The following is a 144,179-nucleotide window of genomic DNA, read 5'->3' as shown; positions in this document are numbered from 1 at the left end:
CTTTAGTTGAATTTTGTCTTTTAATTAGCTTAGAACAATTGAGTAAAAATGATATAAAAAAAACATTTCTGTCATTTGTAAGTCATTTTATAATTATAAAAGCAAATGCAATTGTCATGTTCGTCCTTTGCAATGAACAGAATCATCTACGAAAACAATCAAACAGTTCAAGTCATGTCATGCTTCGGTCACTACACATATTTTAATGGGAAAAGACAAATGATAACTTGTTTTTATTTTGTGTGTTTTTATGGAATATAAAAAAATAATCTTATTTTGTTTAAAGATTCATGTTCAAAGAGCCTTAATCACTCTTAGTTATAAAATTTTTGATAGTGTTCATGAGTATTTATAATTCATAGTGTATTACAATAAAGATAATATGACAAACTATGAACACAGCTTTTTCGTTCTATTTATAGATTTTTCTCTCCCAGTCGTATGCAACACAACGTGATACGTCTCTTAATCATACCGTACAAATAACATATCTATAGCGTCTATGTTTACACAGCAAATATCGTCTGCTTGATCGATAAGCGAACTGTAGAATGTTATAAACATGAAGCGAAATAATGTTGATATCTTCTGGGCATAGCTATTTATACGCTCTAAGTTAAAAATTAAATAAACTCGGCAATATTTTACGAATTGTTAACTAAATTAGATAACGTTTGTATATAGCAAACGTTCAGTTTGATTTTTGTTTGTTTTTGATTTGTGATACTAACGTTATTTTTATTGTGTTTTTAAATCAACGTTTTGAATAAATAATATTTTCAATATTGATGAAGTGTAAAATCATCGTTGAAAGAAACAGACGCGCCTTTTATTGAATACATTAGAATATAAGTCCCAGGTCAAATGGAAAATGTTGAAACTTCTATTGACCTTGTCCTTGTTTAAATACATGTAGTTATATTTCCTCAACGAACAAGAATATGGTTAAATGCATGCTTTTGTTACAAAATGAACCATAGAATGTTGCATTTATTATACTTATATCATAAAGTATACTTTGTATTCTTTATTCACATTCCAGCAATTGTTTATAAGTTAATGAGGGTGTAGACAATCAAATTCAATGGGAATTGCGTTAGTTCATTATTCTGGTTTATTAGCGGTTCCTCATCATTCTGGTTTATACGCGGTTCCTTTTAATATATGTTTTCGTCATATTTAGGAGGTCTGTCAATCAAACTAGATCACAAACCAAGAATTACCAATTTCTCCGCAAGTGGCCACCTACAAATCCAACATGAATCGGTAAGAGACAAATGACCATTATAATCCGAGATCAATTGTCACGGAGGATTTGAATAAGAAAGAACAAATTTATGATGTTTTGCCAAGCAGTATTTTCGTAGCAATAACATACGTTATGGAGCCTAATTATTTGTAAATATGACCATGAAACAAGTCTGAACCATAAACAAACTTCCTTGGAAATCACTGTTGTTTCAAGGACACCACAAATGACGAAAGCTAAAATGAAAATATATGTGTACTCTCTGATATATATGTGCACAAGAAAAATTGTCCTTTTTTGACGCAACAAAGCACCTTGTGACACAATACTGCCATATAAATGTTTGTGGCGCAATAGAGCCTGACGGAATGGAAAAGCTTATGCTACTGACGTAACAGAATAATAATGATTTCGAATTGATTTCGTGTCAAACGTTAGCCATAAGATTTCAATGTCAATCATTATTGGAGGGTATAATAATCTTTACAGTTGAACGTAAAATAAATATAGTTTATTTTTATTTGGCCACCATGGGCAAACACTATAGAAAATTTAAAACATATACTATTCTTAGCGTTGAATACATGTACAAAACTCACTTAAAATTAATTATTAAGTATTAATTATCAAGAAATCGACAGGAACTTTGTGCAGGTTAAAAATGTTTATTATACTTAAAGCTATAAGGATGTGAATCAGGTGGTATTTCGTCAAAATAGAACGTTATATGATTAATTTGATTACAATTATTAATTACGTATACAAGTTCAATTAATAATGTACTATCATGTGTGTGAGTGATTTTGTGCAAAATAAGATATTTTATGTTAGTACAGCCGAATATTGCAAATAAGTAAAAAAAAAACACCTGCAATTTTATAATCATCTTACGTTTTAGCTGATACACATGTCAAAATTGACCTATTTAATTTTGTTTAATAGTATTTTTTTGATATTTGAGGATGAAATGGGTAATGAACACGTGCAGTTATATTCAGACGGTTTTTTTTTTGTTATAAAATACTTTTTCGAGAAAACTTAGGAAACAAATAAACAGCTGTGTTGTTTGTTTTGCAATATTAAATGTGAAACCTTGATATTAAAAATAAGAATAGAGAAACTGTAAACCATGATTTGGCAACTGGTAGAAAAAAATTATATATCAAGTAATAATAGCGCTGCATAATGTGACATTTCAACGAATAAAAACATAAGAGATGTAACTGTTTCATGAATTGTTTGCATTAATTTTTAATTATGATATAATTTAGATGAAGAGCATGTGCATCATATAGCAGATAGTTTTCCCTGAATAATAGATGCAATGTAACCAATATATATTACATTGCCTTTAGCTTTTTATCGAATATACAAATACAAAATCTTTCTTGTCTAAAATAGTATCAAATTAAATATAATGAATGAAAATTACAAAGGGTAACACACAAAAAATATGTGGTTACGGAATCATTTGACGGAAAAGTTATATTTCAAAACAAGCATATATAATACACTAGGTATGACACGACCTTCCTCTCAAACCAAGCAGAACCAATCAGAAAATGTAATACATTTGTCTGAGGCAAATGAAGCTCAAACCCCTTAGTCTGTAGGTGGCGACGGAAACGACAAGATGAGCCGGCACACCCAAGCCGTCCGATCATGATTCGCTTTTAAGTAAGTACATGCGTTGTATTTTTAGAAAAAATCCCTTTAAAGGATGAACGGCTGTGTCCTGGTTAAAAGTTTACAGCGAAACTTGCAATTCTACAATACGTATACTTAACCCGTTTCTCTTGCTTGTCTTTAAATAATTTCATTGATTTTTTTTTCGTGGTTTCATAGTTTATTTGAATAAACAAGTGAACAACTTTTGACATTGGCTGGGTTCTGGAATAAATACAGAGATATTGTGTCTCGGGTAGGTTCAACTATCACGTATTCTTAGCGCTTGCTTGCAGCGTCCAAAAACAACAAGCAAATGGTTTTCACATGTTACGGTTATAACATGGATTACAATATTTAATAAATAATTGATTTAGAATTGATGAGATAATTTACCTGATTTTCGTGCTTGTAGTTATATAAAAAGTTACATTAAAATAATCAATAGTACCCCATAGGAGACAACGAAGAGAAAACGAATAAAATAAACGAAAAATAAAACATTTAATATTCTAATTTGTTAATTTTGACATGGCAAATAATTGATTTTGAATTGATGAGATAATTTACCTGTTTTTCATGCTTGTAGTTAAATAAAAAGTAACATTAAAATAATTAATAGTATCTCATAGGAGACAACGAAGAGAAAACGAATAAAATAAACGAAAAATAAAACATTTAATATTTTAATTTGTTAATGATTTCATTCTAGTGTTGATAAATAACATTTGATTTTTTAGTTACACCATAAACCCTTTAAGCACAAGGCATTTCGTTCATTCAAAAACAGGACATATATTAAAGGCTACAAAAATCTATTTATCTACGTTCATTCTGAACCATAGCTTTGCGACGTGGACATTTATAACCAATTATTATAATAAGTACATTATAATAAAGAATGTATTTGTTATTAAGAGGGTCACATAAGTGCATGCGTGTGCAAAGAAATTCATTGCATAGTTTGTACGGTTGTCAAGTGACACTTACACTTTTGGCAGTCGTTTTTATAAATGTTATGGTGTTGTAAATATGATTGCAATAGATAGCAATACACAATTTGTTTTGTAAATAGTTGCATTTTTATGATGATGTACATAAGAAATAAGAGCATGCATTATTATCTAAAATTTGTCTAAAAAAGTAAAATAGGCATAAAACTTCGTATAAATACTTCCTTTTGATTGGCTTGTTCCATTTAATATGATTTTAGCGTGAATCATGTTTTACCTTTCTACGTTTTGTACGTATACCTATCTTGATTTATAATTAATTGCTTAAAATGTATGGAAATTTCATTATTATGATCAGCAATGTTTTCTCCGTAACAATGAAAAAAAATTATTTGACAAGTTCGTTAAAAACGAAATTAGTGCTTGATAAATTGTGCTAAAGGTAAAATTATATCAGCGAATAATAAAATTCATATTTCTTATTATCTAAAACGCGAAAACTGTTTGGTTTTATATATAATATAAGCACAAACGAACAATAAAATTACCTTCTTTTATTTTAGAATTTAATATGTCTAACTTAAAGAGATTAATTTCATTATATTATATCAAATGAATAACATAAAAAGATATTCTATATATCTTTTATTAACTTAAAATACACGACTTCCCCGGTATATTAAATTTTGTGATTATCAATTCCATGATTTATTGACAGGCAAAAGACATCAAAATATAGTTTATGTATTTGCATTTATTCTGAAGCATATAAAAATTCAATCGGGGCGCGAAGCTTTGTAAATGGATTGTACCTGGTTCGTGTGTAACACTTATTATTTCAAAAATTTGAATAATTTTATTCAAAAGGTAATGCCTCGTTTCAGTGTAACCTGCAAAATGATCTCTATTTTCTTTCATTTTTGTACAACTGTCGTGTGTAAGGTAATTACACTGGAAATAGTCTTGCACTTTCGTAGGTTATCCTTGACCGTCCGGTCTAAAGAAAATCAATCAATCAATCAATTAGACGCAAGACGTTGGTATGAGAATTAAACTTGTTGTAACATATCAACTCAAAATATTTGAACATTTTATGAAAATATAATGCCGTTTGAGGTAGCTGCTAAATGCTTTTTTCTTCATTTCTACAACCATCGTGTGTAAGCGTTTACACGGATGCATAGTTTCGTGGTTCCTTTGCGTTTTTTTGCTTCATTTCCTTTACGAAATTCTTGAAAAACCTGTTGAAGACATTTGAGTCGAAACGTTGTGATTTTTAGTAAAACAATACATTTTTAAATTGAAAATTGAGTTGATGTCTTTATTCAAACTTTGAAGTAATGTCAAAGTTTTAAACAAAATAGCCCGTTACCTTAATTGTGCTTAAAATTCAGATCCAGCGAACTGCTATAATTTGTATAATTGTTCATCAGAGACTTATTGTTAAATCTTAAATACGTCTTTTGCTGAAATGTAGATGTGAGAGTAACTTATAAGAATTGTGCTTTTGCCATATTCACATTCATTGTTATTTATTATTTAATTTTGTATTTATATGTATTGTGTTTAAATAGACGAGGAGGGACGAGCTCAAGTCTACAAATAAAGGTTTTGTTCTGTTCTGTGATAAATCACAATATTAATGCCACGTGTAATTTTCTTCTTAATAAAATTAAATATTACATGTATAAATTTGTAAACGTAACTGTCGGTAATAATAGCAAACGTTTTCCAACATTTTTTGTTTAAAGTAACTTAGAAAAAGATAAACTGAAGTCATTTTTACAAAAGTGGCCGATCAAAATGATGAAAATTTGACAATATAGAGTGTGTGTATCAAAAAACAGAAACAAAATAATGTATATATTCATTTACGAACAATAACAATCCAGTATTATTGAAAAAAACTGAATGTGCTCGTTTGTAATTCTATCATTGTCAACATTAAAAAAAATCTTATTTTGGTATTAGTACATTCAAATTGAAAATGTATAACTATTTTAAGCTGAATGCGTGAAGTGTGACATTTACTGAAAATTGACACGGCATCACCATGAAACTAATTGTTTATGAAAACAATAGAAGTGTTTCATAAAATTCAAATGTCACGAGTGTTCATACACACGAGATTTTATTTCAGGAATGTTAAGTATAACTTTAATTTCCTGTCGTGTGAAGAATTTGTTGTTAATAGTTGTTTCCAAATAAAGAGCTTATCTAAATTTCAATAAACTTATCAAAGACATTTGGAAACATATCTGCCCATTGCGAAATATGTCTCAAGTTTCAAGTTTTCAAGTTTTATTTACATATTCTCTGTTTAAACAAATCTGCCCATTGCGAAATATGTCTAAAACGAACTTAAATTTGTATTACGAATATTGTCATCGTATAGATATGTTTAAAATATTTCACTCAAGGATAGAATTAAATGAATTGATTCCTCCAAATGGTTTTAATTAACAGAGGCGAGTAAAATCATTATGAAAAATGTTATCGCTTTCTTAAAGCACACCAATGCACGACAGGTTGAAGATTTTAATACCTTAAGATCGAAATTCCATGAATTAAAGATTACACGAAAGTAATCAATGGTTGTTAAATTAGTTACGGAAATTTAATTTTATATAATCCTTTGTAAAACACTTAACATATAATATACGTGTATGTTTAACATTTACACGGATTGTCTTTTCGTGGTTAAAATTAATTGGTATCTTAAATATTAGAGTGATTTCTGTTTTCACGACTTCTTGCTTTAATGCTGCTGCAACCCGTTTCATTTTTTTGTCTTTTTCTTTTTCTGTTTTTGTTTCATTTTTTTGCTTTTGTAATCTATGTAATTGTTAATTACTGATTTTACTGTGTTTATATTTATAAATAGCTGTTGTGTATAAAATACAAAATCAGTGCACGACACTTTCAATTTTTTCTATTCTTGCTAAAATCAATAAATATACGTCGTATCTTTATGTTTGATTTGCTTTTACATAAACTTATCGCGTTATCTTACGATTTTATTACATATATATTCTAAATTTGATTAAACATAGAGATGGTATATATCAAATTGTTGACTTTTGTAAATTATATCTGAAATCAAAACTGGCAAACAGTTTACTCATACTTTTAAATACAGAACAGCCATTAGTTATGTTACTCTTTAACCTTATTGCACTAATGAGATATGATAGCGTTTCAATTTTTGAACCCTTTGATATTTTTTACGAATGAAGCAAGATAAATTACCATAGATAAAAAGTCAGTTAAACCCATATTCACCTTATAAATAGTAATAATACCAATGTTTAATGCAAATATAGATGAACAATAATCGTATTTTCTTAAAGTTCTATCTTTCAATGAAATTAGTATTACTAAGAAGTATTAGAACCTTTTCTATTGACGCAAGTATAATAATTGGAATGAAAATAAACATATCATTCCACATGCAAGGGATCAATTTTTGGTGACCAATTATATATCTTTTTATGTAAATGGCATGTTCTTTTCTGCTTTGTTCTAAACAATGTCAGTTGCCATCTAAGACAGATTGTAAAAGCATTGAACACAAATCGATTGTAAATGTCCATCGCCCTATTGTAACAATTATTCAATATTGCGAAATTTTCAAAAATATAAATCATAATCTAAATTATGTTAATACATTTCGATGTAAAGTGATAATCACGTTCAAACAACGTTGAAACCTGTGAAATAGAATAGACATATTATTTCAACAAATGGTATATAATTTTATCATTATCAAAAATATATGTATTATGAAAACTTTTGCGTGTTATCAAAAAGTCCATTTCTGTCTTATTATTACTATGATATATCATAAAAATTATATTCCTTTTTGTAGTTTAAGATTACTAAAACAATTAGACATTAAAATATGAAGTATCTTATAATGAATGTGTAAAATCAATATGTAAATTAAATATCCGATAAATAGATTATATTGATTTTAAAACCATTATCTACTAGCTTGACAAATTTACTTCTATTTCTAATAGTTTTTGTGATCTATTGTTTTAACAATATACGTTATAATGTATATTTGTCTACAATACTTTACTTATTAAGACGCATTTTTATCTACGTCTTTTACACGCTTTTTAACACTTATACATTCAGAAACTGAGTACTGCTCTGTTGAAGAAGTTAGAAATAGTTGAATTGAATTTAAAACTTGCATTGTTTTATTAGAAATAATAACTACATATGGTCGAATTTTGGTATACAACAATAATTCTGTTTACTTTTACATGGCTGAATAACGCTGTGTGCAATTTATGAATATTTGTATGACTACCCTAATAAAGAAATGACCAAAATAAAAAAGAACTTCCCTTAGATAATTATGATTATTTTATGACTTCATGTAATCTTAAAATGCAGCTAACTTTATAAAATGGGGTATCACTTTTATACGACATGCATCTTCGTCAATGTTCACTTTAAAATATTGCATTGATAAATGTACAGTTTACAGTTTTAATGATAAAAACATTAGTTAAAAAACACATAAATTTAGTGGCGTACATATATATGTAAAGCATACATCAACCCCAGAGAAAATTTATATAGCACAGGTATGAATTGGTAAGATTAAAGTTAAGATGTAAAGTTCAGATTTATGCTTCAAATGGATCATTCTACCAATCAATATCTTGTCTAAATATACAGGAATATGTATGATATTTTACAAAATCTATCAGTCACATTGATCATAAATTACCGACAAAATTTCAAAAACCTTCTGTACAATATCGAACAATATAAACCTCTAGATAATCTCTAGCGTGGCAGATTTATGGGTCTTATCTGTTATTGATATTTACAGTACGGTATGTAATCAATTATATTTCAAATATTTGATATATAAATGACTATACTCTAAAACATTTTTTTGTGTTTGTTTCCGAACAAATATATATATACAAATTAACTTTTCAACAATTCAGTAGTAGATATTATAGTTCTGGTGTAAATTGCTTTTAAATGTACAATGAAAGGGACAAAGACGTCAGGAGATTGTATATATAATATTGCAATTTGCTTGCCTAAATAAAGAGATTTTTTTTTGTACTTGTAAACCATACCAAAAACAATACTTTGTTTAAAAGTATATTATTCAGTCATATGATCTCCTATTTCAACTCTAATTTTGAACCTTTTACAGCATAGTTGACATTTTATTACGTTAAGTCACGCACATGGCTCCACTTAATGGGCATTTAGCATAAATATATGTCATAGTAATTTGAGCATGACGAAATTTTTTTAAACAGCAGCTATTTTTCTTACATGAAATATTTAATACGATAGCGGATTTCTAAATACACAATGTATACATATGTTTGTGAAGTCGACCGTAATATACTAAATTACATCAAAGTAAATTTGTAACCTACACGCCTTACATATTTATAACCCTGTGATAAATTACATATAAACAAAGAAGTCATTTTGTAGCTTAGCAAAACGAAAGATGTTATTCATTACTGTTGTTCTTATGTATCTTTTATATATGTGTTTTGCTAGATTGTTTAACTCTATAAAATTAACTGTGTAATAACTTCCACATGAGTCGGTACCTCTAAGTGGATTATTTATACAAATTCTTCCTTACTTAAACTTATTCAATACATAATCTTGTTTCAATCACTTTAGCTAGTTTCGACGGTATAATCAAATGATTTAAATTTCCGCAAGGAAATACATTTGAGACATTTACTAAATTAATTGTATCACGATAACTGACAGCTAAATGAATTCGTAAATACAATTAATGTAGATTACGAGAAGGAAATGCATCTTAAATATTCGTCTGAAGATCATTTTGTGAGATATATGTTACGAAAAACATTTGTATATAAAACTATCGATATTATCTGGTCATATCTTATTACATTGTATTCAATAACAATACAACAATTCAATAACAATACAACAATAGGTCTGTCTATGTTAAGCAAATACATCCGTGTGTATTATGTATAGAAACTATTGCCGTTTCTATGCGAATAAAACATGTATACCTTGCCTTAAGGAAGATCTTGAATAAACGAATTACACACGTCTTCACAAATTGCCCAAGGCGTGTTTGTCGCCGTATTTTGATAAGTAGGAGCGTTTAAACATTGAATGTTTGTTTAACGATGTATATAATTAACATATGTGTAGTCAGATACAAAAAAGAACTTAATTTTGTCATCAGATCAATAGTAAGTAGCTGAATGTATGTTGATGTTAATACATGAAATAAACTTCAGAATGAATATATATCAATACATGTAATAATGTTAGCATATTCTTTACATATGAATTCAATAGTATAGAATATTTCAATCTGATATACCAGAAAAACAACTTAAGCGGGTATGTATCTATCGTCTATGTATAACAAAATAAATAAGAATTTAACAAATTACACACGTTTTATTTAAATAAGACTTTACCATACCATATTAATAATATAGTTGAATACATTAATGTGCATGCTTAACAAGTTAATCAGCATTATTGGAAATATTCATTATGGGGAAAATTATGTGATATCTTGTTCGGGAAAAGCTTTCTGAAACTTATTATACATGTACATTTTTCGCACTTACAAACATAAAACATGTTCCTATTAATTTCCTTGAAATCAAAACAAAAAGAATTAAACTGTTTGTGTTATAAATAGTGGTTCTGACAATCAAACACAATACTAAGTAGTAATAAAACGCAACATATAGATTTAGCCTATATCATTGCCCCAATTCAAACAACACTACACAAGCTTAATTTCCTGACATCAATATAAGATTTCATGGATCATTTGCTTTTTGGATAGATAGGGTTTTTTTTCTTTTACGGGTGGGGTAGGGGTGGGTGGAGAATCCTGGCTATTATTATCTTTAGAGACCAAAACCTAACGAGAGGTTGGTAAAATGGTTCTGCATGGGCTACTCTAAACAAATGTTCGAAAATTAATGTTGATTAAAGGTTCTTAGGTGATACAGAATAAATGTTATCATCAGTTCAACAGTTTAATTGTAAAAAAGGTGTATCTCTCAAAATACGCTAATGTGCACAATGTCTTCATGACCATCAGTTTTTATGGTACTCGCTTTTATCATTATTATTTGACTGTTTAATTTAAAGCTGAAAGACATGAATAATTCATTTATGTATGGAAGCTCCTTTTGTATGATACAGTGTATATCCTGTTTCAATATCATCATTTTAAGTTGTGAGCTTAGATGTTACGATATCTAATCAGAATTATAAGATAAATAAGTTCAGAGGTCAACAGCACCTAACCTTTGATAGTACAATTATGACTTTGATAAGATGTTTCTAAGTATAACTAAAATGTACACATTTGTCACTTCCGTTTTTACACTCAATAATAACGCGTGTTTTCCTTACTAACTTAGGCAATATTCAATGATTTTAATCACTGGCATTTATTTTCCTCTTGCCCAAACATATACCACTTATACATAAACAAGTTATGCCTTTGATTCATTCATTCTTTATTTTGCAAGACACGCCATTCTTTCCGCAATCTTATTTTTGTTTATAGATAATCATTACTCCGTAGTTAGGAAAACTAAAGTCATAAACATAGAAATAAACAAAATTACTTCCCATTGGATATTCTAAACATTCAAGAAGTCTCGACAAACAGCCTATGAATTATAGTGGTATGTTTATAAACGAGTATCATCAACATTAGTGCTATGCATGGCACAGGGCAACAAACAATTGATTGATTGTGACCTCCTGATGGCAGGCGATAAGTAATGGTTCATTAAGACGTTATTGAAACCAAGATATAACTATATTACGAGATAATATTCTGAGAGCGCTCATAGTCTGTGGGAATCAATCAGGCAGTCATGATTCATTGCCATTAGTAATACATCCATACATCCATGTATCGTTAATGTAATTCTTCCCAACTGTGTGTTTCATTGATTGTCTTGCATTTGTCTGTAAATATTTAAGAAGACTACTAGCATTGTTTTGTGAACACAACTAATCTTCAATAGAAAAGTCATTTTTTATTTGCCCCCTTTATAATATATTTCTAAACTGGAGTGATCTGAATATACAGAAAGCTGCATAAATCATTCGTGTAAAGCAGTCTCACACAATCTCGTGAATGAATTCTCAAGTGCTTTAATTTGTAATAAAGAAAGGTGGTTTATCATCATACTTTATCAACAAAATAAATGTGTGTGCAATCATGCTATTTGAATAGGGCGCAGTAGTATACATTAACAAAGTGCAAGAATAAACCACACATTTTAACTCGTGATCTATTAATAAACGTGTAATGACAAGCTTTTTTCCTTTTTTGTGTAGGGCGGCTTAGTGTAATAAATGGGAACATCGTAATTTTGCAAGTCATTAGCATAATGATAAGCAGTTGCCTAATTAACTTTATAATGAATAAAACTTTAATCCTAAAAGTTCTGTATAATGACCTATTATTCACTTACACAAAAATAAGAGGTCAGGTGAAATTATTTCAGATTGTTGTGCAATATATTCGGAACGTTCTTACATGTCATCAGACTATGACTGATAAATAAATATCGTATGACATGTTGATAACACAATGTGGGATTAACAGCACTTTGAGACACAAAATGATGGTACATGCCAAGCCAAAATGAATTATATTTTATGTTATTAGAATGTCTTTGTCATGCCAGTTATATGAAATCCATGCAAAAATATTTAAAACTGCTTTCATATATCTTTTATTTACAAAACCAAAGACAATAATTTCAACACGATGTTAACAATAACATATCTATCATTTATTTAACCAAAGACATTACTATCAACTTTGAAAATTAAACCATAAATAAACAGTCAAAAATAAACGATTTTGATGAAACTTGAGACCTTAATTTTGATAGCGTCAATATCAAGTTTCAGATTATTTAGAGGTCATTTTAAAGTCGAGCTGTTTTTTATCAGAGTGCTATCAGAACATCCTATGAAAAACCAAGCGTTATCAAACAATGGTTCTATTTATAGCCAGTATCAACAGTATATTAAATTTCGCATATTAAATTTCGCATAGTTTTTGTGTGTGATTAAAATGATATTTTTGAAACCATCCCGATTTTTAACTGTAGCTAAATTTGATGTATTTATATTGTCTTCATTTTTTTTTATACATAATCATATAAAATAGTAATATAAACATATTCATATACAAGAGTAATAAACAAAACTATCATAATTATTATGTAAATCTGATACAGTCATATTAGTCATATGTTCCATTTTATGCATATTAGAACGTCAACACATTTGGTTTATCTACACACTGACTACATTTATGTCACATGCAGCGAGACACAACTGTCCGATTGACGTCAAACATGTGAGTCACATGAGAAACAACATGTCCATTTTGGCATATCACAAAATAATTTCAAAATGAGTCATTAGATATGTAATTTATATCACAGTGCAAAAATAACATATTCCTGACAAAAAGACAATTATTTTTATATACAAACTATTCATTTCAATATCAAGTTATATATTTGTATAATATCTTAACTAAAGAAAAGGACAGATATGTTTTTAACCATTACTAAACGTTTATATAATTTAGCATGCTTTGAAACAATTTGAAAATGCTCATAATCAGTTCATATTAATCAGCATGATAATGAAAAATGATCTGTCTTAAATGACTTTGCTCTTAAAATAGAGAGAAATAAGAATCCCTAAAGAAAGCCCAACACGGCACAATTGAAAATGTTGCAGGCTCGGTTTGATTGAGCCTGTTCATGGACGGTACTGTCAAGTGCAAACTACCGTCCACGCCCCCTAGCACCGGCTTAAGCAGAATTCAACATTTAACATGAACTGGTAAAATTTAGAATTTTGAAACATCCGCAGATGGGTTCATATGAAGGTTATCATGGAACCTTCAATGTGACACTTTATCATAGGGATAATTATAGGTTATGTATATCAAGTATTTAATTAAAGATCCTGTAACACATTTTTTTCATGGTTTTAATTAATAAATATGATGTTCAAATTAAGATTTGTCAATATTGTAAGTTCCAATAAACATTATTTATAAAGATATTACCCAATTTGACATTTCATGTAAATAAAGGGAGGTAATTAGAAATTTATTTTCTATAAATTCTAAGTCAGGTTTTCCAATAAGAAATGAATGCATGTAATTTATTGAATAAATATAATGTGCACAAATATTTGCAGTTCACATTTTACATATTCTTCAATGTTTGAAAATTGTTTTATTTGCATAATTATATACATATATAATTTTTTGCAAGTGTGGTATTCACACAGTAACAATATCAATCACAAAACATACAGGATCTTTAAGATAATAAATGGGAAATAAAAAGAAGGAATTGTATACTTATTATAAATATTGCTTACTATAAGAACCAGAACAATATAAACCTATCTTAAACCTATCTATCATATTTTTAAAAGATTGGATGATTAGTCTTTAATGAAATAATTATTAAAATGGATTGCCTTCTTTTATATCTATGGCCATTCATGACATTTTCGTTGGCTCCAAATATAACACGGAATCGTGTATTGGCACGTGTGTATGTCCGGGTCATATTGGATTACACGACTATGTCATATTGAAGATAAATACTCGTAAATGTCTCCAAACAAGAAACACCTCTTGCTGGAGGTGTGCACGATTTTCTTTGCATGATAATCAAATATTCAGATTAAGTGTTGGTATTTTGGACATGAATCATGGAAAAAAGGTAAAGAGAAACACCAACGGAATACCAAATATTTCTTAACTGACGCAACAAATGAAATCCCAGTTCCATGTAATTACTATTTATAGCTGCTAACTTTCCAAATGAAAAATATATAAAAAAAACAGCATTGTAACCATATTGAAAGTGGAAGTGTTGAATACGTAGAAAAAATGGTAAAGCCTTTTATATGTTGTGATGCTTGTATTTTAATGTTATGTTAAGGATAATTATCTATTCTCAAAGTGAAAACAAAAATCGTTTTAAGAAAAATTTCAATGTAAGAAAGTATTACAATGTAATTCGCAAAAAGCATTTCCCATATAATAAACCAATAATATTACAAGCTTATATTATATATATTCAGTTCAATAAAAACAAACGTTTTTCATTAGTTTTCGATGTTGTGTCTTCTTCAGAAAAAAAAATGAAATGTATTAGTATATATTATTATTATTATATATATTGTTAAATGACCACTTATAAGAATCATCCTGTGATAACTTCTGCGCTTACAATATGAGTTGTGTATTTTGACAAAAACCAATGCTTTCTGATAAATATCAAACCTGTTGATATTTGACGTAAATAAATAATACTGTATTAGATTAAATCAAACAACACTACCAGCAACAGCAGATGCAAATTGCAGTTCGATTAACTCTATGTATCAATCGTATTGACACGCAATAATGTTTATGACACGCAATTAATGTTAAAGAAAATGAATATTTCGATTTTGCTAATAATATTCAAATAATGTAATCATGCCAACTGTCATGGCACATCGGTTCATCGTGAATGTGTAAGTATATGAATATGTCTATTTTAAACTGTCCAGTCAAACTAATGAAATTAAAAGAATATCACATACTCATAGTGAAAATTTGACATATTAATGATCGGCAAAATAAGGCAAAGTTGAAAATATTTTCAGGTTTGGTTTGATTAGACTTGCAAGTGAACAGCAGTGGTAAATGCAAAATATATTAAACGCCCCCTAGCACCGTTTTTACATTCTTGAAAAGCATCACGTTGTAAATAGGTCATTATCATGACCATTATTATAAAACTAATGTACTAAGTGTTTCATCACTTTAACAAAGAAAGAGTTTGATAAATATGGGGATAAATATAGTATATGTATATTAAGCATTTAATTAAGATTATAAATGGGATATAAAAAGAAGGGGTTGTAAAATTATTGGAATATTGCTATACGTATGAACGAGACAAAACATGTAATGGCATATTTGGTTTCAAAAATAATAACAATATTTCATCTGAAGAAAAGGCAAACATATTTAATGTTTCAATAAGATTTAGAACAAGTTAGATAATTATCACACTAATACACAGTTGAATGTGAACTGATTTATCATAAAAGCAGCAAAATGTAAACAATATGGCATTTTGTCTTCCATATAAAATAATAAACCATTGTCAATTTGCTAAACATATGGTTAAACTTTATGGAGCATGTCGGAAACCGTATCAAAACACCAAACATGAAAAGGTTTTGAGAAATATAAAAAGTATACCCTTTGTTGGGGCTTAATAGGCCTTTAAGCGATTTATTTCTCTCATTTTGAATAATATTACAGAATAAACTTTATCATAACAACTCGTTTTAAAGAATCGATATTACCTACATGTTCATTATAAAATAATATTTGACATGGTATATTTGTTTGATACTGGTTAAGATATATTGATTCGAGAATTTAATCACAAGTTAGAAGATAAAATCTATATAGAGAATATTAAACAAACATATGTTACTGAATATCATGAATTATAAATAACATCTACATGATCTGAAATATGTGTAACGAAATAAAGTTTTGATGTATAGTTTAACATAATATTTTATAGTATGATTATGATGTTATAGCCAGGTAATTTTGTAGGGTTGAAAAGACAAATGCATTATTTTCTGATTAATTTCTAATCATAAATTAGAATTGTTGTCTGATAATGTCTCCTGAGACTGATATAAATTGTAAAATTGTAAATAAAAATGAAACGATATACACAATAGCATACCGAAGGACTTGTTAATCGGCATATATGTATGACCTAGTTTGAATATAATCGACTTCAACAGAAACACCTGTTTATAAAGTAAGACGAATCGTGTAATCCTGTGTAATGGGGACAATTATTAACATAATGTCGAATGTTCATGCTTTATTACACATTGTTGACTTGGTTTTTAGCTATTGAAATATATACTGTATAACTAACGTCTATGCTTTGTAATGAGAGGTTTGCACTATTCATGATCGTTCATAAATAGACTTAATTGTAATAGAGATAGAACAAAACAGGAATTGTATGAAACACTTTAACATGCACTTATATAACCATTACTTATCAATGTATGTATGTATGTAACAAGCAATGCTAAACGACAACAAGGGCAATACAGGCGATAAAAGGGTCACAAAAACAAATTGCCAGGTTCATTTGTTTACTTGTTTTCGGTCTTGTTATATTATCTTCCTGTCTTAGAAACTTTATCATTCACTTCGATTAAAACATATCCTTAATAGCCATATGTACATGTATACATGTATGACAAATACGATAAGAAAACGATGCACTTTCATTACATCTTAATAATTAATTAGTTGCATTTTATAAATCAACTCAAAAGAGATACTTCACAATCAATTTCCATTTTTATATTAAAACGGAAATAAGACCATTGTGTGATACACGAAATCGTGCTTATTCAAAGAAAGGAGATATGATATATTACGCATGGGTTGTTTTCTTGAATGGATAAGTTAATAGTTTATTTCTATGAATACATAGAACTATGTTACAGTTTCGTATGATTCATTTGGCATTATTTGCAAGTTTCATATAAATTTTATTTCAAATACTTTGTATGAAAAAGCAGCTTGAATGAAATTTTAAGATTTTTTTTACGCCGTCCATTATAAGATTTTACTATTTATTATTAATAAAAAGTACCTACAAAATAACAATATCAATCAAGTAGATATTTAAAAGTAGCTAATATTGTTAATTAACGCATATGACTGTCGTAGATACATGCTACCTGAAGAAAGAAGCAGTAACTGTGAAACTGTTTTAGCTTTTATGATGGTACCTTCATTGGTTATGAACCGGAGTATTTCAACAAGGAAGCTCTCCCTTAAAGTTGTTACTAAATATAGAAAAAAAAACTTAACAAATCAGATTGCTGTCATTTCCAAAACATCACAGATGAAAACTATCCTCCTAAACTACGTTATAAGAATAATATTAAAATGACATGAAGACTAGATTATCAAGAATATCTCCAGACAAACGCCATTTGCAATCTAGCACAGATATGGGGTGATTTGACATCAGTATGGTGTCACAATCAGTTTCGAAATTTTAACATGAAATAAACATAATTAAATAAATCTTTCTTTGCTTATCATAGGCCAATTTCAAAATTTTCAATGTTTCAGATTCGAACAAGTTAACAAAAATCATTTCATTCTAAGAAATGATAAAATTAATTTGTTTCAAAACATAGGACTTTACTAAATGACTCATTAAGCTGTCGTTTTGTTTCTCATTTACAGTATTGGAAATCTTGCATAAATTAAAAAGAAAACACTAAAATATGACAATATCTGTTGTGAAAAGAAACAAGTTTCTATATATCTACACAGCTGTGATGAATTTCATTTAAAATACAACAAGATATGATCGGCAGTGACAGGATGTGTTGGTGAGTGTTTTCTATTTTCAAAGGATTGTTAAACAAGGATATCCTGTTCGTATTTTGAAATGGTTTCGTTGAAAAGATTGTATAGATTTTAATATTCATAAAATCACGTGTTATCAAAGTTCATAATTTCGCTATAAATACAAAATTTCCAACTTTTTTTAAACGAGTACCATTCATCATCACCACCGTGCAATTATGTATTTACAAGTATAATAATGTCTGAAAAGATAACAGAATAAGGATTATTAAAGCTCAAGCAAAAATATATACATGAATAAGATACTTTTGTAATATTACCAACATTCTATAATTATATTTCCCATGTTCGTTTTCAGTTGTTTAACCGTTTGATTTTGGTTTGCTTTGCTTTGCGATTGCTATATGGTTTGTGCTAAAGTGTTCAGTTTTGTCCGGGTGTTGGATTGTATGTCTAAAATGTTTAAAAATGAAACCATCCAATGTCGCTCAACACCGAAAAAAAATGTTGCAGGCTTTAACGTCTACTACCACCGGATTAAGCAAGGTCCAACAAAAATGGTGCTTTATATAGAAATAGGAAAGATCGTACATTGTTTTTGATGGGCTTATGACATGCTATTTACACAAAAAATGATCGGGCACGTTTTGTATAAAGCAATTTTGCTTTGAAAATGTTTAAATCTTAAAAATAATTTTTAAATAACTATCATTATGTTGATAACCAATAAATGACAACATAAAGATTTAAATGTATGAATACTTCAATATGTATACTTAATGCAATGTATTTTAAGTAAAATACGATATGGTAACATATGTTTTGTAAATGTTTTACACGTAAATACTTAAAGGCCCATTATGCCCAATTAATGCTTTTATATTTATTTCTAAAAAGCCTTTTTCATTTCTAAAAAGCTTTTTATAGTGTCCAAAAAGCTACTCATTGGCCAGTTTCCTGAACCATCTTTTTCTTCTGTTACTTTTTGGCAATTAGTATAGTTATAGTGATTTAGTATTTTGTATGGAAGTCAAAATACTACTTTGTTTACATTTTGTTACTTTTATAACAAATCATTCCACAGTTACTGCTTCTTTCTTCAGGTAGCATGCATCTAACATGCTCTAAAGCAATCATTTAAATGTTGTAAAACTCATGTTTGCATTTCTAATGAATTAAAAACTTGCTCGTTTTTTGGCAAACTGATTCTTGAAATGTCATTTGTATACATAATTATGTACATTCTATCTGTAGAAATATAATTCAATGTATTGTTTCATTGTATTGATAACGATATATTCTTAAAATTAAAAAGTTGTAAATGAAATATATATTCAACATAATTATGCAATTTGCAATTCCAAGTACCATGTATAAGATGGAAAGTTTTAAACCAAATTTTTAATCAAAATCACAATGAACATTGCATTGTTCACTGTATGTTGGTTGCTTTATCCTCTTTATATTTTGTAGACATGTTAAAAGACAATAATACCAAAGCAACCGTCAGACATGGTGATTACAAACTATGTTTTCGTATTTTTTATTATTTGAATTTAGGGGATATCATGCTCAACCCTATATCTTAAACCAAAGCAGTGTCTTATGTTTAAAAATGTTTACTGTAAAATATATTTTATTCTATCCAATGTCCTGCTTTTAATTACAATGCATTTTTGACATACGTTACAAGGGAAAGATTGAGTGGTGGATATTAAAAAGACTGGGTGGGTTACTGAAACCGGAGAAGAGCAATATTGTCAGCTCATGAAGATCCTTGAAATATTATATTTCTTCATATACAATGGAAAGAACAAACATTATGTAAGAAAATTGTTGCAAATTATATTGTTATTGAACGGTCGTGCAACGCCTAAGATCAAGCTATATGTTATGTACTGCTATTATTTCAATTTAAATTATGACCTTCTAGCATATATTACACTTATCTACAATTTGTTAAGACAAGGAATTGTTTGTTGGCTTACCTGAAATGACGCAAACACATCACATAAGAAAAGACTATTCTTATGTTTGGTTACGTTTGAATAATTGAGATAGAAAAACACTTATCTGGTGTGTATCTTAAGTGGCTTGTGAAAAAAATGTACTTCAAAAGATTGTTTTCCTTTTGTTCTTTTTTTCTAAAACAAAAGTTAGTCATTATGATTTCATAATAAAGAAATAAATAGCTTTAAGTTGTTCGTAACTTAAATGTTTTGGTTGCCCATAACTTGAATGCTTTATAGACATTTTAGTGTCGTGTACTTTTGAAATATTTTCTGTGGGCGTTTGTTTTACTCGTACTTAAAAAGACAAGAGAATGCAATGTACGTCATTATAAGATCATGTAACTTTGTTGATTAAAGGCGTGAATAATCCTAGTCTATTTACATTCATAAGCGATTCTATAGGTGGACCTTTGCTCACCTTTTAGCATGTATTAGTAACTTAGAATCAATAGAATATACTTTTAAAGTTCGTTTCATCAAAATAATTATAATGGATAATATAATAAAGTGATGTTGGCTTTCTTTCATTTCAATAGTTGTAATTAGGTTACATTTTTTCGAATTCCCTATATTGTGCAATTTCAGTTTCATGTCTATTCAGGATAAATTGTACATTTCATTTAAAAGGATTACAGGGAAACAAACTTAAGATGTAATTTTTATAAAAGCTGATAAGTTTAATAAATTGAGTTTATGTAAACTAAAAGAATATGCACATGTAATTGAATTGGTACAGTAGGTACTTCTGGGGTTTCCTAGTTAGAGTTATGTAATTATATATAAAAACGCACTGTTGGAAATAATTATAAATATATTTACAACGTAATCTTAATACGTGATGTATAATATTAAGAGATATTTTCTGAGATATCGTTAACTATCGCAAAAAAGCATAGTGATGTTAGGGCTCCTTGGCATCCATGCATCTCACATGAACAAAATATTGTCATTGACAGAGATTTTTTAAAGGTAAATGGCATGTTCTTAGTCAAAAAACTCCGACAAAGATACACGAATGGATGTTTGTTTTTGTATTATTTCAAACAAATTCATGTCAATAAAAGGTCAGGGATAAAGGCTAACAGATCTCATTTTAGGCTCCTCATCTTGAGAAAACCAATGAGACCGGCTGTTTTCAATGAAAAGTAAAGGAATTTGTTTGATTATTAAAAAAGTCATATTGCGAATGCATGTTAATTCCTCTTTAATGAAACCACTACTAATAAAAAGAGAACTGTTGTTGAAAATGTGTTGCTAGGGAACGACCTACTTAAATATCCCCACGAAATGACTGAGAATAGATATTTTATCAATGTTATAGCAAACGTGTGTTGATAAAAATGCCAATCATTTCTTGGCACCAATGGTGTTTTTTGTATGGCATATCTACTTGGCAATATTACCTACTTTCGTTTTCGATGTGTAACAGGTGACGAAAAACAAAAAAAACTCTAAAATAATGACCCTTACTAATTTAATTGTACTTTTTCTTGGAAACTCATCGTAATAATACACATTAAATGATTATTGACGCTTAGAACTGTGTCTTCAAAAACTGCTTATCTTATGGAAATAAAATGAATGTTCAAACTATATCTTATTTATGTTTCGTTTATACCTGTGTACACGTATTAACAGCATTTTCAATAGATTTAAGACATGCAATTACAAATACACATATTTCCAGTTAAACATTTTAAATGCTTCATAAGATAAAAAAAAAGGTCACCGTTTTAATTTCTTAGAACAGGATAGAAATATGTAGGTCTATTATTATAATCAACGCCACTGCAATACATTGCAACTGGCAAGACCAGCGATATTTATAAAGTTCATCTGCTCATCCGATATTTTACAATATTTGGATACGACTTTATTTTCAACATGCACTAAACGTCGCTAGAACCCCGCTTTGACATTTACATGCACATGCAAACTTTGTCTCTTTAGTCAAATACTACCATTATTTATCAGTACATAATTGGCTGACAAAGACAAAAGTTAAACCTGCTTTGGGTTTACATTGCACAGCTATTATATATTGATACTATACAGTTATTTGCCGTCCAGGAGGTTTATAACACACAGACAATGTTTATACAGGTGCTTATAAACGGGTAAGTACATTTTCTAAGACATTTTTCCTAAAATAGCCTTAAGAAATTGCCCATTTTGTGGTGTTCTAGCGCATTAAGAAGATTGCTTTGATGACGTCACACCTCGCGAAAACCTTGTCAATGTGACCGCCATTATTTTGAGGCACTCCAAACAACGCGGAGATGTGTGCCAATTAATTTACAAATATCTGCATAGTTAACGCTTAGTTTCATAATATTGGACAATGGATCGACAGGTAAACTATTTCTTTGTTGATTTAAATTCATATATTGAATAATTATCAATTTGAATGATTTAAACTTTGTTCAACTTTATCAAAAATATAGGCTGTATATCGAAGGAGTGTAGTCAAGCATGCAGCGGGGTGAAACATAGGCAAATAAATTTATATCTTCCTTCGTTTTGATTGATAAATTTATGTCTGCATATGGTCTGCATATTTAGACAATAAATAACATATTTGAACTGCATGTAGGGTTTGTGCGTGTATATTTATGCATATTTTCTATTGTGTATTGATTTATTTTGCTATGGGTGTCTTCGGTGTTTTACATATGCGTTTCCAGGGCCCGATAAACATGTACTCGCTCAGCAGTTAAAGGTACATGTACAAACATCGCACAGCGTTGTACGAAACAGTATATCAATTTACGACTGGGCCATTTGTGTAGATTTGGCAGATAAGAAACTCAGGTTTGATAAAAAGCTGTTGTATTTATTTTTTGTATAATTTTTAAATGAACAGTTTTGTTGATATTTTTTTTTGCCAAGAACATCTACAGTAGGCAGTAATCTAGATCTATTTGAATAATTATATTTTATATATATCTATTATCTGGCATGTGTTAATAGTACATTTGTACAGTCGGTTAATTACTTATTTAATACTGAATATTATTTTTCTGAAAAATATCCTTTTTATGGTTTATTAAAGATGATTCTTTATTTAGGTATGGTGTGAATTCAACCAGAATATATTGCATGTTTTCTGCTGATTTGGCACTGTGTCTGTAGATAATTTGATTTGTTGAATTATTATGCTGTTGTTAATTTATGTATGAAATGTTCTTTTCAGATTTATATTTTGTGTATCATGATTGTTTATAATTTAACTTTGTATGACAGGTCCAGCATTAAATTTACACAAATGTTTGATATTGTATTAGTAAGTGCTCAAGTTGAATAAATAAATTGTAGCACATTCTTATATTTGTTGTTGTGTTGTTTTTTTTAAGTCTTTTTAAATAAAGACATTTTTTCATGTTAAAAAAAATTGTTTATAGAATTGAACATAGTCAATTTTGCCGATATATACTTATCTTGTATTACAAAATATAGTGCTAGTTAATTATTAGCATAAATTTTTCTGCCCTGACATTCAGTCGAGATGATGTCATGAAAATTATCATGAAAATTTACAAATAATCATGCTCCTGACATAACATCAAGTCATTGAATTTAAGATTTTGAATTTACTGGCTCGAGTTCACGTTTTGAATTTATTCTACTATATATTTAACTAAATTTTCTTAAAATTTACACTGGCCCGAACTAATTTTCACTGGCCATGGGCCACCGGGCCAGTGCTAAATTCAATGACTGCAACATACAAATTTTAATTTACTATTTATTATAGTAAAATTGCTTTTTATATTCAATGATCAGCCATGTTTCTGAAATAAAAGTCCATTGCATACTAGAATGAAATTATCAGAATTTAAAAAAAGAAGAAAAAGTTTTGGTTAAATGTTTATAATAAAACATCGAAACTGCCACTTCAATAGGTTTATACATGTATTAAGTTAAACTAAATATTTCTTGCCGACTTTTGAGGATGATAAAATGTGATAAGGAAGTAGAAGTTGAACACATGTTATGAATTCCCTGTAATACGACACATGTTTTTCGAATTCATTCCAGGTTGTTCATATTTGACTCCACTACTTAAATGGTTTCCTGGTTTCTGACTGGTGTGAAATTAATGTACTTGATAATTGAGAAGGGGATTTTGTTATATTGAGTGGAATTTGAATTAATTGAATGAAAAACAAAATGCATATAGATGGAAGTGTGAAATTGTTCCATTTGAATAATATCAAATATATGTCTGCAACAAAGGATTTCGTTTTTTTTAAGTTATTTATTTTTAGATTTTTTTTTTTAATCAATTTTGGCATCCTTTCATTTGTTTCATTTTCACTCTGGAAAGTCCATAAAAGTTTCACTTGTTACTAAAAATAGAATATAGCTAAGCTTCACATTGTATTGTCTGGATAATAGATAAATATATTTATTGTATAAATTATAAAATGAGCTGTTTATAGATAATATATGCAGTGGGTATAATATTAGGAAACAATGCACATACTGTTTCATAATAATAATAGTGCTGTGTTCATTTGTTGTTTTTTGGGGGGGGGGGGATTTGACAAGAAATCATTTTTATGTAGTTAACTGAAATTTTTGTTTGTCAAAATGAATAATTTTTGTTGTACTGTTTTCATACTGAGATTGGATTAAAGCAATTTACTTATAAGCGAAGAGTAATTGTCATGTTCTGATCTATTTTAGATTAACAGGATTTAATAAATCTTAAGGGTAGATAACAGAATGAATTTAATTATGTATTTAGGTGCTTTTAGGTAGTTGAACCATTCAAGTGTACTTAATGGTTGTTGAACACAATGTGTAAAAATGTCTTCTTTATTATGTAATCACATGAAATTTGTAGGGTTTGAACCAAACAATGGTACATTTATATCCTAAATGGATATTTTAATATTTCTAACTGACTTTTCTGTATTCTTAGTTAAATTAAATTGATAATTTAAAAGTCTTTAAAATCAAATTTTGTCTGATATTTGTATTACAAAATTTATTATAATTATATAAGATGTAGCAACCATTTATTTTCTACCAGAGCTTTAATAATGTAACATTACTACAATGTATTTAACTTGGGGAAATGTTCAAGAATTATAGAAATTTATTGAAAGAAAAATAATATAATAGATGCTTATTTTGTTAATATATGTATACAAAACTTACACCTTTCAAGGAATATATTGTCATCCTTGTAAAGGGCTAACGTCCTCCTATGTTTATAATTGGTATGAAATGATATTTTGTTTTAATGCGATATAATATTTATTTCTTACGTTTTAAGAGCAAAGAAGTTGGCAAGGTGGCTGGCATACTGACAGATCTAAGTAAGTGAATGGGTTACTTCGACTTTAATTTCGTTTCCGTAAAATATTTCTTTTTGTGTCATTGTAGAAATCAATCCCGCCTTTGTCGACAAAGATAACTCGGAAATTGGCACAAGAATCGGCTGATCACAACACTTTGATGAACTTTTATTCACAGATAAGCCGGGATGAAACAGGTACGGATAGTAACAAAAATACAATACTGATGTGACACAAAAGTAATTATCATGATTTTACTGTTCTTATGAGTATTTTTGGTCTTGTTTAATGCGTGCACAGTCATATTTCACGAGCCCAAAAGGTCGGTGAAAAATATCACTTATACACAGTAAACAAGATAAAGAAAAAATAAAGAACAGTATAATTTAATGATAAATATACTGTTAGCAATAAAGAAATTAGTAATGTAGCTAATTAGTAGTGAAGCTAACAGTAATAGATGTTTGTAATTTAAAAAAAAAAATGTTTGAAATATATATTTAAGAATGAGAAAGTTATATAATAGGGTTTAGAAAACATCTTAAGTTCTTTGAGTGGTGAATGTTGTTGACTTCATATCGCTTGACCCTCACTGCTGTGGGTTATGAATCCAGTCAGTGGCTTGGATTCTTTCATGTGAGTAAGGTATCCAGCTAGCTTACCAAAGGTTAGTGGTTCTACTTGGGCACCAGCTTGTACCCGAAATAATATACAAAGGGGCACCTGAGGTCTTCCTCCAGTAAGGCTGGAAAGTCACCATATGATCATAACAGTGCTGATGTGTTTTAAATTAAATTCAGCAAATAAAGAAACTTCTAACGCATAACTCTTGGTTTGAATAAAGCAGATTATTGGAGTTTACCTGTAAGCTATTTTCTATTTTGCTTGTTATGTCATATCACATGTTGTTGAAAACTTTTTCATGTTTTTCCTTAATTTCTAGAAGGAAAAAATTAAAGTCAGTTGTTGTTTTCCTTTTAGTAATGTTAAACAATATTTTGATAAGATTTCATGGATATTACTGAGAAGGTCTTTTGCTAATGCATTAGTCATTTGTAACCTCGGCTCCCTGGAATTGGGAGTCGGGATGGTGTGGGTATGATTGACTAGTGCCTTAGTAAAATTAAATCAATAATGCATAATTGAGCATGTTTGATACCACAATATATTATAGTGACAGTCGTGTAACTTAAATTCTATTTACCACTTACCCAACATAGACTTTGGTTTCTGTCATGTGAGGAAGCTATCCAGCTAGCGGAATGTCTGTGGTTCTACTTAAGTGCCTGAAATAATGCACGGAAGGGCACCTGTAAAGCTAGAAAGTCGCCATATGACCTAAACTGTGTTGGTGCAAAGTTAAATCCAGTCAAACAAAGAAACTTAATATTATTGTTTTTGCATAGCTGATTTTATAAAATGAGGATGGACTATAATAATTCAAATTACATACAAATTGTCAATTATTTTCAAGATATTTTAAATGTTGTACATTCTCCATGCACAAGTGCATTATTTCCTTCTATTTAACTCATAAAAAACTAAACGTCGGAATAATTCTTAAGAAATTCTTCTCATGTTTAAAATATTTCTCTTTTCAAAGTGATAAATTTTGAGTGTATATAATTATGCAGTACACACTTAGTGTTTGAAATTATTTTTTGTCCAAAAGTATTGCAGTATTTCAAATATACCATAACACATTTACTTTGGTAAATCAGCAACTATGAATCAGTCTAGTAAATAGACTGTTTATGAAAATAATTTAAAACACTAAGTTGGTTAAAATTTATTATCTACGTATTTAAAAAATTAAATTGGCCGCGTGGCCATGCCGCCCCCGACCAATTTAATTTTGTAAATAGGTCCTATTAAACTGTAACCTATACTTAAAGAAGCGTTGTTTTGATTTTGACATAATCATGTAATTATATAGGGTCTTATTCGAATGGCATTTATGATGAAACAAAAGCAGGAAAATACATATTAAGTAAAGTTAACTGTTCTGTAAATGTTTATGTTATACAATTATAGAACTATGTTAAGGTTGACATATAGTTTTTCGGACTTGAAATAGGTTATAAATATTTACAGAGGATCATGGTTTAAGGTTAATATAACTTTAACCAGGTCACTTTCCAAAATGTAGGTCCAAAATATTTTTATTTTAAACTAAACATTAGCCTACAATTCTAGGTACTTAGTAATATTTTCTGTTTTTGATCTGCAGTCGGACACGATCAGACGTCCAGGATAACATAAAGGAGATTGTATAAAAGCCAGGAAAATGTTAATAAATTCATCCAAAAATATTCATCGTTTCCTTTACCTAATTTATTAATGCATTTTGTAAATATTGCTATGATTAGAAATTGAACTGCAGTAATTAACTTTAGAAAAGAAAAAAAAAAGTCTTTAATTGTTATATATCATATATCACTAGCTTTAACAGAATAGGTGTTTTACATTTTGAAATATCTAATTTTACTGTGACACTATAATTTAAAGAATATTTTAATCATGTCTAATAAAATATGATAGAAAAAATAAAAAAAAATTTATATACTGTTAGAATTTTTACTAAATAGCTTTTTTCTGATATCATCTTTTAATTTTCAATAATATCTGCTGTCAGTGAAATTAATTTTCTTTGGAAAGACATTTTACTCTTGTCTGTAAGAATAGCACTCTGTGTAAACATGTCTTTTGGCTGTCAACACATGTTTCTTGCGAACTTATGACATAAACGCAAATCAGCCAATAAGAGACAGTACACAAAATAATGACAAATTGTTATAATTGAATTAATAATAATTTGTATAATATATGTTAATAAATCTCTGATTCTTTTTTGATTTCTTAATTATTGAAAAACAGTTGTTTTTGCAGTTAAAATAAATGGCTTCAGGATACAATTTAACTAAACTTATGCAGGAAAAACATTCAAACTCAAACATTTTCTTCTCTTGTTTTACGTATTTTAAATTCTCGTAATTTAAATTTTCTCTTTGCCATTCATGATATAGTCATGATTATTTAGGTAGCTTTTTGTAGCGATGTTATTGGAAAGTAAAACTGCCACTGGTATTACTTTTGTAAGTAGTCTTTGAGTTGCTTGTGTGTAATATATGAGCCGCGTCGTGACAAAACCAACATAGTGCGTTTACGACCAGCATGGATCCAGACCAGCCTGCGCATCCGCCAGTCTGATCAGGATCCATGCTGTTCTCTATCAGTTTCTCTACTTGCTATAGGGTTTGTAAGCGAACAACATGGATCCTGATCAGACTGCGCAGATGCGCAGGCTGGTCTGGATCCATGCTGGTCGCAAACCCATTATGTTGGTTTTTGTTGTGACGCGGCTCATATTATAAATTACATACAGCTGTCTTCATGATAGTGGATTTTGTCAACCCATGAACTGTCAAACAGAACTCTGGGGCATAGCTGAGAGGTGATATACTGGTGGTGGTGTTGGTAGTTTTCACTCAGGATCATGACAGTAAGCCACATAGAATTTACCAGAGCACAGTTCAGCCACCGCATCATTCCTGGGCAGGCTGTCAAGCAATTTACCAGTACTAGTTGCTTAAACTTATTATTTCTGTACATGCCAGAGCAGACATACAGTGCGAATGACCATAGAAAAGATTTCATGATCAATCACAAAGAATCTGACCTGCACCTTCTGGGAATCGAACATGGGTCACAGTCCAATGCTCTTCCTATTGAGCTAAGTGGACGACTTAAGGTGATATATTAGTTTAAGGGTTGGCAATGTCCTCTATCACACCTATAGGCATTTGATCAGTCTTCGACTTAACCCACTCGACCGACGACCGAGTCTAGTAAATTTGCGGGTGGTCGAGTGAAAATTCCAAGCTGGTAGCCCGTCTGGTCGAGGGCTTTTTTCATATCCAAATTAAGAAAATGTTGGAAATATGCAGAGCTCCAGATAGCAATGTTTTGGCCTTATGAAAATACAATATATTTCTGCTGAATTGGATGGAAAACTAAAAGTACTATTGTCAACACTGCTGTAAGTTGAAAACGAAAGTAGCAGGAAGTGACATCGAGTAAAAAGGGAAGGTAACTCTTGGGAGTTTCTGAAATGAAATTATTGATAAAGTTAAATTTGGTGTAGTCATCGTAGGACTTAACCTAATATTCAATTTGTTTAGACATATATTATAATGTTTTTGCTACAAAATAAAGAAAAATGTTGTACTTGCCACTTTAGTTATTGGAAAACATATTTCTCCCTTGCCATCTGCATTTTTGTACTCAATATTTTCGTACCAAGTTTACAGTTACGGACAATTTCCTCAAAGACTAATTCTTTGTGTATAAAAGTTTTAATTCTATTATATTTATTTTTACATTAATTCTAATTTTTAATATACATAATCAAAACCAAAGAACGGCACTAAAATGTAGTCTGTAGAAATAGAGTATGAATAAAGCCTCATGCTGACCATGTAGCTGATTGTAAAAGAATGTGACACATTCAAACAACAACATGTCAGCAACAAAAAAATGGGTCTTGTCATTAATTTGCTGTGTAACCTAAACAAACCCTAGTCTAGGGAAGCCTGCCTTAACAGAGCAAGCTTTGTATTATTTAACAATTTAAATCAATATTTTATTATATAAGTCAGTCTGATTTATGTAAAGAAAGGGACTTTTTAGAAGGCAATGGCATTTGATAACAAAACAATGCAAATTCTTTTTATAAATTTTATCCCAGAATTTTCATTTTACTCTAGATTTTGATTGGTAAACCACCTTGGCCCTAAAAATTAGTTGCAGCTTTATTGAACTTAAAACGCTTATGAAAAATTATTGATTGTTAGACATTTATTAGGCGTCATCTCATGCTTCACAATATGTCTTTTCTCTTGTATTTTGAAGGCACTAAGCCAAAAAGGAATACACGAGAAAAAAAAAGTAATACGAAAAGGAATATAAATATGTTGTCAATGCATGTATCAGCCGACATGGTTACATTAAACGAGGAGAAGAGTATTTTCAGTTTTTAAACAATTTTTTTCAGTGTCTGTGGACAATGCCACAGAAATATCAAAATATCTTCTTTTCATATGTAGTTTAAACTCTTCTTATTTAAATAATGAAAGGAAGAAAAGTTGATTAGATGATATTTTAATAATGTTAAATGGTATATAAAACATAGAAAGTGTTATTTTTGTACAAAATGTATGCAAAAAATACCATTTTGGTTCGGGCTAGTTAAAATGTGTTTGGGCTAGTGAAATTTGTAAGCTGCTAGCCCGCCTGGGCTAGTGCTGATAAAAAATTAAGGCGAAGACTGTTTGATATTTATTAATTATACAGAAAAATAATATGAAAATGATGATACAAAAAATATCTCATAGTGGATATTTCCTATGATGGTATTATTTGATCACATCATAGGTTTATGTTTTTTTTACATTGAATGCTTTATTGAGGTATATAAATTTATAAATAAAGAAAATTACATGTTGACACTTTAATTGTGAAAAAAAGATGCATGACATAAGAAGGCAAAAAATCAATAAAAATATATTAAAAAAAAAAAAAATTGTTTTTTTTTACTTGTAGGATTAAATTCATTAATGTCAAACTCATATTTATAAACATAAACTGCAGGTCAGGTTTAGTAAGGCTTTTTAATAATATTTGTTTAATTAGTGTAATAACATTTTGACATGACATCTTTGGGGTTTATATACAAACAATGTAAAAGTTTTTCTAAAATTTTTAAGGAGGGTTTATTAAAAATGGGCTTTTTTAAAACAGTTACGTTTTATTTAGATATTGATAAACAAAAAAAACCCTATACTCATCCAATAAAAGGGGAATAGGTCAAAACAATTAAATCTTTCACAAAAACTAAAATAATTATTGATTTTAACCCAGAAAGGGGGTTTTTATAAAAATTTTTTTGTTAAGCCAATTATATTAGTTTTTTGAAAGTGATTTTGGTAGTACTTGACAAAAATTTTTTTTTAATATTTCACCTTGTGAAAAATATTACTTTTATAGAGATTTTCTCAGGTTGTAAAAATTTTCCCAAGTTATATGGCCCAGGCAGTATGATTGACATATGTGTAACATATATATGTGTTACATATAACCAGAGTCGTTCAGTTTTATGTAGCGTATACAATTGTTTATACACGACAATGTCACCAGTCAAATTTAGAACAAATTCTTAATACTATATAAAATTTAATGCTTTCTTTGATTAAAAAAGAAAATAATTCTTAAATTTGCAGTATCTTAAATAAATAAATAATTGATGTGCCTCTATGGGTTCGAAACCTAACAGGGACTTTGGATTCTTACATGTGAGGAAGCTATCCAGCTAGCTTTCAGAATGTCTTTTTTCTACCATCCCCCTTGTCCTGAAATAAGCACATAAGGGGGATCTAGGATTTTCCCCACTTTTAGAGCTGGAAATGCCCCCATATATAAACCCTGTTTTGTGATTTGAAAACCCAAAAAACAAAAACATGTAATAAAAAACCCACACACAATATCAATTACAAACGTGCATAATTTTTAAAAAATTATGAAAAGTTGTAATGATGAATTTTGAAAAAAAAGGGGCCCGTTCTGTCATTTTAAGAAAAAAAATTTTTGGGGAAATATTATTTAAGAAAAAAAACAAAAATATAAGGCAATAAATTAAAAAAAAAAATGTTTTAAATATTTATGGAATTTTAACGAGGAATTCATTTTGTTTTGAATGCATTGTAAGTGTAATAATTATAGTATTAAAATTATTGAAGTATTTGATTTATGATATTGATTGAGCTAGCTACTTCAATCACTTTTTTTGGTGCTTTTCTTCAATCTTCAATGTATAATAAAAATGCACCATTAACATGGATTATTTCAGTTTAAGCTACGCTACAAAAAATAAACATGTAAATAAATTACAAGTAATTGCTTGAAATTATAGGGTAATGTTACTTTATTATATCTTGTTAAGTGAAGTTGACTTAAAACGGTCTTAAGCTTTTACTTTTTGTTGGAAAAACACTGCTTTAAGTTATGCACTTCAAAGATGTAAAAGTGAAACAGGGACTGTGTGGCTATATTAAAGTGGTAAATGTTGATAATTTTGTTTACCTGGGCTATCAATGCTATGGGTGGGACTTTGATTTCTTTCAGGCGAGGAAGTAAACTAATACAAATGTATGATTGTGAAAGGTAGGTGGTGGGATAATGCACAGAGGGGCATCTAATGTCTTCCGCCACCAAGAAAGCTGGAAAGTCACTACGTTTTGAGTGACTTTAAACCGAATGAAAAAAATAAATAGAAAATAAGAAATAAAATGAAACATTGCGTTTTTGTTGATTATTACATTTTCACAAACCGAGAGTTGCTTGGTTCAATAGGGAGAGCATCAGTTTTGTAATCCTGGGAATGCTAGTTCGATCCTCGGGCGAGGGATAATTCATCAGTAACAATTGATCTCAGACAGCGTGTCTAATGGTCATTTATCTCTCACCACTGACTTGAAAATTATGTGAGATAAGTTGTCAGACACTTGTGGAGAAAAATTCATAATTACCAGGGATCGGCCCTGAATTTTAGGAAAAGGTAACTTCTTCATCTAGAGAAAATAGAGAGAAGTTTTGGGGAACAAGGAGTCAGTACAAGTTACATTAATGGGAGTGTTGATGTTTCATTTGAAAATAGTTATTTCAAGTAATTAGATTGACCAAACATTAAATGGAAATAAAAGAATGCATGTATGTTACAGTTTATCCAAATAAGCAAAATTACTTAGTTGTGAAATGAACTGAATGCTTGCTTATAGTCTTAAATAGCCTGTATTATCTCTCTCATCTTGATCATATGTTTTTATGTAGCTAGTTTTGATTAAGTCACTGCAGCCAGGTGACATTGTGCTGGGGAAAAAAAAAACAAAAAAATAAAACATTTAAATTAGTAAATCACAAATACAATTATTATTAAATAATTATTATTAATTATTTTCAAATACACCTTCTCAAAAAGGTTTTTCGAGACGGTGTTTTCACTGCAGAGTCCTATTTAATTAGGTTGATGCTTTTTTTTTCCACTGAATAGTTAACATGTGTAGAGTAAAGAAAATATTGTTTGTTTATAAAATATCAAACTGAAACGACTGCAAGTTCAAAATCAAAATACTTTGCTTTATGTATATAGTCAAGCTCTCGCCCCCTCATGTCAGGATCTGACATGTGAACCAGAAAAACAAACAAACAAACCAAAAATATAAATGTCATAGCTGTTGGCAGTATTGATTCAAGTCAAGACTCGTCATCAATTCTTAAATTTCTATTCTGAACTTTCTTAAAAAAATAAACTCGGAACCTGTGAGGGCCGGCAAATTCTGAATTTTACTTACTTGTCCGTCTTTATCTTAAGAAGCATTTCTGAACTTGTCCGTATAATATTTATTAGCTCACCTGTCACAAAGTGACAGGGTGAGCTTTTGTGATCGCTTTTCGTCCGGCGTCCGTCCGTCCGTCCGTCGTCCGTCCGTCGTCCGTCCGTAAACTTTTGCTTTAAATGACATCTCCTCATAAACCACTGAGCCAATTTCATCCAAACTTCACAGGAATGTTCCTTTGGTGGTCACCTTTAAAAATTGTTCAAAGAATTTAATTCCATGCAGAACTCTGGTTGCCATGGCAACCGAAAGAAAAATCTTTAAATATCTTCTTTTAAACAACCCTAAGAGCTAGAGCTTAGATATTTGGCATGAAACATCTTCTAGTGAGTGTCTACCAAGTTTGTTCAAATAAAAGCCCTGGGGTCAAAATTGGCCCCGCCCCAGGGGGTCATTGATTTTCCCTATATGCATAAAGTAAAAACTTAAAAAATCTTCTTTTAAAGAACCCAAAGAGCTAGAGCTTAGATATTTGGCATGAAACATCTTCTAGTGAATGTCTACCAAGTTTGTTCAAATAAAAGCCCTGGGGTCAAAATTGGCCCCGCCCTGGGGGTAATTGATTTTCCCTATATATGCATATAGTTTAAACTTAAAAATCTTCTTTTAAAGAACCGTAAGAGCTAGAGCTCAGATATTTGGCATAAAACATCTTCTAGTAAATGTCTACCAAGTTTGTTCAAATAAAAGCCCTGGGGTCAAAATTGGCCCCGCCCCAGGGGTCATTGATTTTCCCTATATGCATATAGTAAAAACTTAAAAAAATCTTCTTTTAAAGAACTGTAAGAGCTAAAAGCTTATATATTTGGCATGAAACATCTTCTAGTGAATGTCTACCAAGTTTGTTCAAATAAAACCCCTGGGGTCCAAATTGGGCCCCTCCCCAGGGGTCATTGATTTTCCTTATATGCATATAGTAAAACTTATAAAAATCTTCTTTTAAAGAACCCAAAGAGCTAGAAACTAAGATATTTTAGCATGAGACATGTTCTAATGGGTGTCTACCAAGTATGTTCAAATAAAAGCCTGGGGTCAAAACTGGCCCCGCCCCGGGTCATTGATTTTCCTTATAGTACATAGCAAAAACTTAAAAATCTTCTTTGAAAAAAACCCAAATAACTAGAGTTTAGATATTAAGCATGCAACATCTTTAAGTAAATATCTACAAAGTTTGTTCAAATAAAAGCCCAGGGGTCAAAACTGGCCCTGCCCGAGGGGTGTCATTGTTTTTTACTCTATGTGTATAGTAAAAACTTAAAAAATCTTCTTTTAAAAAACCCAATGAGCTAGAACTTAGATGTTTTGCATGAAACATCTTCTTATTGGTGTCTACCAAGTCTGTTCAAATAAACAAATAAAAGCCCTTGGGTAAAAATTGGGCCGGGGGGGGGGGGGGGGCTATATACAGGTGAGCGACCTCAGGGCCATCATGGCCCTCTTGTTTAGTACAGTTCTCAAAATTTCCACTTGTACGGCTGTGGGACAACCTGGGAAATGCCGACAATTGATTTTGCTGCCCCTGTATCATGATTACTTTATGCAGACATAATAACAAAGATTTCTTAATAAATCTTTTAAAAGGTGGTAATTAAGTTCAGTCAAAGTAAGATTTTTAGCACAATATGAGTAGAAATGTAATTTTGATAAATTATTACAACCTACTTTTAAAAGAAATCCACCACTTGACCCTCACTGCTGTGGGTTCGAATCCAACAGGGACTTGGAATTCCTTCTTGTGAGGAAGCTAAAATAGATCTAGCTAGCTTATGGAACGTCGATGGTTTTACTCAGGTTCCCGTTTGTGCCTGAAATAATGCACAGCAGGGCACTCGAGGTCTTCAGCCACCAGTAACTGGAACATCGCCATATGACCTATAATGTGTCGGTGTGACGTATTAAACCCAATTAAACAAACAAAAAAAAGAAGTCCACCAGATTTTTGTATAGTTGAGTAGAGATTGCAGAAACAAACATACATTAATCATAGAGTAGTCAATCATGTACTATATAGGCTATACTGTATACACATATATACTTTCCAAAATATGTGACTGAAGTTATGTTTTATATAAAGTAATGGGGACTATTGGCAAAATTTATGCACATGCACATTAAAAATTGAAAAATGCTAATAACTGCCATCTAAGCTCGATAGGGAGATTGTAAGCCAGGGGCAGGTCACTGGTTTGATCCTCAATCTCGGACATCATTACCGTCTCTGCTGATTAGTAAATCATGTGGGATTAAGTTATCCAGGAATACCACTTTGGCGTTAAAACTTAAACAAACAAAAAATCTAAAAAATAAAATCAATATTTACAAAAATTAAGTGCAAATGGGTCTGGCTAAACATGAACAACAGTCGTCCCTACAAAGTTTTATTTCCTATCCATTTGTACTTCTTCTCGTGCAATAATGTTTCTTTGAAAATTGTAAGACAGTTACATGCAGTTGGTTGGAAGTACAAGTTGAATAGGATTTGTAAACATTAGAATGGTTTTATTGAGGGTTATTTGATATGATGATTGTGCTGTTAAATATGCCTGTTAGATTGTATTTACCTAACCACCATGTTTTAAACCAACCATCACATATCAACCCAACCACCAACTCTTTTGAAATGCCTTGCTTTGAAATTGAATCCTTCCTTGCCTTATTCCTATATTTGAGTTTCAATAATAACATGGATGTCCCTGTATTTCACTGTTTTGTCATTCTTCGAACAGACATAACAAAAATACAGACAAAGCTAGGAGTGATGTATATGCAACCACAACAAGTTTGGGCGGGACATAAACAAATCTGCAATTGTGTACCTAGCAGAATACAGTATGAAAATTTAAATGTAAATTTTTAAGTAATAAGAGGTTTTTAAGGAAGATAATTTTGGGGGAAAAATCTAATTCATTAAACTAAATCATTGAATATTTACTAGGGTTGGGAAGGAATTATAAAAATAATTGATAACTCGCCAATTATTTTGATATGAAATTCTGATTCTTTTTCATCAAATTTCTTTTCATTAAATTGAACAATCTGTGCAATATCAAATGGTTAATGCAGGCATGATTGTTTATAACATTTCATAAATTGTCCAAAAAATAGAAAAATGTTCACAGTTTTGAATTGATAATTATTGATGAATATAATGTAAAATAAGGGGTGTCCTTGACTTCAGACCTATTACCTCTTACTGCTGTAGATTCAAACTCCACGTAGGACATTGGATTCTTTCATATGAAGAAACTGTCCGCTTACTTAACGAAAAATCAACCTCCTTCTTTCTTACCATTCAATTTGTTTAGAGAAACAAATTAACATTCGATTTGTAAAGAGTTCTAAACAAATTAGCATTCAATCTGTTAAGAAAAAAGAAGGTTGATATTTGATTTATAAAATAAACAGCTGACTCTTTGATAAAAAGGGGTTTAACCCCTGGAAACGTCAGAGATTGATAACTGTGTGAATGAGGTAGAGATGGTGACCTCTTTCAAAGTCTGGACAGATTTGATTAAATTCAAGAGGAATCATCCTTTAATTGCTCTCTGAATGATAATTGAAATATTTATTTAACAAATTAAAGCTCCCATCATGTGTTTTATAGCTTTCCCTAAAAATCGGCATGGTTTCTGGTCCCCTCCCCCAAAAAAAAAAAACAACAAAAAAACAACTAGCATATAAAATAGGTTAATTACACACATGTAATCAATTAATGAGTACATTCATTATACATTTGATAAGTAATAGCCTTTACAAGTATAGTTGAGCAGCACAGTTTCTTGAAAAACACATATGGTATACAGAACAAGTAGTGTAACATGCCGGCCAAGTAGAATTTAGTTGTCACTTGTCCTGCCTCTGATATTTTTGTTCAATCCCTGTTTGCTTGGTTTCTGTGGTATTAACTGATGACCATGGCTTAACTGAGCCTGCAACATTTTCAATTTTGCTGTGTTGGACTTTCTTTAGGGATTCTTATTTTCTCTATTTTATTGTCATGTGCTTTTGTTCATAAAGTCATAGAATCGCAATGTTAATTTCTGATAAAAAAAATTATTTACATGTACATTCATGTTACAATTTAAAATGAAAAATGTAACTGTTTATATGCTCGTAGTCACCTTATACATTTTAAGCGAAACTTTTAGAAGAATTAGGAGAGCTATTGTACACACCCCAGGCTGTCACACTTGTGTCTACAAAACAACAGAAGGGATTGAATTTTAGCTTTACACACTTATATGAAAACATAATAGGTGGTAACTGTCCAAGGCCCATAACTCTAACATAGATTTTATCAGATTAATGGTCTTTTTCTTAATTAACTTAAATTATTCTATGTTATCACTATCAAGCTCTGAGAATAGATAAGCACGCTGTCCTACTGATAGCTCTTGTTACTTGAAAAAGTAACTTTATTAGCTAATATTTCCTTTGATTTTCAAAATATACTACTCTTCTGCTTTCAGATACTATAAATTCAAGTTATTCAATTTATTCAAAGGCATTAATATGTTATAAAATGCCTATAGATACAATGTATCAGCTTTCTAACACTTTACTGATAAGAAGAGATCAGATAATTAGGAATTATTGATATTTTATACAAAAAAACAAAAGAGAAACCTGTTTTCCATATTGCCATTGAGACACATGCATAATTAGAAAGATTCATTACCATTGATTTCTTGTCGAGCTACTTTGGCTAAAGTTTTACATTCACACATGCAATATATAGATAGCATTCCAGGTTTTAGTTTTACATTGACTTTTTGACATCACACAATAATGCAATATATCAATAGCTTCCCAGAGTTTTCAATTTACTTCACACATGCAATATATAGATAGCATTCCATATTTTAGATTTAAATTGGCTTTTTGACATCACACATGCAATACATCAAACGCTTTCAGGTTTTAGTTTTACATTAGCTTTTTGACATCACACATGCAATACATCAAAAGCTTTTGGGTTTTAATTTTACATTAGCTTTTTGACATCACACATTCAATACATCAAAAGCTTTTGAGTTTTAGTTTTAAATTAGCTTTTTGACATCACACATGCAATACATCAAAAGCTTTCAGGTTTTAGTTTTACATTAGCTTTTTGACATCACACATGCAATACATCAAAAGCTTTCAGGTTTTAGTTTTACATTGACTTTTTGACATCACACATGCCATTCATCAAAAGCTTTTGGGTTTTAGTTTTACATTAGCTTTTTGACATCACACATGCAATACATCAAAAGCTTTTGGGTTTTTGTTTTACGTTGGCTTTCTTCACATCTTTCTTGCAGTTTATAAATAACTTCCCAGACTTTCGTTCTATATTGACCTCAAATATCAATTTCTTGATACACGTACATTTTCAAACAGAATTTAAATCACATGCCATTATAGTGGCAAGTTGGTTTCTTGACATATACATAAAGAATATATAAAGTTGGGCCTTGGTAATTCACTGGCTCCTTAGCAGTTTTCATAGAAATAAAAAAAAGTTGTTTTTAATAGGATTATTAAAGAATATTTATATGTTGAAGTGTCATTTACTTTTAAAATATATATGTACAAAAGTGTGGACTTTCAAATATTTAACACCTTTTGATTGTCAATGACATTTGTGTTCTCATGAAAAAACCAATAACAAAGTTTTATTTTCAAATGTATTTCCTCGAAGTGAGATGGTTCTGTATTGCCATTTAATTATGTGCCCAGATGTTTCAAATCATTCATTTTACTTTGAGATAAACTATTATGATATTTATATATGCAATAAAAGATGTGACACATAGCTGGCGAAATATAGTTTAGGACCAAGGCACTGAAACACATTTTAATCATCTGAGATATGAAAGCATGTATTATAACCATAACAATTTTGCAAAATTTGGATTAATCGTGTGAAATTAGCTTTAAACTTAAAAATCTTTTGTGAGAATAATGTTTTCACAAGGATGTTAATACATGGATATTGCAAAAACTTAGCAGGATAGAAAAAATTGATTTATTTCTAAAGGACTCCACAGAAGCCGCTGCTCCAGACCCCCAAAATGAATCTGCATTTTGTGTTGAAGGTATATAGCGGATAGTTTGTTTGTTTCAAGGATTTAAATTAACATCAGCTTGCAACAGACTTGTCTATAGTTCTGTTATCTGTAAAATTGTAGTTACAATTAATGTTGACATTGTTCTTGAAGTATTTACCATTGCTTTAAAGTCTTTTTCTGCAAGTCTTTTGCAGGAATTAAAACGCTGAATAAATATTTGTTGAGGGAAACTAATTTTGTTCAATTGTTGCTTCTAAAGAATCTTGAGACTCTGTTAAGATTACTTTATAAAGGTATATGTGACTGAAATGTTTGTAAAACCAGACTGAGCCCAATCTTACAATGAAACATTTATTTCACATGAGGTTAACCTGAGTATGCAGCGCAAGACCTTTTTGGTAATGCTGCCATATGACATAGTATAAGCAGGCATTGAAAAACATTTTCAGAGTCACTCGTCCTGCAGGATGAGTACCTTGTAAATCTGATATGCAAGCAACATTTTTCTACTTGTCCTACATTGAGTTCTCTTAAATTCTACTTGTAATTACGAGCGGACGAGTGGAATTTTTGATCTCTTTAAAATAACATATAGGTTTGTAGGTAACAGCAAAATTATCATCTTGTTGAAAAAACTGTAAACCAAGGTGTTAGCTGAGCATTATAATAGTAAGAATAGCTCCCATTGGCTCATGAGAAATTAACATTGCAAAAAAGTGAGGTATCAATAATAATATTAGCAAGTTTATATTTGCCTCATTAGGTGTGTCTTTATTAGGCTCAAAAGGTCTGTCTTTATTGGCTCAAAAGGTCTGTCCTTATTTGGCTCTTAAGGTCTGTTCTTATTTGGCTCTAAAGGTCTGTCATGTGACTCATAAACCTGTCTTTTTTTTGGCTCATAAGACCTGTCCTTATTTGGCTTATAAGACCTGTCCGCCTGTTCTATTCATATTGCAAACTGCATTTGTAACAGCCAAACCTTATTACTTACTTATATATCTTAAATAAATTTATTATTACAGAGTATGAAAAAAGAAACATTAGCATTTTATGAAAATTGATTGAACAGTTATCTGCTAGACATATTTGCTATGTTGAAGGCTTAATTGTATAATTGCAACATACAGTTGTGAGGATAATATGAGAAAATGATAGTAATTGTCATGTTTGAGATATATTTATGTGATTTAAAGTAGTATCACCATGGTGACAAATTGAATAAATCATTGAATATAATTATATATATATTCATGTCTCATAACGTTTTATTGAAATATAGCTTGAAGGGAAAATTAATGAATAGCTGATTGCTTAATGAATTGAAACTGACTGAAATTTGCTTCATCATGAAGAAAATGAGATAAGCCCCTGCTGACCTTTGCCATATAGAGCCAGGCCAGCCTGCACATCCCTGCAGTCTTTTTTACCAGGCTATATACAGGGATTTTTTCCAGGATTTTGGGAACATGAACCATACCCATGGAATTGGGTATTTCAGCAGTGTTTTGTTAAAAATTGGGGAAAAATACATGACTGAAATTTTGCAATGTTTAAATGAATGCAAACAATCACTGTGTAGGATGGCATCTTCAAACATTTAAGCACTATTACAGTGAAGAAGCCCTTATTTTCAAAGATTTTAAAATTTTTATTCAATATTTTTATTTTGTAATTTTCAATTTTCAATTGGGATTTTTTTTTTGTGGATTGGGAAAATAATATACTATTTTCAATTGGGAATATGACCCAATAACGGCTATAAAATAAGCCAAAAACAATCCCTGGGCTATAATAATATTTGTTTAAACTCAAATTTTGTATTTTGATATTAAAATCCATTAAATTTAAAATGGACTGTTCTCTGTTCAACACAAGGCATACCCAAGTTAAAAGCAAGGCATACCGCCTCCGTGGTCGAGTGGTTAGAGTCGATGACTTCTAATCCAGTTACCTCTCTGGCGTGGGTTCGATCCCCGGGAGATGCTTTGGTAGTTTAGCGCGGAGGAAGGTAGTCAAGTACTGGTGTAACTCTCCAGGAACGATGGTTAGGAAACTACCCGCCTATATGACTGAAATACTGTTGGAAAAAGGCGTAAAATGACACAAACAAACAAACAAACAAAAGCAAGGCATACCCATGACAAATATTCAGCATGTTAATTAAAGTGTCAACTGCAAATTTGCTGAAATGACTAAAACAGTATATATTTATTTAATAAGAGGAACTAAAACAGTAGATATTTATTTTATAAGAGGAACTCAAAACAGTAGATGTTTATTTAATAAGAGGAACTAAAACAGTAGATATTTATTTAATAAGAGGAACTTAAACAGTAGATATTTATTTAATAAGAGGAACTTAAACAGTAGATATTTATTTAATAAGAGGAACTAAAATAGTAGATATTTATTTAATAAGAGGAACTAAAACAGTAGATATTTATTTAATAAGAGGAACTAAAACAGAAGATATTTATTTAATAAGAGGCATCTGTGGTTAAATGTAGCTGAATTCAGATTACAATAATTGCATTGGTTAATGTTTTTAAAGGGTTGGTAAAAATAAAGGAGCAATATAAAATAAAAAAAAATTGAGATAAATCTGACCGAGGCATGCATGAACCGCTGTTTGCTCATATTTATAATCTCTTTTTGAATCAAGAGAAAAATGTTGCGTAAATGCGTAAAACATGATTTTTATCAAAGCTCAATGACTTTTAAACAAAAAAATGGAGTTTGTACAGTGTACTATTTGAGTTAAAAAGATAACCCTTTGAGTCATGATTGACTCGGCTTGTATGGAATAAAGATCTGAGGAAATACTGCACATAAATAATTGTTTTATAAACATTTGAATGATTGAATATCTTTGAGAACATCTTGTGTCTTATAATGGATGATTGTGAAACAATTTTGTACTGGAATAAATTTGTTAAGGTAACTGAGGTTTTTGTTAAAATTTAGTGTAAATTTCACAATACATTTAGATTAAGAAAGGGATATGTAAGAATCAAGAGTGCAGGAGGGTCTTTGGTCATTTATTAGCTGAAAAATACTTAATATACATAGTTCAAACATTTTTCTAACATAACAAAAGGCATCAACATGAAACTTGGAATACTTGCTTATCATGATATGGTGCAGTTGTTAGACAAGGGGCATAATTCTGAAAGTAACCTTTTTGGAGTTATGCTCCTTTTAACAGACTTTTGACATGACATGTGGTGCTCATGTTTATGTATAGACTGACTTTGTCTTTTGCTGAATATTAATTCTTAGGATACAGTTTTATAGAATGAAAACCTTTTAAAGTGGTCAAACTTAATGCAAAAATAGTGCCTCTTTGAAATAATAGAACATTTCCATTAAAAATTATAGGGATTTCAATGGCAAATTTTAAAAATGTGGGTACCAACAGCTTTATACCTGGAAAGCCTGTGTGACATCACAGTCCCTCGATAATTAATCTAATGCATTTTTATGATTGAGATATACACAACAAACTACTTTTTTATTTTAGATATTTTTAAGAAATTATATGATAAAGTTTTTTTTTCACTGATGGTTATATTGAAATAAAATACAAAACTGATAGATGAAAGGCCTTATAAAAGTTATAAAAGAAGAATGTTACTTATAGTGCTGATAATTTGTAACGTCCCTTCCATTGAACAATTCTGACATTTAAGAAATAGTTTTACATGTACACAGCTCCTGTGTTATTAATTATGAATTAATTTCCTTTTTTGTCAAAGAAAGCTGCTGTGCATTATCATGAATTTGTTTTAAAGATTTGTGCCAGGTTATATGGCTGATGTGCATAAACTGTTGTTTGCTGTATAACTTTAGTTTGGTTAATGAAAGTTGGCAATCTAACCAATGACCAATGATTAACATGTATCGTACGGGATTACATTTATGAAATTAAACATTGATTTAATAGCAGAATAGTAACTGTTTTTTTTAAAAGAGAAAAACTCCATAACATTATACTATGATACACATAGTATTTAGAATACACTATGTATGTATATAAATAATATAAAGCAATTTATAAATACCAATTTGTTACACTATTTGAGGATATACTTATGTTTATATTACGATAAAGCAACTTATAAATACTTGTTTTGTGTAAAGCTATAATATTATTGTTAACAGTTTCAGTGATACATTAAGTTAAAATGTCATTAAATTTTATAATTGAATAAGTAAAAATGAGATTCAATTAAAGTGTGTAAGTAATCATGAGCTTCACAGAATAACAATCAATTTGCTGGCATTTATGTTTGAAGACATATTATTTAAATTTGAAACCAAAATGACATAGACTAAGCAATTTCATGTTTTAAAAGCATTTATGTTTAAAGATAAATAATATAAAATTGAAACCAAAATGACATTAAATTATCAATTACATGTTTAAAAACATATTTAGAATTGAAACAAGAATGACATAAAATTTCCTGTCACATACTTTTGAGCGTTTCTATACATCCGGTCGCATAGAGTAAAAGTCGCTTAATATATAAAGATATAAACTGAAAATGATCGGGGGGAATTTAACATGGCTGCATAAGACAAAAGTCACTTAATACACATGGTCGCATGGGCAAGTTAGACTGTATATGCTTAACGATAAATTGTATTAAGATTGAAGCCAAAATGGCAAATTAATTTGCAGTCACATTCTGCAAGGATTTGTAAACAGTAAAAGACAATATCAATATTGGAGTGACAGATATATTGAGACCATATGAATGATTAAATAGATGTTATTCATTTAAAGGACACATATTTTGTGTGCTTCAAGAAATTATAAACCAATGTTTTTGTACATTACAGGGGCACCTAAAAAATGGAAAATGTCATCGACCCTCCCTATTGATGAAGATTCAATAAAGAGTAAGAAAGGGGGAACTTCAAAAAGTTCTTTGGCAGGCTCCAATAAAGGGACACCATCAAGCTCAAGAGAAAATTCAAATGAAAGAAAAAGTAGAATAAATCTATCTCTGCAAAAGGCTGGAAGGAAAAACAGTCTAACTAGGGATGGTAGTTCTTCTGAGCAGAGCAGCTCACGGGAATCTTCCTTAGAAAACAAAGTGAAAGGTGATGAAAAGAAACTCAAGAAAACTGACTTAGACAAGAAAAACAGGAGTTTTTCAAGTGATTCTAGTAAAGTGAGGAAAAGTTTAGGAAGTGACAGTACTTTAAACAGTGATAAGATTAAAAAGAAGAGAGGTCGACCAAAGTCTTTAGATTTATCATCAAAAGAAATGGCAAATGGTGATGATGATCATTTTAAAAGTCCAGATCCACTTACACCATGTAATATTGGTTTTAAAAGGAAAAAAGGAAGACCAAAGGAAACGCCGCCTGTTCTTTATGCTGAACCACCTGTAGAAACATCACCCTTGGAGAACATGACTGATTATGAAACAGAAGATAGCAGTCCTCCAATTAAGCGAAAACCGGGTCGTCCGAAAAAAGTAAAAATGTTCAATAGGGATCAGTTAAAATCAATAGGTAAATCAGATAATTTGAAAGCATTTAATATAAAAAGACAGTATGGCTCAAAAATTGGAAAAAGCAGCTTGCAGCAAGGTTTCAGAAGGGCTAAAAAACTTCCTAAACTAAAACCAGTTATGACTCCCATTCAGATTAATAAGACTGATGGAAGTAGTATGTCTGCAGTTGAAACTGAAGGTTCTGAATTTGAAACTAATGACAAAAGTAAAGTTAATGAAAATGGAATATCTCCCAATGAAAAGAGAAAGCCTGGTAGACCCCTTGGTGCTAAAAATAAACAAATCTATGGCGCTTTAACAGCTCTAAAAAATAAAAGAAAAGCTGCTAAGGCTATTGTTTCAAGAAAAATAACTCAGTTTGGATCTCAAAGTTTGAAAAAAGCAATAAGTAGAGGTCCTGGGCGACCTCCTGGTACTAAAAATAAAAGTACTCCTGGTAAATTGTCAGGAAAAGTGAATACAGATAAGGTTGAAACAATTTCAAATAGTTCAAAAGAAAACAGTGTTGTCACAGAAAAAGATGAAGTACCTGATTCTTTCTTCGAAAATGAAACAGAGGGAGATATGGATGTCAGTACAGTTGATGAAGCAATTGAAACAGTTCTCTTTAAAGCTAGACATGATATATCTATTGAATTAAAGAATAGGCCAAAATTATCATTTAGACCACAAGGGTTTTTTAAGAAACTTACTTCTGTGAAATCAGTTGCCAAATTTAAAAAAGAAAAAGACATTATTCGTAAGATAAGAAAAAAGAGAATTTTAGAGACGCATGCCACTGGTGAAGATTTTGATCAAAATGTAAAACCTCTAGCTTCAAATGATCTCAGGAGGAAGTTGCAGAGTAGGCTTATAGAGAAAATGAAATTTGAACACAACATAAAACCTACAGAAGGAAAAGGTGCCATGCAAGCAGAGGATAATGTGCAGAAGTCTGAAAATTCTTTGAATGAAACTAATCTAAAACCATCAGAGGATTCAAAGACAGATCTCCTTTCTGAAGATTCCGCTAAAAGTGTTGAAGTGAATGGAGCCTTGCAAACAGCTACTCTTGAAGAAAGGACAATTATAAAGCCTGATTCTGAAAATATTGCTGACACTAAAAATGTGCGGAAACAAAACTTTGATTTTTCCAAATTTAGTGACACAGAATCTGTGTGCTCTGAATTAAGTACAAACTCAATTGGGTCTTTGAAACGTAATATTGAGAAGCAGGTATTAATTTTAGGTGAGGAGAACACTGAAAGTGATGATCAGACTGTAAGAACCAGGCAAAGGTTTGAAATCATTCCAGGAAAGAAAAGAAAACGTACTCTTAGTGGTGAATTTGATTTGCTGGATGAAAAACAGTTAAGAAAAGAAAGGAAAAAAGCAGAAAGGATACAAACTGATGATGAATGTGACCTTAATCAGTTGCAGAGAGAAACCATTATTCCTAAAAAGAAACCTTTATTTAAGAGAAAGAAAAGTCCAATCAAGAAATCACCGACACTTAAAGTTAAGGATGGAAAGATTGTTAAAAAGTATGTGTCACAACTCACAGCTTATCGCAATAGAATGCTTAAGCAGTCCCCATTTTTAAGTCGTGTAAGGAAGAAACGTAGGAAACCTTACATTAAGAGAAACCAAGAAAACTCTGAAAAGACTTTAGCAGCACAGGCCAGTGTTGATAGCACAAATCAAAGTGGCAAATTCAATTCTGAGTCTATGGAAAATGCTTCTTTTGTGGCAGATTCCCCCACAGTAAAATCAGATTATTATCGTCAAGGGTTGTTTGAAAAATTTACTGATGTTACATTAGAAAATAAGGGTGAATCTGTTGAAGATATTCAAGTTAAAGATAGTAAAAATAGTAATAATGTAAACAATGGTGAAGATGGAGATAGTGATGATACAGAATGTACAATTGAGCTCAAAGATGATATTCTCCCTGAAGAACCACCAGTAGAGGAGAGTGTGGATGATTCAGATGTGATAGACTTTCATGCAGAGATGAAACTAGAGTCAACTGGAAGAGAACTTTATACGGAATCAGAAATTGAAATCAGAGAAATGCTTTTTGAGTTAATTGATGACATTGTAGAAGATCTTGAAAAGAAAAGAGGTTCTTTTAATCCAAGTGCAGATGAAAAGTGTATAAATGAAAAAGTTGAAACAAGTAAGATTAAGGAAAATGTAGGAGAACATGTAGGTAGTGAAATAAATGAGAAAAATTGTGTTAAAGAAGACATAAAGGACTGTCAGAATGAAGGGGGAGATATGAAAGAAAAATCTCAAATTGTGAATTTAAGTAATTGTGAAGAGCCAAATAAAATGATTGTTTCAGAAAGAATTCTTGGCACAAAGGATGAAAAAGAAAGTTCAGAAGTAAAACAAACTATAACTCTAAAAAATGAAGACAATCTGAAATTAGTTTCAGAAGAAAACAATGTAGTTGATAAAGAAATAAATGAAGATATCAATTCAAGCAATGTTGACACAGCTATAGAAGGAGAGGCCAAGCAAATTAAGAAAGTCAGAATTAAGCATAAAATGAAAAGAAAACGGTATATACCTCTGTCAAAAAGAAAGCAAGTTGATAATGTTACAGATAATAAGATAAGAAAGAAACCCGGAAGGAAACCAAAACCAAAGCCAGATAGTAACATAACTAGTAATAATGAAACTATTTCAGAAACTGTCATTGAGAAAAAATCAAATCCTGTTGAAAGTAAATCTCCTGAAACAAGTGTAATTAGAAAGTTTGAATTAAGGCAAAAAATTTCTAGGTCACCACTAGATAATATTGCGCTTAAGCAAAGTTTGGAAGAAAATGAATATTTGAGAAATGAGGCACAGAAATTGTCACGTAAAGAAGCGAAGTTTAAGTTGAAAGCAAAGATTCCAGGACAAGACTCCTTAGAATCATCACCTGTTCAAAACAAGGACCAAGAATCGACTGAAAATACTGTTCCTGAAATACCAGAATTAACAGAGGAAAGTGATACAGAAATAGAAGAAAGAGCTGAAAGTGTTGAGGACTTGTTGAAGCGTTGCAGACCTTGTAAGATAGTTCTTAAGGATTTTATTAAAGAACTTGAACGTGCACAAGTTCAAGCAGAAAGCTCATGTGAATCAGAGACTGAATTGCAAGATATTCCAAATATCTCAGATGAGGAAAAGAGTAATTCTTCTATAATGCAAAATGACACTGAAAATAAAATTGAAGATGCTTCACAAGGTGAAACTCAGTTAACTAATGCGATAGAAAGTGGTTTGGAAGACACAGATAAAATTGACAAGATTGGTACCGAAGCTGGACATACTGAAAATGTTAATTTGTCAATAAGTACTAGTAATGAAAATGTTAACGAAGCTTGTGCATCGCAAGAAAGTGCTGTAAATGATGATACAAACAATGTTAAATTAGATACCCCTTGTGAGCAAGAGAAAATTGAAAATCAGAGTAATATGCATGATGTGAAGAAAAACGAAATTGAAAATTCAAGCCCAAACACAAAACAAAGAGCATTAAGACCAAAACGTAGTACCCCTGTCAAAAACCAAGAACTTTCTAGTATACAAGTGGCTATAACACCACCTAAAAAGGTTAGAAAAATTAAAAGTATTAATGAGCAGCAAACAGCTAGGAAAACCGTTCCTCCACTTAAGATTAAAGTTAAAGGTGGATTTTCATCAAGACGTAAAACATATATTGTTGAACCCTCTCCAGATTCTCCTGTTGAATTGTCAAGCAAAGAGGAACAAAAGGCCGAGAAAAAGAAAGAGAAGAGCAAAACAAAATCTGGAAATAAATCAGAATCTTCTGACTCGGAAAAACACAACAAAAACCACCATCATCATCATAGGAAGAAAACTAAAACCCCCACTGATGATATCAATATTGAACAAAGTAAATCAATGACATCTCAAAACAAAGACATTCCTGTTGGCCAAAGTGCTGTTTATATTGAAAAACCACCTTTAAAAGCAACTGATGCATATGAAGCAAATTTTCTACAGTTTATTCAAGACAAAGACAAAGTTGAACAAAATATGGCTGCATTCAGTAACTCACTTGGATCTAAAAGTAAACCAAGTAATCAGAGTCTTCTAAAAACACTCCAAAAAGACAATACATATCTTAACTTAGCAATGGCAAAAACTTCTCCTACTTCATCAAAAATTGAGCCAAGCAATGCTCAAATTCAAAGTGACACTCAAAACAATATTGAAAATACCGAAGTTCAGTATGTCTGTTCCCAGTGTGAAAATGTTGTTTATAAAACCAAAGAGCAGATTGCTCAGCACTACAGAGAGGTTCATCCAGGGTCCCAGTTCATCTATAAACCATTGCCAGAAGCCACAGAAAACATGGCAACGATTGAAAATCCAGGAAACATGGAAAATAACTCTTTACACAGCAGGTTTGTTATGTCATTTTTTTTTTCAGAATTATATCTTAGTCATTAGTTTATGCTCACTTATTTTACATGATGATATACCATGTAAGCATATGTATAACAAGCCGCCTCCGTGGTCGAGGGGTTAGAGTCGATGACTTCTAATCCAGTTACCTCTCTGGCGTGGGTTCGATCCCCGGGAGATGCTTTGGTAGTTTAGCGCGGAGGAAGGTAGTCTAGTACTGGTGTAACTCTCCAGGAACGATGGTTAGGAAATTACCCGCCTATATGACTGAAATACTGTTGGAAAAGGCGTAAAATGAAACAAACAAACAAACAAACAAAATATGTATAACAATGAATTGAGAGTTCATTAAGAGTTCATAATATTATGTACATGTACCATGATTAATTGGTTGCATGCATGTTTCACAGACATTTTGTACTATAAATTGCTTTTTGACTTTTTCAATTATTCAACTTGATAGTAATGTTGGGAATTAATATGCCCTAAAAGGGTCAAATAATTGGACCTTAACATAATTTTTCAATATCAATTTCAGTGCTGGTGATAATGAGCAGCCAAATGACGATGATGACAGTGGAAGCCTCAACCTAAAAATTGTTGATGTTGTTAGTTTGAAGGACCAAGAAAATCTAATAGACCATAATACAGTTATATCAAAGGAAGAACAAGTAGCACCTGTTCATTCGGTTCCAACCAGCCAGATACAAACCCAACTGAGAATACCAAGTTATCCTCTCATAGTGAGTGCTCCACCACCATATCCCGTACATTCTAACGTTCTTCCACCGCCATATTCAGTAGCAACTGCAGGAAGTGCCGCTCAAGGGCATGTTATATCTGCACTCCAAGAACAGTTGCAATTAAAATCGAAATTAGCTGCTCCGAAGCAGAAAAGTCAGGTGGCGGGAAAAATAGGTAACTCTTTTAAATGTGAAAAGTGCAATGTACATGCTCCAATGCTAGCGGCCATGGTTGCACATTTAAGAAATTCTCATAAAGAAATACCAAGACTCTTTCAGTGCCCATATTGCAAGGATATGGAAGCTGAAACAGAAGCTTTGATTCATCAGCATATTAAAAAACTCCACCCTACAAACAATCCAAATCCTCCAGTTGCTTTATCAGAGCCAGCCAAGCGTAATTTAAAAACATTATCAGTTCGGTTGCCTGAAGGAATTAAACTTGGGGAAGGGAATAGCATTGAAAAGGACATTTACATGTGCCTAAAGTGTAAGGAACATATGCCATCTTTAGAAACAATATATGAACATCTTGAACATGAACATTCTGAAATCTTTGCTTATGTTTGTCCTGTTTGTAAAGTGTTTAAGTCCAAGACAGAGCACTTGGTAAACAATCATATCAAGGTGGTGCATAATAGAAAATCATCGGAGGTTAATGTTTCATTGGCGATTGATGGTAATCATTTTGTAAGAATTCAATGTCTCGTAAAAGATAAAACCAAATCTGGCCAAAGGTCGTCACATTCAGCACAACAGAAACAGCAGCCAAGTCCAGTCCCAACGACAGTACAGCAAAGTAAACCAACATTACATGTACCAGGACTGACTACAGCACATCTTCAGTTACAACCTATACCACAAGTATCTATTCCTCAAGAAAATTCAACCCATGTCAGTAGTATGCCATTAAACCCATTGCAACAGCCGAATTTAAATTTCTCAGCACCACCAGCTGGGACTAAACCTGTTCAAGCACCATTAGTTCCGAAGAAAAAGAAAAGTTTACTTGAATCGATTCAGAAAATTAAAGTTCAGAAAATGGAACAACAGGGACTGCTATCACAAAAAGGTCAATCCACATCAATATCTTCAACGATTCCTTCTCATCCATCACAGTTGATTACTAGTAAGCCTAATGTGTCTTCTGCAGCGGTCCCGCCCCCATTAATGAGAGCACCACCGCCATTGATAAGATATGACCAACTGAACAAAGTATCATCGCCACAGTCTATAATGTTCGGGTCAGCGCTACAGAATCAAGCCACTCTGACAAATTTACAACGGTTGCAGAATATTACCAGTAGTCAGACTGTTCTGTCTTCTTCGGGGACTCCAAGATCAATACAGTCGTCCTTATTTGATACTTCTGACCTTGATACATTGAAAACACCACAAAGTCAAAGGCCTGTGCTAAATGTACCTGTTGTTTCAAGACCTTCCAGCAAAGGTCCATTTCAGAAGGTACCATCAGCAAGTTCTACCCCTGATAACACAGAAACAACCGTGACAGGGTCTCCTCTTGATTTGTCGAAAACCACTCCATCTGCATCACCAGTACCGCAAGGTTTGCAGATTCCTAATATGGGACCAGTGCAAGTTTCTGGAGCAAGTGTTAACCCAGACTTATTTCAGGTATTTAACTTGAGACCAAGCACTCAGATGCAACTTCCACGACCACAGATTCCTGTGCCACAAATGCTTACTCAACCAATTATGATACCGCAGCAAGTTCGGCAAAATACCCCTAGCACTTTAGCATATAGACCAGCAGGTTCACAAATGATTGCTACGTCACAAGTACAGCAACTTATTGGAATGCCTATCGGGACAGCAGCTGTCATCGGAAATATGGTGGTTAGTTTAGGGAACATGACTCAAGGCATACCTGCAATGCCAGTAGGTAATCAAGCCCTTCAGAATGCTCAGTTTGTCCGAATGTCGGCTCCTCCGATTCAAATTCCTCAAGTGAGTGTGCTTAATTCAACAGGAAATGCACCTATGGCAATTCCAGCGCAATCTAAAAATTCTGCAGCCACACCGCCCATGTTAAACAAAGCTACTTTATTTAGATGCCCATATTGTCCGAGTATTACTCCACTTCGGTTTGATCAGGTACAGAGCCATATTGAAAACAAGCATCCAGGATCCTCGATTCTTTTTAAACCATATGAATCCTCAAGATGAAGTAACTTGTGTCCTTGGAACTGTTTCTAAATTAAAATATAGATTTCAGTTGATCTAATCATGTTTATATATAGCATTCCTACTTAGAATACTTAAAGAACATCACAGATTTCATCATGTACAAATACCATTGAATTTCATTTTGTAACATTGTCATGTGGGATATAATCTTCAGATAATCCCCATCAAACATTCTGAATCTATTGTTTGTATGTGCATAAGCCATAAACCTGTGTTATTTAAACAAACCCAATCATTTTGTATATAATTAATGTATTATCTTGATTAACTCATTCACATGTGCCTGTCATTTTGTAATTAGCATCATGTATACATACACAATTGGTTGTATTGTACATTATATAATATATTTTTGAACATTTAATTGTGACCTTTATAATTATGTATTAACAGAATCAATGTTCCTAATTTTTATTATGAAGATTTTGTATTTCTAACATAAGTTTTATTACTTTTTTTCTCTGCTTTTTATAACAATATTTCATTGATTGAAATTTTTATTGCTAGACATTATTATTTTTGTAAGTTGAATTCATGAAAGCACAAGTTGAACTGTTCATATTTTTGCTTAATAGTGACTATGAAAAGATCATGATTCATATTTTGGTTGAAAATTAAACATAAATTGTTCATGTTTTGGCTTAACTGTGAACATGAAATATTCCTTTTTTGGCTTAACTTTCAATATAAGATGCTCATATTTTGATTAAAGTGAGAACATGAAAATGTTTGTTTGTTTTAACTATATACTTTTTTGATTATTTAAGTTGAATTTATGAAAGGATAAGATGATATTTTGGCTAAAACATGGCTGAGAAGTTCTCTTTTTTTGGCTGAACTGTGAACATTAGATTTTCATATTTTGACTGAACTGGGAACATAAAATGTTCATATTTTGACTGAATATGTGATCATAAAATGTTCATGTTATTGCTGAATTGTGAACATAACTTTGGCTTAAGTGGGAGTATAAAGTGTTAATATTTTGGATGAAATTAGAACATTGAATGTTTTAATCTTTGCTAACTATAATATGTTTGTTATGGCTGAACCGTGAATTTGAAATGCTCATATTCTGGCTTAACTGTTAATATACTAGGTAGAACCACCTGCCTATTTCAAATGTTAGAAATGTGTCTTTATGCACAAATTGTGCTAAATATGTGTATGTTTTCTTTTTTGTGTAAATTTATTGTTTAATTTCGGTTAATTTTAGATGTTTTATGTAAAGGAAATGTATATACATTTTTTGTGTAAATACTATTACACCATTCATTCTAACAGGGAACTTGGTGAAGTTTCTCTACACACTCTTTGTGCTAAAAAACATGAATGTTTTCCTGCCATTTTGCATTGTTCTAGTTGTAGGCATGGAGCAAAGGTAAAAACAACAACCTAGTCTTAATCATTATTACGCAATAGACCTTAACACTTCAGAAATTTCACCATTTGCTTGTTAAATGGTATGGCATCACCAGCTTGCTATAAGTAAATACATTATCACAGTATTCTAATGACAATTGGAAAGGTTAGTTTTTGGTACATTTATACTGTTATAATAGTTACGTATTGTTATGTAAGTGCCATATTGGCAGATGAGTGATATATGATATATGACTTGAAAATATGAATGATGTACAGTTCATCCTCTTCAAAGCAATTCTCTTTTAAAGATAAAAAAGTTTGTTGGTCTTTGTGTAGAGGTATTGTTTTGTAGAGGTTAAATTTTAAAGTGAAGTCTTAGTTTTTGGAAAAAAATTGAAACTTGTTGTGAAGAGGTGATTGCTTAACAGAGGGTCATTCTACAGAGGTTGCATTGTAATGTACTGACAATAGAGTGAAGACATTGTATTGCTTGTCATTTGAAATTCCTTATCTTGAATAATTATATTATTGGTAAAATATTTTTATTCATTGCATATTAGTCTTTTGTGATCATCTTTTACCATTAACGAATTAATTCACTTATTTATTGCATAGCATTGAACATTAGGTACTAGTGAATAGTCTTTTTGTTGCTTATCATTATAAATCAATTGAACTATTTATGTACCATTTGCATTAATCATGTATTTATTACACAGGATTGAATTGTTTTGCTTATCATTATCATTCCATTAGGATTCCATTATCGAATAGGAAATATTTCTTTCCCTATATATATAAACACTGATATAATTATCTTTGTTCAGCAACAGTAGCCTTGGGTTATGTTGCATCATTTTTTTACATGTAGACAGCCATTTTTTTTGAAAGAATATAGAATGTATATGTAGAAATGATGTAAACGTTTGTTCAATGAGGGCATTATTCATATAACCTTTTTATTGATTGTATTATTATTATTTAGTTACTTATTTCTTTGAAATTCTGTTAGTTGAACAAATACTTTAATGCTTCTAAGACTGTTTTGTAAATAGTTTAAACCGTTCGTGTGAAGTTTGGATTATTTTCTGTTCATTTTGTTTAGAAATTAAAAGATTTTTTTATTAAGGATTTTTTTTTATTTCTAAAGAACTTCGTTGAATTTCTTCTTGTGTGTAATTAAGAAGTATATCTATTTTAACCCAGAACTTGCTGGATTTGTGTCTGCCTTGGATTTGGTACAGTCCATTTGAACTTTATGGGATTTCAGTGACAAGAGGGTAAGAAAATGTACAACCGACAGTATAAAGCCAGGTCAGATGCAGCTAGGCCTGGATGTATTTTACTTACGGCAAAGGTTAATCACAACCGGTTCCAGCCAGTTTTAATGATGGCAAAGGTTAATCACAACCGGTTCCAGCCGGTTTTACTGCTGTAAAAGGTTAATCACAACCGGTTCCAACCAGTTTTACTGATGGCAAAGGTTAATCACAACTGGTTCTAGCTGGATTTACTGACGGCAAAGGCTAATAACTGCTTCCAGCCGGTTTTACTAACGGCATAGGCTAATAACAACCGGTTCCAGCCGGTTTGACTGATGGCACCAGTTCCAGCAGGTTAAGGGTTAAGGTAATTGAAGTAGAAAACAAAAGAATAATGATCATTTCAATAGGTGAGAGCATTTTGATTATAGTCTCTTTTCTGTCTTGTTTTATGAAAGCTTTTGTTAAAGTATAGCAATTAAGAATTGAAAGATTAAGTTTAGATATGGCATGTGCGTTTTGTGTGTTTTAGAAGCAACTTTTGAATTAATTGATTATTCTGAAAAAGAGAAGTTGTGTTCTGGTTTAAATATTTTTTCTGTAAAGATATACGGAACAGATGGGACCATTGTAGCTGTAGCTAAAATGTCAGTTGAATTTATTCAGAAAAGAAATCGTAGACAAAAAATTTGTTCTCTTTTAAATGGGACCATCATTTATGTAATGTCAAGTTATGTATTTTCTTTATATCATTATATGGAATCGTCGAAACAAAGTGAGATATATTATATATTTTTAACAGTTTAGTAATGACTTAGATATCTGCACGCAGAAATGGACGTATTGCAGAAAGAACATCGGAAACTAATATAGCTTTCTATTAATTATTAGAGGTAGCAATAACGAACCATTAAGTCAATAGTTTTATGACGGTTTCAATTGGACAAAATAGTGTTTGTTTTGTGTGTTCATGTGCATGATTATAAGAATATTTCAAAGTCGCTACTGTCAATTTTGTATCAAATTGATGATTTGTTTTTGTATACATGTATATATATATATATAAAATAGATGATTTGATGATCTTTTTTGTTCACCTTTTGAAAATTAATTAGTATTGATACAGTCCTACTAATGGCACTTACAGTTGAAATAACGAGCGTCATATTTCTTATATTTCTTTGGCTTCTATGCTTTGAGGGCGTGTTCCATTACTTCTATTTTTATACTACAGCAAATTGGAAAAGGTAGTTTTTTGTTAATTTATGCAAAATGCTTGTCAAAATATTTCGTCAACCACTTTATGGTGAACATATGTTATTTGTTGATGTATAAAATTTATGCAACCAAAGTTTTTATGAGTTTCATAAAATTTTGTCTCAAAAAGTAATTGACTTGTAAATAATAAATGTAAAAATGATTATGCATCTGTTGTTTTTTCTCTATTATCTATACACATATATTTACTAATGGATTATCATCACCTATAATTGTCTACGGCCATATTACCTTACACAGTAGCGAATTATGTCTGCAATTTAAGGATTTTGCGACTCATAAGTCTTAAACGCTGCATGCCTTTTACTGTGATGAACGGTAATGGACAAAGTCCATTTGCTGTTCGCCCGTAAAAAGGTTGGCTTTTAACTTTGGTTTACAATCCAAAGTAAATGTAATTCGCATATTCATATAAAGATATTCACATGAAAGATTAAATTGATAAGAAAGCTGGAACGTCTTCACCACAGAGAAAATGCATGCATATAAATTATAAATAATAGGGAACAATGGAAGGATGTACACCAGGAGACTAGCGCTGCGTAGTAATTTGGGAAAGTTGTTATGTACTCTAGGACTGCGTTTCATAAAAAGTCCTAAATGTATCGTAAGTCTTAGAACATAAAAACAACTTTAGGACTAACTTCAATAAAGTTTTTATCTTCAATATAAATACTGTTGACTATAGATAACTATTCTCCTGAAGTACTATGACCGGCCCTTTTATTCGCAATATGTAAATGCTCATCAGCATTGCTTTTCAGAAAGTAAGAGTCGTAAGTTAGGACATTTTCTTTAAAACGCAAATTTGTCTCAGTTTTGGACTCGAAACTGATTTCAGACTGAGTACTTGTTATGAAACAGCCCAGAACGTAAGGAAATACGTTATCTAAATATTTAAAATCGATTTATTGTCCTGTTATAAAATGACTGTACAATGTCCAGTTTTTACCCTCGCCCCGCTCAATATCTTAAATGTTATTGTCCATTCCAAACAAAACCATTCATCAACTTTAGAATTGTGTCGGTTTATCTTTGACTACCCTTGTTGGATGGATAGATTCAGTCAGCAGACTGAGTTAAGTAGTTATATAACCGGTGAAAAATACAAATTATTTATACAAAACCTGTAAAATCGTGATGTTTTAAATTCTATCATGTCTTGAGAGAGTTTTAGCAAAACGTGATTCTGCTATAAACATTAGCTTGCTGCCCCCTAGCTACCAGTGCAGACTATGATAAGCCGCCGTGTGCCGTCCAGCCCCCCCCCCCTTGACCATGGTCTGCAACATTCGGTATTAGGAAAGTACTTACTTTGAATTTTTTCCTTGACTCCATATGACGGAACTGGAACTATTTTTTTCGAGATTAATGTAGTAATGTTCCATTTAATGTAGGTCTAAACCAATAACTTTGGTGCAAAATTTCGGATCATTTGCTCACTCCGTTTTCCCAGAGTTCTTCTAATTGTGAAATATCCCCAAAGTGGTCTAAAAGCGCACAAAAACTCATTTCTTTTCGCTATTAAGTTTAGTGAATTATTAATTGACTATTATGGTGGTAATTGACCAATAATTGGTAATGTAAAACGCTTATGATAAATATTAAAAAGATTTAATTTATAAAATGATTGCCCACTCTTTTTTTTTTAAGAATTGAACGTTTCCGATACATTGGTCACGTGGATTATTGTTTCACAGTAAAATTTTTATAAATTGCACACAATTTTGGCAAAATGTCGATTTTTTTTTATTTTTACCAGTTCGCTGACCCTTTGGATGGGCATTTTTATTTATTTCTGAAAATATTTCTTCATTACCTGTTCCATATGTGTCTGTTTTAAGTGCCCGAGCTAATATAATTATGTAAGAAATTCAAATTTCATGCTTTTAGGCTTCTGGGCTTCAGTGGAGTTCCTTTAAAGAGATAAAAAGTTTTGTCCAAGTTGAAAGATGGATATCTAGCGTGGTAATGATAAAGAACATACAATGTTATAGGAAGTTTAAAAAAAATCGCAAGCTTCTATTTTAATATTGTCATGATAATTCCGAGCATGTGTCAACCATTTTTTTAATGAATTTTTACAAACATTTTAATTAAATTTAAATACTTTGGCATGATTGTTTAAATGAAGATATTAAACATAACCCCCTCCCCCCCTTGTTGCAAAACAGCCTCATATAGCTTTATACTTACATTGTCTCCATGTGTAAAAATACCTTAATAATAAGGTTAAGAAAATAGACAAATGATTCAACAAAGATCGAATTGTCTAGTCAATCGTTGAGTATATTAAAATTTCCCACAAGTATTGTCCAGCTGTGTGCTAAGCAGCTTTCCTAATAGAATCAACAGTCTTCTAGAATATTACACGAACATATTATTGTTCATCATAAGAAATGCATACAAGTTCAGGCATCGACACTAACTTTTTTAGCAGGTGGTAAGCCGGACCACTAGATTTGAAATTTAGGTGGTCCTTCCAGAAGTCAGGTGGTCAATTTTTATCATTATATAATTTACTGCAAATTTAGAAAATATATGCTTAAATTGATGACAAAGATTTATTAACCTTCAATAAAACAGATATTTAAGATGTTTATTTTTATCTAATCGGAAATTAAGGAGAGCAAGTTAGTAGGTATTCTATCGTGAAGTTATTTGTTTGTTTCTTTATCTCATTAAAAATAAACAACAGGACGCTTATTTATGTTAACTTTAATATTGAAATGACTTCTCCCTCAACTCAAGGGAATAGTAAAACCATTTGTGTCTGTTATTTTCTGACTGTTATTCAAATATACATTGCTGATACGTGGTACGTCTTATAATCATGATAATTGCATGCATCTTTTATAGATTAACATTTTTAATAAAATTAATAAATTATCTTATTCTTGTCTTTGAAAACAAGGAAATATCTAAAGGATAAAAAATAATAACAATGTTATATATATATATCTAGTTAATCTTATTTTTCTCACTAATTCATTATGAATACAGAATATTACCTCCCTGTTGCTCGTTGGTTGATATTTATTTTTGACATTGATTATTTTTAACCTTTTAAAGTAATTTTAACTCTGGAAGATAATGGATCGTTAAACAGTTAAAATAAAGAAAAGTAGCAAAGAATTACAAGATGTATTTTTACAGTTCCTTTCGTTGCTGCCATTATTCAAGTGAAGTATTTCAAGTATGAAATTTTTAAGTTTATCGGATACACCATACAAAATCATAATTACCATCGCCAGATACCCACGGTTGATTCAAATGTAACATAACATAAATGTAAATGGTTCCGCCGTGGGTATCCGATGATGCATAATTACTAGCATCATTTGAATAACTTTTGTGCCAAAATTAATATCACAAATTCTTAACTTGTTTAACTTGAGTAAACAAAATATTGGCGACTGAAAATGAAAGTTATTAATGACTTAAGAACTTCTTTAACTAATCAGAGATTAATGTAGTTTGTATATTTTATGAACCATATACATGTACATCGGACAAATGATTTTAAACAAAATGTATATAACATGTTTTTGACCAAATCGCCATTTTCCCAAATGAGCCTTGCACCAACCAGAAAATTCAAGTGGTCCGACGGACCAGTGGCTTTTTAAATTAGGTGGTCCTTGACAAAATCAGGTGGTCTCGGACCAACGGACCACCGCTAATGTCGAGGCCTGCTTCAAGTTTTTTATTAATATTATGGAACGTAGAAGCATAGTGTTTTTCTATAATATATAATATAACGGGTGGAAGTGTCGCTGGTTTAAACTACATTCGTAAGATAAAATGTCATCGTTTGAAAACAATTAATAATTTATGAATGCAATCTAGTAAAGATAATTTTCTTAATTAAAACTCTTTTTGTAAAGACCGCACATATGTTATGGGATGACCTAGTGATGGTTGCAATAAATGCAAATGGTTAAACTCAGTGAAAGAAATACAACCAATTTTAATAATTATCTGTCGCATTTATTTACAAAATTCATTTCGAATTACACAGTGCAAATTTTGCTAATATGAGAGATAGTTAGTGGTCAATACAGAGGCAGGTTTATACATTTTTGAGCGGATTCAGACACGCAACATCGCGTGCTTATGCGTATCATTTTTAAAAATAGTTGTCTTAAGTTGCCAGTCATACATTCTGACACATACTTGTATCATAGTAAAGACACTTAACATGCGCGTAATACACCATAAATTGACAGATCTACAAAAAAAGAAATATTTAAAGAAAATATATCATTAATAGATGTAGCAATTTCTATTATAAATAAAATAAGTTGACTAGTCTAATTCATTTAATTAACATTACGACATTATTATTGTTTTGCGTGTATGTCTTAATTTCAAATTTTATTATTTTCTTAACGCATATGTTAACCGTTTGTTTATTTCATTAAACCTTTTGGGTTGGGGAGAAGAAATTTAAAAGCTATGCACGATATACTCAAAATTCAATAAAAAAATTTGTATCACTTAAATATTTTCATTTTTCTATTCCTTTCAGAACAATAGGTTATAATACAATGATGGTATATTTGTTAAGCTGCGCCACTGAAGAAATAACTTCCAAGTGTTAAAATTAGCTTCCGCGAAGGCTTTGGTTGAAAAGGCTAAGAAAAGTTCCAAAATGTGATGTAAATAATTTTATCTACGGTTTTATAATTACTTCTTTAATTTACAGCATTATTATTTCTTTCTACCTCATGGTTAGGAGTCACTGATATCCAACATAGAAAAGATTTATTCCTTTAATTCAACTTTCCTACATCAAACGAGCAGTTAGCTGTGAAATCTGCACCAGTATACATTTGTATATATGACATACCTTATCTTTCTGTATTCCGGGGTTCCCTAGTAATAATTGACAACGATATTCCTCTTACATATTACCTCATAAATTTACAATGACAACTGTTGAAAGAGTTACCATACCAAAATCATATGGAATGATTCCTCTTATTTTTACCTTACGTAACTGATTACTGAGTTACCCTAATAAAACAATTTGCACAACCTCTTTTTCAGAATTTATGAAAATAACTGTTGACAGAGTTACCATACTAAGATTCTACAATGACAGCTTATGAAGTATGACTGACTTCTCATACAAAAGCAGTTATAAAATCAGAGCTTAACTAGTAATAGGTTCATTTGTAAAGCTACAACAAAACTGTATTTTTGTAAAAAAAAATTCTATAAGGTTTTGTAATAAAACTCCAGAAAATAGTATATTCTGAGTGATAGATCTATACGGAATAAAATGTCTACTTCATTAAATGATATAGCTTACAGACATGTATATATGGGAAGTTTTACACAGATGCATTTATTTGTATACCTAAAATGTGTTTATGGGACAAGCGATTAAAATGTATGTTTTTGTTGTTGTTTTCTTAATTTACGACAATAATTGTCCCTTAACATAAATGCCATCGGACAAATGTTGGAATGAACTTTGGAAGTTTGCTCTAAAATGAACATTTAAGATACTAGTACTAATATAAATCCTTAAGTCTTTCATATGCTACATAATTATAGTTGTAGTACAAATTTTAAATAACTTAAATTTTAAGTTTTTAATACAGATATTCTTTCATCTGTTTTCCGTATTGTATTGTATTTCAACAAAGATATATCTACGCATATTAAATATCATTTAGGATTTTATATATTCATTAAGTGATATATTATCATAATATTCCGGATCGATTTTGATAGCTATAACTTCGTACATGCCGTGCAGGAATTAATTGTATAAACATCTGTTTCAACATCATGAAAATAGGTCTTTGTTTTAACATAATACATGTTCGCTATATGATTTTTTATACATCATTTTATAGGTTGCACAGGAAAACTTTATCGAAATATCTTTAGATGAACAAAGAAATGATTATACATTCAAATGATTGAAAAGGCTAACTTGGATATATTGTAAAAGGAATCCTTTCACGTTTTAAAATGCATTTTCTACACAATGGACATGTATATCACAATGGGCATGTAGAACAATCTTTTATAGAAACATAATCAATATTTGCTTTCAACCGTACTTAAATATTCGTGTATCTTTGTCATGATTACTGATGTCATCACACAGATTATATGTTGAAACAGGTAGATGGCACTATCCAAGGGCTATTCCACATGATGGTCCCAAATGTTCTGAATGTAATGTTTTGGAGGACGAATCACTTTGGTTTACAATGTAAAAGATATATTAACCTAAGAAAGCAGTTTATATCGCCATATTATTGGAGACATCCAAGCAAATGAGAAATGAGCTTTACCATATGTCAATCTTGTCGCATTTGGTTTTTCGGACAAGGCTGACAAATATGGTCTTCTCTGGTATATTATCTTACACTCATACCAGTAATTCTAAATCGTATCTAGCCTCAAAACATATTTCGGTTAACTGTTTCAATTACTTAGTTATCTCTGTATGTTGGACAGTTTATATTAATATCTGTCACCAGTTTCGTTTCTATATGTAAATGCAAGACTCAAATGAAATTAATCTACTTGTTTGTTAAATAAGTTATGTTTATTGTTAAGTAAACTAGAACGGAAGATATATGTGTGTTAATATTATTTATATAGATCTTATATGCTAGTATGTATACTGCCATATTTGCATTTGTATTATACATTTTGCCACATGGGTCCTTGACCTTCTGGTTTGATATGAATAAAACATGTTAAACTTGTTGTTATATAATTCCCTCTTTCTCTGACTTTATGGCTGTTGTTGAATTAATAAAGTTAAGCTGTGAAACAATGTACATTGGTATACAGTCAAATCAAAGAGGCTATTAAATGTCGTCAATTTAGTGTGGGTAGCTTGAGAAACGAACGCGTGACCCCAGATATATAGTTGGTGTCATCATGGTTATTAAGGGACCTTGAGCTTGCAATAAATGCCATTCTGGAGCTGATAATGTTATACACATTTGTCCATTCACCAATGGGGAAATTTTAGTCTTGCTTATGTTTATTTTTGTTGTTGTTGTTTTTAACAAAATTACATTGTTTTCAGATTTTCTAATACAAAAAAAACTTTTTCTGATGTACAAGATGTCGTCACCGAGCTTCAAGGGATTAAATCAAAATTTAACTTAAGTGATAGTGCATTTTTTTGAATATCATATTCTTTTTATTTTTATCTTTTTTTAATCACCTAATAAATAACGTGTCAATGAGCCAGTCTATATTCTAATGACGGGAACCAAAATTGGACAGGGAACCAGGGGTATGAGTAGAATACGCAACGAAGATTTTTTGGCATAGCAGGCGCAACGGACATTTTTTATCACAGGCACAAAGTATGCTTATTCATGAAAATTATTAACATTTAAGAAAAAAACAGATTAACTTAGTGAAAAAGTAAGATTGTTTTAAAATATATCCCAAATATTTGCAATAGGTTGTTTTGAAGGATTCTATGCTGGAAAAGTGACCGCAGAATGGACATATTCTTGAAGCAAAGGGAACAATGTATGGTTATGAATAACAATTATCAAACTAAAATAACATATATGTATATTAAATGTAGTATGTTTAAGAAGGTTACACATGGGCTTATTCGGTATCTAAGCGCAATGGAGATAATTTTGTATAAAGAGCACAATGAATGTTTATAAATTACAATTATAAAACTAAAATTTATTCTATATATGTATATTGAATATAATATCATGATGGAAGTTTGTATTGAAATTCAATAGGAATATTTTTTCATTTTTTAATGCTTTGAAAGATAATATATGCCGGCAAAATGGACATTTTCACGGCTCAACAGAGATATTTCTCTTTACCTCTGTCTTTTTCTTGAATTTATTTTAAGTATACCAATCATTTCATTTCTACTTATTATCCAATTTACAGACAAATGATTCAGATTTCAGACATGGCATTACTTAGTGAATTTATGCATTAGATTCTATCTTTTCACAAAAATATGCAACTTACAAAACAACAAGCACATACCAAGAAAAATTGACTAGTGCTTCGGGTATTCAACTGTCATAGAGAACAATTGTCAATGCTGATTTTGTACATAACCTATGACTATTCGCATCATTTAAATTTGGCGGCGTCTTTGATGTGCAACATTAACATTTAACTCGTAGATAACTGATATGATGTGCTTTGTATTTTCTTAATCGTAGCAGTAGCACAAATTTACATCAACTTTAAAATGAAAGTGCAAATAGCTTTGTTCAGACAATTACTGTGCAATCAAAAAAAGAATATTTTACTAATAATAATAAATAAACAAAATAACAAACGTTACTGGCATGGACTTTAAATGCAATGTATTTTACAACATCATTTTTTTTGTAGTTTTTTAATGGTTTTTTTTTGTCATCTGTCGGCAAAAGCATGCCGATTTATCGTCCTAGCTCCAATTAATATTTAAACAGTCCCGTTTTTAGTCGTTCCGGAAAAATATTAACATAGTACAACAAGTGTATAATAATTAATTTAATAATGTAACTACTGGTTCATGTCTTGTCCACCTAACGGATTACTAGTATATTAAAAACAATAACATAGAGGGCCTTTACACAGGCATTTTATTGGATTACAAATAACATATGCTACTGTACGTCATAACATTCTATATGGAAAATAATAAATGTTATAGAATACAAATATAGTAATATTCATGTCCTAAAATCATTTGATTTACATTTTCCTAATCTAGGATCTGGGTCTTTATTTATGGTATATCGACATATATTAAGATAGGTAGAATCAATGAACTCCTTGGAAATAAGTCTTTGGTTTATGGGTAGTCCCAGTTTTTACACACTATACAATACATTAGGTGTCTTTTCCCCATTTTACCTAGTGTCTGTAAACTTGACAAGTATTTACAATGTACTCTTAGTCCTGAAAATATGTATGTTTTAAATTTTTCTTGTTTATGCAAATGTTTCTGATCGATCTGCTCCTTTCGAATCAAAATCAGACTGGTAGTTTACTTTTAACCTGTTACGTTTTGTGTTAATTTCTAATTCTGCTTTAGAAATGATTGACAGATGTACACATTAATTGTCTAAAATGTTGCTAATTATAACCTGCTTTTTATAATCAAACAATCGTGTATCCTTCGTTATCATAGATAATATTGAATAGAAATATTGAGATACAATTATTTTGTAAAGTGACGTGCTTCTGTATGCAGGAACCCTTTTCTCCTTTTCACATGTGTTAAACGCAAGTTTTTGTTTTGTTTTTTGTATGAAGATAATCTCGATTGTACATAATTTGTATAGAAGAAAATAATTTCTCCTTCCGTATATTGAGAATAGGATTCGTATGCACAATGACGTTCAATTTATAGTGTTACCATACTTACCGTCATTTCCTTTGTTATTTATCAACAGATGAAGCTTGCTAAAGCGAATCATGTTTTGATAAATTGTGTTGGTTTTGATCTATTTATCCTACATACTTTCTCTATGAATTATAAAGAAGATACAGTCATTCCTTAACTTTAATACGTATACTATAGCTAGCTATATTTTACATGACAACATGCCAATATTCCTGCAATTATATATAATTTGTGTGAACAAGAAAACCATTTATTTGTCAATGTAATGGATTGGACCTTTATTTGCGCAATGATGTAAAAAAGCAAGTACAATGCCGTTTATTGAATCACCATATTTTGTCTATGAATTATAAAGAAGACGTGGTTATTAGCCCGATACTTCAGTAGAGAATAATTCAATTATTAATCAGTCTACAGGATGTTCTGTCTGGCAAGGGAAGATGATAAGCTGGTAGCATAATCTGTTTACAGTAAGTCAGAGGAATATGTTTGTTTTTACTTTGTTTTTTACGCCGACTTTCAGGCATTCTTTTCCAATCCCGGCCAGTCCCAGTTATAATATATTTCTTAGAAAGTCCCTGGTAGTTCCGCATAATTGGTAGGATATACAATATCATTATGACATCCATTAATACCTTTACACTTCTATCTTAACATTTTATCACATGGGTTGGAATGTTTTCTTTGTTCTTTCTAACCCATTATGTTCAGTACACTTTCAATGAGGATTTGAAACTGTATTGATATATAACAGAGCAGGTTTGCCATTGAATCATATAGAGAAAAAACTTAACTGTAAATAACAGTTGAGGTGTTTTTGCAACCTTGTATATACAGTGTAGTTTTTTCACAGAGGCTCCAATGGGGAAGGGGTAACGAACATTCCCAGCGGAAAAAAAGATATGTAAATAATGATATAAACAAGGAATGAAATGAAATTCGTTCTCAAATATACTACTGCTTAAATTGAAAAGTACATCCGCTGAATGAATTAATTCCACTAAAAGCCCTTAAATCTTGATTCAACATTATTTTCTCAAAACGTCTCTAACATGAGATGTCTTTAAGTTTTCAAGGGTCGTAAATGTTGCTTTATTCTTTATTTATGACAGCGAAAACAAATAAAACAAATTCAAACAAATGCATTATCATTTTTAGCTGTAAGGTTGCTTACGACAGTATTAGCTGGTATTTCTTCATTTCATTTCATTTAAAACTACAGTGTTTTGTTTATTTTTTTCTGACGTCTGTTTCGAATAAAAATGAAATTGCGATACAACAGTTATGATATATTAAACTCGTTAGTTACGGGGGTATAACACAGGCTGGGGCGACATCTCGGGATGTTTCTGCAAAAGATTGTCTCGGCCTTACGGCCTCGCCATTTTTTTGCCAGTGTTATATCCTTGTAACTAACTCGTTTCATATACTATTATAACTATTATTTATCATTTAACTTTGTTGTCAAAATACAAACTATTATCCATTTCTAGAATTATTACATCTTATTGTACCAGTTACGTATAAATGACAAAAACCTTAATAAATATGGTGAAAATGAAAGAAAGTCGAGCAATTAACATTAGATTTAAGTTACTCATATTCACAATGATCAAAAGAAATTAAAAAAGTTGTAATAAATAATGAGTTACAGTCAATTATACGTTTTTCTGAAATGGATATATATTTCTCATATTATTAATTGACAAAATGTATATTTCCCAAGAGTGTAACGGTATTTATAAAAGCAAAAAAGGCAATTTATATTGAACTTCTTGAACAAATTTGCCAGGGCTGCAATTATATTGCCAAATGTATAGTTTTTACCAAATTATATACTTTCATATCAACTGTTTTAAATGAAAGCAGACGACACCGTGTAATTTAATGTGAGCGTTACCCTTCAGATAATCATACACGCCATTTCGAAGAATGTTTTTAAGATATTTTTATTGGTGATTGTTCGATTCTGCAGAATTTATTTATTCAACAAATAAAAAGTAATATTTAAAAAGTAGAGACACAAGGAGGAAAATGCACAATGAGTGCAATCATAGAGGAAATTTATAGAGCTCATAAAAGCACAAAAAGAAAACTCATAATGGCTAAGAAACGAAATCATTAAGGTACCAGGAAACAAGACGATCTTTAAAAAAAGATACTCGGCCGAAGTAAAACTGGCGAACATGCAAAATTATGTTTTTCTAAGTTTTCAAAACAAAAAGAAATGTTAGCATGCCTTGCATAACAATGATATAATAATCTTTCTTTTAGCTAAGAAATTACATATCGATATTGATGATTTTTCAAAGTAGGACAACTTCTATTTTTAGGTGTCCCTTTTTTCTTTTACGTTTGAATTTATAAATTTTGTAATCATTTACAATTTACCTAAAAGTAAAAGAACTATTCTCATTCCATAACATTTCATTTAAGAACTATCCTTTACATATTATTTTATACTGGCAAAAAGTATCACTTACATTTTTAGAGCTATCCCTAAAATTTTATTTTAGATGGTAAGAACTATCCTTTACATTTTATTTTAGAATGACCAATGAGATTTCACCAATTAGTTTGTAATTTTAAAATGACAATTGAAAATTCTTCGTATATTCAGTCCTTCCCTGTTAATTTTACAGGACGTCAAACTGATAAGAAACCGACTTCGTCCGAAAATCATAGCGGCACATTAGGGAAAACCATAGAAACACAAGGAGAAAAATCAGTGAACCACATGGCAGAAAATCATGGAGGCACACCAAGGGAAATCATAAAGACAAATGTGTAAAAACGGATACGAATAGAAATAATACGCTTCTAGCTTATTCTCATTTGAAATAGAGTGAAATAGAATCCTTCAAGAAAGCCCAATAACGACAAAATTGAAATTGCTGCAGCCTCGTTTGATTGAACCTGTTCATGTACGATACTGGAAAGTGCAAGTTACCGCCCTTGTCCCTGGCACCGGTTTAAGCAGAATTCAACATTTAAACTTGGTGATGGTGGAATTTAGAAGTTTGAAACATCCGCATCTGTGTTTATACGGCTGTTATCATGGAACCGTCAAGGAGACACGTGAGTGCCATTCCATGCAAAGAGGTGATGGTCCCCAATTGAAAGAACATGTACATTGCATATGTACAGAATCCATTACAAATATGTACACAATATATTATTTGGTACTATATAATAAAGCAGGACAAGTAAAAGTGATTTAATTGCGATAAATAGCTTTTTATTGAAAGAACACAATTTATTATCTCATTTTAAAAGCAGTAAATAGCATTCGATTATGTCATGCTCTACAACTTAGACGATTTTAATTGATTATAAATTGTTTGCATCGGTGAAATCCCTTCCTCTTGGCAAGGCTCGAAATATGGCTCAATTTGCGCTTTAACTCTGTCTGCCCATGCGCGGACTTTTGGATTAAACCTATATTCATTCTCATCACCAATGATATCAAGCTGCATAAGTTCACAAAACGCTTGCAAGTCCGCGACAGAAATTTCTTTTCCACCAATATATGGTTCGTCTTTCAGAAAGTATTTGTCTATATGGTTGATCGATTTCTTTAGTTCCGTCTTGAAACGTTTAACCTCGTCTTCTTTTATAGGTTTTCCTCTCAGCGTATTGATGAACTAAAATATAAATAAAGAATAATTTCAGTACTCATATATCTAAAATTGTATTTTATGATGCAAGTTAGCAATTTCTTTTATATAATGATGATAATAATAAAATAAAAGTAACATTAATACTAATTTCAATAAAAATGATAAAAAAGTAATAACCATAATGGTAATTATAGTAAATGTAATAATACTGATAAAGAAAATAATAACAATTATTTCATCATCATCATAATAATAATAATAATAATAATAATAATGATAATAATAGTAATAATAATAATAATAATTATTATTATTATTATTATTATTATTATTATGATGATGATGATGATGATGATGGGTTAATGGTGATAATGATGGTAAATAACAAAAGCAACAAATATGAAATACCAACTCAAAAGTGATTCAGTTATACGAACTTAAACAATTTCTTATCTGAGATAATTAAAAACTCGTAGGTTAGCTGGGTTGGTTTATTAAACAAATTAAACAAATTGTCTGTCTAGACAAATGCAATTGTGAGGCTTACTTGAAAAAGGTGTTTCATCAGGCACTATAACTACTGTGTCGCAGACTATAAAATTCTAATTATCTCACAAATAAGATAAATTAAAAGACCGATACTAAGATAAATGTCGTTTGGACGCAAATTCTGACGAACACATTTAACGGTTTGGTTAGAAGGCAATTTGCAAAATGTAATTTACAATAGGTAAGAAAACCTCATTTTCTGAGATACCTAGACATATCTCATTTGAGATATTATAAGAAGGAAACAACATTTCACCGTCAATAACTGACACTCTGATGTCTGCTTTTCACAAATATTTTTTGTACAGAAAAGTTATGTTGTGGGTCAAAATACATTTTTTATGTTAGATTCAGTAAAAATGTCCACATCAGTTGGATCATACAAGACTTGATGTATTGAAAGCTGTATTATAAAATACCTTCTGTCGTTGTTCTTTCTAACATAGCAAGAGAAAAAGCTCGCCTTTCAACTTAAACTAGGTCATGGAAAACTTTGACAACAATCTAAATTATACATATAATGGTTATGGGATTTAAAAGAAAAAAAGATGAAAACAGGCGCTTTAACTGCTGAACCATTATTTTATTAACAAAGCAAACAACTTCTAAACGCCATCATTCATGTGGAAACCCCCTCAGCTTTCTTTAATTTATTTATGCGAGAAAGGAAACAAAACAGTCGAAGTCGTGTATCATTACAAAGCAAGTATGTAGGAGTTTCTTTGATTATAAATGCTTATGTATAATTCGTCACTTTAGTGAAGTAATAGGTTATAACTCTTTTTAAATTATATAAGGAGTTAACCCGTTACTGCACTAAGTTGATGATATAAGTAAACCATTAAATGCCTCCAGATGAGTAAAAATAATTGAAACAAATAAGCTAAGATATATTTATAGTTTTAAAGTTAAAGAAATGTATGTATTCACTAGTTAGGGGAAACTGGAAGTATTAAACAGGATTTACTACTTTCATCACCGAAATTCTACCCCTTTACAAGCCGTTACTGTTATATGTAATTTATGTGATAAATGGATCTCTAATGCTAGGCTAAATTACAATTTTTGTACAACTAACAACACTTTTACGTAATGCAAATTTTAAAATTTACATAAAAATATCACAAATCTGGAGGTATGTCGTTTTGAAGTGTAAATGTACTTCACCTGATGTCTAAATGACATCATCGCAGTTGTTCGAATGTTAGTGTGATGCCAGTTAAGATATTCATCTATCCGCCCTTGTCGTTCCAGGTCCTTTGACGGATACCAGTGTTCGGCTACATTGAATTTACGGGCAAGATAGCGAAAGATTGCACCACTGAAATAACCAAATATGAAACTATCTTTAAAAAAGTGAAGGAAGGAGAAAATGTACATCATGTACATGGAAATAATTTGTTTTGAATCAAATTAAGACAAGAGCGTTTATAAGCAATTATCTTTTAGAATTAAGTAACATTTTTGTAGTAACATGTTGAGGTTGTTTTCTGTTGTTGTTTTTTAATATATAGGCATGATATCTAATTTCTATGAATGAATACGGAATAAATGTCAAAGAGAATTGAAAAATAGAAAATATACTGTTTTAATTTGCATATACAAGTATCCCAGACCATTTTAAATAAATCAAATTTCAAGTTTGATCTAAATGCTTCTGCAAAAGGAACAAATACATAGATTTTCCTAATTTTGTAAGAAATAATTCAAGTTCACCACATTTTATAAAAACACGTACTCCTGTAAATGTAGAGCATTATACAAGATGACTGTTAAAAAGTCACTGTTTATACTTGTATTTGTTGTTGTTATTGTTGAAGCAGCAGCATTTATTTACTCATATAAATATAATTTAATAAAAACAATACTGTATATTTGTTTGTACATTCTTGTATCCAAGAAGGTTTAGAAGAATATACGTAAAATTGTTTGTGAATATCTTAAAAAGACAATTAGTCGAAACGTTGAAATACAATATTAACATTTTTAAAAATACATTTAAAACGAATTGACATATACTAAAATTTTGACGGAGATTTCTTTCACTTAGACTCTGTATATGTTTATACTTTTGGGGAAAATTATTCATTTTCTAAATGAAATTAAAAATTGAATGGTTAGATTTTTCATTACTTCTAGACCCAACTAAAGAAATGAAATATTTTCATGAGTCATTGTTTCCCCATTCGTAAAAAAGACGAATAAAATCACATGCCGAGATTATTATCACTATCATCATTATGTTGATGGAGATCATCATATATATTTTAAGTTATCTACTTATGATGGGCATAACAAAATGTTTTGTTTTTTTGTTGGTTTTTGTTGTTGTTGTTGTTGTTGTTTTTATAATATAAACATTTGCCTATGAAATTACGCGATGCATACGTTTGGAAGACCGTTCAAATTAACCAATAGACTCAAAATATTTAGTTGAATCGATAAGAATGGAAAATAATGACCATTAAACCTGCACAAAATAATTAAACCATTATACGTAGGCCATCTAAATCATTGCTAATCTTAGATGATTATGAAAAAGTTAAACCAATAAATATTATCCTGTTTGTTTAATAAAATAATGTGCTAAAATATGCTCAGTTTGTCATTTACTTGCTTATATATTAAATTTGTCAGTCTCGGGTCCATCGTTTCTACCAGAGGAGATTGCAAACTTTCGACCTGGGGTAATGCATATTTCGAGAAAAGTTATCCCAACATATAAAAAGTTATCGCGATATATAAAGAGGTTATCGGAATATTTAAAGAAGTTATCGCGAAATTAAGAAGTTATCGCAATTTATGAGGAATTTATCGCAATTTATAAAGAAGATAACATTAATAATTCTCACAGATATACTCATGATGCAACTTTAGACATAGAAACATAAAGAGATATTATTGCAGAACAGAGCTGAACATAATTTTATTTTTAAATATGTACAGAGTACATAATCATGCAAGGTGATTCAAAATATTAATCAATATATAATATATTTACATTAAAAACTTGTGATATATTAGTAATTTATTTTTAATACAATGTCACGTTAATGTCTATATGCCATTATTTCAAATGTGATTTGAAATTAATATAAAAAAGCATGTTGTATTTGTTTGTCTTTAAATTGTTGATTTACAATAAAGGCCATAAAATAAAAATGTCATTATGATGATCTATTTTAATTGTTTTTAGAATATATTTACAATTGTGAAACTTTTTAAATCTTAATGTGCTATAAAACATTTTACTTTTTTTCAGAATGGTTTCATTCTGACTTCATAATAAAAGGTTTCATTCTGACTTCATAATAAACAGAAATCGTTGGGCAATGGGAAAACAGTGTAAATTGTAAACATTTTCGGATCTATGAAAAATGTTCACAAGTAGAACTGATTTCTTTGAAATGATTCGACTTCTTCAAAAAATAAAAGATGTTGTTTTAACATTTTTCATTTATTTAACCTTTTAGTTAAGAATAAAAATATATAGCCAATAAATGAAAAGAGTAATGATCAATATGAATTAAATGCAGCTTATGCCCTAAGTAAAGTTATACGACTGCGGGTCATCCTGGTATGAACCAGAACCATACAAAGTTTCACTGTGGCATTATCTAATGTAAATAATAAACCATGTAGCATAATGCTCCTAAATTGTTACCTTTCTCCGAGAACAAATCCATTATCTTCGATAACAGGTACTCGCTGAATTGGGCTAATTTTTGTGAATTCTTCCTGCAAGTGTTCACCTTAAATATAAGATAATGTAAAGATTATGAAGTTCAAATAATACAAATATAAGCTCTAGCGAAAAAAAAAACACTGTATTGACGATAAAAAATATTTTTATGATAAACGCATCTGCTGAATATTTTCAAAAGGATTCGTTTTTCGTGTAAGTTAACTTAAAGGTTAAAATCTAGATCGGGCCTCTTTGTCACAAATTTAACTAATACATTTTAACTGGTTAATCTTAAAAAGAAACACTCTATGTAATCATTAATAAAATGTATTTAACTGATATCTCAAGAAGAACAAATTTTCTTTTCTTTTTAAATCTAAACAGATTTAGATAAAAACAAATATAATTGGGTTTACCTGATCCAAGGTCTATTCTCACCATTTGGAATGGAATATTGTTCATTTTCATAAACAAGTACACCGCCCTGCATGGCTGTGATTTTAGATCCGCAAATAATTTTATAGGTGCCATTTCACTTTGGTTAAAACAATAACAATAGTCGTACAATTACATATACATTTAACATAAATCACGGTATAGATTATGACCCGTCCTAATATTTAAACCTTGTGTATATAACTTAAGTTAAACACGGCATATTTTGTTCATATAACCCCGATTATCTTCCGTTTATCATCCATATAGTTTTATTTGTTTACACGAGTAGTCTTTCTAAATGTACAAATATAATGGTTCTGATACAAAGACAAATAAATATCTTCTTTTTTCATTATGTTTTCAATTTATGAGGATATGCACTTTAGGTCGCCTCATTTGATTTCTTCCAGAACAAGTTATCGTAACTGTGGAAACGACAATCTTACCACTGGTGATATTACAAACCCACGACCTCTGGATAAATGGCCAGACGCTCAACCCATACACTTACAGTCGTCCACGACGTACATTATGTACATAAAAATTCAAAAGATGCAGGCTTCTAAAATATACGATTAAGAATTACACTATATATTAAACATGCTTATAATTACTGCTATCTGTATTATTTAATTTCTTAATGCCATCTGAATTAAATATGAGGAATTTGTCAATTATGATTAATGAAATGAAATTTATTCTCAAATATACAACAGCTTAAATTGAAAAATGAATTATTTCAACTAAAAAGCCCTTAAATCTTGATTCAACATTACTTTCTCAATACGTCTTTAACATTAGATGTCTTTAAGGTTTTCAAGGGTCGTAAATGTTGCTTTATTCTTTATTTCTGACAGCGAAAATAACTTCAAACAAATGCATTATTATTTTTAGCTGTAAGGATGCTAACGACAACATTAGCTGGTATTTGTTCATTTCATTTCTTTTAGAACTACAGTTTTTTGCTGATTTTTGTTTCGCAAAAAAAATTGAAAATGCGATACAACAGTAATGATTAATGAAACTCGTTAGTAACGGGGGTATAACACAGGCTGGGCGATATCTCGTCGTGATGTTTCTACAAAAAAATCATCTCGGCCTCACGGTTTCGTCTTTTTTTTGCCAGTGTTATATCCTCGTAACTAACTCGTTTCATATACCACTGTAACTATTACTTAGTTACTATTACTGTTGTCAAAATGCAAACTATCATCCATGTCTAAGATTATTACATCTGATTGCACCAATTAAGTATAAATGGCAAAAACCTTAATACATAATTATAGTGAAAATTAAAGAAAGTCGAACAATTAACATTAAACTTAAATTACTCATATTCACATTGATCAAATGAAATTAAAAAGGTTCTATTAAAATAATGATCATGAATAACAGTCAATTATACGTTTTCCTGAAATGGATAGCTACTTTTCATATTAATTGATTAAAATGTATATTTCCTAGAAGTGTAACGGTATTTATGAAAGGCAATTTATATTGAACTACTAGAACAGACTGCAATTATATTGCCAATGTATGGTTTAAACCAAATTATATCTATCATATCATATATTTAATATGAAAGCAGACGACACCGTGTAAATTAATGTGAACATTATCCTTCAGATAATCATACACCTCATTTTGAAGAATGTTTTAATATTTAACATATTTTTATTAATGACTGTTCGTTGTTGCAGAATTTATTTACTTTAAGATAATCAACAAATAGAAAAAAAATATTTTAGAAAGTAGAGAAAAAAGGAAGAAAATAATAGAGGCATAAGGATCGCAATCATAGAGGAACATTATAGAGGCATAAAGAGAAAACTCATAAAAGCACAAAGAGCAACTCATAAACGGCACAAGAACGAAAGTCATTAAGATACAAGGAAAAAATTATTAGGGAAAACTGTATAAACAATAAAAGGAGAAAATACATAGAAGCACATGGCAGAAAATCAAAGGGCAGAAAATCATAGAGGCACATGAAGGGAAATCATAAAGACACATGTGTAAAAAAATCGGATACGAATAGAAATAATACACTATAGCTTATTCTCATTTAAAATAGAGTGAAATAGAATCCCCCAAGAAAGCTCAATAACAATAGATTAAATATGTTGCAGCCTCGGTTTGATTGAGCCTGTTCATTGACGATACTGGAAAGTGCAAGTTACCACCCATGCCCCCTGGCACCGGCTTAAGCAGAATTCACCTATTAAACTTGGTTATGGTAAAATTTAGATTTTGGAAACGTCCGCATCTGTGTCCATGCGGCGGTTATCATGAAACTGTCAATGAGACACGTGAGTGCCATTCCATGCAAAGAGGCATATGGTCCCCAATTGAAAGAACATGCACATTGCATATATACTTAATCCATTACAAATATGTACACATCATATTATTTTGATACAATATAATATTGAACAGGGCAAGTAAAAGTAATTTAATTGCGGATAAATTGCTTTTTTACACTCTTTATTAAGCAGTAAATAGCATTCGATCATGTAATCTTTACAACTTTGACGATTTTAATTGATTATAATATGTTTGCATCGGTGAAATCCCTTCCTCTTGGCAACGATCGAAATACGGCTCAATTTTGCCTTTAACTCTGTCTGCCCATGCGCGGACTTTTGGATTAAACCTATAGTCGTTCTCTTCACCAATGATATCAAGCTGCATAAGTTCACAAAACGCTTGCAAGTCCGCGACAGAAATTTCTTTTCCACCAATGTATGGTTCGTCTTTCAGAAAGTATTTGTCTATAATGTTGATCGATTTCTTAAGTTCCGTCTTGAAACGTTTAACCTCGTCTTCTTTGATAGGTTTTCCTTTTAGCGTATTGATGAACTAAAATATAAATAAAGAATAATTTCAGTACTCATATATCTAAAATTGTATTTTATGATGCAAGTTAGCAATTTCTTTTTATATCGATGATAATGATAAAATAAATGTAACATTAAAAATAATTTCAATAAAAAATGATAAAAAATAATAATCATAGAGGTATTTAGAGTAAATGTAATGCGTAAATGTAAAATTTTAAAAAAATGATAAGGAAATAAAAACGATAATTTCATCATCATCATCATCATCACCATCACCATCACCACCATCACCACCACCACCACAATTATCTTCATAATCATCATCATAATCATCATCATCATCATCATCATTATTATTATTATTATTATTGTTACTATTATTATTATTATTATTATTATTATTATTATTATTATTATTATTACAATGATGATGGGTTGATGGGGATAGTTGTAAATAACAAAAGCAACAACAACAAATTTACTTTATGTTCTAACCATATGAAATACCAACTGAAAAGCGATTCAGTTATACGAACTTAAACAATTTCTTATCTGAGATAATTAAAAACTTGTAGGTTAGCTGGGTTGCTTATATGATCAAACTTAAAGTGGTAAATTAAACAAATTGTCGGTCTAGACAAATGCAATTTTAAGGCTTACTTGAAAAAATGTGTATTATCAGGCACTATTACAACTGTGTCACAGACTATAAAATCCTAATTAGCTCTCATATAAGATAAACAAGATATGTTTGTAAAACATGTATGCCCCCTATCAGCAGCCAATTTGTCATGTGATCAGGTGATTATGCATGACTTATGACACAGTGAAAAAGCAATTAATAAGGGTTATCTAGTATCTACTGGTCATGACTAGTCACAAGGTAATAATTATTGTGACCCCATAGGTTGTGTGCAGCAATTAAAGTTATTAAAAATCTTACCAAATAATATATACATAAATTTTATGAATCACATAGGCCTCATTAATGACAGCCAAGTTGTTATATTACATAAGACCTTCAAATGTGTATACCAAAAGCACATAAAAATATCAACCAAGGCAACTTGAGTTGTTGAGTTATTGGTCAGAAACGGTCATTAAGTACAAGGTCACTATGACATGGACCTTTGACCCAAAAATAAATAGGGGTCATCTGCTGGTCATGACCAATCATCATACCAAGTTTGAAATTCCTAGGCCTAAGCGTTCTTTATTTATTGATCAGAAACCGTTTTTACATACAAGGTCAATGTGACCTTGACCTTCCCCCTAATATCAATAGGGGTCATCTGCTGGTCATGACCAATCATCATACCAAGTTTGAAGTACCTAGGCCTAAGCGTTCTTTAGTTATTTATCGGAAACGGTTTTTACCTAAAAGGTCAATGTGACCTTAACCTTTGACCCCAAAATCAATAAGGGTCATCTGCTGGTCATGACCAATCACCATAACAAGTTTGAAGTTCCTAGGCCTACGGACTCTTTAGTTATTGATCGGAAACCGTTTTTACTTACAAGGTCAATGTGACCTTGACCTTTGACCCCTTGACCCCAAAATCAATAGGGGTCATTTACTGGTCATGACCAATCACCATATCAAGTTTGAAGTTCCTAGGCCTAAGGGTTCTTTAGTTATTGATCGGAAACCGTTTTTACTTACAAGGTCAATGTGACCTTGACCTTTGACCCCTTGACCCCAAAATCAATAGGGATCATTTGCTGGTCATGACCAATCACCATATCAAGTTTAAAGTTCCTAGGCCTAAGAGTTCTTTAGTTATTGATCTGAAACCGTTTTTACTTACAAGGTCAATGTGACCTTGACCTTTGACCCCTTGACCCCAAAATCAATAGGGGTCATCTACTGGTCATGACCAATCACCATACCAAGGTTGAAGTTCCTAGGCCTAAGGGTTCTTTAGTTATCACTCGAAAACCATTTGGTCTACGGACCGACGGACCGACAAGTGCAAGCCAATATACCCCCTCTTCTTCGAAGTGGGGGCATAATTAAAAAACCGAAACTAGGATAAATCTCGTTTGGACGCAAATTCTGACGAACACATTTAACGGTTTGATTAGAATGCAATTTGCAAAATCTACATTATAATAGGTTAGAAAACATCATTTTCTGAGATACCTAGACATATCTCATTTGGGATAATATTAGAAAGAAATAACATATCTTTGACAATTATTGACACACTGGTGTCTACCTTTTACAAAATAATTCTACTTAGAAAAGTAAAGTTGTGCGTTTAAAAGATACAATTTTTTGTTAGGTTCAGTATAAAAGTCCACATCAGTTGGATTAAACACGCCTTGATATATATAAAGCTGTATTAAAAATATAACAACAGTTTCTGTCGCTGTTCTTTCTGTCATAGCTTTTCAACTGAAACTTGGGGACTGAAAACTTTGACAAAAATCTAAATTATACATATAATGGTTATGGGATTTAAGAAAAATGAGAGAAAAACAGGCGCTTTAACTACGGAACCATCATTTTATTAACAAAGCAAACAACTTCTTAACGCCATCATTTAAGTGGAAACCCCCTAGGCTTTCTTCAATTTATTTACGTATTTACACGAGAAAGGAAACAAAAAGGTCGTAGTCGTGTATCATCACAAAGCAAGTATGTAGAAGTTCCTTTGATTATAAATGCTTAATGTATAATTCGTCACTTTAGTGAAGTAATAGGTTATAACTCCTTTCAAATTATATAAAGAGTTAACCCGTTACTGCACTAAGTTGATGATAAAAGTAAACCATTTACGCGAAATGCATCTAGAATGAGTAAAATTAATTGTAACAAATAAGCTAAAATAATATGTTTATAGTTTCAAATTAATGAAATACATGTACATGTATATTTATGTGTTTAATTGGTCTCTAATGCTAAGCTAAATCACAATTTTTGTACAACAAACAACACTTTTACGCAATGATACATTTTTAAATTTACATAAAAATATCAGAACAGAACAGGACAGCTACTTTATTAAGATTCGTACATTAATTTGTACATCATCTATAATACAATATTTTTTACAAGCAGAACGTCAATATAATGATAATAGCAATCATGACATTTTTTTCAAAATTCTTAATCTTAATTTATCTAGTAACAAGAAAATAAAATGATAAATATGATTACATGTACTACGAACTAAAAAGTAAAGACATACGAAAAGGATAATGAGCTATTATGATGTTTAACGCTCAACATTTAACAGTGTGTTTCTCAAAGCAAGTGCTTCTTTAACAAATTTGGATAACTGAATTAATTCATATTTATTATTTGAGTTCAGTAATTGTAAAAAATTATAAACTGACGGGTTTCTGGTATATTTAATTTTTTATTTTTTTTTACTCTGAATAACAACGACATATACAAACAAAATGTAATTCAACTTCAATGTCTGAGGCATTACAGCATAAACAATACCTTCCTTCTCGAACAAGTCTATTTCTAGAATATCTGCCAGATTGTATTCTCAAAGACAAAGTACTCATTCTTAATCTATAGCAATAAAATCTAAAACATCTTAGCAAGATATCCAAATAAAGTTCATACTTAAAACTACATTTAACATTTTTGTACATATACAATACAGAACTATTATCTAAAGTAGCATACCACTCCTGTTTAAAAGAATCAAAAACACGACTTCTTAATTCAAATAAAAATATTTTTGTCAATAATATTAACATTATCAAATACAAATGAAAATCCATAATCATTTAAAAGCTTCTTTACATTTGAAACCCAATTTTTATGACCATTGTTGCTATCATCTAGAGCTTGATTATATACTGTCTTAAGGATTATGTTATCAGTTTCTACAATTTTTAACCAGTATTTTATTATCCTTACAAACCTATGAATATATGTATTTATTGCAGGTTAAGAGTTTTCATTGTCCGGTTAAGTGAGGTATAACATAGTTAGCACGAATATTTCGTGCTCGACGGTATTGATATGGAAAGGCGGGTAAATCGCCACTCGAGGACTTCGCATTGCATTGAACACATCGTATCCCACCCGCCACCCCAAAGTAATGTTTTTATTAAGTCATATTTTCGCATCCATTGATTGGTTGTTAGCGAAAAAGTGTTTGTTTGTTTGAATCAACTTGTAAATAATCGATATAATAGTTTATTCCGCAGGTTGTGAGCTTCCATGATTGCATGTCCAGAGATTATGATATATGGATCCATCTAACTAACAGAAATACCAGTTATTATTTGTATAGATTTGTATACAACGATATTGAAACAATGCGAAGGCCTTTATCCTACTTGAGTGTTGTTGTTTATTCTGCCTAAGACTGAAGGTTTCACAACTCTTATTAGGTGATCAATAATTTATTTTCGGTTAAGCAGAGCGAATTAGAAAATAAATAAGGGATATCTTCCCAGTTCGCCATATACACTAGCATAACAGGTGTTAGGTTGAACTCTTAATAACCTTTTACAAAATTGTCAATGTATTCTTTCTAGCTCTTTAGACTTAGTATATCCCCAGATTTCACATGAATAATTTAATATCGATGAAACAAATGAGTCAAATAACTGATATAATGTTCTAGGAGAAAGGTCAATTTCTTTCAATTTACAAAGAAGTAAATTCATTGCTTTTAAAGCTTTACCACTCAAATATTCCTGATTTAATGTAAAATTGCCCGTATAATTAAAAACTGTCGCAAGATAATTAAAATCATTAACTACTTCAATATTTTGGCCATTATAGTTCCATTGCTCATTTGGTAAAATACGACCTCTTTTTCCAAATACCATTATTTTAGTTTTTGTTGTATTTACTATAAGGTCACAGTTGTTAAAATATAAATACAGAAGATCTGAGTCGAGATTGTTTTGATTTTGTTTTTTGTTTTGGGTTTTTCGTCACATTGACACAGTATAGGTCATATCGCGACGTTCCAGCTTCACTGGTGGAGGACGACCTAAGGTGCCCTTCCGTGCATTATTTCAGGCACGAACGGGCACCTGAGTAGAACCACTGACGTTCCGTAAGCTACCCGGATAGCTTCCTCGCATGAAGGAATCCAAAGTCCCTGTCGGGATTCGAACCCACAGCGGTGAGGGGCAAGTGGTTTGAAGTCAACGACTTTAACCACTCGGCTACGGACGCCCCGGATTGTTTTGAAGATACAATTCAATGTCTTCTACAAAAATTGGAAATAGCAAAGGTGACATTACCCCCCCCCCCCCCTTGACGGAGACCAACAGCTTGTTGGAAATATTCAGAATAAGTTGAACAAAGTTTAACACAAGACTTAATTTTCTGGTACATATCACGAACAATTCTTAATAATTTACCCTGTATTCCAAGATTATACATTTTTAACCATAAACCATTTCTATCAATAGAATCAAAACACTGCATCATATCAACAAATATAACATATAATATTTTATTTTCATTCAAATATTTTTCAACTAATGCCATAAGTACAAATATAGCATTTATAGTAGACCTTTCTTTACGGAATCCGAATTGAGCATCCGAAATAGTGTTATGTTCGTTACAAAATTTCTCAATTCGATTATTAATAACAGTAGTAAACAATTTTGACATACAACTAACAAGAGTAATACCTCTGTAATTATTTACGTCATCGTGACAACCTTTCTTGTGTAAAGGGATTATAATACCCTCTGTCCATTCATCGGGGAAATAACCCTAATCTAAAATACCATTAAATAAATCACAGATATGAGCTGATAAAATATCTATACTTTCAATAAAGTACTCGTTTAATAAGCAGTCGCTACCATACGCTTTGTTACGCTTAAGTGATTCTACAGCAGTTAAAATTTCACAAACTGTAATTGGCTGGTCTAATTCTGGAAAAAATTCATTTGACTTCATAAAATCATTATTATGACAAAACTGATTAGCCTCCTCATTGCAACAAGCAAATAAATCGTTACTTATATTAGAAAAATATTCTTTAAATTGTTCTATCGTAATATTTTTTCCAAAATTGTTCGATTTCTGTTTAAACTATTTCCAAAAATCTCTAGGTATACCTTTCTTTAATTTTTCTATCTCAGACATTTCTTTCTGTAATGTAAGCTTTTCTTTTTTCTAACAATACTTTTATAAACTGACTTATTTTCACACAACCTTATTCTAAAATAATCTGTCTTTGAGATATTAAACATCCTGAAAGATTCTAAATACTTATAACGTGCATTCCTACATTCTATATCAAACCAATCAGAGTGTTAAATACAACTTTCTTCTTCAAAACAATGAACATTTTTAAACTGACATGTTTTTGGAAATAATGGGTTACTAATATTTCGTAATGCATCTGTAAAACTATTAAGGGCATTATTGACAGACTGTCGACTGTTAATGTCTATATCATTAACAATATTGTTAAATAAAGGTAAATTAGCAATGACTCCTGATCTAAACTGTTGTTTATATACATCATTCCATTTATATTTTATTTCTGTAAATATAATATCTTTAACATGTGTATTGTTGCACGATATTTTCAATTGTAAGGGGGCAAGATCGCTCCATTCATTAAATGACAATATACTAAAATTATTGGTCAGTGAAAAATTGCGTTCGTTAGATAATAAATAGTCTATAACAGATACCCTGTTATGTGAAATAAAAGTATGATGATTAGTGTCCCCGATACGACAGTTAACTATTTATGCACATGATGATTTACAAAGATCTAATAATCTTATACTATGGCTGTTACGTTTACAGTCTATTGAGGCCCTGCATGAACTATTATCGGGGTCATAATCTTTATCATCAGAAACATTATTCAAAGTATCATGTATAATAATATCACAAATGTGGAGGCATGCCGCTTAAAGTCTAAATGTCTTTTACCTGATGCCTAAATTTCATCGCCGCAGTTGTTCGAGTGTTAGTGTGATGCCAGTTTAGATATTCATCGATCCGCCCTTGTTGTTGCAGGTCCTTCGATGGATACCAGTGATCGGCTACTTTGAATTTACAGGCAAGATAGCGAAAGATTGCACCACTGAAATAAACCAGATATGAAACTATAGGAGTATATTAACATGAGAATAACTTTTTAAAAATTTGAATCAAAGTCAGACTAGAGAGTTTATAAAGCAATTATCTTTAAGAATAAAGTAACCTTTTTGTAGTAACATGTTGAATTATTTACAAAGGTGTTAAACAAAATAAAGTTTACACAAAGTTATTGATTTTGCGAACTTCTCAATCCGTTTTTTTTTTCAATACATAAGCGCGATGAATAAATAAGGAATAAATCAAAGAGAATTAAAACAAAACGATTGCTTTAATTTTCGCATGCGTACATACAAATATCCGTTCGCATAGAAGCAGGTGAATTCAAAATAAATCAATTTTCAAGTTTGGTCTTTATGCGTATGCTTAAAGCAACAAATAAATATGTTTTAAGAACATGTTCTCCTAGAAATGTAGAGTATTATATAAGCTGACTTTCAAAAAAGCAATGATTTATACTTGTATTTGTTGTTTTTGTTGTATTAGCATTTATTTATATGACTGTATGAAATCATGTTTATATAACTTAATTAAAACAATACTTTATGTGTTTGTGTATTCTTGCATCCAAAGAAAATAATAAATGAATACATGTACATGCATACTTGAACTTATTTGTGACCACTTTCTAAATCAACCAAAAAACCGAATGGTTTAGATTATTAATTACATCTTTTTCTAAATCTAAATAAAAAAATAATTTCATGAGTCACTGCTGTCCCCAAAAACAACCTCGTTTCGTAACGAAAGGTGTATGCGGTCATATGCCAATATCACTATCACTATTATCATCATATTGATGGATATATCATTATCATCGTCATCATCATCATCAACAACAAAAAACAACAACATCATCATCATCAACGTTATTTTCGTCAGTATATTCTAATAATAAAGTTCGAATATGATATTTGTTTAATCATTCAGAGTATTAATGTGTGCCTTTGAAATTAAGCAATGCATACAGTTGGGAGATCAAACTAATTGACACACTCAAACGCAAAGAATGAAAAATGACCTTAAAATCACTAATTTATTAAACTATATTAACGAAAAATGTTCAAAAAATATGTTTAGATGGCCATTTACTTATATATTTCAAACTAGTCAGACGCGGGGGCATCATTTCTACCAGAAGGGATCGCAAAATTTCGACATGTGGTAATACAAATTCAAAAGTAGGGTTTACATTTACAAGTTTTCCAGGGACGAGGATGGATCCTGAGTAAACAATTATTACATACTTTTAATACTTTTTTGTGTGATTTTTCGTTAAAATACGTAACTTGATACCCAATCTCAAAAGGGTTCCACATTCCAGGAATAGGTATCATGACCCCCAAAGCCCCCTCTTGATCCGCGCATACTGGCAATCATTTCTTTTGTTTACAAATATTGTCATTGGTGCTAGAAATAGTGATATTTTAACCTAGTCAGAACGTCAATCGAAACGACCGTAATACATTTTGGTATTAAAAATGTATGCGTTACAATCACAATGATTCTTAACTTTAAAGGTTGGATAGTGGTAAAAACATTCGTTAACATCATGGACCTTTCATGAAAAATACAAGAAAGATCTTTATGTCACACTCAAGAAAGTAAACCTAAAGAGTACAGAAAACTGTTGTCGAACGTTATAAAAAGCTTAGTAAAACAGATAAGTAAATACTATTCTCGGTTTTTAGTTAATTTTGTTGAACCAGAAACTAAAAAATAAAAATGTCAGACAGAAAATGTAAAAGAAAACTTGCTCTATCATTCTTGTTATACTTAATGCCGACTAGAAATCAAAATAAACATGAATATTTCCATCGGTCTTTATCAGTTTAATGAAACTTGTTTTGATTGAGCTAATTTCACTATATATAACAAGCGAATTTCCAAAACGATAAATGATTATTTGAGTTGTTGAGTATTTAGCTGAATCACACATGACAAGAAAGTAAAACAATATGTTCTAATAATGCGCTTCTGAGACTAGCAATAACCTTTTAGCAAACATAAATGATACATACATAAAATGAAAAACAAATTTGAAGACACCTCATTTGGAAATATCTTTTATTTGTTAAAGAAGTGTTATCAACCTAAAATTTACTTAACTTGAAATGACCAAGGCAATATTTCAAAAGTTATTGCAATATATAAAAAAGAACATAAGCATCAATAATTCTCACAGATATACCTCTGATACAATAGTAAACATATCAACAAAATGAGACATAATTGCAGAATAGAATATTTTATTTTTTACTAGTATATAGAGGATAATTATTCAAGTTACTTCTATAAATACAGGATTTATTTTCATTGAGTGGTATGAAAATAAATAGTTCACGAATGGCGTAGCCACGAGTGAAATATGATAATTTTCATACCACAAGATGAAAATGAATCCTATATTAAAATAAAAAAAAAAAATTTTCTGTTTATTTTATACATTTTCTCTTTTTTAACCTTATGAATAGAAAGTATTCCCTTTTAATTTTGTGTATTGGCTAAATTTAAAAGAAAGTAGTCCAATGCAAGACACCTGTGAAAATACGGAAAATATGTTTCACTTCAGTGAAAAATGATTTTTTACAGTGAATATACGGAAAATAAAAAAATACGCATTTTATTTCATCAATATTTCTCAATATTTCATATATAAATATAAAATAAATAATCATATAAAATGATACAACACCTCATGGAAGTTCAGGAAGCTGTTGTCACTAACATTGTGTTTATTAACAGTTATCTCAGCGCCGATCATAACCAATACGATGAGCTTCAAACTAAGGTATAATCAATGTCTAAGAGCAACATATGATTGCAGTTTCTACAGAATGTCTTACAAGCACACGTTCAGAGCACCAACAATCATTCTAAACAACAGCAACTTAATGGAATATCACTAAAATCTCTAGACTTAAATGTGATAGAAGCTAAACGGGGTGAAGTGAACCGCCTTATAAGAAGTTTTGGCGCAGTGCCACAAACCATCGCCTACGAATATCTGAAAATTGACCATTAGTGATATTGATCAATACAATATATTTACATTATAAACTTGTAGTATATAAGTAATAAACTATTGAATACAATGTCATGTAAACATTCATATCCCATTATTAAGAATGTGATTTAAAATTAATAAATATATTAACTATGTTGTTGTATTAATTTTGTTTATTGAAAATAAAGGTCATAAAATAATAATGTCATAATGTTGAACTAGTTTGATAGTTTATTTAATTTTTTACAATTGTAAAGCTTTTTTAAAACTTAATGTTTTGTAAAGCAATTTTTCTATGTTTGATTCTTCTTTTTTAGATTGTTTGATTCTTCTTTGTTAGATTGTTAGATTCTTCTTGTTTAAATTGTTTGAATCATTTTTTTGATTGTTTGATTCTTCATAGTAAAACAGAAACCGTAGAGCAATGGGAAAACAATGCAATTGTAGACATTTTCCGATCTGTGAAAAAATCTTCACCAACATTACTAATTTCTTTGAAATTAATTGACTTCTGCTAATTTTATCTATTTGAAAAACAAAAGATGATGTTTTTACATTTCGTCTTTTCATAAACGATTGACTGTCCATAATACAGGAGATTCGCTTTCGCATTATCTATAGTAAATAATAAACCATGTAGCATAATGTTCCTAAATTGTTACCTTTCTCCGAGAACAAATCCATTATCTTCGATAACAGGTACTCGCTGAATTGGGCTAATTTTTGTGAATTCTTCCTGCAAGTGCTCACCTTAATAATAAGATAATGTAATAATTATAAAGTTCAAATAATACAACATAACATAAGCTCTTGCGAAAAAGACACCGTATCGACGATAAAAATATAGATCGGGTCGCTTTTTTTCATAAATTTTATTAATAAATTTAAACTATTTAATCTTAAAAGAAGCACATGTAATCATCAATAAAATATACTAAACTGATATCTCAAGAAGAACAGATTTTCTTTTCTTTTTAAAACTTAACAGATTTAAATAAAAACAAATATAATTGGGTTTACCTGATCCAATGTCTATTCTCACCATTTGGGACGGAATATTGTTCATTTTCATAAACAAGTACACCGCCCTGCATGGCTGTGATTTTAGATCCGCAAACAATTTTATAGTTGCCATTTTACTTTGGTTAAACAATAACAAAAGTCGTACAATTTCAAATAAATTTCGTATAAATCACAGTATAGTTTATGACCCGTTCTACAATTTAAACCTTGTGTTTAGTTAAACACGGCATATTTTGTTCATATTTGTGCATGTTAACTCCCGATTATCATCCGTTTATCATACGTATAGAAGTATTTATTTGTTGACACGAGTAGTCTTTAGATTACAAACCTAGCTACGACCTCCGGATAAGTTGCCTGACGCTCAACCTATACAATCTTTACATCACCAGTCTTCCACGATTTACATCATGTACTCATTCAGCTGGGGATTTGCTGGCTACTAAAATATACGAGTCTGAGATTTCTTTTAAAATATAGCTTGCTCAAATTTCACTTTGGTTAAACAATAACAAAAGTCGTACAATTACACATAAATTAAACCTAGCTACGACCTCCGGATAAGTGGTCTGACGTCAACAGTCTTCCACGATGTACATTATGTACACATTCAGCTGGGGATATGCTGGCTACTAAAATATACGAGTCTGAGATTTGTTTTAAAATATAGCTTGCTCAAATTTCATATTGTTTCATGTTTTAACTTCAGACAAAGCAGATATGTTGTGTTTAAAATCTAACACACTTGTAGAGTAGTTTTAAGTTATTTGAAATTAGAAGGTATCAGAAATTTGTATAGCTTATATTTTTTTATTTATTTTTGGTACGATTGGCATATATGTTAAATTCAACATATTTGTGATATATACAAATGTAAATAAGCATGCGAGTGTACTCTAAGAATATCAGTTTCTGAGCTATACTAATTCAAAATATGGTGGGGTTCTTTTTCACATATAAATTGATTTATCACACAAATGATATGTTTTACATATGTCATGGCCATTTAGGTTATTTCATATCTGAATTAGAACTATTTTACTTTATTTATTAAATATATAAAATGCAAACTTTTGGTTTTAGTTTCAGGAATAACAGTTTCTATGGTGTTTTTTTTTTCATGTGCTATTGTTTTTTTATCAACTTTAAATCCTGAATATGAAGAGTGTCCACCTGCAGAATAAAAATACTTAATATCATGCTAAATGTCACATAAACCCTGAAACATATGAGACAAAAACCCTTAGAGCACAGAGACAGTTATGATGTTGAATTTCTTAAGATATTTTTGCACGGTCTTCAAGTCGTCATAATTATAATTATATATAGAAGAAGAACAATAAATCAACAAAATTTTATTTAATAGAACTTCATAGTTTCATGTCATATGCATATAAACAACCATATCACACATATAAACATGAAATGAATTATCAAGCGCATAACTGCTATATAATCAGCAAATCAAAGAAAAAACATTCGAGTGAGAGTAGCCTTTTAAACCCATTTACTTTATTTTGGATCCATTTGATTTATTTAACTCGTTTCAAACAAACAAGCATGAAAGATTATATATGCAAAAATATTATTAGGTTAATCAATACGTATACATTTTATTTACATCGGGGATAGTGTCATTTAGTAATATTTTCACCAGTGATGGTGTCAGTCATTGGTTTTAATTAAATACATGTTTCCAAGTAATCGATAGTATCAGTATTATGGTCAGTAAATATTCAGTTATTATAATAAGTACATTGATGAGGGGAGTGGGGGCTGATGCGAATATTTATACGAACTAACAATTTCTAAAGACATCTCCGCAATTTTAAAAGAGAAATTTCTATCAGACCTTGAGTCAAAGATTAATACTTTAGTTTTACTTGCATTAATATTAAGATTCTAAGTATAACAATACGTGACAAAATTATTCAGGCATTTTTGAAGTTTTTTTGGGTCTTCTGATATCAAAACCCAGTCATCCGCGTAAAGAAGAACTATAATTGTCAGGAAATTAATGAGTTAATCATTTTGACTTTAGGTAGAAAATATAATTCCAGTATTGTTTCTATCTTCAAGATATTTCTCTAACTCATTCAGAAAGAGTGAAAAAAAGTACAGGAAATAGATTTTCCCCTTGACGTACCCCGCAGTTACATTCGAAAAAGGCAGAATTTTCAATATTTTTAGAAACACAAGACTTAATGTTATTATAAATGTTCAACACTAGCCTCATAAATTTACCGTTGATATTAGTATTTAGTATTTTTTGCCATAACCCTGCTCTCCATATGGAGTCGAAGGCTTTAGAAAAATCGACAAAAATACAAAAAATTTCTTTCCCTTTTTTCTCAAAATTTCAATAATAGAACTTATAGTAAATATATGGTCTAAAGTTGAATAGTTCTTCCTAAAACCCGCCTGGTTTTCATTTAATGAATTGTTTGCCTCCAAAAACAAGTTTATTCTGTTATTTAGCACCGATGTAAAAAGTTTACTTATGCAGCTTAATAATGTAATAGGGCGATAATTTTCAGGGTTGTCTGTTTCACCCTTATTTTTATAGAAAGGTATAATTATTCCCTCAGACCATTGAGTAGGTATTTTGCCAGTATTTAAGATTAGGTTGAAAAAAGTGACATAATCAACTATATAATATGACACCTCAAGTTTTGTTTTAAACTTATTTTAATTTTTTGACACGCTTAAGAGAAGATTTTGGTAGAAAGTTTTGTTTTTGTTTCTAATCATTGTACAATATAAAGTTCACATGATTTCGATAATTTCACTAAACACATATAGCTTCTTGCAAAATAGCATAGGATAGATAAGAAAATTACATAAACATTTAAAGTCTTTAAGATTCTAGAGTATGAGTATTTTATAAGGTGCCTGTCTGCCTTAGAATTCAGTCATAAGAGGAAATGGGGTTAATTTTTATTAATCTAAATTAATCTAATTTTTCAATGAATTCTTATTATAATTTTAAACATACTTTCCTAATTAACTATGATTCCTTAAGTAGGTACTGATTTTCCAAAACTAGGAATGACTTTTCGAGTTTTTCCCAGCAAAACTGCGCGATGGATTTTCTACCATAATATAAAATAGCAGGTTTATTTTTAATGTTACCACAAACAGATCATTTCACAAATATGTATACGATTGAATGAATGATAGCTGATTTTAGATAAAATATAATAAAAAAATAAGAAAAGAAAAATAAAGAAAAAAGTACTGGTTGATTAAGGTTTATTTTGCTATGCGTGTGTCAGATATTCAATTTGAATGATATAAAGGATTTTTATTGGTTTTTTTGTGGAAGATGAAACAAAATAACATGTTACAAATAAAATAAACATACTATTTTTTTTTTATTTTATGCCTAAATACGAGAGTAATTTCCTTGATTTCCACTTGAATACCAGATCTGTTTTCCCCACTCGTAGCTCTCATTATCAGAGTATTTCTCATAAATGCAAGACATGAAGGAAATAATTTCAAAAAATCACCGTTAAATGGTGATGATATTGTCTATTTCATACAAAGAATGAACACTGCAAATGACTGCTAAGGACCGCTAAGGACAGCTAAGGAGCCACAAAAGACTACTAGGGAGGCACACAGGACCTTAAATACCTTCTTTGGCATTCTTATATTATATTTCAGTATGTTTTAGTGACAACAAATGTATAATTTTAATGGAAAATAAAATTAATTAATTTTGGTGATAGAATTTATGCACAAAGGTTCATAATGACCAGCTTCAATTTTTAGAAAAGCAACTCCACATCTAACTTTGGAAAAATGCGCCAATATAATTCCTTTTGATAACTTCTGACTGTGCATAATGGTCTGTTTAATATTCTGTCTTAAGTTCGTATTTTATATTGTCTTAGTTTATTGCCATTTCTTCGTCTGTTCAAACTAGTAGTTGAATTTATTCTCGTTAACCAATCATTTTTGTAATCAAGAAACATTTTTGAAATCAAGAAACAGTTTGTTTTGCAACGAGTTCATTAAATTTGATCTCTTAGGCTGATTATAGAATTGGTTTAATTACAAAGATTAATGGAGACACTTTTGTGTAATAGTATCTATTACTTTCGTTTTGTTTCGTAGACTTACAACCGAGTTCAAGAGATCGGAGAGGGAAGTCATTCCCATGTACGCATGTAACTGCGCCATTCAAAGTACATTTGCCTACAAGGAAGTATCTGCAGGCATGATGGTGGCTGAGTATTTTTGGGTTCCCCATATTGCTGTTCCGTTACATGTTTGTAAACACTTCAATGTAAAGTTTTAATTTATACACTATGATATTTATGAAACTTTTATATTGATTTTGGTTATCATTTTTCACACTATATACCGTTTTTTCTTGTGTTAAATCCACCACGGTAATTTGGTGATGGATATATGTTTATAAATGTCTATACCTATGAAATATTTGTCATATCTTAATCTTTGGTTTGTTTTTATTTTATTTGGTAATTCGGAATCATTGATTCCAATCCTTTATTATATTGATGGCTGAAAACCGCTTCAGTCGACGCTAAGGGGCAGTGGGGATGTTGCAATAACTATATCTGTTATAAACAACTGTTTCATCAACGCTGCAGTATTAACCTTTCCATTTTCCTTTAATTGCTCTAGAGGAAACTCCCTTATTTCAAGACTTTTATTCTGACAATCGCTTTGTGACAGTTGTATAAGGTTGCCCTGTACTTTATTACAGTGTTGCTATAGTTTTCCGATGTAGTTCTTTTGGATCATTGATCACAATACTATATTATATTAAGACTGAATACTGCTTAAGCTGTTGCTAGAGGACTAAATGTTGCACCTTACACCAGTCTCATTCAAAATCGAATCCTCAATTTCGCCTTTTGAATTTGTTTACATTGCATTCAATTTTCCTTTTTTTTTCTGACTGGACGAGATCGGTGGAAAACAACAGCATAGTATTCGTGAGGACATTAATAATTTGAAAGTGCAAAGATCATGAAATATTTCAAATGCCGCGTGGAACACAAACATTTCGCAGTTCTGTGCTTTCTTTGAAGTTATTTAATATTTATTTTGGATAATAATTTCCTAATGCGTTTCTTAAATTAAACATTACATAATTAGATAATTTGATCTGAAAAGAAAGCCGGCTTCTAATAATTCGTTTGAGTTGAGAGTTGATCTAACTACCACTTCGTAAATGATAAGGAAATAGCCCCCACAGTTTCAATAACCGACAGTTCGAGAAAAAGAAAAGAAATTTCTTGTGTTCGTTTGTTTCCATGGTCGATCGATCGATTTATTCAAGGAATATACATAAACACATACATCACATAGTATCGCATATATCTACTTACATATATATGAAAACACACAAAAAATGCAACAAAAATAATTATAAAAAAAAATAATTAATTAGAATGTTTAATGTTACACCAGGATTGCTCATTAAGCTAAAACTTTATTTTCAATGGGGTCCATTTACTGTAAAATTATCACACTAACTTATATAATAATAAATACGAAAGCCTAAAAGTGTCAAATAAAATTAAAAGATAAAAATGCAATGGCGTTATAACGCGAATAAAGGCGTTATAACGCCTTTTGATTAGCGTTATAACGCCTTTTGATTTGCGATCTAACGCCTCTATTCGCGTACAATTACGCCCTTTGATTCGCGTAATTATGCCTTTCAATTCGCGTCATATCGCATATATTCGCGATACTTCGCCTTAATTTGCGTTGCTACGCCTTTTTCGCGTTATTACGCCTTTTGATTCTCGTAATTACGCCTTTTGATTCGCGTAATAACGCCTTTATTCGCGTTATAACGCCTTTGCATTTTTATTAATTTCTTTGACACTATTAGGCTTTCGTAAATAAATGAATTATTAAGAAGTTGAAATAAATGACAATTTTTGCAAAATTGTTCAACAATCAAGACACATTTTCAATATAATAAGAAATGCATGGTTTGCATATTTTATTTATTTATAGATAAAACAAAGGTATCTGTTTTAAGGCCCATTGTGTGTCAAAAATAATTTTATTTTATTTTTCAAAAGTTTTTTTATTTTTGATGTCCGGTTATATTTTTCAAAAAGATAATCATTGGCCGATTAGCTTAGACGTATTCTGTTCTTCTGTTGGTTTTTTTGGCAATAAGTACAATATGGTGATATATAGTACATTATATGGAAGTCAATATGTTATTTTGGTAGTATATTGGCTGAAGACCTAACAGCGCATGCACAAAATAATTGCCAAACGATAAAAATCCTTCTGAAAAAAGCAGAATAATGTTATGGTCCGGAACGTTTTATTCTTTTTACGTACAATATTTATGAGTGTTAAATAACAAAGACATTCTTTGATACAATTTATTCGAGACTCGACCGTAAAGATTATGAAAACAAACAATATAATTTATTGATGATATATCTCATAAAAATATTTCCTTGTAAATAGCTTGATATCCTTTAGAAATTGTAAATTGTGAACAACAATATCTCCAAAACATTAGCTTTTTTTATAAAAATATTTTTAAAAAAGTGTTTAAAAGATAGTTTTAAAGAAGTTAAAAACCAATAAATAATTACGTGTGGTGACCAACCCACAACGATCATTCCGAAACCTTACGCATGTAAAAAAATCTATATAAATAAAAACTAAAGTCCGAAATATATATAGAACAAAAGGAGTACGCAATTTTAAAAAACTGCACACTCAAGATTAGAAATTTTATTTGGGTTTATGAGCGGAAGTTTACTCTTTAAGAAACAAAGAATGGGAGATGATTATATTTATTTAGCTCTCGATGATAAATAAATAAATTCAGCGGAAATTTTTACGTGTAGGGCTTTATTCAAATTGTGGTGAATTATATTATTTTTTTTTATTTTAATATTTAATCAAAGCATTTTTGTTAATATGTACTCTTATTACTGATTTGTTTTGAACTTTCTTTCGCATAATTTCTATAATCACCATGCGTTCGGTTGTGACTATTTTGTTTCTAAAAAAATGAATTCAGAGTATTCTTTATCTCTAGTTACGTACAAAGGGCTATCATATCTTTATTTTTTGTGTGAAAATGTTTCTTCAGTATCCAATTTCTTTTAGCATAATGTGAAATGACATCTTTTGAACAGTAGATACAAATATTATAATATTCTTAAATTCTTAATTACACGGCATAAATAAATTTTTAAGTGATACACGCAAGTTATTCATCTCCACGATTTAAACATACATCAACTTTTTCATTAAAGGGAGGAAAGCGAGATTTAGATAAATCTCAAAGTACGTATTGGTTATTTCCCTTGTACTAAAATAGTAACTATGTTTTTTCATTTATTCAAATCAAATAAAGTCAACTGCTGAGTATATAAGGTATAATCTAAATACCGACATATATGCATTGGTTCCAAAGTACATACATGCATACGTCAAAAGACACATTTTGGAAGATTCAGCTGCTTTAAAAATATAAAAAAGTTACTATTACTTTGTATCGAATAACCGTTGCGCTTGAATGTGAATCACATGTCCCGACACTGTGTGTTCGAATCCCGCCAGGGACTTTGGATTCATTCATGTGAGGACACTATCCAGACAGCTTACGAAAAGTCGCGAGTTCTACTGTCTACTGAAATCCCTCCCATTCACCCATGAATATAGTTTGGCCATTCTATTATTTAGTCGTGGTTATCAATTTTAATGAATTATTTGTTTGAAATATTCACAATATTGATAAAATCCTATTGCGAGACGTAAAACCTTATTGAAACATTTATACCGAACCTTCATTTGAGCCGCGTCACGACAAAACCAACATGGTGGGTTTGCTACCAGCATGGATCCAGACCAGCCTGCGCATCCGAACGAACAAAATGGATCCTGATAAGACTGCGTGGATGCGCAGACTGGTCTGGATCCATGCTGGTCACAAACCAATTATATTGGTTTTGTCGTGACGCGGCTCATTAGTTGTTTACAAAATGATAAATGTGTGGTTTTGTGTCATTATTTAAAGCATTTGATCGTTTCTGTAAGGATTTGTTTGTTTAGGTTTTACGTCACAACGACACAGTATATGCCATATGGTGACGTTTCAGCTTTACTGGTGGGAGAAGACCTCATTTGCCCATTCCGTGCATGAATTAAGGCTCGAACATAGGCACCTGAGTAGAACCACCAACGTTCCGTACGCTTGCTGGATATCCTTCTCACATCAAAGAATCCAAAGTCTCTGTCCTATTTCGAACCCGCCGTGGTGATTTGAAGTCAACGACCTTAACCACTCGGCCACGGACGTGCTGTGCTGTAAGGAGTTAAATAATGAAGGTTATGGACATAATAATTTAGACTGTTTATTTAATATGCTATGTTGCGCCTTGATAATTATTTAAGTGATAGTCTATAGATTTTCTTTTCAACTTGGAAATGGGTCATATAATGTGTCATTTGGACGGCCTTTTTTGTGCAAATACTACAATGGTTGTAAAATATTGTACAGGTTTATTCTTTATAATGAATAAGATTCAAATAACACACTAGGTTAGCATTTAGAACACCTTAACAATACACGTAAAACACGTGTCATACTATATATTAAAATGTGACGTAAATTTAACCCATTTTATTCTGAAATTCAGGTCTATATTTTATCTACAGCAATTATTTCTATAATGCATTGGGTACCGCAACTCTTATTACCTGCATTTATAAATCAGATATACATTTTTTACTTTGTCTAACAGTATCACATTTCAGTCCATATTTATCAAGCAGTCAAAATCTTATTTTCAATTTTTCGTTTAAGCAGTTTTAGGATATGTATAAATATTTTCAATTTTTTGCATTACGACTGCAGATCTAAATTCTATAAATATTTAATAACAACAGTCTGGTTACAGTGCGATCTGCACATGCGTCTTTTTAAGTTTTTAAAAGACGTTATCTTAACTTCTAAATGATGAAAACTTAATTGGATTCATTGAACCACCAAATTAAAAACAACAACAACAACAACAACAACAAAAATAACAGCATAAGAACCTTATATAATTCCAATAAATGTATTACCAGTATATCGTACTGATTACGTAATCATGACCACAACAGAATGTCGTCTCTTCATTCCGAGGCCCCATATAGGCTTCCGTATAATACAGACTTTAAAAAAAATACTCTCCAGTGCATTCATAATTGTGTAACAGTGATAAGTGTCATGTCAGAAAAGAAGGCCATACATTTACGTTTCTATAATTTCTGCAACGAACAGACCTGTTCAAGTTGAAAAACTATTTTAGATACTATCTCTCTGTATTTTTTTTATAAATTGAAAAAGAAAAAGGTTCATGTTACAAATAAATTATGTAAGGTATCATATCTACTGCACAAAGCAAAACTCACGCATGGATCTCTGGCCGGCCATGTAAAAATAATTGAAATACATGTCTTTAAAGATATATCGAGTTAAAGTTTTCGCTATATACTGTCTGAAAATATATAAAAAAAAACAGTAACGTAAGCTTAAATTTTGAGTAGTTTATTAATCTGAAAAGGAAGCAGCTGTAATATAATTAATGCGTTTTTATGAGGATACCAGCGTTGCCTCGGTGAATCATTCACGAAATCAGCATTACTTCATACTACATTTTAACTGCTTATTTCACTTTATTACATTTTAGCTGCTTATTTCACTTTATTACATTTTAGCCGTGCTTATTTCACGTTATTACAATTTAGCTGCTTATTTCCTTTTATTTCATTTTAGTCGTGCTTATTTCAGTATCTTATGACAGAAATTCGGCAAAAGTTTTAGGTAAACTGAATATATAAAACATTGAGTAATCATAATATATGTTATTACAGACGAAACTCAAACATTGCATTATGGTAGCCAGGAAAATGTAAATAATATTTATAATGCAATTTTTCTTCTTTTTTTTCTCTCTCTTATTTTATTTATTTAATTATTTATCTTCTTTCTTTTTTCTTTTCTTTGGGGGGGGGGGGGGGGGTGAGAGCGCTTGGTCTGGGGCGTGAAGAAGCACTCATACTTAGATAGGTACATTCCTAAATGTTATTATTTTTGTTTCTTGTTTGGTTGTTTTTGCAATTCAGAAGATAGGAAAAACAATATAAGTTGTCAGTTATAATTTTAATTTAAATAAAATCTTAAACTAAAGTAAAATAAGTATCACTATGTGTATAAAACCAACAATGTAAATTATACGAACAAGCATTATAGACAAGCAACATTAATGGTGTGAAAATGAATGACGTCATGCTTATATAAAAAATTTGTTGATTAATGACCATGATAAAAATAATGTAGTGTTTGTAAAATGTTAAGAGTTCAAATAAAAACTTGCAAGGTAACGTTTTCTTTCATATGGCAAACGTTTTTAACTTATTATATGTCCAAAAAATTGCACACATTCATTTTTGAATTAGTGTGTTTTAAATGTAGTAAGTGCCATTTTCCTTTTTATTTTATCCCGACAGCAACTATTCATAGATCAAACATGTTAATAAATGTTCTGTGACGAAATGTTCAACACAGTGACAATGCATTGTTACGTCATTTTATTTTACGCTTTCATGTACTTTTCTCTGAATGAATCAATTTCAACATTTCCGGGTGTCCATTCTGCTCCAATTGCTTTAACTACTCGTTCAAACCACGCCTTAACCTTCGGATTACTTTTTACAAGATTGTCAAGCTCGTTCACTGCATGAAGCTGATAAAGCTCGCAAACTCCTAAAATATCAGCTACGGACATTTTACTCCCTCCGATAAATTGCTTATCTTGTAAAAAGTAGTCCGCTAAATGCGTAACACTTCTGGTCACTTCCGCCTTTGCTGCGGTCACTTTTTCTACATCCATTGGTTGCTTGCTGAATGCAAGAACGCCCACCTTATCTCTGAACTGAATTACAAAACATGCATGTATTAGAAGAAGCTGTTAATTCATTTTAATGCTAAGAAAACATTTTCAGTTTTCCCAAGAGATTTTCTCCTTGGTTCAGAAAACCCTTTCAAACCGAACACAATTTTGGTCAAACAAGACTTCTAGACGACTGAATAAATAATTAAAAGCAAGAGTGCTTGTTTCGGTCAACAGATCTTTTACAATACAAACAAACTACAAGCAAACTACATTTTCCCAGATAAAAAAATGTTAAAGTTCTTAAGTATGTTATCGTTTCACTTAAAACAGAAATAGAAACAAGGGTCCAGTGTAACGGTTCCTGCGTTATCCTGACACCCTGAACGAATTTCCAACGATAATTACACATTAAAGATATTTGTATATATACTTGTTTACTATATTACCCTGGCTTAGTAGCTCGGGTAATATAAACTTATAACCGTTTAAAAAACTGGTCATATAACCTTGTCAAATATATACGAGTAAATATAACTATAATAATATAACTGGGTCATATAACATTGCCAAATATATACGAGTTTATATAATTATAATAATATAACCTACCATTCCTTGAAAGACTGTGATACAATTTGATCGTATTGTAGAACCTTGCCATGAAAGAAACTCGTCAACTCGAGCCTGGTTCTTAGGGTTATCAGCGGCGAACCATTGGGCCGGCAACTTCTTCTTTGACACAATGTATCTCATTATAGCCAAGCTAAAAACATTAAATGTCTGGTTAGAAATACTGTAAATTCACTTAATTTGATGGTCATGAAATTTCGTGGTTTTATCACAAAGGACATTTTCATGGGTTCTTATATTTGTTGATTGTCTTTTCTATTTTCGCTTGCAGTGTATAACATTTTACAAGTTTATTACTTCAATGCAACCCTTAAGTCTGCTTTACATATTTTACCATCTTATGACTTCAAGACCACTTGCGATATGTGTCCAACCTGTTATCATGGGCTCACTTAACATATAACTTACTATACAACACGGATAACTCTTACCTACCTTTCAGATAACGCGAATCCATCATCGATGATAACTGGTACCTTGTGGTAGGGATTTTTCTTCAAAAATTCTGGTGTAAGATGTTCACCTGAAATAAGAGATGGTAGTTATTATATTACAGTCAAACTTGTGCTAAAGGACACGTTCCAATACTGAAGAAACTTTTTTACTTTTAAATGTGTTTTGGTATTTCTTTATGTTCCGTTATAATAAGCTATAATCTACATTGACTAGCATTATATGCCCAATTGTTAATATCTTCATCAAGCTTTGATAAAAAAGAATTATTATTCAGAATTTTTTCTTTTTCTTTAAAGGCCCATTTTGCCCTAAAATGCTTTTATTTATTTAATAAAACAGTTTATATGGTTTATCTACAGTTTCTGAGGTCTTTAAAAGCTTTCAAGTAAATTCGCCGTGGTTTCATTTAAAATATTTTTACTTTTGTAACGTATAACTGATCTAAATGTTTACAAAATATTCTACTCATCGTGAAATAAGATTATATATCTGTTGTTTCATGTTGTAAAAGTTTGGTATTTTCTGCTGCTTTTTTAAAAATTGTATTGTTCAATAACCAAAGTTGTAACACAAATTATTTGCAATATTTGTTCAGAATAAACCTTTTTCAAACGAGAAGTTGTCTGCCATTTCAGCCAAAGCTCAGTATGTACAAATTAATAGATATGCTTAAGTCAAAACAGACTAGTTCTAAACAATCTAAGCAAATTAATCAATTTAGCCAATATGAAAAGAAATTATTTATTGAATTCATATCATAGACTATAACAATGTTCATTATATTCACTGTTAGACACTTTCTTAGTGAATAAAATACTGCCATTCAATATCTAAGTTCATACTTATCAGAGCTTATTCTCCAGATTTTATAAATTGAAACATTTATTATTCTACAACATTTTACAAGATGTTTGACAAAACGTATAAGTATTAAAAATGTTTATAAATGTATGTACGTGAAATGATTTTTCATCTTCCTATTCAGAAGCAGAGACGAGTCTAAAATAATACACGAGAAAGCACACATACCATTTTATCAGACTGTAAATGTCAAGTATGAGTAAGACTGCAAATGAAATAGTACATGGACTGGTAGCTTTAAATAAACTCGTGAAATACATTTATATAATCGCTTTAAAACCTCCGACGCATATACTGACCCCAACGGCTAAACCCCCGTTTAAATAGTACCATTATCCTATATTAATATGGCATAAAAACCAGCCAGGTCTTATGTAAACATTTAAAGTGTACTTTACTTAAAAATAAATTGCAAATATCGGCAAATTTATACCAAAACTTAAATGCCTGTGGTCCATCGTTTTTACAAATAACAAAGTTATAGTTTTTGCAACATACAAATTCGGTCTCACGACCGAAAAGTTTTCAATTCGTTTAATTATTTTGATAATTAAAAAACAAGCTCCTTTTTTCTGTTAAAGCGACAGAATACATTATCGTTTTTTTTTTGTTGTTGTTTTTTAACAGATTAAAAGAAATTAATTTTCTTACCTTTTAGAAGTGACACCGAGCATCCTTTAAAATCTACCTTAGCACATTTGAGAAGAAAATAGACTGCCCTGCAGGGCTGTGAAAGCAAATCGTAGTAAAATTCGAGACCCATGCTTACAAGGTTATTTTTATCAGCTGTTTACCTAAACGTTTGCTTAAAATTTGTGTTATGCCACAACAGGAATGTCCGCGCACTTTTAAATAACATTTTCACGAGGGGAATAGCGAAAGTTCTGAAACATTGTCACATGTGATAAGTTGTATTAAACGAGGGTTAACCAAAATGTTATTTGCCTTTGTCTGTCATTCTTTTAATTCTTAATTCTTCTTGCAGTAGAGATTCGGAACAGTCGGGAATGTTATACTTCAGTGTTTAAGTAAGCCTTAGATTACATTCTGATTCAGATTATAATTGAATAATGTAATGGTCAACGTTGCTTAAGTTCTTAACTTTAAATTGACTTATGTAATTCATATGTCTGTACACTATTGATAAAGTTAACGGCCCGTCACGCATTTGCTTTATCACAATGTTATTGCAGCTTGCAAATGGGTTAGTCTATAGTACTAATACTATAAGGCGAATAAATGTGGTGGGTTCGTTCATGTAAAAATCATTCGAAGCGCGATTTTCAGTTTTAGTCCATCTTACAGTCATGCGTTTGTAAGCATTAGATCTGTATGCTGCCAAACGAACGGATCATCGTTACATCCCGCTATTTAGTATGAAAAAAGCAGGAGCAAAGTTTGGTTTACATTTAAATGTAGGCTAAAATGTTAGACGCATATGGAGTCAAGCTCCCAAACCCCCAATATTGATAAAAATAGATCAGAAAGTAAAGAAATTATTAAATCATAAGATGTGAATCAAGAACTTAGATAACAGATCATTCCTAGTCTATAACTTTGGCTTTCCAGATTATTTGGAAGTACCGCATTCCATGCACTTCAAGTTTCGTTCTGAACACTTTGGCGTTCAATGTACTTTGGAATTATTTCCTTTCCATGCAGTTCAAATGGCGTTCCGAACACAGACGTTTAAAATGTGCTCCAAACACTATGGAATTCTATTTACTTTGAAAATATGTGCTTTCTTTGCACTTCAAATGGCTTTCTGAATACTGGGGTTCCATGTACTTTAAATGACGCTCCGAACACTGTAGCGTTCTACAAATGTATTTACTTTGGATGTACGTGCGCTCCAGGCACTTCAAACGGCTTTCTGAACACTGATCACCAATGTTCCATGTACATTAAATCGCGCTCCGAACACTTTGACGTTGTAGGCACTTTGACTTTTCTGTTTCATTATATTGCAAACTTTAAATGCAAGACTGATATATACACCTGGAAATAAGTTAAGCACATCCCGAAATTTAAAATTTGTTGTGATTGAAAGCACTGTCATGAGATGACGATTTAATTGAGCTAATAAATAGTAGTGTGATAAGTAGCGATACCAATTTAGTAATTATAAACCATTAAATGTATGAATGTTTATAAGTATGGTGTTGAAGCGTTCACAAAATATTTACTGACGGATATTTTTGGTAAATGTTGACGATTACGTAACCTAAAATGACATTATTGAGTAACGTGTGTAACCGTCATGATAGTCTGGACCCGGGTGATAGTCTTAAAGAGAATTCTGGTTACATATCAGCAACCTTCTTCCAGGAAATAGATCTTTAAAAAAAAGTTCTCTTCGAGAGATTCAAACTTAAGAATCCGCAGTTGATATTGTCGGATAGGGTATTATACTACGATAATAATGTACAACACGTTGTGTCTGGTTTATACGTCTATTCAAACTACTAACGTTATACTACAAAACATAGGAAGTGACGTACTCTAACGTCACGCATACTTTGGCGTCATTTAACGGCACATGATTATGAGCGCAATTCCCGACATTCTGGGGGCCGCAAAATGATAAATTATTAAAATTAATATCAGTTAATTTCAACAAATCTTAGATATACATTTGTAGATTCTAACTCCTTTCTAAAATACATTTAAATAAAAAGTCATTTTTTGAATAACACAAATGTCTCTCAATTGATAATTCATATATCTTATAAATGTTTATAGTCTGTGACTTTAATAATAACTGCACTCCTTCTCATTTCTCTGTAACGCTTCTCTACGTGTCGTAATCTTTGAACGCTTCATATGCGGCACTTGACTGTAAAGTTGCAGGTTGTGCTTGATTTGTGGGTTGATATTCGGTTGAAGATTGGGTTGACTCGCTAGCACCGATATTTATATTTGAATCTGGACTACTTTCACATATACTATGGTGATGTTTTCTTCTACATTTGAAGCACTTGTAGTTTGATGGACAGTTAATGACTTGGTGGTGAATATTCAAGCAATTAAAACATAAATGTTTATTTCTTATAATGTCTTTTCTAGCTCTCATATCAATTACTTTTGTACAGTCTTTGGCATTGTGATATTCGTTGCAAAAAATGCACTGTTCCTGGTCATCAAACGTTTCGCGTGCGGAATTCTGTGTCACGTGACTTCCGGTTCCTGTTTTCTGTCTCGCGCCCGTGAAAAACGACGCTGTAGTTCTATAACCTGTTAAATCATCTGTAGTCTGCCCGGCCTCCATGATTTTCAGTTCACGGTATAACGCTTTTCGTAAAGTTTCTAATAACCACTCATCGCTGCCATTTTCTCGTGCTAAACTCTTGCGAATTTCTGCCGGAAGTTCGTCTATAATGACTGGTACTAAAAGAGTTCCGTACGTATTTTGACACTGACCTAGGGATTCCAATCCGCGAATATAAGCTTCTAATTTGTCGTAATAGTTTCTCATACTGTGTAGAGTATTGCTCGGGGCTGGCAGGTTTAGTAACGCCTGTATATACGCATGAATGATTTTATGAGACTGTCCGAACCTCTCCTTCAGTAAATCGACTGCTTGTATGTAATTTGCATGCGTAAGTGCAAATCCTTGAATAACTTGAGCCGCACTGCCTTCTAGTTGCGTCTTCAAATAACTAAATTGTTGTACTTCTGTAAGATTCGGGTTTTGATGAACAGAGGAATCAAAAGCATCCCAAAAACTTTGCCATTCGAGAATGTCACCACTAAATACAGGTAGTGATAATTTCGGCAGTCTCTGATAAAGCGACGTATTTGAATGAAATGTACTCACATTTTGCAAAGAACTGTTACCATTATTCACGTTATTATTTTCGATCAGGGAACCACTTCCGTCTTTGTTCTGGTTTTGCGGGTTAGTTGGTTCGCTATAAGCATTCTGTTGTTCTTCAGTGTTGCTTTTTCTGTTTTCGCTATAAGCTCGAAGTTCTCTCACCTTTATCTCCAACGTTAATCCATATTCTTCACTATTTACTATTTCCTCCTCGATGTCGATTACTTCCGTTAGTTCTAAAATCTTTTCGTTTAAGGATTTGATCGTCTCTGCTTTTCTGACAATGGCTTTGAGAATTGCGTTAAATTCTATCATCGATGAATTCTCTTTCCCCCGTTCAATTCGTTCAAGCTGAATTTCTATACATCTTCGTTGACCTTCTCTCATTGATCGCAATTTATCTATCTTCATAATGTTTTCGTCACGGCACCAATGTCGGATAGGGTATTATACTACGATAATAATGTACAACACGTTGTGTCTGGTTTATACGTCTATTCAAACTACTAACGTTATACTACAAAACATAGGAAGTGACGTACTCTAACGTCACGCATACGTTGGCGTCATTTAACGGCACATGATTATGAGCGCAATTCCCGACAGATATGATCAATATTTTCTCGCTTGACAGAGCGGGCAGTCTGGATATCAAATATTCAAAATAACTAGTATTTATTTATGTATTAAGAAATACCTATTGCTGGAAAATATATAATTTATTATATAATATGAATGATAAATATATATTTATTATTCAACGTGTTAATGAAATATCTGTGAAGTTTTTTTTTACAAATTAGTAAGAAAAGTGTCGCAAAATATATGCCACAGACAGTATGAACATTTTTAAACAAATAAAGGGTGGCAAAGTGGTGCTTTATTTGGGGTTAAGAAATAGTGACATACAACCTTAAAACGGTTAAATTTAGAACACCCATTTGGCTTAGATTTTACAAACTTTCTATCAATATCTTAAGCACATTGCACATTATAACTTTATCTATTCAACTATGAACACAAAATGAGAAAAGGATATTTTTCTTCAAAATATCATATCATTTAAAGGTATTATAATAATTGTAATACAAACATTTAGATGATTACCTACTCTCTTAAATGTATGTTACAGGTAAACCTTTATGGCAGGCCATCTTCCAACCGTGATCCCGTACACGACTTTTTCCGCCGCTAAATGTCCAAACCTCGCGTCGGTCACAAAGTCTTTGCTACGAATTGTTACAACGGTAAATGGAAATGTCGCACGATTTTCCTATTGCGTTAAACCGTAAAATGTTAATTCATATTAACTTAGGCTGTTGGGCTGTTGTTGGTCTCGGCCCATTGAAATTTCGTGCTATATGTTCTATAGTAAAAATCAGTCACATTTGAGGTTTAATTCTGGACTCAACTGTTCTTGATTAATTATATACTTTCTTCAACTTTAAACATCAACACTATCTAAGTAAAATGAGGTCCAAAATATAATATGTTAGCCATCTACTTTTTTCAGAATTCTTTTTTCTGTTGTAACACTATTGAATTTCACTACTTTTAATATTCCTGACTGTTAGCGGGTAGTACCTCTTTAATCCTTCCGCCAACAAATGAGGTCTTGGAGAATACACACACAAAAACTACTTTTAGAGTAATCATGTAACACACAAAAACTACACAAATGCAATAACTACACTTTCATTGTGACATATTAACCTAGAGATGCCATAGATTGGGCCGCTTCAAAATTTTAAAGAACTACTTTCTAGACTACAACGGATCGGATCTTATTCTGTACCCGGATGAGACCTGTTACATTCTTATCGAATCGTGCAACATTTTCTACAGCATTCTTTTTATAGAAGATGGACACCCCTACGGTTATATCAATGTAAAAAACACAATAGCGTACATCTACATGTATATACCTAACATTAAGCGCAGTTACATTCATATACATTACTTTCATCACTCTCTTTGGTTAAAACATGTCTATTTAAGCTCGATTGCGAAACAAGTTCTTGCAACTTTTATTAATCACTTTACAGTCCGCTTCCTAGAACCATCCAGTACTGGTGTCATGTGAAAAAAACATGGTAGTGGCCAGCTTAGGGCTCGAACTGATGGTCCCTGGGTAGAGAGGCAGTCAGCTTAACCACTAGGCCACCGCTCCCCTGTCATAATTTCAAAGGATAAATAAATGAATAAATAAATAAATCAATAAACAAACCCTTCGCTAACTTTATTTCAATATGAATTCACATTTTGTTGCAAAATTGAAAAATTACAAGATTGATTCGAAAAAGCCTGTTTGCAAGCCGTACCATGTTGATAATAACTTTATATGAAAGAAGATGGGTTATAATCTCGCAGTTTGACTGTAATATTAATATTTCCGCATGGGGAAAATTGAAAGTTATATTTATCAAGATAGCAATTATTAAGACCAAATATAGTTTGACGTCTATAAATAGACTTACGTTGGCCATAATATATCGAATGCCGTTTATTTAATAGAACAAAGTTATATAGAACATCGAACGTGATCTAATGAGATGTAACCAAAATAAAATAACATTATATATAAACATTTGGTTAAGACTAAGCGATCAATCAAAAAGAACTTGCCGCAACCAGAATCGGTCGCCGCGTTTTATGACATCTATTTATGAAGGATGTCCCCAAAAGAAACGGGAAGAAATGGGCGATAGTTTGCATGTTATATGACAAGATAATTCTTTTAGCAATCTGGTTAAAATCTGCTCCTAAATAATGCTACGCATTAGAAGTAAGTAGATTTGAAATTCTTTGAGCTGCATGTTTCCAGATGAGCCAAACCATTTCAAGAAAATCTAACCAAAAATGTACTAACAATGTAAGAAAAGTAAAATAATTCAAGATTCAAGTGATAATGTACATGTTATGTGCGATTGATAGCTGTATCTAGAACACCATATTTCTACTGCGTGACTAACGCAGTAAGAGCTATTTTTGGATATTTGTTCCGCTTTTAGTAATGTACGTGGAATGTAAGTGCCCTTTGCAATGTGCAAATTACTGTCTTTATTCTCTTCACAATATTTTACTTTTAAACACATTTTAATTACATGTATTTATGAAAATTAGCATAAATCTGGCATGCTGATTTAAAGAGAAAATAGGTCTATAATGTAAGGTCTGTAAAAATGTAAATTTAACATTTTAATAGTATTGTTCGTGACATCAAACCACAAACGAATTACATGTATATAAGAATGTTGTTGGGAAGTGTGAGATACATATAAACTCAGATATTTCATATATTTATAGAAGATAATAAATTGTTCTATAACATATTATCATTTCTCATCACATTACCGTTCATAGTTAATATCATTTAGAACTCTAGCAACATTTTTTCCTAGAAATAATTCATAAAAATGTCCAAATAATACTTTTCAATTATTTTTTATCAATATTTGAAATACTTATGGATAATGTTCCCATTGTTGACCAATTCACTTTAAAACATAGTTGATAGTGTTGCAAACTTTGTCATGTTTTACGTGAGTGATAATACCATTTATACAAGAAAAAAGCGTTTGTAAGTGAAGGTCAGAATATGATAACATGTACTGAATTATATGAAAATAATTAAAGTGAATTGGTCTATGACGGAAGATCACTAATCCAATGAATAATTACGTTGAATGTATTTAGTATGAACATAACAATACACCACAAATAAACTATATATTACGGTGTCCTTATCGTGCCATTTAGAATGTCGTCCGTCGCGTCTAAGGGTAGACACACGACAATGCGAAGTGACATCGCGACAATGCGAAGCGACGCTCGACAACGCGAAGCGATATGCGACAATGCGAAGCGACGCTCGACAGTGTCAAACGATATGTCGCACTGTCGCCTAGAAATGTCGCGGTAAAAAAGGGCGACATTTAAGAAATGTCGCTTCGCGTTGTCGAGTGTCGCTTCGCATTGTCGAGCGTCGCTTCGCGTTGTCGCGATGTCACTTCGCGTTGTCGCGATGTCACTTCGCGTTGTCGCATTGTCACTTCGCATTGTCGAGTGTCGAGGTTGGTAGAAGTGCATACCACGACACACGACAATGCCAAACGACAACGCGACAATGCGATACGACGCTCGACAATGCGAAGTGACACTCGACATCGCGAAGCGACATTTTTAAAATGTCGAGTAAATGTCGCGTTATTTTTATGATTTTTACACCGCGACGCTCAACATTGCGAAGCGACACTCGACAATGCGAAGCGACACTCGACAACGCGAAGCGATACTCGACAACGCGAAGCGACACTCGACAATGCGAAGCGACATTTGGAATAATATCGTATCGCATTGTCGTGCGTCTACCCGTGCTTGGTCAGAATTTACTAACTCACCGACAAACGGTGCGATCATGGAAGGGGTCGCACTAAACTGCTGACGAATTAGCTGACGATATAGAATATATAGGAAACTGCTGACCAGTTAAACAAAGAAGGATTATCGAAAACTGCTGACCAGTTAGATAAAGAAGGGAAAACAATGAAGGTGTCAAATTGCCGTTGGTGATATTACAGGCGAGGTCGAGAAATACTTGATAAAATGTTTTTTCAAGATGTCAATATTACAAATGATACATATTAATTATAAAAAATTCAATTGATATATACTGTATATTTCTCAATTTATTTTGATATAATATTTTATTTAAGTACCTTAATGAATTTTCTTCTATGTGTTATATATTGGTTAAAATTTTAAAAATGTAGTCAAAATATGATGTACGAAAAATCATAATTTGTTTCAAGTATGTATAAAACTATGCATCATAGGTTAAAATATATAACATGTACATATACGTAATGTATATTTTTAACAAAATATAATTATTATGTCGTATTTAGTGCAAATATGAAATAAAGTGATTTCTGTTTCCTTATTTGTTGTTCGTATAATTGTATAAGTAATATTGAACAAAAATTAATAATGTGTTAATTGTTATAGTTAATAAGCTTTTATTACATTATAAACAACATGTTTCCACAGATATCCATTAAACTGATAATTTATCGAGATCGATATGCCCTGTAACACCGCAAAACGTCCGTACCACAAAACGTACGCGTGTGGACGTTTTGCGTCGCATATCGTACACATGTGGACGTTTTGCGGTGCATATCGTACTTGGTACGTTTTGCGGCGGGAGTGTGTATTTGCGTCGCATATCGTCCATATTTTCTGTATTAAAATATATTCATTATAAACGTTACTTTTATTGGTTCTGTCACTTTCATATTGTTTCAGGTAAAGATATGACGAAATAAACATTAAATGGCAATATTTTTGTGATCCTATATAATTCTGACTTTTTTTTATTTAAAAAAAAAGAAATATGCTTAAGCTGAGGATGTTTTTCGAATAGATTTTTTAATGGAATGGAACCAAACAGAAGCAGCAGCAGCAGAGATATAAAAACGATTATATTGAAATAAATGAAATCTTATAGACATACAGAAAAGGACGGCTATACGGACGGACCGGGGATTGGACATATTTGAGCGAGAGAGCTATATTATCATGGAGAGGGCCTTTAAGTCGCCTAGTCATAATTGAGCAAGAGAGCTTTTGTCGCTGGGAGCGGGGTGGGGATGGGAATCCTCTTAGCTCATAAATGAACTTGATCGAGACCTTATTGTTATACATATTCTGTATAAAAAAATTTAAGAATAAAGAAGAAACGAAAGCACTTACAAGGTGAAATATAGCGCGTTTTTTGTTGTTTTTTTTTTGTTTTGTTAGATTTAACCTATAATCTAACTTTGTTTAGATTTTATGGTCATAGATATTCTCTTGAAAATCGTCAATGAAAGCGTTGGAGTGGTAACAATGTGAAATATAACAGATATTGTAATTCAAGGGCAAATAACTCTGGCTATATTGCTTAGGGTATGTGGATGCTAGAGTGGTAACAAGCTAAATTTGGACGAACAGACAGACAGGCGCATACTCAGGTGAACTAAAATTAACACACAATAACACCTGATAATAACTGGTCAAAATTCACAAAAATTATATAAACTTTAAAATATGGACGTTATGCGACAGGACCATGCCTTTTTGCCGCAAAATGTACGTCAGAAAAATGTGGACGATATGTGCCGCAAAACGTCCGTATACGTACGTTTTGCGGTACGGACGTTTTGTGGTGTTACAATGCCCCAAGGTCATATTAAAATCGATTTCACACGCGACGTGTCATTCTTGATTTATCTATGACAAAATACAATAAACAGTCAAAAATATGTTATTAAAATGCTGACCATATTGTAGAATCTGCTGAAAAGTTAGATATATAGAGAAAAATATATTTAAATGCTACGAAATTGTTACTCATTATGCAAATTTAATATATTTTATAAAATAATGTCGACATTTAATTAAGTAAAAACACTGTTGACCCAATTTAATGTTAATTCAAATTGATTTAAGCCGTAAAACTCTCTTATTCTATATGGTCAGCAAATTTAAACGCTCTTTACATTCAGGCGAGAAAATGCTGACCAGTTAAAACATATAGTAGAATCTGCTGACCAGTTAGATATATAGGGAAACTGCGTGACCAGTTAGATATATAGAGAAAAATATATTTTGCCGTGAAATTGTAATTCATTTTATAATGTATGCAAATTCAATATATTTTATAAAATTATGTCGACATTTAATTAAGTAAAAACACTGCTGACCAATTTAATATTATTTCAAATTGATTTAAGCCGTAAAAGTCTTCTTATTCTATATGGTCAGCAAATTTAACGCTCTTTACATTCAGGCGAGAAAAATGCTGACCAGTTAAACATATAGTAGAATCTGCTGACCAGTTAGATATATAGGGAAACTGCTGACCAGTTAGAAATATAGAAAAATATATATTTTGCCGTGAAATTGTTACTCATTTTATAATGTATGCAAATTTTATATATTATATATAAAATCATGTCGACATTTAATTAAGTAAAAACACTGCTGACCAATTTAATGTTAATTCAAATTGATTTAAGCCGTAAAACTCTTCTTATTCTATATGGTCAGCAAATTTAACGCTCTTTCACATTCAGGCGAGAAAATGCTGACCAGTTAAACATATAGTAGAATCTGCTGACCTGTTAGATATATAGGGAAACTGCTGACCAGTTAGATATATAGAGAAAAAATATATATTGCCGTGAAATTGTTACTCATTTTATAATGTATGCAAATTCAATATACTTTATAAAATTATGTCGACATTTAATTAAGTAAAAACACTGCTGACCAATTTAATATTATTTCAATTTGATTTAAGCCGTAAAAGTCTTCTTATTCTATATGGTCAGCAAATTTAACGCTCTTTACATTCAGGCGAGAAAATGCTGACCAGTTAAACATATAGTAGAATCTGCTGACCAGTTAGATATATAGGGAAACTGCTGACCAGTTAGATATATAGAGAAAATATATGCACGTGATCTTAAAGTATGAAGACATGGGTTTTACAGTCAGTAATTTTTGTGGAATAAAATGCAAATTAAAAGTTGTATGGACTAAATTTTTGATGGATTAGTAAGATATTGTGTTTTTTCACATGCCGCCGAAAGGAAAGCAACAAAATAAAAAGGAAAATAGAAAAAATAAACGTAAAGAGATTTCGCCTTTGTTAGAACAGACATGTACACATAACACAGAGCGTGTACACAATGGACAAACCGGTTTTGCCAGTTTACCTACCAGTTTACCTGTGTTAACTAACAGAGATAGTGATGACGTAAACAATCAAAACAAACGAAAGAAACAACGTAGTGACATATTTGTATACGATACACCAACAGTAAGTAAAATAAATAGTGAAATGAGTACTAATGGAACTTTTCAACAACCATTTACTGGACAATTATTGCAGTCACCTCCGTATCAGTATAATCAACAATATCTTGGTCCACTACCGCCAGGTACACCAATGATGAATCAAGGTACAAACCAAACTCCACCATGGGCAATAGCTATGATGGAAACTATGAACTCCCGTCTTTATAAGATCGACTCCCGACTTGATAAAATTGACAATATTGAAAAAGTAGTAAACTCAATGTGCTTGAAACTCAATGATCTAGATATTAAGGTAAAAAGTATAGAGTCGCGAGTTTGCGATGTAGAAAACAACAGTACATTTATCAGTGAAAAGTATGATAAGCAAACAACAGAATTAGCGTCAACTAAAGATAGTGTAAAGACCATGCAAAAATCATGTGACACGTTAAATTCTACAATCAAAACATTAAGTAAAACCCAGGAAGAACTTAGAACACGCATCTTGGACAACGAATTTAGAAATATGAAGGACAATCTAATATTTTATGGCTTACCGGAAGTACATACCACATCACCGGAAGCATCCATGTTATTAACAAGTTCCTCTACAAGTAACACTGACCAAAATATTAATGTTTCGCCACAAACATATGATACAGCAACAGACCCTAATTCATGTGCCTCTATTGTAAAAGAATTTATTAAAAATACATTAAAAATCAGTACTGAGATAGAGTTTGATAGAGCCCATCGCCTTGGTACACTAACCAAACCCGAAAATCCAAGACCGATTGTTGTGAAATTTCACAAGTATAGTCACAGAGAAATAGTAATGATTTAGATGTTGAATTTACATCGATGGAGATAAAAAATGCAATATTTTCGCAAAACAATTCCAAATGCCCAGGTACTGACCATCTGATTGCAGAAGTATTTAAAAATTCAATTGATATAATTTGTCCATTTCTCACACGCTTTTATAATAAAATATTTAATGATGGCGTATTTCCTGAATGTTGGGGAGAAGGTATTATAGTACAATTTTTTAAGGTGGAGCTCATGAAGCAAAAAACTTTCGCGGAATTACCTTAAATAATATTTTGTCCAAAATATACTCAAAATTATTAGTTGATAGACTTATTAAATGGGCTGATAAACATGAAAAATTTATTGATAATCAATATGGTTTTCAAAGGAATAAGTCAACTATTGACTGTATTTTTGTTCTACATGCTATAATAACAAAGACTTTGTCGAGTAAGAAGAAACTCTATGTAGCATTTCTAGATTGGGAGAAAATGTTTGACCGTATTGATAGGGTTTTATTATGGAGAAAGTTACTGAATGAAAATATAAGTACAAAATTTGTTACTGCAATCAAGTCAATGTATGGTATTGTTAAATCTTTTGTTAAATATAAAAACATGCATTCTGATCTAAATTAATTCTAAGATTGGAGTAAAACAAGGAGATCCAGCAAGTAGCATATTGTGTTTATTTTTTCTCAATGATATATTAAATAATATAAATAGGAACATTCCTGGTATTGCTAACATTGATGATATACAGGTATTTTTGTTGTTATTTGCAGACGACGCTGTAGTTTTCACACATGATCCAAATTCATTACAATCTATCTTGAATGATATAGAACATTATTGCAATATGTGGAATCTGAAATTAAATGTATCTAAAACAAAAGTAATGATTTTTGAAAATGGTAGACATACATCTTATGATTTCTTTTTGTATAACACTAGAATTGAAATTGTAGAATCTTTTAAATATTTAGGTGTGTATCTTTTTAAAAATGGGAACTGGAACAGAACTCAAAAATATATTGCGCAACATGCGTCATATTCACTACACAATCTATTTATTGTATGTAACCAGTTGGAACTTCCAGTTTCCCAAATGATAAGTTTATTTGATAGTATTGTTTTACCAACATTAAATTATGCTGCAGAAGTGTGGGGGCATCATGCTGGTCCGAACATAGAAATTATACATACAAAGTTTTGTAGAAGATTGTTATGTGTGAAACAATCAACCAATGTAGATGTGTTATATGGTGAACTTGGTCGTACACCAATGTCCATTCATAGAAAACTAATATTGATCAAATACTGGTTAAAACTTCTTAAACTTAATGAAAGAACTATATTGTATAAAATTTTTATTATGTTAAAAACAGATGCCGACAATGGTGTAACTTATAGTGGTAAAAACTGGGCATATACTGTTAAGACTATTTTAGAGCAGACTGGCTTGTTTTATATGTGGGAAAATAAGTTTACTATACATATAGATTTTAGTATTATTAAACAACGAATTTTAGACATATTCTATCAAAGTTGGTATTCCTCAATTAATAACTCGTCTAGATTAGATACATATTGTTTATTTAAACATTCATTCGAATTTGAAAACTATTTGGATTTTATCGTTGAACCGAAATTTAGGGTAGCTTTATCCAAATTTCGTTCATCTTCTCATAGTTTGGCTATTGAACGTGGACGGCATAGAAATATACCAAGAAATGAAAGATTGTGTAGTAATTGTAATGCCGGTCTTATAGAAAATGAGTATCATTTTGTATTAATATGTTCTAAATTCCAGGACTTAAGATCAAAATATATAAAGAGATATTATTATACGTGGCCTACTAAACAGAAATTTGTTAATCTCATATGTGCAAAATCAAAAGCAATAATTAATAATTTAGCAAAATATATATACTATGCAAACTTGCGAAATAACTAGTCATCTTTAATGCAGATACATATATATATTATATTATTGTGCTCTTCTGTAAACCATGTCTTTGTATAAAAAATTGTATTGCTATGGAACATGTTGTTTTAATGCAATAAAATATTTGTAGTTGTAGTTGTAGTTAGATATATAGGGAAACTGCTGACCAGTTAGATATATAGAGAAAAATATATTTTGCCGTGAAATTGTTACTCATTTTTTAATGTATGCAAATTTTATATATTATATAAAATTATGTCGACAATTTATTAAGTAAAAACACTGCTGACCAATTTAATGTTAATTCAAATTGATTTAAGCCGTAAAACTCTTCTTATTCTATATGGTCAGCAAATTTAACGCTCTTTACATTCAGGCGAGAAAATGCTGACCAGTTAAACACATGTAGTAGAATCTGCTGACCAGTTAGATATATAGGGAAACTGCTGACCAGTTAGAAATATAGAAAAAAAAATATATTTTGTCGTGAAATTTTAATTCATTTTATAATGTACGAAATTCAATATATTGTATAAAATTTTGTCGACATTTAATTAAGTTAAAACACTGCTGACTTATTTAATATTAATTCAAATTGCAATTATTGCTTTTGAAAATACATTTTTTTTTCCGTTACAAGATTTTTCTATTGAAATATCACTAACAAGAGATTTTGATAAAACTCATAACATCATAATTCTTTATAAAACATTAATTCAAATTTTTGCATATCTTTAGAGGTATAAAAAGCTGTTTAATATATCCTTTTAAAATCACGGATTTATATTACATGTAGTAATGTAAATCCGTGTTAAAATGTATGATATTATGGTACTTTAAATGTATATATTAATTTAGTTTATAAACATAGTCATATAAATGCAAAAATTAAAAATATAATTAAAAGAATAAAAGTAATTTTCCATCTTTTTATTACCCCCTACGGCGTGTTTATATAACTTCACACCTTCAATGTTTCCCTTCTTTGTGTAACTGGTCAGCATTTTCCCGATAATCCTTCTTTATTTAACTGGTCAGCAGTTTCCTATATATCTATATCGTCAGCTAATTCGTCAGCAGTTTAGTGCGACCCCTTCCATGATCGCACCGTTTGTCGGTGAGTTAGTAAATTCTGACCAAGCACCGGTAGACGCACGACAATGCGATACGATATTATTCCAAATGTCGCTTCGCATTGTCGAGTGTCGCTTCGCGTTGTCGAGTATCGCTTCGCGTTGTCGAGTGTCGCTTCGCATTGTCGAGTGTCGCTTCGCAATGTTGAGCGTCGCGGTGTAAAAATCATAAAAATAAACGCGACATTTACTCGACATTTTAAAAATGTCGCTTCGCGATGTCGAGTGTCACTTCGCATTGTCGAGCGTCGTATCGCATTGTCGCGTTGTCGTTTCGCATTGTCGAGTGTCGTGGTATGCACTTCTACCACCCTCGACACTCGACAATGCGAAGTGACAATGCGACAACGCGAAGTGACATCGCGACAACGCGAAGTGACATCGCGACAACGCGAAGCGACGCTCGACAATGCGAAGCGACACTCGACAACGCGAAGCGACATTTCTTAAATGTCGCCCTTTTTTACCGCGACATTTCTAGGCGACAGTGCGACATATCGTTTGACACTGTCGAGCGTCGCTTCGCATTGTCGCATATCGCTTCGCGTTGTCGAGCGTCGCTTCGCATTGTCGCGATGTCACTTCGCATTGTCGTGTGTCTACCCTTAGACGCGACGGACGACATTCTAAATGGCACGATAAGGACACCGTAATATATAGAAGTGTGAGACACATGATCCGATATTACATACATTTTTAGCAAATAATAAAATGTTTTAGAACAAAATATTATTATTTATCAGACATGTATAAATGTTCATTTTAAGTCACTAGGAACTGTTTAGCGAAAATGATACATTTTTATTGTTTTTATCAAAATAAAAAATCTATAAAAAATATGGAAAATGTTTCCACTGTAGACCGATCCACTTTAACCCTTTTCTAAGGTCAATATACTTTGTTTATGCTAAGTGTATTTGGACGTTAAATGTCCCATGGTCAAACTTATCAATTGATAAAAAATTGATCTTGACCTTAATCTTGTCCTAGATATTGTATATTTAATCTTTTTACATTCCAAATGTGGAGAGCTATTTTCACAGTCAACAATTAAATTAATAATGACCTTTTGAATAATAACAATATTAGCTAGTCTTATTGACTAACTTGTCGCAGAAAAAGCGAAGATAAAAAACTACATTTTTTTAATCCTAAAATAAGTAATTAAGTTATAAATTTCTGATGCGTCTACATAAAATGTTTTAAAAATCGTACGAATTTCAGTACTTTCTGAACCGTGCATGCGTTTTGGTTTCGGAGATTTGCACACACCAATTCAACTAAACATTAAAGAATACCACGGGGGCGTCCGTGTCTGAGTGGTTGAAGTCAAGACGTTAGTCCACTTGCCCCTCACCGCTGTTGGATTGAATCCCCACAAGGAACATTGGATTCTTTCATCTGAGGAAGCAATACAGCTAGCTTACAGAACGTCGGTGGTTTTTACTCAGGTGCCCTTCGTGTCTAAAATAATGCATGGTGGGGCGAAGGGGCAACTGAAGTATTCCTCCACCAATTAAGCCATATGACATATACAGTGTTGATGCGACGTAAAACCCAGTCAAAAACAAAACAAAAACAAAACAACAACAACACAAAAAACAACAACAACAAAAACCTTACATTAGAGTCTATATGTAATGTTATACTATATGTAATATTTTCTGAACAAACAGTAAATCTGACCATTGCCACAAAAATATACATATTTCTCACTTAATTTGCAAATAGACTCCCTCGGACTCCCGGTTACAATATTAATTTAAAAGAAATTAACGGAAAATCATTGTCGAGGAAAAATATAAATATAAAAGGTCTTCAGGACCACACCTATAGGATATCATGGCCAACTGGTACATTTATACAGAATATACATGTATATATATGATTACATCAAAGTTTTGAAAAATGATTCCTCAGCAAATTAATTTATTTTTCTTTCACATCTTTATTTTATCGTTAATGGTTAATGATTCGTATATCATATATTATCACATTTGATTGGAAATGAAATTATTCTCTTTTTTCCTATTCTATTTAACTGTCTTCTAAATTGTATGGTATTTTGTGTAAAGTTATAATTGTTTCCCTTTAAAACTATCTTGGCGCCTTTCATTGACAGAGCGTAGTAAAGAATTACCTGAACAATTAAATGCTTGCCTACTATGTCATTTCTTAATTTATTATATGAAAAGTTTTTAATCCGACTTCTGTCTTTTCTCGAACATAAATTAGATAATAAAACTGTACGGCTGGTCTGACCCTTTCCTATCGACATAGATAGATTCTTTTATTTCCTCCAATTATGAAGAGCAGAAGCGCATTTTCATAGGTTTTACTCTAACTAGCGACTGGTCAGTGCTATATAAGATCAACCAAGTTGAAATAAAAACATACAATGTCGATTTCTCTCTCTATGTTCTAGGAGACAATTGTTTTTGTCTGTTTTCTGTCAAGAAAGTTACGAAGGTGGTTCAATACGTAATACAATATGAAGTATATTTTCAAATGTTGATAGTAATTCTTGCATGTGTATGTGTAAACTATGCTACTTCAAAGTATCTGCTTTTAAATAATACCAAAATCATGACTGTAGTCAACCAATTAAGAATTTTATTCACATTTAAAAATACCTTATATAAATACCTTCATGCAAAATGTGGCTGGTAAACAACTGGCCAAGAGCGCTGAATTATGGACTTACATATAAGCTCGAACAAAACTAGGAAAATCTGTTATAAATGTTTTTAATGATATAATTTTATTGGCGAAAAGTATTTTATGTATGCAACTGTTTCGAGGTAGATGCATAGATTAAACGAATTAAAGATGACAGTAAGTCTTGTACAAAACATTCCATATAGTTACTGACAAAGCCAAGCTATTCATTGACAAAGGTGCCAGACTTTCACTTACCCTGATATCGCAGGGATATCAAACGGGTTAACTCATACGATTCTGAAGAATCGCTTGAAAGTTAGGCGTATAACTGCCAGTTGGATCTGACCAGAAGAAAAAGCGAGTGAAATGGGTTCGAAAATTTCTGAAAATGTTTTCTGAATATTGATATGGCAGACGCTCTTGTTTTGTTTAATATTAAGACTGGTGTTGAAAGCTGATTTTAATATTTTACGCCTGTTCGCAAGCGTAACAATAAAATTTGGGCCACAAAAATGTTCGTCGACCATGCATTCAAAGCGATTGACAAGTGTCAATAATGTTATTTCTTTAAATACCCGTAGAACTGTTGTCCAAATTCCAGTTTCTAGAGGCAGTTCTGTCACATCCAAGTATTAAAGAGATGTTGTGTTCAGAAACGTTAGAAGTGGTATGACAGGCTTGTAATTTCTGCTTGACAACGCTCCTGCACACAAAGGAGGTACTGTACTAGTAATTGATATTTTCGGGATAAAGCGGCATTGACCATCCAACGTATACTCCATACTTGGCTTCATGTGACTTTTTCCTCTTTCCTAGACTAAAAAAACATCTTGCATCGCTACAAGAGTAGCAGTCTTCGGATAAGGATCTCGAATACACAGAACGGCTGCGGTATTTCGGTCTAACCTACGCTAAGAAACTAAACATGTAAATTAATAGTAATTTAATGCTGTGAGTTGTTGACAAGTTTATTTCCAATATATGTAGTAAAAGTCCACATAAATAAATGAATTCATAGGTACAAAAGCAAATAATACATTATATATTTATGATCATGGTTGTAGAAACCGAAAGTACAAAAAACCAACCTGTTGACATTTAGTCGGATTTGTTTAAAATTGAACATCAGTGGGCATATTTAAATTACAAATTGTTGTCAGACATATTTTTAAGCATAAGAGTACCGGAACATACATTAGATGTCAAATATATACATTCGTTTTACATTATCTCTGTTTCTGTTTACATCTGAAACCACGTGGTAGAACTACTTTCAATCCGTATTGTTTCCAATATAGATATAGATAATATAGATAATAGCCGAGGCAGTTCCGAATTACGTAATATGTTACTAGACCAGACAAAAAGTGTTAAAAAATCACAAACTTGCAACTTTTACTTTTCACCCTTCCGCTGTTTACAAGAAAACAAAATTGTGATAATCATCAATTTCCATTAAAAAGTAAACCATTGTGTGGGAAATACATTTCATGAAACCAAATTTGCCACTATTTTGATTAAGTGTACAGAATTTCCAAGACACCCATTGCACACTTCTTTTGCAACTGAGTATATAATGAAAAGTGTATTTAAAATATTATATAATGTTACATTGAAACAAAGTTAAGATTATGTTTCTATTGTTCTTCTTGCTTACAGATGTTTCTGACAAGAAACAAAAAAGTAATTCCTTTTTATAGATGTAACTGCAAGAACAGTCTGCTTTTCGCTCTTTTATTGTTTGGCATCTTTCCAATATAGTAAGCGAATCAAAGTGTAGTTTGTAAAAAAAAACAGTATTATGAATATACTATTAATATACATGTATAATATAATAATAGAATATTTAAAAAAAGACGAAATTCTTTATTTTATAAAATAGGAATAAGCAACTTGCTTAAAATAATAATGAATTAGAATTTAAAAAATACAATTTGTTGTTACTATCGGCTGAGGGATTTCAAAATTATAACTTCCGAAGCATTTGTGTAACGCAATGACATCGCATTGCATAGTAGCACTTATAATACAAATACATAAGTAGTAGGAACAAAGGTATTTTATCACTCACGTGCATATGTATATATCATTTTAATATGATCTTAGTAAAAAAAAACTCAATGAGAAACTAAATCGCTTACTAGTATTTCATATGTTTCTTATATAATATAATTCTAAACTATTAAGGAATTTGACTTATGACTTAAATTAATTGTTTATATTAAATATAGGTGTCAAAAGCATGTCAAATGCATATCAAGTGTTCGTATGTGCGTTGTTCGAAATATGAAGACAATAGCTTAAATAATAATGTCGTTATGAAGGTTTAGAAATTTTTACCGTTGACCCAAAATTTCATAAATGTAGCTCTCAATACAATAAAGCTGGCCACTGGTTGAATTGGCATGTTAAATTGTATATATTTAGGTAGAATGCCTTTAAAACAACAAAGAATAATACAAGTTTTCAAATTCTGGTATAATTAAATGCGATAACGTGAAACTGATTAAACAAACATACAATTTGATGCTTGAAGATTTTGAACGAAACAATGAAACTACTGATTGGGCAACGTCTGTAAGAACAATTCTTGAAAATCTAAGCTTAAATCATGCATGGGTATTTCAAGAAGTAGGAAATGAAAACATTTTATGGCAGATATCAAACGAAGACTTGAAGATAATTTTATTCTGAAGTTGAAGCGTCACCCAGGGCCGACACATATAAACTTTTCGCTACTTTCGGTTTTTCGAAATACAAAGAACAAATCAATATCAGTAAATACCGAGCTGCTTTAACAAGATTTCGTTTATCGTCACACAGATTGTATATAGAAACTGGCAGATGGAATAAACCGCATCCGATTCCAAGAAATGAACGTAAATGTATATTATGTAACACACTAGAAGACGAATTTCATTTTCTTTTAGAATGCGAATTATATAAAGTTTTAAGAATTAGATATATAAAACAATATTTTCGAAAATGGCCGAATATTCCAAAGTTTGTTGAACTTCTTTCCAGCGACCAAAACCAAATAAATACCAATCTTGCGATATACTTATTTAAAGCCATGGAACGCCGTAGCATAGTTTTATACTAAATGCGAGTCAGTTTTCTCCACAAAATAGTATATTTTTACATTTTTCTCTTGTGGAAGACTCTATTTTGATATATTAAATAATATTATTGAATACGTGTGCATGTGTGTGTGTGTGCGCGCGAGTGCGTGTGTGAAGTTGAATACTCACGTATACTTGACGATGTCTATAATAGTTGTATAACTGTGATTTACATAAAAGCATTTATATTTTATTGATTGATACTGTTGTTTCACCAATTGCCTCTTATAGTTTGCAAAATGATAATGATTGCATGCAGTGATGGTTGATATTTTTTACGATTATATACATTTATGATGATTTATATAGAATTAGACCGCCACTGATTATTTTGTAAAAAAACTCTTGTATTATATGTTTGTATATATGTACTCACAGGCATTTGCCTTTTGTTCAATAAAATTATTCTATTCTATATTTTCCAGATGTTCAATAAATATATAAGGAAATAAATTACCCCGGGCGGGGCTTATATTTTTTTTGTGGCGATAATTTAAACAATTTGATAGAGATCCATTAGACAATGATGTAAGCTTAATATATAAAAGTTTAGATATTGTAACTTCAGAGAAAAGATTTTCTATATACAAAAGGAAAGATACATGACACCCGAGCGTGACAAATTTTCACTCCTCGGTTAATTTCAACAATTTTATAAGGGGTTCACAGACAAAATTCCGCCTGTAAAACACCTAAAGTATGCCTTTATGGTTTTGATAATAATTTTTCCTATAATTTCTTTTGCTATTTTATCCCGATTTCTGCACGGAACCAAATATTTTGAATACTTTTCTAAAAGATCAATCCTGCCAAGTTTGGTTGAAATAGAACATACCGTTTCTCAGAAGTTTACTATGTAATTTATATAGCATGTGCACAAACGCACGGAAGCACGTACATACTCATACGCACGTCAACTGCCTTATGATACCGTAGTATAATAAGCACACTTTAAATATATATTTACACGTACCATAGCAGATGTTTTCAATAATAAATATTTAAATGTTTACCTGGTCAATATAACAATAACCAATAAAGCCTCTCATATAGTGATTTGATCAAAATGTATTGAATATAAAGCAATTTGAGTGATAATTCAATTTTATTTGCCAATATATAAGTTTTAAACAAAGCTGAACCTGGCACTATCTTTAGTGAAAACGATTGTTTGAGGAAGCTTTTCAGTAGAGCGTGTTTTAATCTTACGCTAACAAGTGAAAGGGTGACGTCAAAATTCGATGCTTCAATATTGTTGTTTTTTTTAAGAAGATCTTTTAAGTTTTTACTATATACATAAAGACAAAAACAATGACCAGATGATGTTTCATGCCAAATATTTAAGCTCTACTGCAGTAGCTCTTTCGGTTTTTTTAAAAAAGATTTAAAGAAGATTTTTAAGTTTTATTTTTCGGTTGCCATGGCAACCAGAGTTCTGCATGGAATTAAATTCTTTGAACAATTTTTAAAGTGGACTATCAAAGGAACATTCCTGTGAAGTTTGGATGAAATTGCTTAGCGGCTTATGAGAAGTAAAAGTTAACGGATGGACGAACGACGGGCGGACGCCGGACGGAAAGCGGACACGATAGCTCACCATGTCACTTTGTGACAGATGAGCTAAAAATCAAACTTGAGAAAAATGTACTAAGACTTCTATTAAAGAAAAAATAAAACATTCCAAGATGCAAGTTATAATTTACATGTATGTCCGATTAATGACTGATAGTATTTGTAACCATATTTCATACCATAAGGGTTATTTTTGCTTATTTTTACCTCTATTAAGTAATTAACGTGGATTGTAAGTGCCGTTTGTATTATGGAAAATATTTTCATTGTTCACAACACAATAGCTTTCTTTTAAATAGATTTTCATTTTATATGACAGCATGAATCTAAAGGCATGCTGCTTTAACTCATGGTGATTTTGCATCAATTGCAGCTAACGAAATCACCAGCATAAAACCTATCCGCAGGTTGAACACCTTGCGGCAAATCTCCAGCAGCAAATAAGCTCATGCCCCGCGTTTTATTATTTTTTTAAATGATGTCCGTTCATATTTAGCTCATTACTCGAACTATTAAAGAAATATATCTAAGCCGCTGATGTAATTTAGAATCAGTATTTTAAAAAGGAAATTCTTCGAAAATGATGGAGAAATGAAAATATTTTGTTGATATACGTTAGTAGCCATTATGGCTGTCGATTTTATTCCGGGGGGGGGGGGGCGTAGTCAAGGGACATCAAACAAAAGAAATCTCATAAATAATGTTTTATTGATTTTTAAATAACACCATCAAACCAATGACAACATTTTTGACTGGATAGAATTTTGACAGAGTAAAAATATGTTTAACAAAATAATATACAAAAACAGAAATTCTAAAGAAAGTCCAACACGACAAAATTGAAAAAGTTGCCGGCTTGGTTTGATTGAACTTGTTCATGGGCGATAGTGTTATTGTAAGCTATCTCCCACGCCTCCTACCACCGGCTTAAGCAAAATTCAATATTTAACTTGTAAACCCGTCATTATTCAAACAGGCAAAAGGTGGAATGCATAAAAGGTGCTCTATTTAAAAGACCACCTTTCCTGTATATTTCACGGATGAACTTTATTCAAAGAGAGACAACACTTATCAACTTCTAATGTATTGATTTGTGGTGATTGTTTCCCTTGAATATTTCTATAGCGCAAAAGAACATTCAGTGTTTCGCACCATTTCACTGCTGATATTTAATAATGTAAAAGGGCCCGACGTTTCAAGTTTTCCTATTTGAAACTTTTAGAATATTCAATATAGTATTAGTGTTTCCATGGTTTTATAATATATTTACATGTATATGTACAAGCAGCAAATATATCGGGCGGTGAGTCGTGCGTACGCATAAATCTCCAAATCTCAATAATTTACGAATCTCGTTTACCATCTTTACCTAAGAACAAGTCATAAATTAATTCTCTGAATGAAATGCATATTGTCGTTTGCTAATTATTTAAAGAATAATGGGAAACTGCTCAAATACATGTAATTTTAGAACAAAACAAATACATTATCAGAATACTAGCACTTTTGTTAAGTATAGAAAAACATGTAGTATTTTTTTCTTTTTTCCTTTTTTATATTAAAGGAAATAAACAATCTGAAATAGGAAATGAAATATTAAAAAAGCTTGTTTGAAATTATCATGAATTAGAGTAAAGTTAAGTTAGAGATTTGGAAAACGTTATCTTTGAATTTACAAACATAAGAGGGTTTCAGTTGTTCGATTTAATTTAATGTACATTATATAATTTTCTAATATTGCTGACCAACATTTATATTTGTATTTTCTGATCGAAGATCAGTAAAATACAAAGCGGGCATTCTATCTCTGACACAGAATTTCACGACAGACCTAACAACAAGTAGTTCTCAAAACAGCTTAAAACTAGCGATATAAAAGAAAGAAATATTTTTTATTTTGTTACAAGTATCCAACAAATTACAACGCATTCAAAGTTTAAAAGTAGCGTTGGCCAATAGAATTGTCAATAAATACACAATCACAAATTACTTTTAATCAATGAAAATACTATTTTTAGCGATGTCGATTACCGAATACTACACAAATAAATCTGACTGCCGAGTAGTTGAATATAAAGATTCTACATGTCGGACTGTTTGGGCGAGAAGATTTTCGCTAAATTATTTACTTCAATTTTAAACTGAACAAAATACCTCGAAATTAATAAGGATTACAAACCCGAAATGCAATGGAAGTTCTAAATTTAGAATGACTTGATTTTATTCAGGCATTTATTGTATAACTTCTTCGTGGTGCAGGGGTAACGCGCTCGTTTCGTGTGTAAGAGGTCTGAAGTTCAAATCCCAGTCGAGGCAGTTTTTTTTAAATTCATTTTTAAGTGTCTTTGTTAACGAAGTAGCCATGATATGCAAGGATAAAGTGTGGTAGTCATAAAAAATGATTTTTTGACGCAACTCTAGTTATGCAAAATTCCGTATGTATCAAACTCTGGTGCCTTGCAAGATTATTTATAGTACATAAAAAAACTAATACAGGAAAATACATACAGATATACAGTACGATTTAGATTACAAAGATCAGAAAATACCACAGAGCTTGCAGCCCTTTGATTTTATATATGTCCCTTCTCTTAGAGGTAATATTGTACACACGTTTGACTGCACATATATTCGTTTGAGGTATTTTGTAAGTAAATAAAAAAAACCCAAATATATGACTATGATAATTGCCAAAAAGTCAACTCTTTTCTAATTAATTCATTCATTTATTCGTTCGTTCATTCGTTCGTTCGTTCATTAATTCATTCATTTATTCCTTAGCATCAATGTATTTTTGTTTGACGGCCATAAGTTTCATAGAAGCAGTATCAAAGTCAGGTTCGAGCCTTTTTCGTACACGTGCAACCCATGCTGAAACTTTTTCGTTATTTGTGTACAGCGCATCTTCTTCCACTCCTTGAATATGGTAAATCTCGCACACCCCGATAATGTCGGCCAGTGAAATCTCGTCTCCGGCGAGATATTGGTTGTCTTGTAGAAAGTAGTCCGCAATATGTGAGAAAGATTTCGTAATATCTTCTCGGAGGCTTTGAAGTTTTGCTTCATCAGCGGGTTGCTTGGTGAATCGTCCTACACCAATACGGCTTCTAAACTGTAAAATAGTATGTTAAGTGTATGGCATAAGAGGCTGGAGACGCAAATTGTCATCAGGGGATCATTATACCTTAAAATTTATTTTAAACATTCTCTATTGTGTAATAATAAGTGACGTACGCTAGTATACATTGGATACTTCTATTTTTCCAACCAGAGATTGTATTTGGCATGTAATAACCAATTCTAAACACTCACCTGGCTCAACCGTTTTCTTGCGAGTGATACATTAAATAAAATTAAGAGAAAAGATATAAAATAAGCGAAAATAGAAGGAGGCACACCCGACACGTATCTCACACACCCCCACCTGCTCCTGCACCCTGGGGTCCCATCCCCAATCTCACCAAACCGAACATCCTGGACTAATCCAAGGTTAAATGGTCATCAGTCTTCTAATGCTATACCAGTATCTACATACAACGAAATGAATTGTAAAAGACACATATTAGATAGTATACAAACTTTAGCAATGAATAGTTCCACACAAGGCTTGCGAACCGATTGATGTTGCCAATTTATAAACTCGTCAATCTTCGCCTGTTTTCGGAGGTCTTGTCTTGGAAACCAATGGTCGGCAACATTGTTCTTTAACGCCATATAGCGCATGATCGCTGCGCTGCAGAATAAAATACAAAGGTTTTTGATAAGTATAATCAATGTGTGCAAATAATGTCATTCTTTACATGATTAACATAATTTATAAATTCATATGGGCATATGATGATTGATATTTTACGCGTACGATTTCTCTCGTAATGAATAAACTGTTTATTATTAGCAATACTATTGTCAAACAATATTGGTGCTTCATGATGGCGGAATAATACAACTGTAATTGATCTTTAAGGTCAAAAATGTTCCACACGTATTGCTTTTCTTTGAATTATACAAACTAAAATTTCAAAATGGAAATCAAATACTTTGAATTTGTAACACAGGCAAACAAAATATTCCTTCCAAATTGTAACCCGGTAGCGATATTTTTCCCGGTAAAAATTCCCGGTGTTCTTTTTTTTAAAAAATTTTAAAATTGACATTTAAAAACATACACGTTTTGCTATATAGTAAATAAATCAGAGCAAAGTTAAATTGCTTGAAAAAAGCGACAGGCATGATTTTTTCCCGTTTGAATGGCATCAAACAAATTTCTTTTTGGCACAATAAAAGTCTCTGTTTTGGGGAGCTACAGCTTGAATTCGTGTTTTCTGTTTTTACGGGACGGGAATTAAGCTGTACATTTTATTTCTGTTCATTCTTTAAGCTGTGTCAGGTGTTGAACCACCGAACTATTTATCAACACTGTGTAGGCGATTCAGAACATTTTTACAAGAAACTAATGCAAGCCTACCTCTCTGCGAGGATAAATCCATCATCATCAATGATCGGGATCTTCTTATTGGGATTCTTCTTGATAAATTCAGGAGTTAAATGTTCACCTGGTCAAAAATAACAACAAACAATAAAACCTCTTATACATGTATGAGTTAAATGTTCGTTCGCCTGGTCAACATACACCAATAATCAATTCGGCATGTTATACTTTTATAGTGATTTGATCAATATATTTGAAATCAGTATAATCTTACATGTAGAAAAAAATTCAGTCGCCAACTCATGCTGCACTCAATGCACTTAGAGAAAATCTCGATTCAAAGAGTGCATTGTCATAATCAACTACAAATTTGGGTTCTTATTTTCTTCTATATGCTTCAATCATTAACAGGATTACGGTCATAATGTTCTCTTCTTTCCATTTTCCCCAACTTTTCGTCGTATTTCAGTAAAGACTAGGATTATGAGTAATCGGCGAGTCTCCAGCAGTTTGACAGCTCAAATCTTTTTGTAAATGTAAATAACCTGTTTATGAGGGGGTGTAAGTAATAGAAAGAGCATCGAAACAAGAGGCTATCTGATTTGTACGAGGGGGCGCCGAGTATTAATCAGACTGGTGAGTGTTTTGATGTTCGTTCTCTTTTGTATCATAGTAAAACATAAAAATACGTTCCGTGTTGTCCAGAAAAAAGTAACCAATGAACGAGTATCTGAATATGATATTTCTATCGCTTTCCCTTTCTCTGCCGTCACAATAAGTAAACCCTAGCACAAATGAGCCAATCAATGTTCATGCTCTGGAGTGCGGGTAACTAATACCTGTACTCTAGTTAACGCACTGTGCATGTATATGTATATGATTTAACTCTGACACATTTTCAACAGAAAGGTCCCCAAACTATGATACAAAGATAACTTTAGACCTAAATACAGCTAGAGTTTTTGATAAATAGAGATAACACTTAACCCGTTTTTCAAAACGTGTAGATATAGTGGGCGTGTGGTCCGGATTCAACGTACTGATATAAATCCTTAAATTATCCCCCACGCCCGCGCGCCAAAGAATATAAATAAATAATGATTAATTAAAAGAAAAAGAAAAGAAGATGATACTATTAGAGTGTTCGTGAATTATTGTTCTGCGTTTTCCAAAGTTAAAACAATGACTAATTCCCTTCTACAAATGGGAGTGGGGAAAGGCCATTGTATACAACTGTTTACGACTTAAATAATTACACTCTTTACACAAACAAATAAACGTAGTTATGGGCGATGTATCCACGTAACATAATTGGGTAAAACGTACGAGCGTATTATCTTAATAATTCAAATATATATGCTGTGGTAAAGACAATCTGTTTGTACTTAGTTTGTAGAAAAAACGTGCCATTTATTCAAAAGGATATTCAGGGTACATAGATGAAAAACATTATCAGCAAAAATATTGAAAAAAAACAATAACAACTACTTTTATGGTGCCCGATTGTGCTATGTCGTATTTTCGCTTCGCTGGGCGCCATACAAAGTAACTGCCGAATTTTCGCATGGTGCCACCCATAGCAAAAGAACGACAAAGTGGTTATTTTGTCAAGTTTTCGTTTGGCGCCCCGCACAGCCAGAGCAAAAAGCGAAAACGCGACAAAATTATCACTTTGTCGTGTCTTCGTGTTTTCGCCTTCGCCTTGTGGCTCGCAGTCGAAAGTACGACAAAGTTTCCAGTTTATCGTATTTTCGTCTGGTGCCTTGCAGAGCAAATATACGACATGGAACGAATCAGCCACCATAAAATTCAGTTATTTCAATCTAGCAGCTTCAAATCAAGATGCAAAAACGTTTATTTCTTTCTGCCTCTATTGACGAAATTCATACATGCTAGGATGTGATTGAAAAGCTTACTTTAATGTAGATAAAATATATTTATTTCTCAATATATTTATTTCTCAAAACCAGTTAGATTAAAAAAATTCCTACCTTTAAACAAGTCAATTTCCTTGGCCTCGAAAGGTATCCCAGCAACTTTGAAAAAGATATAAACCGCCCGGCAGGGCTGTGACAGTAAGTCATAATAAAATTCTACAACCATTTCTGATTCGTTGCTGACAAACAAATCAATCTTAACGAGAAATTTACGTTGAAATTCAGCCTGCTATGTCCTTAAATACCAAATTTGATATTTTAATTGAAAATAGATATACTATATTCAACGAAAGATGCTTAACGTGTCTGTCATATACGGGTATTGTATTTCAAACAAGAGTAAATAAAATATACGCTCATAGGGTGTAAATGTTTGCACAAGAACTTCAAATGCCATTACTACTGATAAAAGTTGAACCCTCATTCGATTTATTTGCATACGTACAATGATGAATAGAACATAAAGCGGTGTAGCGTAAAATCAGCTACATTATAAAAATCACGTATAGAGGCGTGTGTTATATTAATGATGCTTTTTTTGCATTAATTGCTTTGTTCATTGATAAAACGCCTGCTCATTATACTTTTAAGGTCGTATAAATTTCAATAAAGTATGTAAAACAAGTTTTATCAACGTATACAACATGCCTGATGTAAGCTGTACTGGCATGCGAGCAGTTCCCGTACAGAAGCAGTACCCGTATTTTTCATTTAAACGCTTGATTTTTACTTGCAATCTTCAAAAATTCATTTCAAATCAAGCAGATGCATAAAAGAGACAAATTCTAAGTGTCAGTTCGGCAGTACGTATAAAAGTCTCATTTTAAATCACTTTCACCTGTGCGTTGTCAAAACGTGACCTTGTTTTCTCTGGGGGATTCCGTCCTTGCGCGCATGCGCTAAAATACTTACACGTGAGGCCTGTTAAAGGGTTTTCCACTAATACCACCTGTTTACAGATAAGTAGGCAATGTGGTGAAAACTTGTTTAATTATCAGAATTTTGATCAATATTACTATATTAAATAATTTTATGGCTTTGATGCGTAAAATATCATGCATACAAGCATGCCATTGCATGAGAATGCGTTGGGGTAACGGTACCGGGTAATTGATACCAGCGTTTAGTCTACGCTCTATTTCCTGAAATACATCTATTTATCTCTTAGAAAATGGTCTGTTCAACAATTATAATTGAAAAATAGGTCCGATATAACAAAATTGTATAATTATAATGGGTTAAATTTTATGTACGGGAACTTCTTCTCTTCATACAAAATAATGGATAATTTCGGTACCCCATATGAGGCCTCATAACTAAGGGTTATTCTATGTTTAGAACATGGTGGAATTTCCATGATTTGTGTGACGAGCTGAATAGTGATGTGTAACATTAAAATTTTGGTGAGTGAGCGTAATAAAAAATAATGTTTAAGTAACTACGATTTTTGTACGGGAACTGCTCGCATGCCAGTACCCTGCAATAAACTACTTACGCAAGTTTTATTGCTTACTTACGCAAGTTGCGTTCATTGAACACCGCCTTTCCTTGTTGATCTTGTTCATCATATTTAATATAGTAAGAAATATTGTCTGTCATTTAAAAACGTGTTTAAATGATTCATCAATACATGTACCAGCTCGCATCTCTAAACTACCTGGATTCTGCAATTACATGCAAAGAATGTATTGACAATATTAATGAAATAGAGGAGAACAATACAAACACTTCATTTGCTAAGTAAACCGCGACTCGGGACTTGAAAGTTCAAGTCTTTTGTCTTTCACACGTTAAGGCAATGTATCATACGCCTGTCAGGTTGGTGTTACATGACAGACCAGAGCAAAGCAACATTATATTAAGATTTATCTGAGGAGACAGCACTTCAACGAAAGATAACTCTTGAAATAGTGATGCAAGAGTTATCAAATGTAAACCATATAATACTGGGCTCCAGGTATTGATAAAGAAATAATATTCTTTGTAGTGAAATATACATCTAGAATAATTTTGGTAAAAATATATTAAATACACCAGAAACTAAAAATGGAGATAACTGTTATAGTTTAAACGTCAATACTAGAACCGATGTCGTACTTTACATGATGATGACATTCGAAGAAGACTTAGTATTCTGATCTTAGCATCATAATCTTCAAGCGACAAAAATGAGAGAAAAATATTTATCTGCATGAAAAAATTAACAAGCTGACCTTATATAATTGTCTATACATGTACATGTCTGTTATAATGGTGCTTAACCAACAGTTGATATTTGAAAATGTTTCTGATAGAGACAGTCTAATTTAACGCTGCAGGTAAATTCCGATGGATACTTATGGGTCACGTGAGTTATTTATCGTTCATTCGAAATCACCTATTCCACTTTAACCATGACGCCAATCATTCTGGTCACAGGAGACGCGGTTCGTGTGTCAGTTTTCAAAACACAACGTTATATATCACATTGATTAAAACATACATGTACAAGAAGTGTTAACATACAGGATTCATCAAAATCGTTTCTTAGACTCTGATATGTTTTCAAATGAACGCATATTTTGTAACTTTTTTCATTGAACTTATTTAAATATATCCAGTGCAAAGTTAAACGGCCACTTTTATTGACAAGTCAAAAGTACGGTAGCATAGTGGGAACATTAGAAATATTTTATCTATCACGTGCGCACGCGATAGCTACTACGTGCGCACGTAATAGCTTATATATGCGCACTAAGTGGACATCGAGTGCGCACGTGGTAAATAAAATATTTGTGGCAGCACCATTATGCCACCGTACAAAAGCGAATAGACTTTTGTAATCTTTTTAATTTTTAGTAAAAACACGTTCAGCAAGCAGAAATTATTGTTCCTGGAATCATGCCCTACATGCTCATGAATTTGAGACAAAGTAATGGTGGTATTATTTGGTAAACAGACAATAAATTAATAAATGCAATCTATTAGAAATTCTTATCAGGTACAGTTACATTTCCTCAAGGCTGTATAATCTTTGGGAACCTCATTGTCTATTCTAAAATAAATTGCAAAGGAGAGTTATTGTCATTCTTAGATAGTTTTAAACTAAAAAGTATAGTTCTTGCCATTATAAGAAAATGGGTCTAAGACAGAAAAGACCTGGTTGCATTAGTATACTAAATATCATGAGGCCGTAATGTTACGAAAAAATGGATCATTGACCATTAATGTAAGTCAGGAAGTTGACGAGTAACAGAACTGAAATTGAGTCCCACGGTATGGGACCACGGGTTAATGCTGTATGCCAAATATCAAGAGGCTGTGATAAGTAGTTATGAAATTTTTTTCCCGTCCGCCCGACATTCACCATAGTATAACCCGGGTTGCACAGGTGCGTTTGCCCCTGTGCAACCCGTCTAATAAAATGTAAAGGATATTTCTAAAATAAAATATCCAGGATAGTTCTTTAACTTTCTTGTTAAATTGCTCAGATATTCAAGTTCTGTTTACAATACTTCTTGCTCTCAGATCTCATTACATTTTCTAGTAAACAGTTTATTTTACGTAAGAAGTTACTCAAGATTTGAGTTTCAGATTTTGTCCAAAAATAAGGAGAATAATATCAGAACTTATCAGGTACCCATAAACAAACCCAAGTTTATGGTGTGATTTATGATAACTGATGTGTTAAATTGATATAATGTTTATATTATCCATATCTTTTTACATATCAATCAAATATTTAATAAAAATAATTGCCTACCGACTGCGATGATGTTGGTGTTAGAAATTGAGTTCAAGACAGGTTCGTTTAGAAACACATATGTCTTAAAGTGTTCCATTTTTTCAAGATTGATAACCCTACAAGAAATTATGTCCTTGTTATGCATGCTTTGCTAAAATTTCTATATGACTTTGCATGGAAAACTCAGAACTAACATATGTAAGTTAACCAGTTTTACTTCGGCCGAGTATCTTTTTCAAAAAAAAAAAAAAAAAAAAAAGATGTACACTTTTTTAACATTCATGTACTTTATGGCGAATTCCACCTGACAAACACAAGGTATTATGTCCATAAATACCAGGTGCGTTACCGACTGATCTTTCTACACTAATCCTATCAGATCGGTAAAGGGAAGAAGGGATCCTGAAAAGTCACAAGCTAATAAATATGCATGATACTTTCAGGATCCCTTCTTCCCTTCAGCTACGATCAAGATTCTCTGAATAATAAAAATCGGGAAAGGTACCGCAGGCTGCGGCGCATATTTCTATAGAGGCTATTCGTTGCCAAAAATCCAGCTTTTGAAACTTGACAATGCATACTTCGGTTCTACTAAACAGATTAGTAAAAATCTAATTGTCGATCCGAGAGTTACATACTGCACTGGTATTAAGCATTTTGATTATCTCGATTTGATAAAATGAAAGCTGTTAACATGCAACTTAGATAAATTGCAAACTGTATTTATAAATGTATAACTTCAAATTTGCGACATGTAGAAATGTAATCGATAGAACGTACACAATACGTTTAATGCTGTGCATCATGACGTTGACAATGTAACTGCATCAACTTGACACACTCAGGTTTACAACACCACACTTTCCTTTTACATTCTAACGCGATTAACATTTGTAAACGATTTTGCAACTTCCATATATGGAATTATTACGGAAAAAGACGAAAATTAATAGGTGGAGCCAATTTCACGAAAGCAGAATATAAAGAGAGGTAACTCTTGCTGGTACAAAAATATTTCAAATTATATAGAAACTGTTACAACAATCTTGACTTTGAACATCCTCTGATTTTGTTAAAACGTATTCTAGTACAGGATATTCAAGTAATGCAAAATTGGTTAAGATATAATGTAAATATGTAACAACATATATACTGATAATGAGCATAATAATATGCAAAAACTAAAGTTGGTGAAATAACATAAGGAAATGTGTCCCATATATAATGACACACACCACTATTCATTGATATCAATGATAGGATTTTGTGAGCCACGGCAATACTCTAAGGCATATCTTTTTTTACCTTCAGCAAATAGTACTAGAATGCGATACATGGAAGGCACTTTTGGCAACACGAATAAAGATAACTGAACAATAAGCCTGTGCCTTCTTACTTTAAAGGACTATGTTGGGTTGTAGAAAAACTCATATTTTTGACCAAGTGTATAACCACGAAACAATGCAAAGTTTACTATCGATAATTCCGTTGTATAACCAAACCTTGTGAATTTGTCCCATTTTAATGTTGAAATAAATATTCAGTGTATCCTGGCAACTCTGTTTACCTCCCAATACCTCCATTGGGAGGTATTTTGAGTCATAGGATGTGATTTAGCCTTTTATTGTTAAATATATGTAAGCTGGCGAAGGTTAAGGTCTGTTTATGCATTGTGCTGAATCAATAGCACCTCTAAAATATGTGTATACATGCTGTCATTAGCTGTTACCTAGATTTGCTGTCTAGATTTGCTGTCTATATGATCAAACACAGAAACTACTTTTATGTACATGAATTACTACACAGAATATTTATTAAGTTTTGTAAGTGATGGCTTTCTAAGAGATAAAATAAACAAAGTATACATAAATTGATAATCAACGTACATACATTTGGACTCATTTAAATTTTACTTATTGAAAACAAAATGGGAAAAATGGGAAAATATATGGTAAAAATAAAACGTTATGTACGAAAGGGTACATACAACTTTGGTTATAATTTTACTATTGTTAAAAATTTTTTTCTTGTCAAGTCATACGCTAGAATTAAGGTTACTAATATAATAGTACTACTAGGAAAGACAACAGCCAGAATTTGGTCTGTATTAGTAATTAGTCGTATCAAAATCTCTATCAGATGTTGACTTGAAAATTTGAAAGTGGTAAGGTAGCAGCTTAACTGTAAATGTTACTCATTCCTATGCAAATTGGAATACCATCAGTAAAATTTATTTGTCGTTGAATATAGTCTTTTCAATAGTTTTCACTTCCTTGAAAAATATTTAACCTCAGACAGTATGTAACCAGGTGTTTTTTGGGTTTTTTTTAAGTTTCTTTTTCCAGGAAATGTGGTGCCTACAACGTTTTAAAACTTATATGCCTATATTCCTTTAAAGTCCGCTGATGTTGATTGTAGGCAATCATGCAAGTGAATTATGTTTAGTAACTAAATACCTAAAAGGTATGTTAAACGGAAACTACGCCGCTTCTTGTCGCCGACGGTAAATACCGAAAATGAGCGGCAAATACGTTTATTTACGATGATTTAGTGGGCGGGAAAATGGGCGGAGCTTATTTCATCTCCTATTGAAAAACGTGTAAAGCTGGATTATGCTGATCTGAATCATGATGGTTCGACAATGTAAAGCTAAGAATGTAACTTCTGTTTTGAGTATTCGAACACTTGGTATTGCTACTATCAGTTAATGTTTTGTCGTTTAACAAAATGTATTTTGTTCAAATGCATGTTTACAATATTAAATCGGCAAACTCAATCCAAGTATGCAACATTGGAGTTTACATACAAAGAAATACAATTGTATTTTTTTCCATTAACAAACTGTTCAACTCAGATCAACAAGGCTGGATTTTTGGCAACGAATAGCCTCCATATATTTCTGTATAAAAATGTTTCTACTGTATCTAAATACCCGAGTATACGGCCTAAAAGAATCTTTTTTCAACACGAACTGTTCGTTTTAAAATTGGCCAGATCTGACGAAATATACCGTAAAATTGGACCGATTTTTTTAAAAAGCAGGGTTTAATAAATTCAGTTTATATTTTGAAAGACCACGCATCGGATCTTATGAAAAGATATTCAAAAGTGCATTCTTGACCAAAGTTTAATGAGCATATATGTCAAATAGTTTAGTTAAAGATTAAAAGTTTCGAGAACTCAGATTTAATTGCATGTTTAAATCTTTTGACATCTGGAAAGAAGATTCTACTTGTCATCTTCTTTGATATATTTGACAAGGCTCAAATATAATCCTTTGACGACACCTCTTTGTCTTGTACAACACCATCAATATTCGATCTAGAAGGAATTATTAATCATGATTTAGCTTTGATAAACTTATGGTATAAAACATGGCTTGTAGATTTTAATCCTAACAAAACAGAAGCGATTATTTTTACTTTACAATCCAAAATTACAATTCGATGGCATACCGGTAAAATTTGTTGAAAGTCATAAACATTTAGACTTAACTTTTAGTTATAATGGAAAATGGCACGATCATATTAAAGTATACATTATCGGCTTCTAAATTACTAGGTACAATGAGAAAACTGAAATATCCCTTAATAGGGAAACCCTAAACCAAATTTATATTTCATTTTTTAGACCTCTTTTAGAATATGCTTCTGTAGTCTGGGATGGGTGTACAAATTATGAAAAAGATACGTTAGATACGTGAAGAAATTAATGGGCTCTCACTATCTGATAGAAGAACGTACCAAAAACTTATTTTGACATATAGAATTCATAATGGAGACGTTCCTGATTATTTAATTAATATTTTTCCAGAAAGAGTTCATAATACAACACCATACAATCTTAGAAACTCAGAAGACTTTGTAACTTTAAACAGACGGACTAATATATTTTCTTCTTCTTTTGTGCCTTCGTCCGTAATGCTATGGAACAACTTGCAACCTGAAACAAGATCTGTAGAAACTCTGTCACATTTGAAATCTCTTTTAAAGAAATCAACCTTTCGATCTACAGACACTCCAAAATGGTACCTTACAGCTGAAAGAAAACTCTCAGTTTTACACTGCAGACTGAGAAATGCATGCAGTAACTTAAATGTCCACTTATTCTGCAATCACTTGTCGCAGGATGCAAATTGTTCATGCGGTTATGAGATAGAAGATGTTAACCATTATTTGTTTACTTGTCCGAAATATCGAAATGAGAGAATTGATCTTTTTAACGAATTAAGGCAATTTCACCCTTTAAATGTCCAATTACTTTTAGTTGGTAACAAAGAGTTGTCTTTAGAAAATAATAATAAAATATTTTTGACTGTTCAGCATTTAATAAAAGTAAGCAAACGCTTTTGATTTTGAAATCAAACCAGCAAAATCCCAATAAATATTAATGTATTTTTCTTTCATTTTTGCAAAACAACAGACAAGATTCTTTCCTTTCTTCTTCTATTTTTTTCCCTTCTACATTTCATTTTCTCAAAATCTATTTTTGTTATATTCGGCAAATGTACATGTTTTCTAAGTCATTGTAACGCAAATATATAATCAAAGCACAGAAGGCGCTGAATTTGTTTGGGTCTCAGAATGTAAGAAAGGTGCAGGTTGTGAGATTATATGTATAGTGCCACCAATGCTTTCCAGCGTTTTAATTGTAGTAAATTGGCTATAAGACTAGTTGCAACACTGATTTTCAATCCAATGTTTATTTGACTTTAACAATTTGAAAAAAAAAGAGTTACCTTTACTGGGATTTGAACTCCAGACCTCTCGCTTCCTAAGCGAGCCCGAAACCCTTCAGCCACGGTGAATTTATATGTGAACGGGCTGAAGAAAACCATATTATTCTAAATTAGGGCTTGTAACGACTTTAACTGTTGTTTAAACACAGATGTAATAATCCTGGAGCTTACTATAAGCATTTATATTTATAAAGAATCAAAGGGCTGCAAGTTCTGTGGTATTTTCTGATCTTTGCAATCTAAATCGTACTGTATATCTGTATGCATTTTCCTGTATAGGTTTATTTTTATGTATTATAATTCATTTTGCAAGGCACCAGAGTTTGATACATACGGATTTCTACATAACTAGAGTTGCATCAAAAAATCATTTATGTTCATTTTTTACGACAGTCACACTTTATCCTTGCATATCATGGCTACTTCCTTAACAAAAACACTTAAAAAGAATTTAACAAAAAAAAAAAGTTTCCTCGACTGGGATTTGAACTCGAGACCTCTCACTCACTAAGCGAGCGCGTTACCACTGTACTACGGAGAAGTTATACACAGAAAATCTGAATAATATCAAGTCATTCTAAATTTAGAACTTCCATTGCATTTCGGGTTTGTAATCCTTATTAATTTCGAGGTATTTTGTTCAGGGTAAACCTGTTGTTTAAAATTGAAGTAAACATTTTAGCGAAAATCCTCTCGCCCAAACAGTCCGACATGTAGAATCTATATATTCCACTACTCGGTTTGTGTAGTATTCGGTAATAAATAGTATTTTCATTGATAAAATCATATTCATTCCGCGTAATTTGTGATTGTGCATTTATTGACAATTCTATAAGCCAACGCTATTGTTTAACTTTAAATGCGTTGTAATTTGTTGGATACTTGTAACAAAATAAATATTTCTTTCTTTTAAATCGCTAGTTTTAAGCTGTTTTGAGAACTACTTGTTGTTAGGTTTGTCGTAAACTTCTGTGTCAGAGATTGAATGTCCGCTTTGTATTTAGTTATTTTCGATCAGAAAATACAATAAAACAATATTGAAAATCTTCGACCATTCGGGAATTACTTTGCTTGAAAATTGATGCGCCTGTCTATGACCATCTTTACGCAGTGATCTCCCCTGAATTTTTCGGCTTTAGTGTACATACAAAAGGGAAGTAACCGCTTCAAAAAAGTGGACTACTTTCGGCATTTGCAATTAACAACATTAGACTCTGAAATTTCGCTACCATTATTTGTTTGGTCTGACGACCCAAACAAATAAAAATCAGTTAACATCGTTAAATACCATTCAAGCTAGAGAACATGTACACCCAATCATTTTTATTGTTTTTTCTTTCCTAAAATCATTTTTAAAGCCAAGTACTATATATGTGTGAGTTTTGTTACTTCTATCTAACTGATGTTCATTCTTGTAAGATAAGTTATTGTAATTAATTGCATCAGGGAAGACCCGTTGCTAATGTTGAGAGAACTTGTGGGTCAACCCTTTTGCCAAATATGTCATGTCATTGTATTGTAACTGTCTACATGTATGTATATGTCTTATTTTTGGCAATAAAATATGTTTAAATGAATCCTTTAAGCGATTCCATTGTTACACAACAGATAGTTATTTTTTGACATTGGCTTGGGAGTATATAACACACAAAAAGTGTACATTGTCAAAGAGAAAAACATTTGACATACAGATCATCACGACTCGAGCAGTTCAACAAAAGCAAAACATCTGCAACAAATCTTATAACTGTGCACGTATAAAAATCAAATTTTCTCAAATACTAATAAACATAGGTCTCTGAAATTTTAACCAAGTATAGTACAGATATGTGCAATGATGGGTATCGATTTTTATGTCAGGGCGATTCGTATTTACTGAGAAATAGCGATGTGTGCAAGATTGCGCGAAAACCTAATTTCACATTTCTGTAAAATGCGTATTTATAATGGGTACAAAAAGGTCTAAATCTCTTGATTTCACTAAAATACAAACATAAAACATAGGATCACCGATAGGGTATAATACTACAATGAATTCCAGGGCATTATGTCACTGTGATTTTAATGTTTGCTTTATTGAATTTCAGTTAAGACTGGTTTATGTCGATCTCCGTAACGCGTTGTACCCAGTTACTAAAAGCAATGCAAACACGATATTTTCATTAATATGAAAGTACCAAGAAAGTTTGTTTTTAGTTTTAAAGTAAAATCTTAGTCAATATGTTTATTTGAGAAAATATTATGCAAATTTATTTTCAAAATGGGCGCCCGAAATGCAAATTCCCTAGCGTAAAACTTCTACACGGCCATTTTTCTTTCAATTGCAAAAATTCTGCAATTAATTTATGTTTATTGGATGTCTTTATTTTAATAGAATCCTTGATAGTCAATAATAACTTCATTTAGCTCCAACCTGTCATCCTCACGTGCACCTTGTTGTTTATGTCATGCCACGGATGAACGCACACAACAAAAATAACCGTTATTTCTGAATATAGCATTGTAAAAATAAACCATTCAAACGTTGAATTCCAAAATTTGGGTAAAAAATGTCAAGTAATAAAAAAGTTATTCACATTTAAAAACTGCACAGTTATAAGTTTTGTTAAGTGTATATACATGTTTCCATTTTGCTACCTGGGACATGATTTACAATTTTTTTGTAAAATTTTTCATGGCAATGTTCATATATTAAAGCTGCCTCTAGATGACCCAACTTGCCCCTCACCGCTCTGGGTTCGAATCCCGACAAGGACTTTGGATTCTTTCATGTGAGGAAGCTATCCAGCTAGCTTACGGAACGTCGGTGGATCTTCTTAGGTGCCCGTTTGTGCCTGAAATAATGCACAGAAAGGCACCTGAGGCCATCCTCCACAGAAAAGCTGGAACGTCGCCATATGACCTATACTGTGTTTGTGTGAGTAAAACCCAATCAAACAAACAATCTATATGACCAAAAATATTTCAAGACAATCGCCTTTTAGCTGTCGAATTGGGGTTGATTAGTTTGTTCCACATTTGTCCCAACTATTTTGTAGCATGTTGCAGCTTCTGTGTAGCAAGAGACAAAAAACTACTTAGCGGCCAAAACGCCATTTTATGCAAGGGCCATAACTCGCTTGTGTAATATGCTAAGTACTTGTGTTACCAATCAATCCTGTAAAGTCAATTCAAACAAGATATGTTTGTAAAACATGTATGCCCCCTATCGGCAGCCAATTACATGTAGTCATGTTATCCAAGTTATTATGACATTCGGAACTGCCTCGGCTATTATCTATAATATTAACCTCGGAAACAATACGGATTGAAAGTAGTTCTACCACGTGATTTACAACAGAGATAATGTAAAACGAATGTATATATTTGACATCTAATGTCAGTTCCGGCACTCTTATGCTTGAAAATATGTCTGACAACAATTTGCAATTTAAATGTGCCCCCTGATGTTCAATTTTAAACAAATCCGACTAAATTTGAACAGGTCGGTTTTTTGTACTTTCGGTTTCTACAACCATAATAGTAATTTAGTAAATATATAAATAATGTATTGTTTGCTTTTGTACCTATGAATTCTTTTATTTTAGGTGGACTTTTACTACATATATTGGAAATAAACTTGTCAACAACTCCCAGCATTAAATTACTATTTGTTTACATGTTTAGTTTCTTAGCGTAGGTTAGACCGGAATACCGCTTCCGTTCTGTGTATTCATGCTATTGTGTTCGAGGTCCTTATCCGAAGACTGACGGAAAGGGCCGAGTAGTTGCGATTGTTCTTATGACTGACTTTTGACCAAGTGTCCAAAAAATCAATAAGGGTTAATTTCTGGCCATGACTAGTCACTAGGTAAATATGACTAGTCACTAGGTAGGTTGTATGCAGCAATTTTATGACAAAGTTATTTCAAATCTTGCATAAATTTCATGAATCATGTAGGTCTCATTAAAGACAGCCAAGTTGTTATATTACATAAGACCTAAGTCCTTGAGATGTGTATACCAAAAGGATTTTTAGTTTATTAAAAAAATATCAACCAAGGTTACTCGAGTTGTTGAGTTATTGGTCAGAAACAGTCTTTACATACAAGGTCAATATGACATTGACCTTTAAATCAATAGGGGTTATCTACTGGCCAAAACCAATGCACCTGTGAAGTTTGAAGGTAAAGAGCCCATGAGTTGGGATATTGATAAGAAAGCGTTGTTACCTATAAAGTCAATGTGATCTTGACCTCTAACCCCTTAATGCCAAACATCCATTGAGGTCATCTTCTGACCAAAAGCAATGTATCTGTAAAGCTTGAAGGTCAAGGTTCCATGGGTTTTCCAGTTATTAATAGAACACCATTTTGAAATACAAGGTCAATGCAACCTTGACCTTTGTTCCCCCGACCCCAAAATAAATAGGGGTCATCTTCTGGCCAAGACCAATGCCCTTACAAAATTTGAAAGCCAACAGCCCATAGCTTGTCAAGTTATTAATTGGAAACCGTTTTAACCTACAAGGTCAATGCAACCTTGATCTTTGACCCCTTGACCCCAAAATCAATAGGGGTCATCTACTGGTCAAGTCTAATGCACCTAACAAGTTTGAGGGCCAACAACTCATGGGTTGTCAATTTATTGACAGGAAACTGTTTTTACCTACAAGGTTAATGTGACATTGACCTTTGACCCCAAAATCAATAGGGGTCATCTGCTGGTCATGAACAATCAGCATACTAAGTTTGAAGTTCCTAGGCATAAGTGTTCTTCAGTTTTTGATCGGAAACCATTTTTACCTACAAGGTCAATGTGACATTGAACTTTGACCTATTGACCAAAAATCAAAAGGGGTCATCTGCTGGTCATAAACAATCATCATACCAAAGTTGAAGCTCTTAGGCCTAAGTGTTCTTTAGTTATTGATCAGAAACTATTGTTACCTTCAAGGTCAATGTGACCTTGACCTTTGACCACAAAATCCATAGGGGTCATCTGCTGGCCATGAAC

General features: G+C 31.4%; 6 protein-coding genes across 10 annotated transcripts; 1 reads left to right on the top strand and 5 right to left on the bottom strand.

Annotated features, from left to right (window-relative positions):
* The first annotated feature begins 22,359 nt into the window (after positions 1–22,359).
* Positions 22,360–57,136, top strand: LOC132727261 (uncharacterized). 5 transcript variants are annotated; one of them, XR_009625321.1, is made up of 5 exons: positions 22,593–22,744; positions 25,786–25,894; positions 45,049–50,137; positions 50,677–55,811; positions 55,896–57,136. XR_009625321.1 is itself a non-coding variant. In XM_060712685.1 (4 exons), the coding sequence occupies exons 2-4, from the start codon at positions 25,858–25,860 to the stop codon at positions 53,066–53,068; spliced, it is 7,518 nt and encodes a 2,505-aa protein (XP_060568668.1). In that variant the 5' UTR covers positions 22,360–22,508; positions 25,786–25,857; the 3' UTR covers positions 53,069–57,136. The 5 variants fall into 5 exon arrangements, 3 of the variants coding, with proteins under 3 accessions (XP_060568668.1, XP_060568667.1, XP_060568669.1); XR_009625320.1 differs by having other exon boundaries at positions 50,677–55,853; XM_060712685.1 differs by lacking the exon at positions 22,593–22,744 and adding an exon at positions 22,360–22,508 and having other exon boundaries at positions 50,677–57,136.
* Positions 57,137–69,583: 12,447 nt separating this feature from the next.
* Positions 69,584–74,848, bottom strand: LOC132727267 (glutathione S-transferase theta-1-like). The gene is made up of 4 exons (XM_060712691.1): positions 74,638–74,848; positions 74,201–74,288; positions 71,704–71,857; positions 69,584–70,011 (listed from the first exon to the last, which is right to left on the bottom strand). Exons 1-4 carry the CDS (start codon positions 74,750–74,752, stop codon positions 69,673–69,675), a joined length of 696 nt encoding a protein of 231 aa, XP_060568674.1. The 5' UTR covers positions 74,753–74,848; the 3' UTR covers positions 69,584–69,672.
* A 2,293-nt stretch (positions 74,849–77,141) lies between these two features.
* On the bottom strand, positions 77,142–88,834 carry LOC132727263 (glutathione S-transferase theta-1-like). Its single transcript, XM_060712688.1, has 4 exons — positions 88,590–88,834; positions 88,232–88,319; positions 84,395–84,548; positions 77,142–77,518 (listed from the first exon to the last, which is right to left on the bottom strand). The coding sequence occupies exons 1-4, from the start codon at positions 88,702–88,704 to the stop codon at positions 77,180–77,182; spliced, it is 696 nt and encodes a 231-aa protein (XP_060568671.1). The 5' UTR covers positions 88,705–88,834; the 3' UTR covers positions 77,142–77,179.
* Positions 88,835–98,922: 10,088 nt separating this feature from the next.
* LOC132727264 (glutathione S-transferase theta-1-like) lies at positions 98,923–102,293 on the bottom strand. The gene is made up of 4 exons (XM_060712689.1): positions 102,101–102,293; positions 100,568–100,655; positions 100,112–100,265; positions 98,923–99,541 (listed from the first exon to the last, which is right to left on the bottom strand). Exons 1-4 carry the CDS (start codon positions 102,210–102,212, stop codon positions 99,203–99,205), a joined length of 693 nt encoding a protein of 230 aa, XP_060568672.1. The 5' UTR covers positions 102,213–102,293; the 3' UTR covers positions 98,923–99,202.
* Positions 102,294–104,243: 1,950 nt separating this feature from the next.
* On the bottom strand, positions 104,244–105,677 carry LOC132727254 (uncharacterized). Its single transcript, XM_060712677.1, has one exon. It carries the CDS (start codon positions 105,675–105,677, stop codon positions 104,244–104,246), a length of 1,434 nt encoding a protein of 477 aa, XP_060568660.1.
* A 19,364-nt stretch (positions 105,678–125,041) lies between these two features.
* LOC132727262 (glutathione S-transferase theta-1-like) lies at positions 125,042–131,042 on the bottom strand. Its single transcript, XM_060712687.1, has 4 exons — positions 130,777–131,042; positions 128,822–128,909; positions 127,936–128,089; positions 125,042–127,468 (listed from the first exon to the last, which is right to left on the bottom strand). Exons 1-4 carry the CDS (start codon positions 130,886–130,888, stop codon positions 127,127–127,129), a joined length of 696 nt encoding a protein of 231 aa, XP_060568670.1. The 5' UTR covers positions 130,889–131,042; the 3' UTR covers positions 125,042–127,126.
* Positions 131,043–144,179: the final 13,137 nt, after the last annotated feature.

This window comes from Ruditapes philippinarum, unplaced genomic scaffold (genome assembly GCF_026571515.1).
Source record: "Ruditapes philippinarum isolate M1 unplaced genomic scaffold, ASM2657151v2 ctg756_1_1_1_1, whole genome shotgun sequence".
NCBI classification, from domain to species: Eukaryota; Metazoa; Mollusca; class Bivalvia; order Venerida; family Veneridae; genus Ruditapes; species Ruditapes philippinarum.
This window is presented reverse-complemented; position numbering and strand designations above follow the sequence as displayed.

What these genes read in the sequence shown, in the direction of transcription:
- LOC132727267 (XM_060712691.1), bottom strand. Translation starts at nt 74,752, where the DNA reads ATGGCACCTATAAAATTATTTGCGGATCTAAAATCACAGCCATGCAGG. An exon ending in GAGAATAGACCTTGGATCAG is followed by an intron (nt 74,289 to 74,637) that starts GTAAACCCAATT and finishes CTTATATTTAAG; the next exon opens with GTGAACACTTGCAGGAAGAA. An exon ending in TGATGTCATTTAGACATCAG is followed by an intron (nt 70,012 to 71,703) that starts GTGAAGTACATT and finishes TTTATATTTTAG; the next exon opens with TTCATCAATACGCTGAGAGG.
- LOC132727264 (XM_060712689.1), bottom strand. Translation starts at nt 102,212, where the DNA reads ATGGGTCTCGAATTTTACTACGATTTGCTTTCACAGCCCTGCAGGGCA. An exon ending in CTCGGTGTCACTTCTAAAAG is followed by an intron (nt 100,656 to 102,100) that starts GTAAGAAAATTA and finishes CTCTTATTTCAG; the next exon opens with GTGAACATCTTACACCAGAA. An exon ending in GGATTCGCGTTATCTGAAAG is followed by an intron (nt 100,266 to 100,567) that starts GTAGGTAAGAGT and finishes TAATGTTTTTAG; the next exon opens with CTTGGCTATAATGAGATACA.
- LOC132727261 (XM_060712684.1), top strand. An exon ending in GATAAGCCGGGATGAAACAG is followed by an intron (nt 25,895 to 45,048) that starts GTACGGATAGTA and finishes TGTACATTACAG; the next exon opens with GGGCACCTAAAAAATGGAAA. An exon ending in AATAACTCTTTACACAGCAG is followed by an intron (nt 50,138 to 50,676) that starts GTTTGTTATGTC and finishes TATCAATTTCAG; the next exon opens with TGCTGGTGATAATGAGCAGC.
- LOC132727254 (XM_060712677.1), bottom strand. Translation starts at nt 105,677, where the DNA reads ATGAAGATAGATAAATTGCGATCAATGAGAGAAGGTCAACGAAGATGT.
- LOC132727262 (XM_060712687.1), bottom strand. Translation starts at nt 130,888, where the DNA reads ATGGTTGTAGAATTTTATTATGACTTACTGTCACAGCCCTGCCGGGCG. An exon ending in GGATTTATCCTCGCAGAGAG is followed by an intron (nt 128,090 to 128,821) that starts GTAGGCTTGCAT and finishes TTTATTCTGCAG; the next exon opens with CGCAGCGATCATGCGCTATA. An exon ending in TGGAACTATTCATTGCTAAA is followed by an intron (nt 127,469 to 127,935) that starts GTTTGTATACTA and finishes ACTATTTTACAG; the next exon opens with TTTAGAAGCCGTATTGGTGT.
- LOC132727263 (XM_060712688.1), bottom strand. Translation starts at nt 88,704, where the DNA reads ATGGCAACTATAAAATTGTTTGCGGATCTAAAATCACAGCCATGCAGG. An exon ending in GGATTTGTTCTCGGAGAAAG is followed by an intron (nt 84,549 to 88,231) that starts GTAACAATTTAG and finishes GGTTTATTTCAG; the next exon opens with TGGTGCAATCTTTCGCTATC. An exon ending in CGATGAAATTTAGGCATCAG is followed by an intron (nt 77,519 to 84,394) that starts GTAAAAGACATT and finishes TTTATATTTTAG; the next exon opens with TTCATCAATACGCTAAAAGG.